Here is a 144,179-nt window from a genome sequence, read left to right as displayed (position 1 = left end):
ATGGTAGTGTATATATATATATATATATATATATATATATATATATGTATTCTGAAATCCTCCAAGAGAAAACCAACAGGGCACCGTTATACTGATTTTTATCAATGACACAATCATAAAATTAACCCTTTAATGCCTTTACAAGTGTGCACTTAGCGTTCAATAGACCGGTTCCTCAATTTTACGCTAATTATAGTTTTGGCTTTTCAAAAAAAAATAAAATTCATAAGTATTCGCAGTAGATTAAGGAGACTCGGGGAGGAATCTTTCATGAAATTGAATGTTTCTGCTCTGCTAAGCTTGTAACTACCGTATATTATTGTTTGGTGATGTATTACACAGGACTGGGCTAAATTACGCTGAATTTGGTGTTCATTGCAAAAACGTTGTGCACTGATCACCGGGGCTGGTGTTGCGTTCCAGGCACCCCAAGGACTAAGTCCGTTTGTACCCCAAAATTTCTGGGTTTTTTCCCCGATAAAAAGTAAAAAAGTTTTGTGTAAGGGGCATTCACATAACATGGGTGGGGCTCAGTTAGAGAGGGGTGTGGCTTTAAGCCCCTCCTCTTTTGACCTCTTCTGCATAAAACTTACACGCGGAAAATGTTCAACAAACACAGAAAAAGTTTATTTTATTTTGTAAAAATATTATTTCGCACCATTCCAATTTCTTAATTATTTTTTTTATTAAAAAGAGGATTCATGGGTTATGTAAGAGTTAAAAACCAAACAAACTTGATTTTAAACATTTTTTCTGTATGCTTTGTTTCTGTAACAATCGGGTTAGAATGTTAGGTATTCCATAGAATTTATCATTTTGTGGACAAGCGCCTACATTACATATATTTATGGCTATTTAAGCGTTAGCGGCTCGTGATTACTATTCGCTGATATACAACAGGGCACCGGCCAGCGCCGGCACCTAAAACGTCTCACCGACGCACGCGGTTGCATTCTAACACCCTGCCGAACCCTACGGCTCTGAATCACACGTGGAGGTGCTTAACACAGACGTGTTATATGCCTATAAGCCCCGGAGACGGATCGTATCTGAGAGTAGCTCCAGCTTCATTGTCTTCTGGAAATGTTGCTCTTTTTAACCATCGTTTGTCCGATCTTTTTCCATCGACCCCCCCACCAACCCAAACTCCGAGCCTTTCAGCTAAACGCTCCCGATTCTCCGTGAAAGCTGTCCTTGCTTGATCTCGCCTGTCAGCAGCTGTTGACAAAGCAAAACCAGACTGAAATCGGTTCTGTCATTTGCCCTGTCCCTCCATTCCCCCCCCACCCCCTGCCCATCGTGGCCCTTATTCGCTTCCATTAGCACCGCGGTGTTATGAGTACATGTCAAGGTAAGCTGCCTCCTAAACCGCGCGTCAGTCGGGGGAACTTATAGGCAATGATGGTTGGACGGCATCCAACGGCTTGTGTCTCATTTTAACCCCGCAGCCAAAATGCTCTGCTCGTTTTCAAGCGGTGCCAGGTATCCAGCCGGAGCAACACAACGCACAGCGATAAGCAATATCCAGACGAAAAGGCAAACTATGCCCCCCCCCCCATTGTATTAAAGAGGAATCATTTCTAGCTCCCGGTGGTTTATAGAATGTTTGCGATGATAACGGAGTCACTGTATAGTCAGAAAAACGGTGACGATGGAAGGTAGCCCTCCAATTGCGGTAATTGCCAGATACAAAGGAAGAATGATTAGTTAGTCCCTGCAACTGACCACAAATCACCGCCACATCTTAAATCGCCAAACACCGAGAAGACAGGGAGATGTCACCACGTTCTCAGATAAATCCAGTCCGACGTTGGCCAAGTTTGAGAAGAAACACAATTGAGAGTCATGGTTGAAAAAATGGGAGCCATGGGAACCCTAAACTATATTTATTAAAAGGAGAACAAAAAAAAATATTCCCTAGTCCAAGACTAATCATTTTCTCGCTGGGTTTTTCAACCGGTTTTGTAGAGGTCTTCTAGTTGAGTAACTCGGATGAATGGCCACCACCCGGCTGGAAGATATACGTCTCGCGGGTAGAAATTGGAAATGATTCTTTTGATAAGTGATTCATAGAAATCTCACACGGAGAGCGAGGAAGATGCCAGAACTGGATTTCGTGTTTAGAAGCAGGGGAAAGGAGAAAGAAATGTCAGACATGATTGGTTTTTTTACGCAGAGCGTGGTGGTTACTTGGAAGGATCTGCCGAGGGAGGTAACACGAGGAAGACTAGATCTCAACGGGGAAGTCCTGAAAATGTACATAGGAAGTCTGAAGTTGGGTAAGGAGTGGGAACGTAATGGAAGAGAACATATTTTCCATTAAAATATTGATCTGTTTCAACAAAATGTGGTTTCCTTCTCTGGTGTTCGGAAGAGTAGACCTTAATGGTTATTGAGCTGTTGATATGAAATGTCAGAGGCTGCAATCCGGTATTCTGACAACACAATGTTAGGTAAAAACCACAATATGGGCGTGGAAGAGCCCCAAATACAAGTCGCGGTCAGCGAGCCCAATTTTTAGCCCCATTTGCCTTTTGTTTACACCATGGCATAGCAGCCAACAGTCCTGATTGTGTCCGTATACCCAACAGCTATCTAACTCTCTTCTTCTCCGTCAAGGAAAAGTATACATATCTTTGTCATCAGAAAATGATTTTATGTCCCCCTTTTTTACCCCGTCAGCTTTGCCTAATCCATTGCTGGCAATAAAAATAGCTAACGCGAGCTAATTAAACGATTAATGACTACGTGAATTCGAAGATATTTCTACTTCTATAAATGGGAAGAAAATATTCCCTTTATGTTTCGTTAAGTAGCACTTACCCAAAGGGTAAGAAAACTCGTCCTGGCACTGCTAATATCTATTTATACACAAAAATAAAGTTCAGTTCTTATTTTTGAATCAAATGAAGTATGTGATGCAAAAAATAATATTAAAAAAATAATTAAAAATAAAAAATATAGCAAATTAATTAAATGCACAAAAAATAAAGTCAAAATATAAAATCCAAATGAATTTTTTTTTTAAAAATGAATTAATCCCCATTAATTTGAAATCCTAATTAATTAATTTGATTTGATCCCCCCGATCTACTGTATATTTACTTAAGTATATTTTTTTACTATTTTACTAAGTTTTTGTCAGGCACAGCGTATAATAGGACCTGTAATCAGGTAGAACAGCGTGTGCAAGTCCAATAGACAGATCACAAGAGTCCAGTACAGAATAGCCGATGAGCAAGCCAAGGTCAGGAAGCCGGAAGTCAGGATCGTTGCAGGGTAAGCCGAGGTCAGGAAGCCAGAAGTCAGAATCGTCGTGAGGGAAGCCAGAGTCAAACGCCAGGAAAACAGGAACAGGAACAAGCCGAGTCGGTAACAGGAAATCAAACAGGAACGCTTACTGAGGAGTAGACACTATACAAGATAGGTACGACCATCAGAAGGCAAGGCTGGAAGGTTACTGAGGCTCTTAAATAGGCAGAGGAAGTTTAGGCACCAATTAACGTTATCCTGCCAAAAAAAAAAGTGCCGTTACGTCACTTCCGGTCCGCGGCCATCTTGGGATTGGCGAGAACGTTCTAAAAGGAGCGGTAGTACCGACTGGCGCCACTAGGTGGCGTGCAGAGGAACGTGTGCACGCGGCAGGTCCGGACCTGGCTCCAGTAGGTGGCGGTGGTCGTGTGGAGTTGCGGGGTCTTCCCCGTCCTCGCGGCGGCGGAAGCTGTCTCGCGGAGGCGGGAGGTCTCCCTCTCCTTCGCGGTGGTTGCGGCTGCTGCGGCAAGGAGGGAGGTCTCCCCCTTCTCCGTGGCGGCTGTGGCTGCTGTGCCGAGGCGGGGGGTCTCCCTCTTCTCCGCGGCGGTTGCGGCTGCTGCGGCAAGGCGGGGGGTCTCCCTCTTCTCTGCGGCGGTTGCGGCTGCTGCGGCAAGGCGGGGGGTCTCCCCGTGGCGGCTGCCGGTCCGAGGACCCGGAGGCACCGGCAGCCAGGTATGTGACAGTTTTAATAAATTTTTTTTTCCTTTCAATGGTATAAGATTTTCAGATTTCTTTTACGGGGGAGGGGAGGCGCTCGTATAGATTAGTCAGTTTAATTATAAAGGATTTTTACTGCTTAGAATGTGACTGCATGGTATAGGTAAGGGAAACAGTTATGTGGAAATGTTGAAAGTCAACTAAATGTCACAAGTCGTCGTAAAACCAATTAGATGTACGGCTTTAGTGGATCAGGTTATATCAAATAATGCAAATATCACCATATCCGATAATAAAGAAAGGAGGGATGTCCTGGAGACGGTGAATAGGATATGGTCTTATTTCAGAAAAAAAATAGCAGAGTTTAACCAAAAAGCTGTATTCTCTCAGGGTTTTATTTCAGCAAATCAATTGGCAAAATTGTGGATAAAAGGTATGTTGGAATGAAAGCGTTGTTGGATAAATATTAGACTCGAGCCTTCGGATTTGTACAAACTTAAATTTTACCGCAATTTGACAATTTTGTTTAATCGTACGAATGTCCCGAAATGAGGAGGGACCTGAACGAAGCTATCGAAAAAAAGCGGAAAGCTCAGAATTTTAGTTTGCATCTTGTTGCTTTTTCACTCACGAGATGCTGCCCCCTAAAAGGCCTTCTGGAGCGCTTCTGCAAAAAGGCAGACCCTCCATGCACACCCTCACCCCCGATTGGCAGGGCAGGGAGAGGCTGTCCCCGTGGCACTCACCACTGGGACAGCCTCTTCCCTGCTTCGCCAATCAGTGGGAGAGGGTGTGCACGGAAGCTCCGCCCTTTTGCAGAAGCGCTCCAGAAGGCCTATATATACAGTACACATCAAGCAATGACTTCTTAAACACAGGGCAAGAAAATTACCCCATCCGTGGCATTTAATTTAAATACCCTTACCAATGACTTTTTCTTTTCCAGAAGTTTTTTAAGCGCAGATTAAAATTATTTTATTGGCTGCCGCCTGGGTCCTCCTCTGTAAGGAGGTTTAAATGGATTTTTGTCTTAAGTCTTTGTTATTATACAGCAGAAGATCCCACTTCTTTTTGTAGATGTTAATGAAAACCCAAAAAACTAGTAATTAGGTCTGCAGGTACAACGCTTACTGTACTCCATTAAATGTTTGTTGCAAAATCAGCCCAATGCAGCACTAGGAACGTTATTACTGAAGCGATGTATCCGGATCACTCACATAGGAGCTATTTACCGTCTGTTTCCAACTGAGTCAAAATGTGTACGAGCCTCCATCGAAGGGAGGTCCGCTGCGTGGAATATGATGTGGCTCACAGGTAAGGTTTCAGGCAAGCTCGGCTTGGCTCATATGCAATTCGACGAGCCAAGCATGGTCTCCAGGTCCATCCCAGCTAGGTCCACCTGCCTCTAGACAATGGTGTCATTTCTATGTCTTTTTTTCCCAGAGATGGGTGGCAATAGAGAGCTACCTTTAAAGTTCTGACCTGAGCCTCCGGTGGAAGCCAATCTGCCCGTTTTTGCTGAAATTGGTGGCCGCAAACTTATTTGAAGGTCACAAGTGTGATTTCCTCCGCCAAATCCAAACAAAACGTGCATTTCATTGAAAATTTAGGTTCCGATAAATCACACGTCACAACGTTTCCAGTAAAAGCCACGCTATCGAGGTCCTTTCTTGAGGACCCTGCCCATAATCCTACCATCTAACCTTATGGCGATTTCATACAAAGCTCCTGGCAAGAATGGTGGGTTTCGGAGCTTCCAATCTAGAACGCACAAATTTGTCAACGTGCAATTAATTTGAAAATGATATTAACCCATGATAAGAAAAGGGCCGTTCTCATGCGATCTCACAATTGATTAGATGAGAATGAATGTAATAGACCTACGTATATAAATCACCGATTACACTTCTGCTTCATCCTCCAGTAACTGTTTCAAAATGTAGCCATGCAAGTTACATTAGGGAGGAGATTGCTGCCCAGATCGCTCACACGAGACGCTATGAATGGTTTGCCTCTAAACGATGCACCAATAGACCAATGTCTCATGATTCAGCATTTCCCTCTGTAATTTACATTCACGCACATTAAATGCAGCACGGGGCAGAACCGCGGCACGGGAAAGGCTCCTATCAGCCTTCGCCGATCTCGCGAGGAGGCTACCATAAAATAATTTATCATTTTATCCGATCTGATAAGGAGTTCTGCTTACATGTTCTTTAAAACGCAGCCCGCTCCTTAACTCTTACCACTCCAGAAGAAATCGACGCCATCTGGTAATTAAACTATTAAGTGTTCTTGCTGCCAAGAAAGCATGTAAGACTTTTTTTTTTTTTTTTAATTATCTGTTATCTGATAATAGAAAGTTGCGCAGAAGAACTGGAATACTCACTTGGCCGGTGCGTAATTTGTACAGGAGTTTAAAGGTTTCCCCTTTGATGTACATTTAAAAAAAAACTATCCTGGCATTAGAATTAAAGGTAGAGATACAGACTATGGTTCCTCAGCTAAATGTGCGGAATTAATGGTCCATTGTGGGACATTCTGGGTCAAAACTCAATGTTTCTGAAACCTTACAGAGCATTTCTTGTTAAAAGCCAGAAAAATAGGGGGTGAAAATGTTTTGGCCAGACGCTCCTGACCTCATATGAACTTTAATGTTGGCTTGAGTAAAGTTTCCGAAGGATCTAACAAGGCCCCCCCATGCACATGTCCATTCGGCGTTTCCTTTAATTTTAGTTTTTTTTATAATTTAGGCTTACTTTCTTGCCAGTAATGGAGTATACTAGGAGTTTTTGATAAAAGGGATAGTCCCTGAAGTTTATTAAATACCCTCTTGGGTATACTGGAAATCTCAGTGGTGAACCTTGGTTTTGGACGTATCTTCACTTGGATGAGAACCTTTTAATAATATTATTGTTTCAATATGAATTAAATGGACCGCAGAGTCTGTCCAGAAGAAGGAGTAATCCTTCTATAAAAAAAACTTCTTCATTTGATCTCAGTTCCTCTTATCTTGGAAGATGAGACCCAGAGTCATTGCCAATATGTGGTCCACAAGTCTTCTATGTAAGGTACCCATATGGAGTGAAGGATGATCAGAAGGAGAAACCAGGAGGACAGAGGCTGGAAGCCAGAATTCCCGGGTATGATGATTAGTGGAATTTGGAATGGGTAACAAAACTGAACGATCCGAACGAGCTAATGGGGAGATCCTGAAATCCCCCGCTGCCCAGAAGCCACTTTGACGACCAAATGGGTTAATGGAAAGCGACCAGGATTAGCCATGTCAGGGCTGGGAGGTGGAGGCTGATTAAAAAGATAAGGTGTGAGGCTTAACTCTCAAGCACCTGCAATAAATATGGGACCACCTCCTATAATGAGAAAAAAAATAAAACAAAAAAATAAAAAAATATATCTATAAATTGTTCCTAAAAAAGGATACAAATGTAAAAAAGTGGATCATACCATGTGTGCTCTTACCAATTAAAATAATTTACAAAGAGAATATTATCTCCAAGCACCTGGATAGATTCTGCAGCTGTGGCTCCTAAAATTTTTACGGTTGGCATCCAACTTTTTTTTTTAGAATCTTAATCAATAAATACTGTCAAAGATGCGCATGCGTGTGTGTGTACATGTACATGCGTGTGCTATGCAGACAGCAATATGTGGTTCCGGTGAGCATATTCATTTTCTAACAAATTACCCAAGCGCTGGATAAAAAGCAATTCTGACGCAAAATGAGAAAAGTTGTGCAGTCACCATAGCAACCGATAAACTCTTCCTGCTGATTACTCCAAAAACAGCCTTTATACGTACCCAGCATATTTAGAATCATGCAGCAGATTTATAAACGTGGAGCAATCGCCATGGAAACAAGATGAACGCGCCCGCTATTTGCTCCACATCTACGGATTTGCATCGGAAGAGCTATTAATCAATATAAAACAGAATCGAAAAATCCTATAATTAGATACAAAAAAAAAAAATTGGAGTCAAAGGACGGATTTGCGGATATTTATCAAGGACATGTTTGCTAATCATTAAAAGATGATTATAAAGATGGCAGGTAGCACTTAGGGGTCCGGAGGGATGAGTAATGCATTTCGGTAATAGGCTTCTCAATTATCTGGCAATTTAGTCCCATTTGTTTATTTTGGAGGTATAATTTCTCTTTAATAACTCAACCTTTCATTAGGACCATGAGTGATTGGCAATCCAGGGATGAAGGAGCCTTGATTGGTGGGGTGTGGGGGGGGGGTATAAGCAAAAATTTTTTTGGGGGGGGGGGACTTTGGAAATATATGACATTTTAGACTAATATCTCTGTAACTGACAATTCTATGAGACCTTTTGCTGTAACAGTTACTTGATCACATCTCAGTACTGCCCCCTACCCGTTCCCTGCTGCCTTCTCTCTTTCAAAATCCATCTTTTCAGAAAGGCAGAAGAACAGTGACTGGGACAGGCAGAGCTGGGGTGATGGAGACATCTCTGTGTGTGTGTCTATCCTAGCAGTCTCTTTGGGAAGGTAAGAGGTCTTGATTGCCTCTATTGCCCCCTGTCTCTTCTTCTTCATCATCTTCCCCTGGCTGTGTCCCTGTCACTCCTCTCTTGGTGTCTGTATGGGGTAAATGCAGAGCTATTCACTGCCTGCTCTGTGCAGATGCAGCAGAGTTATGTATAGGGGGGGGGGCGGTGTAGAGGAACAGTCTATATTGGAGGTATTATTTTTTTTTTTGGTGTTTTGGTATTTTTTTGCCTTTTTTTTTTTTTTTTTCAGGAGCAGATCTGTGGGGGCTGCAGAACTGTGCATGAGCTCTCATTGCTGCTCATTAGAGAAAAGCAGATTAAAGATTTGTGAATTAACAGCTGAGGCTGCTTTAGACAGATTATATAGGAGGAAGGTAGAAAAAAAAAAAAAGAAGTTGATGCAGGAGGGTAGAGGTGTGTGGATAAGCAGAAAGGAGAGGAAAGGGGGTCAAGGAAGGAAGGAGAAAGGGATATAGAGATATAGGACAGGAGGGGAGAGGAGACAGGCTGAGAATGGAAAGGATGGAGAGAAGGTGAGCAGTGAGGGTGAAGGTGTAGAGAGGGGGTACAGCATCTGATACAGCACAGCCAGTCTCTGCCCAGGTACAGCCACAGGATTCTGGATTCTTACTGCAAATTCTAGAGTTGGAACCACAGCAGCTCTGCATGGGAGCATGATAGAGTCAGGTGAGTCCTGGCAGGGAACTCAGCAGAGAGCTGGGGGTTTAGGCTGTCTGTCTGTCAGTGCCCAGCTGCTGTCTGTCTGGATATGGCTTACTTACTGGCTGTGCATTACTTGTCTATAGCTTGTTAATGATCCATGGATTGATTACCTGTCATCTGCTCTCGATATAGCCTGGTATCTGTCTCCTGTCTATATCTATTCCCTATGTATCATGTGTGTATAGCATATCATTAATCTATCTATATCTATCATCTATCTATATATCTGTCTCATCCTGCATATGTTAATATGTGCACCTTGCTATATGAAGCTCTTGTTTGCTGGGTTTGATGTATGCCAGGCACCTTGCAAGTATTTGTAAGAGGCTATTATAATGATATATGGAGTTGGCTGGAACACTATATTCAATATATGGGCTTTATGATTACTGGAAATATACGATATTCTCTAAAACGGTATATTGACTGCCACTTTCTCATTACATGGTGTGCTGTGGTGTTTTGAATTGACCTGGCTTCTGAACATTATTTTTTATTTATATTATATATTATTTATCATAATATGTCAATTATTTATCAATATTTATAGTGGAAAAAATAAACAGACTTTTTTCCAGACTTAATTGAGTGTGATATGATATAAATATACACGTATACATTTATATATATATATATATATATATATATATATATATATAATGTATATATATATATAATGTATATATATATATGTATATATATATACACACACACACATATATATACCTATATATACATTATATATATGTACTATAAATACTATATATACTAGATATATATGTATGTAAGAAAGCTAAAATTATAATAATAATATTATATATAGATTTATAGTTAGAGAGAAAATGCAATTTGTTGTCACAATGTAGCAACACATAAGAATTATGGGAAGAAGTACGTTCTACAATCATCCTCAAACTAGGCGAGCTGCTAAGGGACAGATACAAGGTGCAGGGGTGTGTGGAGCGTTATACGTCGGGCACCCTTTACCCTATAGACAGGACGCGACAGGATTACGAACAATAAAATATTATACACGGTGCATTCCACTCTTTGGGATACGGTATTCCATCAAAGGAGGGGATTTTATGTGTGTGTGCTGACAGTATACATAATAAGCGTCCAGAGTCACTGTATGACAAGACATTATTGTGCATGAATATAGTAGCTGACAATGACGAGTCGTTTATCTAAAGAGAATGTTACTTATACATTGGAACTTCAGCAAATATTCCATTTACTATGTGTTATATGTATTTATACAGTATATATATATATATGTGTGTCTGTATATACATTAATATATTAGGATTACACTTTAGTATTTAGTGGCCATGGAATATTTCATGTATAGGGTTCATGCTCAGAGTGATATTAGACCAGTTTACGGTAGACGCAGTGATTGATACTCCTGGATTATTGAATGGTATAGACAGCGAGGCAGCATGGTAAAGGTGTCTTCTGTGTCAGCAGAACATGGGCAGTGATCGCTGGAAGAACATTGGAGGAAGCCCCCAGATGGAAGAGACGGTGCAGGAGAAGTCCCAGGTAAGGAGATGAACGATAGCCCCAGGGCAAATTTTCTTAAACGAGTTACCGCCTCAACTGATTGCGATTCACTGTTTAGAGGACTTAGGTCACTCGCTCAGTTGCATGTGCTGTAAGATATGAAGCAAGATGGGTTTCGAGGAAAGACGAAGGGATGATGTCCCTCAACTCTTGCTGGATTCTTCTTAATAGAATGCGCATTGCTAACATGATATGGTAATCAGAACTGGACAGCTCCACCGACATGTCTTGTGAAAGGTCACAACCGCTCAAGTCTTCAGTGATATAACCAGATGCCATTTGTTTTCCAGAAAAAAAGGTGACAAACTATACATGGGTTCCCAAATGCCGGATAAAGCCACGTTAGGCTCGTGAGTAACGCTTGTCACGCTGCCACGTGGTTCACGGCATTAATTGTCTGATTGTCTGTTTGTTTAAGAAATCCCCAGAATTTGGCACGCTTCATTTTCTCAAGGATTGAGTTGAGACTCCGTCACTAGGATGTTGTAGGTTAATGATGAAGAACTATCAGCTGTAGCCTAGAGGTGCCAGCTATGGTCATTGGTTAATATTCTCTCGATTAACATTTATACAAGTTTACAAAACCAGCTCAGGTTCGTAAAAAAAGTAATGTTTTGAAATTGCTAGGAGTTTTACAGGAGGGCCAGAAAAGAAAACCATATTAAGAGGGTAAGGAGAACTCAACAGTCGTCCCTTGGTCCCTCTAAACAACCACCATGGTCCAGCTCTGGAGGTCTGAGGTCTCTGGAGGTCCAGCTCTGGAGGTCTCCATAAATGCTTTCTCGTAGAGGTCTGCGCACCACCCGCTGTTGGTGATATGGCGTCACATCCCAACACCCATCATCAGGTGGCATGCAGACCACGGCTTGCCACGGTTGCCTGGAGAGAGAGAAGCTCCATGTGGGTCGCAGACCCCACTGTGTTTACTTATAGTCCTGTATACTTTTAAGCAGTGTGTATGACGTATACACGTGTTGTTAGCGTGTGTGGCTTCTAACGCTCTCCCGTGGTGTTATGGGTAAACCTCCAATGGAAAGCAAAAAGAGGTGACTGGGTAGAGGGAGACCCTCATGATGTACGCTCACAATCCCCTACATCTCTCAATTACAGAGACTTCCAATAAGAGGAAGGTTTTTTAAGACCCTATGTTTTTTTTTACCAAATATGTTAATTTTGAAGGTGAAGGATGAGTATCGTTATTAGAAAACAAGGTGAAATAAAGCGAAACGCGTAGTCCCGTTCATCTGGACCGGTTTGGGAGGAGCGGATCTTGCACTCTTGTGATCTGTTTTCCTCCTTTTATTATCTCTCCAAAATCAAAATCTTCAGTTGAGCAATTTGGGATTTCGGGAAGAAACGCAGTATTATCACTCGTGCTTTGCGCTAACCGCACAGCTTGGGAATCATTTGAGCCGTCTGCTTAACTCCAGTGGGAAAACCATCGTCAATATCCATGATCTTAACGAGAACAGCAAACGAGAAGTTTAAAAGTCTTTTTACACCAAATTACTTTAAATCCTCTTTTTAAATGGATTGGATTGCATGGCTGTTAAATTGATTGAAGGTATTATTTAATTCAAAAAAACAGTTCTTTTGTCCCTTGCTACTTTTAAAGTTATAAATTATCACATAGCTCGGTGATTATAGCAATTAGAAGCGACTATGTCTGGAATCACTTTTGATCTTCGAGTATAATACATGGCTTTTGCCACTGGGATGTCCTAGCCCTGGCTTGATAAAGTCCGCCAATCAGTTTTTATACCTAAAAGGCAAAAGAATAAGGCATTCAGGCCACCTTTAGATACTAATTTTTTTTTAAGATAAAAGGAAAAAAGAGATTTAATTTAAATGAGATTTATTACGCCGGAGGTATACCATTGGAGAACTACATTCATTCGTAGACCTCTTCCTCTTAAAGGGTTTGTTATGGGTGGGGCTGGCCATGAATGGGGTGGGGATAACTGTGCATAGGGGTGGGACTAGCCCCAGGAAAGTGGGTGTGGCCAAATACAGCACCACTGGCTTAAGAAGGAAGAAACTGACTCGGGGACTCAGGGAAGCAGGACTTTTTATCTACCATACTTCCTATATTCCAATACAGCCTGTATAGAAACAACATAAATATTCCTAAATTAAATTTTTTGTTAAAAAAAATATTAATAATTAAAAAAAAAAATTCAATTGTGTATTTTCCAAATATTTAAGTTATTCATAGAAATATATACCAACAGGCAACAAAGCTACATAAAGAGTCTTGGTAAAGCCTGATCCCCTAGGTACCCCTCGAGCCGTTATAAATATCAGAGGAGTCTCTCTGCCTTGCGTACTGGTGAGAACTGAAGTGTCTAATCTGTACCTATTCAGCACTTGGCAACCACGATTCCTATCATCTTTAACTCCAAGCCGATTAACTGCGGCTAATGGGATTTGTTCTCAATTGGCCACATTGTCCAAAGATGCATCAGGCGTTGTAAAAAAAACAAAAACTAGGCTGTTTATAGGTTTTGTAGGTTTTTAATATACAAAGAATTGGAGGAATTATTGTTGCCGTCATTAGTTACTTAATTACACCTTTTTAATATACTATTTATTAGGAGCTTAATGCTCAAGCTGTACCGTTATTAAGTAAGATAATGCCACGTCTTGAGTACTCCCCAGTGCACTTGTTTAGGGAGTCTGGAAAGTAAATGCTAATTTAGATTTTACCCCTCGACCGCTATAATAATTCCTCTTTATTTCAGTATTGAATTATTTTACCTTTTTTTTTTCTGTATTTTCTTCCATCCCCTTCTCATTTCTGGAGGAAAAAAAAATAAATCAATAAATCTGAGTAATAGGAAAGACGCACGCTGTATTTCTAATATTGTGTGTTTTATAGTCTGTTGGCGGATTAGATGGTTAGCTTTGCAGGGTAACCACACGCTGTTCACAGAATGGGGCGAGAATTGGACATTTGATGACAACGGGCTTCTGACCTTCGGGTGTCTGTGATAAACAGGCGCAGATGCCACTTGCACTAAGAGTGTTGGCCGAGGTTGTCTTTTGGCAAATATCGGATGTATAAATAACCTGCCAAGTTTACACGGCTCACCTTAATCTGTGACGGGGGGGCGTGATGAGTGTTGGCAGGTCTAATAAACATATAATCACCATCTAAACAAGTCATACTCAGTATTGTTATATATTTCCTCCATAAATCTGCCTCTAATCCCCTTGCAACGAAACCTTGCAATGAATAAAAAACTAAAACTCCTTCGGTAAGCGTGGTGCTCAAGCTTAGCGTGATGGGAGTAGCCATCCAGCAGCGGCTGTTGGCCAGCCTAGGCAATACATTGTAACTTGTTTAAGAATGTCGGCCCACATCATTTGATAAAAGCTTTATATTAAATGGTCTTTTTTAATGTGTTATTTGACATAAAGAGGAATAGAAACAGAGAACCTGCCGGCAGATCGGCCCCATTCGGCCCATCGAGAAATAATAGACAAAACCTACCGTAGGATTCAAGGTAGTTCTAAAAACCGTCGGAGGAGCTGTGTGCTGGCAGATCGCTCGGCAGCAGTCACCCTAACAGCTCAAATGGCCAGAGAGGGGCACTTTTGGTTTAGGGGGTGTGGCTAGGGGTGTGGTTGGGGGTGGAGCTTTACCAAGACTTTTAATGTGCTTTTGGTAGCGCTTTGTGTAACTGAGTGGGGCATTTAGAAGAAGAAGAATGGGTTTTACTTACACAGTTTAATGTATTAACCCATTTCCTGCTGATTCTATATACATTATTTTGGTCTGTAGATACCCTGCGACACCCTCATACTAAGCAATTCTTAGATACATTCTTAGATACTAGAAAAGAGGGGCATCAGGGGAGGAAAAAGGGACACGTCGAGTTAGGTTGTCGTTTGAATTGGGACGACGGCCTGTCGTTCGAATTGGGGCAAATTGGGTGTGGGGGGGCAAGAGATCACCTGGTTTCATTGAACCTCGACGCTAGTCTGACCTCAATTGTTTTTTCCCCCCTTCCTGGGTCTCCCATCTTGCCCGTGATCCCTACTGCCCCGGAAAAAGCGGAACAGTGGAGCAGTACCTAAAAATCCAGGACTGTTGGTAGGTATGGCAGACTAAAGAGGGACACTTAGCAGATGTGTTGCAGAAGCAGGCAGGGGGAGTCCATTACCAGACTGAAGCACATTGCGAGCTGTCTCTTTGGGAGTCAGCTGGAGTTTTCAGCAGAAGCCGTGCGTTTCGGAGGTAGGCAGCTTGATTAGCCTGTCACTTTTAAGAGCACCGAACATCGGAATAATAACGCAGTAACCTCCATTGTGTTTTTAAACCTTTCACGGAGACAGACACCTTAATTCTCTTTGGCAATTAGGAACCGACAGTGCTTGCTAGGAGTGAAAGAGTTAACAGGATGACATCTCAGTCAAAACAGAAGTGCATGAATTAACACTTTGTTGATACAACGTATTTCATTCCTTTTCATTTTTTTTATTACAACATTTCTTTCAAAATTGTTATTGATTTGTTATTTTTGTGATATTATTATTATTAGTAGTAGTAGTACTTTTATTGTTGTTGTTGTTATTAATATATTATTATTATTATTATTATAATTATTATTTATTTCCCTGGTAACCAGGAACACATTATGTTAAAACCTTGGTGTAAAGTGGTGAATGGAGTAATCGAACATTCCATTGGTTGTCAAGGTAACTTCGCCACATTTAAAACTTTACACCAAAATTGGTTGCAATGGCAATAAAATTACATAAAATATTTATTGGATATTTTGCAATAATTCTTAAAAATTTTGGATATAAGTTAAAAAAAAAAAAACAACAACAATGGGAGCATTGAAATCAATTCAGTTACCAAGTGTTAAAAATATAACTATCAATGAGAACATTCCAGAATCGAAAACTAGTCAGAGGCATAAAGGTAACGTACGGAATTTTTTCTCTCCTGAGATGGTGGTTGATATATGAAACAGTCTCCCAGCAGAGGTGGTAGAGGTGGATGCTGTAGCTTAATTGACATGCGTGTACCCCAAATTCTTTGCATCCTGGGGTACCGCTCTTACATACAGAAGGCTTACTGCATATTAAGTTGTTTTGCGAGTCACTTTGTCTCTGTGAAGCTTTTTATGGTCAATCAAATCTGGATTCCAGGTCTTGACTGTTAATAAAAGCTGGCTTTGAGTTAAGAAACCGGAGTTTTAGCAGAGATAACCATTTAATATCGGTTCTTTTAAAAAAAAATATATAAATCATATTATTTGTGCGAATAACATACAATTTAGATGCTCTGGTTGAAGGTGCATGAACCGTCAACCGAGTTCGACCGACCGCATTTCAAAGCCTCTTTACTAAACCTCTTAGAATTTATTTCAAAAAGGGTTTATGTGGCTTTTGCGCATTAAAGGGCAATGACATTTTGGGGGGGGGGAACATAGTTTCGGGTGCATGTTCGGGTGCAAAAATGGAATAAAAATCCATTTTGGCCATTAAAACAACACGAGATGGATCAGAAATCCAGCACAGACGGGGTTAATGTTGTAAATGACTATTGTAGCTGGAAACGGCTGATTTTTAATGGAAAATGTATAATAATGTGATGAAAATATAGGCATTTTGGTGATCGTGCCCTTGCAGTGGCTTTATTAATCAGCCCCATAGTGTGCATGGATGCAATGAAATGTTTCTTGAGAGCTCTAAGACTCAAGAAGCGACTTGGGCGACCCGGAAATATAGGCGTAGGACTAGCCAAACGGCTATAGCCGAGAAATTCTTTCATCCACAGGCCTGGCCTACATAATTAAAACATGTGCTCGGTATAATTGGAAGGGTATGAAAGGGGTTGTTGGCCTGGGGGTACTTACTTTTCATTCAAGGACCACCGTTGGTTACGAGCAGGTGTTAGTGTTGGGCTCCTGCCTTTAGAGAGATGGAGTTTGGGGGGTCAGGTGAACCCGTCTGTGGTGGGGGCAACCTAGACCTGTGGTTCATTGGCGCTAGCACTATGAAGAGGGACCAACCCACCGGTTGGCGTTTGGTTACTGCCGAGGATGAGCCCCGCGTTCTCTGTGTGTTTTATTTCAACGCCATGTTGTAAAACCCGGGAACGCTCCGGGTCTGGAGGGAAATCGCCTCTTCTCAGGGTGTCCGGGTCACTGCGGTGAAACATCGGGTGTGTGAGGGGCGTTGCGGCACAACCCACTCCCCACCCACTTCCCCACCAAAAAATGGCGTGTTCCCCACAATGTAATGGGGACCGCCCATAACGTCAGCAGGACCACCCACTGACCCCATGGGACCACCCACTGACCCCATGGGACCACCCACTGATGCCTTGGGACCACCCAGTGATGCCACAGGACTGCCCACTGATGCAGCAGGACCGCCCACTAATGTCACGGGACCATGCATCCCGCAAGGGTGGGCTCCTTGCTTTCAATTTTCAGGGGCAGCCCGGCCAATTTTGTTCTAGATTGCAAGGTCACGAGTGTGGCAGGACCCTCAACTTCTAAAGCACTACAGAATATGTTAGCGCTTAATAAAAAAAAGAACAATAAATAATATTTTTTTCCACACAGAAAAGCTGTGTTTTGGGACTAAGGGAGGGTATTGAGCCTTTTTTTTTTTTATATAACATAATATTAAATAACAAGAAATGCATGACTTACCTTGCGGCGTTTAGGACTCGATGACTTTGGAACGTCCGTATCCCTGCAAGATTTCCCTCGATGAAATCCTCATTGATAATGCATCCAAAAAATGCAACCAAAGCAGCCCCCGTACCGCAATCCTAACTTTACACCCCGGAGCAGACGTCCCGAAGGGTTAAATATATTAAAACCGTACCCAATATGTAAATATAAAATATTCCCTTTATTCCCCCTCCCTCCCCTACACACAGAGAAAGCCAATGAGACGTCTAACAAGATTCTGTGCTTTTTGGTATTAGAAACAGAGTTTTTTTATTTCTCCCGCATTAATTTCCTCAAATATATTTATTCGATTGGAAGGAAAGCAATAAATCAGAATTTTTTCCTTTTTTTTTTGCTATAAAATCATTGTGAACGAAAGACGTAATATTATTACTCCTGTCGTTTAATATACTCTTATCGTCTGCGCCCGGGATAATGGATTCTTGAATAGTATATTAATATGTCAGTGGCGTGTAAAAAAAATATCGGCGTTTGACCTTTGAATATAATGCACTCTCGGCTGGTGCAAAGTTTTAAAATGGGTCTTATCGCCATAGCAACGGGTGGAATGCTGCTGCTGCTGCTGGTTTGGGAAATTCTTCTGGTTGCCACGGTGATAAGACGCCGTTCGAACATTCTGAGCACCTAGAAAAAGAAGGACATCGGGGGGGGGTGGAGAGAAGAGGGACGCAAGGATTTGGGCCTATTAAAGAATTTCAATAATAGACGGGGGTAGATAACTACCAGACGGCTAAGGATTATAGGGGTTATAGTTCAGTAACAGCCGAGCATCCGTATTAAATGCTATCACTGTTGACTTTAATGAGGGTCGCAACCTCCCGGAATGCACATGTGGCGTTTGCCGCTGTTCCCTTGACGACAGCTCCCGGTGATCTGTGCCTTTTTTGCTTGGCGAGGCGAGAGTTTGGAGTATGGGGGCCTCCTCGTTCTCTCTATAAAATTAATTAAGTCAGATTAGTGTGTTATCGGATTTGCATATATATGAAGTTCCCGTGTCCTAAGGTACTTAATCTGAGTTTTTACAGAGGCCGTCTAACACTTGGCTCCCATGGTGTATAAATTCAGCACGGAAGCTTTTTTTTTTTTGTGTGCATGCGCGGCCTTCAAGTTACAAACTTGCCACGTTTATAAATGTGTTTTCATGTCGAGCTCTTTTCTAATCCATCAGCATCATTTTTGTAGACATGAACCCCGCGGGGGGTCTCGGCGTAGAAGACATGGGGTGACCACGGGGACATACGGTACGTCCATTGCTGTGCCATGGAAGCCGTTGGGTTGATGAGGGCTGGGGGGTGGAATGCCCCTTTTTTGCCACAACGTTACTCGTAGACCAATGGCAGACAGATATGGTCAATATTACCCTCATCACGGGTGTTTCCGTGCACCAGAGCATTTTATTATATGACAAACCTACAACTAATTAAACTGGCATTGATGGGCTGGTTGGCTGGATTGGAGGACAGGGCTTCCCCAATCCTTGTCTTCTCGCTGTTGGTGATCCTCAGCCGGCATTTGGTTTCACACAAGAAGATTGAGAAACATGGATGTTCTGCGATCTCTGGTGGTCTTCCTGTCCTCCTATGAGGTCTTTTCACCTCATAGTTAAAACTACGGGGGGTAACTCGTAGGACCCCTGTGGCAAATGGCACCCTAAGCCCCATAACTAAACCCCCCATAAGTAACATCGTTCCCTCAGAAATTATTCCCTAATCTTGATCAATTTTGCTTCATTGTTTTTGCTGGGAACACTTAATTGTCATGTGACTAAAAGCATCGATACATTGTTGCCAAAGATGCTTCTTATAAATGTATTTGTTGTTTTTATGTAACTAAACTTTCAGGGGGAAGAATAAAGTTACTGTGGGTATCGGTTCTAGGGTTTTCTCAGCATCTTTATGAATTTTCCTCGGTTTCGGTGCTCTCTTGCCGTACGTCTTCCCCATTGTATGCTCGTCGTCACGTTTATTAGAAGAGGAGTCCAAAGCCGTTAATTTGATGTTTTTCAGATGCTCCAGAGGAGAGGTTGCTAATCCAGCGATATAATCTATTTATAAGAACAGAGGCGGCTCGAGGGTTTGGGGGGCTCGGAGCGAATAATTCAGTGGGCTGCTCCATAGCACGATATCTGGATTGTCTGAAAGCTTAATAAGGATCCCAGAATGCTTAGAATACGTCGATTTTGTGCATTATCAAGATTATATTCAAATGGCATTATTTTATTACAAATAAATAAGGGCTGCAAGATAACTTATTCATTTGTCTGACACCGCTCTGATACCAGTTCATCTGAGAGGTAGTGGAGGCAGTGCAGGGATCTTCATGGGCAAAGCAGACTCTCCATGGTGCTACAGGATAAAACAAGGCCGCGCTCGGCATCCATGGTGGACTATTGCCCAACAGAGTGACCTCCGTAATTCATAGGGGCTGCCATAATTGCAGCCACCCTGTTGGGCAAGTGTTCTTCATAGTGAACGGTAGCCTGGTGGGCCAGTTGGTAGATCAGAGGTCTCTCTTCTAAAAGGCCCATTTACAATATGGAGGTCTGTGTTTAGCCAGCACATTCTCCATTCAATCTCTTGCCATGAGGTCATATCCCAATGTTTAGCACAGAGGAGGATGTACAAGGAAGACTCTCTCTTTGAGATAGGGGGGGCTTTACTGAGTCAGACCTACTCTAGGTACCCCCTAAATTCACCCCCAGCGGTGTGTCTTCAGTGGTAGATTCAGATTTTAGAGGCTGGGGTTGTTGGGTTAGAAGACCAAGGCTAAGGAGGGACAGGTGGGGAAAGCCGACGCTTTGGAGAGTCAGGGGGCCTTGAGCAAACTGAAGGTGAGCGTCATCTTGAAGCCCTAAGGACACATTATCTGTGCAGAGCGCACCGTCTGCTGTCTCACCTCCATCCTTCCCGCTTACGCTGACAGCCTCCTTGTCAAACCTCGGCTTTCATTATTTCTTCACTTGGGCACTTGATGCTTTTCCTGTTGCTTCTCTGATCGTCCAGTCTGCCTTAATAACAGCTTTGCTCAGCATGTGCAGTTTAATAGCCGCAAGGAGTGGCAGCGTGGCGATGGCAGGGAGCAGTGAGGTGTAGGCTTAACCCACTCAACGCAAGACGCGAGCTAGAACTCTTAAAGGGATTCCATTTAGAATCCTGCGCTTTAAACGCAGTTAAGAGCCACTTGACCCATCCAGAGCCGTGTTCCGGAGAAAGTCTCTGCGTCTTCTGCAGTCATCATGACACAGATGTGGGTTATTTGTTTAAAAGTCAAATGAGCAACGGATAAAATAACTAAACATTCCACCGTCATACAAGTTCCGGTATACATTTTGCTGCATTACAGGGACGCTAAAGACTCAACTCTCTTCCAGATATAGGAGAGATAAACTGAAGAATAGATTGCAAACTTTCAAGACTACCTAGGACCATTCTTAGGAGAAAAGCCGGACGATGACGAGCAATTGCACTAAGCTTTAAGAGAAGCTGCAGCTCCAACGCAACACAGCTGTCTGGCTTTCTGCACATGCTTGGGCATTTTGTTAGACCCCTGGAAATCTCATTGCTGCATCTGGCTTGCGTGCCCACTGGCAAGCGGATGATGTGCTTAGCCGAGCGAACCTCCTACGAGCCAAGGAGCTGGGTGGGAAAGAGTTAAATGCATATGGCGGGATGCTGATGATCCATTTCCAAGGAGATAAAAGCCTATGAAATTATATGTATCAAGGCACTTGAGGGCTGGAGTGTCCCTTTAAGTATTGGGTGCCATAATCCGCATCACGGCTCCAAAGATATATTTTAGTGGGGGGTGCGGATCACTTTTTTAGAAGACAATATCTCTTCTTTCTGCCAATTCTGCATTCCGTGTATTATTTTGAATAAGGTTGCACTGAATAATATTGTCTCACTATAAATATTTCATCAAGGAGAGGCGAGAGTGTTTGCAGGACTAGCTAAGATCAAGATGCATCTCAACATACAAGACGTGAAATTGTGAAATTATTATTTATTTCGGGATCGATTTAGCTAACATGGTCAAATCACTTCATCCAAACAATGCTTTAATCTGACAGGTCAACAACAATATTTTATATTTATGCCATTGTTTCTTAAAACAGCCAAAAACGGTAATCTTGAGTCCGATGCATGTTATTTTTCCAATAATAATTTAAATATAAAATCTAAACCATTATAAAATGTAATCATTAATCAATTAATTTATTAAATATATATATATATATATATATTTAATATATATATATTTTATATATATATATATATATATATATATATATATATATATATATATTTAATACCTGCCAAGGACTTCCTGGTGGAAAGATATAAAATAATTATTTCAAAAAAAAATAAAAATATATATATATATATATATATATATAATTTCTAAAAAAAAATAAAAAAATCAATAAAGCAAATTAAACAGAAGTCTTCAACGCCAACATAAAATATTAAAAGTATTAAAATGTCTACGCAGAGGACTTTTAAATATTTTTCGTTGGCATTTAAAGCGTCCATTAGGTTTTATTTTTTTTAATAAATTTAATTCAGTTAGAATTAGGGAAAATTAATTTATTATTTGAGGGCCTTATTTTCACATTTCATGTATATGTGCCATTAGTTCTCATATATTTTATGATATACAGAATCAAGGAATACATGGATATATTTTGATGAGCTTTCTCTCTCTGGTCATAGATATTGTACGGATATGCTCTATATGTATCTTTCTGGGTTTTATGTCTTTTATCCCTCTTCTTTGTGGTTTGATTGTGGAGGAGAGGTCTTCTCCGACATTGGTCTAAAACATTTGTCGCTTTTGCGAATTATTTATGCAGCTGCCAAACCAACCAGATGACGGATTAACTTGCTTCTCGAGCTGATTATTTTATGAATGAGCATATATGGAAAAAATAGTCAAAATTTGACAAAATATTGAAAGCGACACTTTGTATCAAGCAAGACCAACTCTGTCCGTAGCGTCGCATCGTGTAAGTCAACGATCTTAAGTGATCAGGATTCTGCGTCATTTGCACAAGGTCAATCCTTCTCCCTGTAAGTACGGCTGCATTCCCTGTAAAATAGGATCATTTCCTTGTGTATCGGCCCATGATAATTTGCTATATTATGCCTCTTGCTGTCACTCACAAAAACAGCAACAATATATCAGCGGTTTTCCAGAGCAGGACATTAATAATCCTGCTGTCTGGTTGCTGGATGCGTTGTAGGCACCTCATGCTCGGCTTCTTTTCAGATAAGATTTTTTCCCCCCAGCTAATAGACGATTATTAACATGTAGCGTGATATCGTTTAAGTCATGTAACCCTTTCTATCTCGGAGAATCGGCAAACCTTTTCGTAAAAAGGCTTATGCGTTTTTCAAGTCCTCCGTGAGCCTGGAATTTTGGTAACATCTTCTTTGAACGTTACTTTATAGGTGCTGCTCGATTTACTTAATGGGATTTAACACTCTTGGAACAAAGTATAGTATGAGAAACAATGTTCCGAATACCCAAACTCTTGTCAGAAATATTTATTTAATCGTGTAATATTTTGACTTATTTGCCTATAAGAGGATGGATTAAAATGACAGATCCAGGTTTATTTGCATAACATACTAGCCAGGTGAATAAACCCTTGAGCTTGCGATAGTTTAGTTTAAATAAACAGCCCCTTTAGGCATAGGCCATGCGTCCCAGATCACCCAGGACTGTCCCATGTTTTGAGGCAGTGTCCCAGGTACCTTCATTCCAGGACAATGTAGTGTCCCAGAATGGGTCTCTCTACCTTCTCTGTTGATCACTTCCACATCCCTGTCTCCTTTCCCACAAGCGAGGCAGTCCAAATGTTGTGTGGAGCCTCCGACCTTATGCAGAATGACTCCTGAAGACCTGGTCAATGGAGCTGATACCAGGAAGAAATGGATAAAGAAAGAAGACAGAAGAAAGGATACAGGGACGTGGAAGTGGTCGGCGCAGAGGTTGAGGAGACATTGAGAGAAATAATAAGAGCGTGTGAGAGATGAAGTAAGAGTGAGAGAGCGTGAGAGAATGTGAGTAAGAATCAATGATGTGAGTGTGAGAGAGCATAAGTGATGGGAGTTAAACTGTACCACCATCTGTGTCTGGCTTACTATATAATGACAAGAATCATTATGTACTGCCATCTTTGTATGACTCGCTATATAATAATAGGAGTCATTGTGTACTACCATCTGTGTCTGGAACACTATATAATGAGAGGAGTCATACTATAACACCATCTGTGTCCGGTTCATTATATAATGATAGGAGTCATGTACTTGGGGAAGTAAGTAAGAAGGTAAATGTCCATAGCGGTTAGGAAATGGACATAGGCTGCATCCAACTACTCAGATGCCAGGGATTGTGGAAGTTGTAGTCCACATCCACTGCGGGGCTGACTTGGAGTCATGGGAACTGGGTTGTTTATCTCATCTTTAGTTTGCAAGGAACAACTGAGCTGTCTAGTCTTGTTTTATTGGAACTAGATAGGATTACTTCCTGGTGGTGAAAATAAATTATTTGAGTACACTAAATCCCAATCTTTTCATTATAGTAATTAAATTGCAGCGCTTTACAGTAAATGCATTAAAGCAGCATCGAGGTACGGGGAGAAAAAATACGTGGAGTGTGCTGGAGGTTTTAAATAGCTTCTGAGTTTTAATATTTGTGCGACCACAAGGCAGAAAACACTCAATCTTCTGTATCTTCATACATGATGAGGGGCCCTCCATAGTCTTGAAAGCTGGAGCATTAGCCGACTAATTAAATAGGTTGCCAAAGCTTTGAGTTCCGTTAGGGACAGGTTGGCAACTCTGTGCCCAAAGCTCTAGTCCGGTTAAACGGAAGAGTAATGTATATCAGCCTATTAACCACGCACAATGAACCAGTGGCCCCAGTAGGCAGCCAGTGAGGTTAGAAAAGATATGTAAAGTCCTGATCATAACTTGGAGCTACCTGTTATAAGGGAAGATAAAAGAGAAGGGAAAAAAGAGAGGGATAGTGAAGGGGGACCGGAAGACAGAAAAAAAGAAGGGAAAGGAAGGAGAGTAGAAGAACAAGAGGAAAAGAAATAAGAAATGGAGAGTAGAGTTGAGAAAAAAGAAAGAAGAGGAAAGGAGGAGTGAGCAGAGGAGAAAGAGAACGGGGAAATAAAGGAACAGAAAGGAGAGTAGAGGAAAAAGAGTAACAGAATGCAGAGGAAAGGGAGGCAGAGTAATGGAAAAAGAGGAAAGGAAAAGAAAAGAGGAAAAAAGGAAATGAGGGTAAAGTGGAGGAAAGAGAGGAAAGGAATATTTGGGCATTGGAGCTCCTTACAGACATACGGTGACTCTTGGGGGTATCCTGCTGAGCCCCCATTACCACATACCTAATTAGAAACATAATGCTAGATTTCATCGGAAAGTGACTGGATTAGATGTGGTCTAACTTCAGTTTCATTAACATAGTCCAATAGACCATATTTATCTAATGCAAATCAGACCCAGGGGGGTAAAGTGATGATACATTTAGAACTTCCAGTAGGAACATCAAACAGATTTAGCCATATTGCCCTAAAAACAGCCACTATTATTATAGAAGAAGTAGTTCTACGAGGTTTTCTCACTGCCCAAATGATTACAAGCCTCATATACGTTAAGATAAAGTTGAGTTTTGTTTTACATAATCAACAATTATCCTGTGATTCGATAAATGACCGGATTTACCCCTGGATGGTGGTAGCGACAGCTCCTAAAGTGTAACTGCTGGTGCGTAACCTTTCTTAGATATTTTATACAGATCGGGAAGTATGTGCTGTTCCCCGGCTCCTAAAAAAAGAAATCAAGCTGCCTCCGAAAATGTTATATACGTTTATGCAGTGTTGGCACACGTTGTGCTAGATTTGCACTTATTAGTCAGTCTCCATTTCTTTCCCACTTTATCATGCTGCCTTCTTCCCAGGGATGGTTTTCAAACAGATATTAAAAAATACGACCAGGTCATTGCGGTGTTCCCCGGCGCTCGCCGTTCTGTGCCGCTTCGGTTCCAGACTAGCTGTGTTATAACGAGGGTGTCATTAATTCTGCTCACGACAAGGTCAGGGGCAGAGCTCATGGAAAGGCTACAATGTCCTTCAGATGTTAGCCCTACAAACCTTTACCTAAAAGGATCCAAGTCGCAAACCTTGTTTAATGAGTTCCTTGCCGTTTTTTGCCCTACAGACAGGGCAGATAAGGAGAAGCCACTTATACCTGTTAGAGGAGCTGTGATTCCATCTTAAACCAAGAAGAACGCTCTTCACAGTAAGGGCTGTAAAGCTCGGGAATGCAGAACTTGCTACCTTGCTAAATATGTAACATTGTAACCGGGTACAACCCTGCTTGGCCAAGAATCCGTTCCCATTTCCAACGAGGCAAAAGTCTAATGTGTCTGTGGGCCTTTAAAAAAAGGGTAAGGCTAAAACACTTTTCAATGGAAATGATTTCTCTTTTCAACACGGCTCTATATACATACTGGCCGTCTGACATCACAGGTTCAATGAACTGGTTTGTGACATCACTGAAGTAGAATTGATCTCTGGTAAATAATTAAGAAGAAATTATTTCACTCTTACTATTCTTATTATTTATATATTTTATCTACTTTTTTTCCCTTCTGCTTGTCAAATATTCATGTTTTCAGTTCTAAAACTGAACTTCATATATGACGTCATATCCCGGCACTTCACTTTTGAAGGAAGTGCTACGTGGAAGGAATCTATGGATGACAGCCTCCATAGTGTTAATAGGCTGGTTGGGGAGATCAGTGATCTCCCTCTTAACCAGCCCATTGGCTAGTGACGTGGCAGGAAGCCTTATAGCCCACTAGGGTGTCATGCAGTAGAGGGGCTACCGCCAACCTCGTCCTGCCATCGTAGGCTCGAATACACCACTGGTTGGCAAATCTCCCATGGAATTCTAGATTAGGCACATACAAAGTTTTCCCCTTCTGGTTCCTCTTGCATTTAAGAAATAACAGCTTGTTACAGTTCGGTAATAAAAGTCCGGGGCGCGATAATCGGCTTAATCGCTCATTTCCTAAACTCACTTAACGGCATTTTGGGGCTGACCAAACAGCTGATGCAGAATGACTGTTGTGCGCAAACACATAGTAACAGATTGTGTTCCTAAACAGCTCCCAAAGTATCAAGGTTGGCTCGGAGCTTGTATTGGAACCCCTGTACCTTTGCACAGAAATCAGTAGCCGTGGTCGGGCCGAGACAGACGCAAGGAGAAGGAACAGGTAAGGCGCACGTGTTCGGTCAAGGTCCATGTTGGTTCTGCGACTCATAAAGCGGGTAGAGTAAGAGACGGACAGGGTAGGAAAAGAGGTACGTGTACGCTGCAGAATTCTCTCGTTTACCTTGTGGAACGCTAGAAGGAGGATGGTTGATGTGAATATGAAGAGCTGTCTAATGATGTGTTCATGTCATGTAACATCAGGAGTGAAAGGAATCGGATGGGAAGGCACTTTGCCTTCTAGTAGAGACCCCCTGCGAAGGAACGACACACGAAGCTATCACAGTGTGACAGCTAAAGTGAGTGCACAGCAGTTGGCGCCGAAAAGAGATTTAATAATGAGACATGTCTTACGGGAACACATACGCTACGCTGCGTGACGGCCCCTCAGTGAGAAAGACATCCACCCATCTCCATGAGTAACCTGGTCTTCCTCGACAGCTTGGTTTAAAGAGACAGTACTTAATTCTCTGACAGCTGAGCAGTAACAAAGTATCACTCTGTCACCTTTTCACGGTGAGTGAAGATACCCCCTTCCTCTTCTGTCTCAGCTCTGCTCTGACTAAGAGACAGCCTACCTCTCTATCCGCGACAGCCCTGCTGTGTCGGAGAGACACCCCCTCTCTCTTTGGATGACAACCACATATTCCCTATAACGTCAGACTCCGACTTGCTATCTGGTAACAAAGATACTTCCAGGTATTTAAAAAAAAGTCAAAAGGCAGAGGGGAAAATATGATTTTTTTTGTGTTAAATACCATCTTTTGTGTCAGCCTCAGTAAATGTGAATTTCAGGAAGATTTTGTAATAAATTATTTGCTAGTTGGTGTAACGAAAAGATCACCCAAGGGTGATATCTGTCGTTACGTCTGGTCCCTAGCGAGACTCCGATGAAATCCAAGGATTGCGTTATCTGGAGAGATTGTTGTGCTGAACAGAATCATCTAGTTTGACGTTTAAATTTCAAAGTGAAATAAGTGAGAAACTGCAGTCTCTTGGGTCGTGTTTTTCGCACGTTGTCCAAACTCTAACTCTGGTTTGTCTTTTTTTGCCTGGCGCTAATTACTTTGGACATGAGAAGATGCTACCTTAGTCGCGATCGCGTCTCTTTGGGCAGAGCTGTATTTTGTCATGTAGTCCAGTCAATGTAACAATGTGTCAGGAATGCCAGTTCTTAGTATTCTCGAATGTAGTAGGGATCATCTTTGAGAGGTAATCATTAACACGGGATGTGATTCTCTAATGCTTACAAAGGGCACGAGACAGGACCGAAAGGCTTTGGAGAGAATTGAGAGCAAATACACAGTTATTCTGAAAAGTTCCTAGTTTTGGTCCTTGCCATGAGATGTCCAACGTTCTTATGGAGCCAAGAAGTGGACAATAGATTAGAACCTTACAGAGTCATTGTTAACTTGGTGGGAACATAGCCCGTGGAATTGGGTTGGTAGATGGTGGAGTTACCCTCCGCCTCTAGACTTAGAAAATGCTTTGGAAAACATAGAACTTGTCCTACCCATAAGCTCCTGGCCTGAAGACATCCAGAGGGTTCCTAGGTATGCGAACCCAGTGGTGTATTTTTGTAAATATACAGAATCAGCGTCACTCAGACCTACAGCATCGATGTTGCCCACGCTATGTTCTGCAACAGCAAGTATTTAATGTTCATGAAACCCAGCGCTGCGATGGAGACTAGCATTGGCAAATGTGGCATGGTCTTGTGTTCTACGGCCGTACACAGCATGTAATTGCATGCCCTGTGGGCTGCTGGGCTTTAAAAGGCTGGGATAATTTTTACTTTCAGTGTTTCCCTGCTAAGGACTAATGTGCGGCGGCAGACAAACACGCTTCTTACTGGGCTGTTTCACCGCAAGCATTACGTGCAGGGACAGGCAATGATGTTCCTCAGCTGCTTCATCCTGATAGCCTTAACCAAGACATTAGGGCTCCGTCTTTGGGTTTAACTTAATTAACAGGGAACAAAACAATTAGGTTATGTTTATCACTTATAATGACTTATAATATAATTACCCTGAATCTCCAGTGGATCGGCAACCCTCGAAAGTGGAGTTTAACTCAATGGCACTAATAGCTCTGACGTGTAGGACCTTCCTTTTAACCGATAAGGTAGGTAGCCAAACGTTAAGGCTGTTCAGGTGAGCTGGTGCTTAACAGAGTAGATACAACTCGGCCAACGTTCTTTGAAACTCTTAAACAAGCTGAGTTCCGCTTCTCCCAGCAGATCACAAGGGGCTTAGTAGTGAACTTGGGTCCCAAGCCTGTTCGTACGCTTCTACCGATGCATTATATTAAAAGCCTGGAGGCATCTGGGGCAAAAGTCCAGATGTGATGTGTATAGTTTAATTTTTTTTTTTTTTTTTTTTAACAACAAGAGTTGCTATGGAAAAGACCTTGAGTCAATTGCAGGTTTTGTTAAAATATATATATATATTATACTCGCTCTGTACTAATTATGCAAAATGATAATATGATGTCTGTTCTTTTGCAGAGAACAAGTTGCGGTTACATCCTCTGCACTGTGTTGCTGTCCGTAGCTGTCTTGTTGGCCGTCACCGTCACTGGAGCCGTTCTGTTCATGAATCACTACCACGCTCCATCTACGGAACCACCTCCGGTCATTACCACCAACATGGAAGACCCCAATGCTTTGGTGACCATAGAGAGGGCTGATAGCTCTCACATCAGTATATTCATTGACCCCAATTGCCCAGATCCTTTCCCCAGGCTGGAAGGTCTCCAGTCTTCTCTGCTTTCTGCCTTGGCGGATCACGAGTCGGCGCAGAAGGTGGCTGGAGGGAAGGAAAGGGCTTTGTTGTCAGGATTAGCAGATCAAGTTGCACAGATGGCATCACAAGTGGCCCGACAGCGAGCAGATTGGGAAACCCTTAAGAAAGGGCAGAGTGGACTTGGAGCAGAGTTGGGAGCTCTGCAAAGTGAGCAAGGGAGACTAATACAGGTATTATACTTTCAGCCAGGAATCCAAAATTAGACTTCTGGGTTGACTAAAACTCAATGTGAAATTTCAGGATTTATAAAAAGTTCTGTGCATTCTCATTTTTAACCCATCTTGGTTCCCCTAGCTCCTCTCAGAAAGTCAGAGCCACGTGGCACAGCTGGTCAGCTCAGTCAGCGATGTCCTGGAGACGGTACAGAGAGAGGTGGGATCATCCCGACCCCGTCTCAAGGCAGACCTCCAACGGGCACCAGCCAGAAGTTCCCGACCTCGTGGCTGTGCCAATGGTGAGAAACTGTCTTTCTTTTGCTAACGTTCCACAATCTTCAGGCTGGCCAATCAAGAACTTGTCTTATGTTCCTCAAGGTTCCAGACCACGGGACTGCTATGATATTTACATGAGTGGACAACAAGAGGATGGAGTATACTCTGTGTTTCCCATACACTATCCATCTGGCTTTCAAGTCTTCTGTGATATGACAACAGATGGTGGCGGGTGGACAGTAAGTGAATGAACCTCAATTTCAGTCCCCATGATATGCTTTTACGCTCAGGTACTGTGCAGCCGGGCATATCCACTGCAGGACCCAATCTGCCATGTGTTTGATGCCAGGCATGATTTTTTATGTGTGTGTATGAGCATGAATGTGTAAGGGTGTGTTAGCATGAATGTGTTGTGTGAGTAAGTAAGCATGAATGTCTGTGTGTAAATGTATGAGTGTGAATGTGTTGAGGGCGTATGTATTACCATGAGTGTGTAAATGTGTGTTAGTGTGTGTAAGCGTGTGTATGTGTATAAGTGTGTAAATGTGTGTTAGTGGGTATGTGTAAGTGTGAATGTGTATGTATGTATTAGTGTGAGTGTGTAAGTTTGTGTACATGTGATAGTGTGTATGAATATATGGGCCATTGTGTATGTGAGTTACTGGGGGGGGCAAAAGGCCAGAAGGTGCCAGCCCCTCCTGGGCTGAACCCTGCTGCTCTTTTCATCCCTGCAAATCATTCTCATTAATTTGAATCTCAATCCCCTTTGCTGAACATTTTTACCCCCCAGCACCAAAACCTGGAGTGCAGAACGGCGCTCAGTTGCATGCAATTGGCAACGCCACGACTGAGCTTTGATTATCCAAAAATATTGTTAGCATTGTGCGCCAGAAACGAAATCTGCTCCCAAGCACATGGTCCTCCATCTATCTCACCCCCCCCCCAGTATCCGCTCCCACCCGTCTCTGCGAAAGGTTCTTCCATGCACTTACACAGGGAAATAATGTCACTTTGTAACGCTGTCTGTCCTCCCCGGCTCCGTGATGTGATCCGGTCGCAGAGTCGGAGACGGCCGGTCCAGAACAGGAACCCCGGAGAGCCCGGCTTCAGCCTCTCAGCACAAAATAACAGAACCCTTGCCAGAAAGGCACCGTAACTATGGCAATGTTTGTGGTTCTAAACATTTATTAATAAACACACAGGTTTTCAGGCAAAAGAAATCCAGAATATTAGAAAACCATCGCATTTAACATTTTAGGATAATTTACCCATTAAATTATTATCATTTCATTTGAATTTTGATTTTTTTTTGTCTTTCAAGAGGATGGAATGGTATCTCTTATTGGGTCACCGTAACAAAAGATATAGAGTTGTATAAGGATTTGGGGGCTCAGAGTCTCTCCGATAGAATACCTTACAGCACCATTCAATTATTATCATTTCATTTGAATTTAGATTTTTATGACAACTATTCGACTAGATGACATCAGAACATGTCTCGGCCAATCAGCTGAGCCTAAAAGCTCTTGGTGAAAATGAGATGAAATACTGTAGGATCGGTTCAAGCAGACGTGCAGATCGCTAGGAGAAAGCAGCCTGCAACTTCTAAACCGACCGCTGCTTTCTCAACAACACAAAAAAATGAGGTCTTTGGAAAAATGCGCACGGATTAATGTGATTTATCATATAGATTAGTGAAGAGTATGCTTATTTCTTCAACCTGCTAAACAAATCATTTGTTAACTTGATATTATAATAATTTTAATATGCAAATCAGGCAGGTAATTGGGTGCGCGGGAATGACGCCAACGAAGGGAATCTCCGGGAATAATATGTCTTCTTCCTTTAAAATACCTGTCTGCGGTCACCAGGGGGTTAATAATATCCCTCCCGTACCTGGCGGCAGTTTAGAAATGTTTTCCGTTTGAGGAACTCGCCAACTGAGTGTAAGGAAACGGCGTAAATATTTCATTTTTTGGACTCCGCGTTGGGTTCATCTAGCCGAAGGGGGGATTCATATTTAATGATGGCCATAAAAAAGACAAGTCTGACCTCGTGGCCCTCCTTTTCCACTAATTTGCTTTCACGTTTCATCAAGAGTAACGTTATTCAATTCTCAAAGGCGTGTCACGTCCTCCTCCTGTACCTCTGCCCTTGTCTTAACTACCCACTGCCGCGTTCCCCTGTCTAATCCTTCTTTTGATGGGGGTTTTTTTTAGTAGCCAGGCTAACAAATGCAGCTGTCCATCCTTGGCCCTTATACTTCATTCCCAGCTTGAGGAGACCTAGAGAGGATAATTGGCCACCGAATTACTCCCTTGATCCATTACAGGCTCCCCATCTTAACTTGTGTCTAATCATCTCCCCTCCCTCTCTGGGTCTCTCTCTCCCTCCCACCCGTCTCTCCGTCGTTCCCCTGCCCGGTGTCACCTCTGGATTTGTCTCTCTGTTGCGCAACCCGCCGACGCGCCCTACTTGTGCCGCGCAAGGTCGGGGCAGATTAATCCCGGCTTTCCCTGCACGGCGGACACCTGTATGATTGAATATCCCCACGCCGGCCTCTGTCTTCGGGGATATAAACATCCATGTAAAACACGCTTAAACCCGGTAAACCTTTTAACCCCTTCACCTGCCGCACGTCGCAGAGCCCGTATGAAACGTCCCCCTGCGCCCAGCCGAGGCAGAGCAGCGCTTGATAAATCAAACGAGCGTCTGAAGCTGACACGCGGCCAGATTATTTTCTTTGATGAATGCGGGGTCGGCTTGGCTTCGGGAAATCTTTGGTACATAATTCCCATCGCGTCTTTTAAGGATAACTCTGCCGGCGTGACGCGGTTTGGAAGGTTAGGAATCCTTCGCGTTTCGCGATGATGTTTATTAGACAGACAAAAAAAAACTCGCTCCGTCCCCCCTCTTCTTCATTCGTTATCTTAAGAGGCTCCCGGTAATCGTTCATTGACCACGGCATGGGGAGAATCAGAGAAATACAGTTCTGGCGTATAGCAAATGCCTAGTGCTGCCCGCTAGGACACCAGTGATTCCACCCCAGAACCCTTTCCACCCAACTGGGGTGAAATAAGCCACTCGGGCAATCCAAACCGAGTGCCTACTGCTGCCCTGTAACGATCACACGCAAACACGCACACGCATACTCGCTCTCACACTAACACACACTCTAACACACACACACATACTTGCTTTCACACACGCTAACATGCACACACATACTCGCTCTCACACTAACACACACTCTAACACACACACACATACTCGCATTCACACAAACACACACGCTAACACGCACACGCATACTCGCTCTCACACTAACACACGCTAACACGCACATGCATACTCGCTCTCACACTAACACACACGCTAACACGCACACGCATACTCGCTCTCACACTAACACACAGGCTAACACGCACACACATACTTGCTCTCACACTAACACACACTCTAACATGCACACGCATACTCGCTCTCACACTAACACACAGGCTAACACGCACACACATACTCGCTCTCACACTAACACACACTCTAACGTGGTGCTTGTACGGAGGTTTATGGGGGTAGATGCCCCCTGTGAAAGTGTTTCTGCAACATATGTAGCAAAAATTGTGATATAGAACAGGCGCATATGTGTTTAAGTAGATTTCAGCCAAAAAAACAACATGACACTTGTTCCAAAATACTTGTTATCTAATTATTATGCTGTCACAGATTATGTACCAAGTTGCAAAAAAAATGATTTTCCTTACATAATTATAGCCCGATAAGTGTGCGGTGTGCTAGTCCCGGGCATCATCTGCGATGTGCACCGACGAGGGTTAACAGCTTGACAGTAATTCAACAAACGAAGCGCAGATGTAGATGAGATTCTGCGTTAACGCTTCCTATTGTGACAGTAGCATGCGCGAGTTATATCGCGGCCAATTACAAGGCATTAAAACCCGAAATTAATTTACTCTCCATAGGGGAAGCGTTAGTGTTCTGAAGCTATACTAAGCTGTTAACGTTATAGCTTCTTAATCCTGCAGCCTGCAGAGGATCGCGTTCAAGAGATAATTCCTTTATCGGTCTGTGTTTGGACAACGTAGGAAGTATTTTCCCCATTTCAGGTGTTTCAGAGGAGAGAAGATGGCTCGGTGAACTTCTTCCGTGGTTGGGAACAGTACAGGGACGGCTTCGGGAAGCTGACAGGAGAACATTGGTTGGGTGAGTGACCAAAGACTATTCCAAAGACGTTACTCTGTAACCATGGGCGCAACAAAACCAACTTGGGCTGTCTTCTTCAAGGCCAACGCGGCCATACCCATTGGATGGAAGTCTAGAAACCATGAGAAGAATAGAATGACTTATCGGGTTAAGGTGGCATCTCAAGTAGGGCGGCCAAATGTCCCCATTTTTAGGAGACAAACCCTTGATTGAGTTTTCTGTCCCCTTTTCAGTCCTAAGGTTTTTTTTTTTTCATCTGCACTGGCTAGGCATAGTTTTTAGAGGTTTATCAATATATGCGTGTGTTTTTTAAAAAAAAAACCTACTTGCCTTTCAAAAGAACAATATATAATTATATAGTTCAATATGCAAAAGTGTTTTAGTCCTTAAATATATAAATATATATTTTATATACATATATATAAAATATATATTTTCGTTAGTTTTTAATGGGTTAAATGTACCACGGTTAATTAAGTTATGAAAATACCCACCAACTTATTCTAGTTATATATGCAAAAGTGTTTTAGTCCTTAAATGTAATCTATATATAAATATATATTTTATAAATAAATATATATATATATAAATATATAAAAAATCGTTAGTCTTTAATGGGTTAAATGTACCATAGTTAATGAAGTTCTGAAAATACCCACCAACTTATTCTAGTATTATGAATATATTTCTTTATAAACAAATATAGTTTAAACTTTGTGCTCCTTTGCCTATAAAGTGGTGGAATCATTAAATTTTTAAAAAAATGGCCCAGTATTTAATTTAAAAAATAGCGTATAATCAATGATTTTTTTATGCTGCATGTAGATTTATAAGGGTTGTTATGGCTTAATAAAATTCTTATATAGAAAAGTGTCCCAGTAAGCTATAGCTCTATTTACCTCCCAGAAATGTCATTTGCGGACATTCTACATAAAAACCTTTTGTTATTTATATTTATTTTTTAGCTGAATTTACAGTCTGTGAGTTTAATACATTTAGAAATGTATTTAATATTAGGATTCATTCAGAATTTGAAAGATACAACATATACATGAGTCATGAGCTGAGCAACTGTTACTTTAGAGACGTTACAAATAAAATACTAGTTTCTTCTACATAGGAAGTAAATTAAAATATTTAAAAACTGGACTTTTTACATGATAGGGCCTTTTTTACTAAGGTGTGGGGGAAGTTGAAATTATGTAGTAAGTAAGAAAATATTTTTTTTCTAGCAGTCAAATTTCTATTTTCGCCGTAGTTTTTTAATTGAATTGGTTATCACTCCATGGGCACCATTGATGTCTTCGTTTTCTGTAGTGTGGGATATTTCTCTGGCAGCCTAAAGATGAGGGATTCACTAAGCGGTGTGCCGATCGCCCTGGACCCTGTGATGGAATCTTAATTGAAATCGGCAGAGTGGAGGGCAGAGTCTGATCACGAAGAACGGCTTCGTTTGCATTCTGCTGATGTCCTTATTGAAATGGTGAAAAAAGAATGCCGTCGCTCATACGCAAAACAGACTTTAGACAAACACTGGTGGGAATCGGCTCAGCATGAACAAGTTGTGTAGGGCGTCACAAATGGACGTGAGCAGAGCTACACTGATGGAACCCTCACCACAGCGTTGAGCCATCTCAAAAATTCCCTCTTTTCTCTTCCAGGCCTTCAGCGGATTCATTTCCTGACCATGCAAACCCATTACCAGCTCCGTATCGACCTGGAAGACTTTGATAACGCCACGGCCTACGCTCAATACAACACGTTCGGGGTGGGTTTGTTCTCAGTGAACCCAGAAGAAGATGGGTATCCTCTTACTGCCTCCGACTACACCGGAACTGCAGGTTAGTTCCGATGTTCCTGGTCTGTTAGGATTTTAGGCGGTGGTTCAAAGCCTCATGGAGACAAAAAAAAGTAAATGAACAGCCATGGAAACAATGTATTTGTTTATGTGCACTCTTGTGACTGCTCACTGCCTGTATATTGAAGCCGTGGGATCATCATATCACGTTAGATTGAGTTGGTGGGTTATTTTCTTAACCATACAGATCAATTGGCTGCGGACACCAATCCAGATTCTACATACATCTCCAAGGCTACATCCTCCAACTAAACCGTCTTTAACTTCTGTTCTTAGTGATGTTGAAGGGTGTTTGGTAACTCATTGACTAACCCGCTGTGAGCCCAAAGTATTTTATATTATATATAAGATTTTATTGTCTGTAGTCCTGTAATGTTTCATACTCTTCTTTTTTGCTAGGCGATTCTCTTGGCAAGCACAGTGGCATGAAGTTCACCACCAAGGACGTGGACAATGACCACTCCGAGAACAACTGTGCCAGCTTTTACCACGGCGCCTGGTGGTACCGCAACTGCCACACGTCCAACCTGAATGGGCAATACCTGCGTGGCCACCATGCCTCCTATGCTGATGGCATTGAATGGTCCTCTTGGACAGGCTGGCAGTACTCACTCAAATCCACTGAGATGAAGATCCGACCCTTGCGAGAGGACAAGTAAAACTGTTACGTCTCTCCCTCTTTATTGGTGAGAGAACCAAGGGGAATTCGTGACTTACAAGACTTCATTGTGGCCACCAGGGTCCATAATCCGTGGCTGGGTGGGTCTAGCTGTTTCATTTCTCCTACCCCAGATGGCACAGAGTCTTTTGTGAAATCTTATTGTTGTGTTTAAAGCTTCTGTCTTGGACGTCTCACCAAAGGATATAAGGGGATAGAACAAAACTTACAAACAAGACAATACAGAATGTCTGTAGTGGCCATTCAGGAGAAGACAGCTATCAAACTGGAAGCTTCTCTGAGCTTTTTGTCTGCTACAGCACGAATTCAGATGGAAAAGAGCTGGAGAACCTCTACAGCTAACTATATGTTGATCCAAGTCTTGAGGGCCATTGATACACACAAGACCACACTGGATATAGTTTTGACTTTTAATGTATTAGGTCCGCGGTGTTTTCTATGGCGTCAGTAGTCACATTTCTTTCTTATAGACCCAGCAACAAAGTACCTTGCCACGTGTTGCTGGTGTGTCTTCTGATTTGATGTTTGAACCAAAGGCGAGACACTTTGCCCGGTGGGTGACCTTTAATATTCTACTTGGACTAAGTATCTCCTAACAGTCGCATCGTTGTGTTCACCTCACAGTACTTGCTTTCTCGAGCATTTATCTTCTTGCACCTAAACTCCCGGACTTGGTTCGTGTATTTGTTTCTGGAGTAGAAGGTGACATTGCACACGCTGTGTAAATTCTGTAAACATTGTCAAAAAAAAAAAAGGCACTATCGTAATTTTGTGCCTGGTCTACAACATGAATTCAAGGTCCCGGTTTGCAGATTGGAACGCGATCGACGAATTCGGAACTTTCCAAAAGCTTTGGAGTTGACAAAATGAAGGAATAGAGGAGCATCGAGATGGTTGGATCCAAGCTAAACCGAGCTTCTAGAACAAAATGAATATCGGGACCGTGTTGTACCAGAGACATGAAACTGTTTCCAAGCTCATAAAATGTAATCTGTTGCTGGCTTCTATGTATACTTTTTTTATAACCTTGAGTATTTTGAGGTTTTCTGGTGTCAAAACTCTGTCCTATTTAAGATTTTTTAGCACCTTGGACGGCCTGTATGTTTTACAAGGGAAGAAACAGGGCATTGAGTGGGGCGTGCATACAAAGCGTTGAGCCAAAAACTAACGGGGCAATCTGTGACATGCTTGTAGACAGGGCTGGACGAATCTCAGGAAGCAGGTAGCCATGGCTCCCGAAGTTCCTGGCTCCCAATATTCCGTGCCATTCTTACATTCCCAATGGTTATATAATCTTTTGTCCTACATTCCATCTCAAATCTCAAAAAAAATAAAACAAACTTCATAGATTCGTCCAGTGCTGCTTACGGAAGCGTTGAATTTGCCTGCACACATGATGCATGGAAGACAAATGTTGATACATGAATAGACACTTTGTAACAGGTCCTCTGCTGATCTCCTCTTTCATGTAGAGCTTACTTTGGGAATAAACTGAACATGGTAACATATCTTAAACGTTCTGTATAGACCTAATGTTGGAAGCTGGAATGGGCGATGTTTGACGGACATGTTATGTATGAGACAAGGCCACCTCATCATGGACATCTTGTGTAGGACCCTATCTAATGCACAAGTACCAAAGAACGTACTCATCCAGACTGTAACTGTGCCAAGCTGGTGCCAAGAACCTGACTTTGCATTTGTTGGTGACCCAGTGATTGTGAAGTTTTATTTCACTCTTAAAAGGATCCAAAATACATGTTTCTCTGTGACATTTACGTAAGTTTTTGCATACTTCTGATGTATCTAAAGGTTGTCTTCTGTTCACGGTGACAGAAGTTACTTTTATTTGCACGGAGTGGGCTTAAGTGGAGCTTCTTGATATTACTATATATCGACTTATAACTTGCAATAGAAAGCAAAGCAACGTAGCTATTCACAAACAGTTTGGTCCCTGTATGTAGGACCTGTTCACATTGCAGGGCTTTGAACAATTACACCCATGGCCTAATATTCTGTAAGGCACCTTCGCTTTAGAACTTATCAGTCATCCCCAAAAGTTTGAGCACACCCCGTATCTAGTTTTAGCCGTGTCCGCACTTCTGCGCTCACTTCTCTCACCCAGCGTTCATCCATCGCATGAATTCTCATAGGCCGTAGAACGGTCTCTAGGTGCACTATAGGGAACCTATGGCTGTAATACAGCCCAATTACACAATATCTCAAGCAGACATCCAACCACTTGCTCCCAGCTACGTTCCCATAACCGTAACATTGTGCACCTTGAACGTCATTTTCTTTTTGATGGGACACAAGCTTAAATGGAATAACAATGATTCTCCCCCCACGAAAGGGTTGTTATATTCAGCTCGTGCATACGTACGCTCATAGTCCTGCGGGAGGCATCTTTATCTTCCTGGGATATAAATAAAGCCACGGGGGGGCTTCTGAACCTTTAGCCCCGGCACAGCCAGATTCCCTGTAATGAGCGCGGCTCGTGCCGCCTGTTAGTAAAACCGTTAATGGGTTTCCAGCATTCCGTCGGCGTTACCTGCGCTCCAACTGCAGACGTTGTAAACAAGCGCTTGGTAAATTAAAGAAGCCCAGACGAATCTAACCTGGAACTTAATGGACCGTGATAAAGCTTGGTTGGTTAAACCCAGAGAGAAGCTTCTGAGATAAACAAGTGAATGGGTATCTCATTAAAACCCCGCCATTGGAGAAGAAGTCTCCTTCGCCTCCCTTCTCTCCCTCCTTTGACAAGCGAAATGATTTGCTTTTAATGTCTTGGTTAAATGAGCGTGAAGTCTTCTATTTTTTTTCCCGGGCTGAGGAATAAGTCGACGTGATCACCTGAGCCGGTGGCAGCTGTGAGAAGGAGCAGGTGGAGGAGCAGAGGGGACAACGCGGAAGATGGGGGGGGCACGGGGACGAGATCTAGAGGGGGGGTGCGGGGTATCAGATACAGAGGGATAGATAACAAGGAGGGGAGGTGGGAAAGGACAGATGGGAGGATGGAGACAGATGGAAGGAAAACACAGAGTGACGGAGACTGAAAAAAAGAGGTAGAGAGCTTTTCAGGGAGGGGAGACACAGATGGAGGGGGTGTCAAAGCAAGAAGAACATTTAATAGAGTGAAACAAATAATCTATATATAATATATATCGTAGAGCACTTATATACGGTAAGTAGAAAGAGTACATCAATGCTGCATTGTGACTTTAATTGGGGATCGAGCCGAAGCCAGCATTGACTACTGTCTTGGCGGTCCGAAAAAAGCAGCGGGGGCCCTGCCATGGCTGGCGTTATACGACTGTACACACCAGCGGGATTACATGTAAAGGATGGTTGGTGGGATGTGATACCGGGCCACGGACCTGGTGGAGCTATAATCTTCATTTACATGTTACTTCATTTTAAGGGTTAAAACAAATCAAATGAGGTCTGAGCTTTGGGCAAAACGTAATATCAGCCGATGCATGCGAGGTTCCATATAAACCAACTATTCCAGACATCACGGGAATCATCATGCATTGCGTGCATCCTTAAGGCAGCCCATACCTGCCAACTGTCCCTGACTCACGGAGAAAGCACATATACATCAACCAGTATTTCTTTTCTATTTGGTGCCCCAAGAATCCGAACCAAAACTTTTACAATCCAGTCTTTAAAGCCTCTATTGTCTATCGTGATACATTGTCTCACATTCAGCGCCCAACCGAGAAACTCTGGCCTCACCAAGGGCAGCTCCATCGTCACCGCGCCGCGGTACTCAATGCTGACTGCAGGTATATGACATCATATGCCTTTTCCCCACCTTTCAAAGACACGCGGCACCGGACTGACGTACGCTACGGAGGCTGCTCTCGCCATTGGTCCTCCATAATGGGTCATGAAACATGTGATGGGCATCCATCTACTCCACTCTCATCCGTGCTTATTGTATGTAGAAGGCTCCCTTTTCACATTATCTACTTTAGAAAAAAATTATCTCTTGGCCAAAGATTTTTCCAGTCTTTTTCTACACATATAACTTTCTGCCTTTCCATCTTTGGGGCAGATAGACTTGTCTCTATGTGAAGGTACCGATGAAGCCGTAGGTATCTATACATATATATATCTATATAGTTGGAGTGGCACCGTCAGAACGCAATGAGACGGAGAGACGGTATATAATGTACACACTCCCACGCTTTAGGCTTGTTGCCAAAATGGCTCCGTTTGTTATCTTCACACCCCGGCTCCTCGCGGAGGATTCTTGGAGTGTCTTTCTCAGCCGATAATCCGTCAGGGGCGGTTTGCACAGATAGCGAGGCAGGTGGGTGAGCACCGTTGGCTCCGATTCAGTTCTTGTTTTTGTTTTCTGTCTTTTCTTCTTTAAGAAACAGTTTACGGCGCCATCCCTGCCCTCGCTGGAAAAGTCTTTCAATGAGGGCGTCGAGTGGGACGGGTGAAGGAAAGCATTGCAGATTGAGACCAGCAGAGGCGCACCCAGCGCCCATCTGGAGACCATCGGAGTGCCAACTCTCACGATCGTCTTAAGAATGACTTAAACCCACAGCCGGCAAAAAGGCTTTGGATAAAGGTGGGAGTTCTCACGGCATCAGGGTGGGTGGCACATTATGGCATGTTTCTGTGTCACTTGGCTGGAACGTTATTCTAGAATGTCAGATATTGTAAGATTGGACTCATCTCATGTGTCCTCCAGGTAAAGGACTTCTCCATCTGTCCTGGATGTTCTTGAACTCATCCTGTACATTTTGTGGAAAACCGTTCCACGCATCCACAACTTACTTCAGAATCCTCAGCAAGAAACAAGAAAGAGGCTGCGGAGTAGAAGTCTGATAGAAGGACATTGTTTCTGTTGGGTAGTCTCTAGAACCAGCTTCTTCTGACTTCATGAGAACCCTGCAAACCCCTCGGAACATAGAACCTAGCTGGGTTCTAGTAGTGGAGGCATCTTGTTGCCTTTCAATACTGTGTCCCGAGGAGTTGACGGAAGTTACCAAGTAAGGATAAAACCTAGCATTTAGGCTTAAAGTCTACAAAACCAGGGGGAGGGGGGGGCTTCTGTTATCTAGAGAAGGCAAGCTCCACTGGAGATTGTAAAGGCGTTTTGCTCTATACATTACATCACTGAAATCACAAGCATATGTATTGATCAAGAGATATTCATACCACTCGTTAAACATTCAAGTATTGATTTACTATTCGGCGAGACAGCATAATCTAGAGATAAAATGTGATACTCAAAGCGATGCCATGTCATAGGTGAGGCCGTCTATACTATAATATTTACACTAAAATTAAACGTATACTGTGTAAATTTATAGCGGAAAAGCCCTTTAATGAAAACTAAATATATTTTTAGGGAGAGATAACCAGATTCATCATTATTGTCTTATGGGGAAAAAATCCAAACTTTGTACCAATAATATTTGACCATCTTACGAAAGGTAACTTTATAGGAAGTCAAATCCAAAAATGAAGTCAACAAAGCATTGAAGAAAAACTTTATTTTATTTTTGTTTTTATGATTTTCTCAGCTTCTGAGTTTTAAAACGTGTAAAACAGAAGGCAGATGGCGAGGACTTGGTAGGCTGCACTTGAGAAGAATCACTAAAGAATTCAGTTTTTTTGTTTTTAAAGGATTTTTGGGGTAAAGACTCTATAAATGCCATTTGTATGCGGTCCACTAGTCAGTTTGTGGGGAGGTTGGGAAAAGCGAATGCTTAAAAATGCGTTGGTTTTTGGGTCTTTTCACCCTAAAACTGTTTTTTTTTTTCTACACAATTCTTACGCATCATTGACCGGGAGCTTGGTTGGGGCCCGAGATACCTCAGGAAACACCGGCAGACTGGATGGCTTCTCATGTGTCGTTGAACTTTATGTTTCTATATGGAGATCCCATAAGATGGCCTACAAACCTACCTAGGGTATCCACGAGAGGTAATAGTCACACTCCAACCACTCGCTAACTGGACACCACCTGTGAAGACCACTCTGTTAAATTCCGCAAAGTAGGTGGGACAGCATCTTTAAGACGGTATACCGGCTCCTAACAGGTCCAAATGGGGCGGCGGTTCCCCTGCCACAAAACCCGGGGAGTGGGGTGTAGACCACCCTCTGGGGCAATAAGGCCCCCCAATGTGCTGCTGCTTCATTGGCCCTCTGTGGGACTGGCTGACGGTGCCGCCATAGCCTTGACCAGAGGACAATAGATCTCTGCTCCATAGGGTCCTAAAGAGGAGACCACTATATCACCCCATTATTTTATTTACCCCTCCATCTGAAATTATTTTAAGTATTTTCTATCGCAATCTCTCCCTCTTATATATTTTATTCTTCATTTTTCTTTGTCGTTTCTCCTTTCCAATACGTTTTTTTTTCTCTTTTTCCACCGATTTCTTTCTCCAATTTGTTCTAATAGTGAGTTCAGGAGGATGAATAGGACAGGGATTTTTCTCTAATAAACAAATAGAAAAAAAACATTCTTTGCCGTTCTGCGTTTCTATGTGACCCCACGCCGAGTATTCCTTCCCCGGGAACCACTTCACCGCTCGCTCTTCAAACCGCTCGGCCGGCCCACCTTCTCGTTTAATCATCCCAGCCTTTCGGGTTTAAGCGAGTTCATCGACTGCTCGGGGGTCAATTAACTGCACCAGCAGGGAATGTGTTAAAGCTTTTATCAATTACGTCCGGCGGTGCAGATTCCTATTTACCCACGAGAAAAGAGAAAAAAAAATGCCCGCGATACCCGCAAATCCCGCTTTGGCTAATTGAATAGCACCAACATATACCGCAGCGTTATGCTCGATGGGGTCACTACAGTTCATCAGAAAAGGTGTGGCTATGGCTGGCTTAACATTGTGGGAGTGATACTTGTTTCAACATCCATATTATCCAAAATGTAATATCTGACATCGAAACTTAAATGGGAAGGATTGTTTTTTTTAAAGCTAATTAAAGGGTTAAAGCGCGAAATGGGGTAGAAATGTGTTACTGTGGACGCTTGCGTGGCTTATTGTGTTGAAGGAGCTAATAAACAGCCCGTTATCCATACAAAACCCCCCCATTCACAGATTAAATTGCAGCAATTTAGACGTGCCGCCAATCAGCCGCACGCCCGGACACCGACGGCGGGGCTCGTAACCATCCACGGTATCAATGGAATCCAAGACGGTGGAATGCGGCGCCCCAGTCCAGGCCATTACGGCCGCAGGGAATGACGTCTCCATTAGCCGGGCCACTTATTTAAAAGGTAAGACGAGGGCCGGGGTGCGGGCAGATTCACAGAGACCCGCCGGGACCGCAACAGATCTCCTGAACGTTAAGGTGAGTCCAGACTCGTGGCTACTCCTGATGGGTTCCGTGGGGCAGACAGACGGCTCCTGAATCTAAGACGGGACCGACGACTGATTAAGGTTTGAGTCTTTACAACAGGAGAAACGGGCAGACTAGATGGGGGCCGAATGGGGGCCGATCTGCTGGCAGGTTCTGGGTTTCAGAATGTTACAAATAACGAGGTATTTAATACTTAGAATTTTGTTTAATTTCTTTAAACGACTTCATTCCGTTCCACATGGAGAGCTTTGGGCACCGGCGGCCGCGCTTGGTTGGAGACCCCGTGTAGGCTCCATCTTTATATCTATAAATCTATACGTCCTGGACGGGCGGCTGATAAAGCCATCGTTTTTTGAGATACATTGAGATATCAGAGAGACTCCGCCGAGAAGGTCGTCTTAACCTGCGTGTAGAGAGAGAGAGAGAGGTCAGAAGACGTTACGAGCGATTAAAGCAATTGTCCGGCCGGAGGTTGCTGCTGCTTTGATGTCTAACGACTCCGAAGAGTCTCGTTATACAGAGGCGACCAGACCCAAAGAACAATAACTATCCCAAAAAAATGATGGGCAAATGGAACTTTATGAAAAAAAATCAGATTCCAGAAGCCGAAAGAATAAATGATCCTTGACTAGTATATTATTGGTACAGAGTAACGTTAGATAAGTGGAACGGGCTCCCAGCAGAAGCGGTAGAGGCTGATACAAGGAGTGAATTTAAACATGGCATCTAAAGTATAATTAAATAAGAAAATAAATGTATTTAATACATTTAATTAGTATGTAAGATAATTGATTTGAAAGACTTAATGAGCGGCGGCATCGCTTGGCAGGGGGGGTAGCGCCGGAACCCCCCGGCAGCAGAGGAATGAATGAATTCCTTGATGTAAACGTCTCGTTACTACGGCCGCCTTCCCCCCTGCCGGAGATGTATGAGTTCCTCGTCCTTATATCTAAAATCAATAGACTAATGAAGTGAACCCAGCGGCTCCGGGTCGGGATATTGATGGCGGCCAAAGGTTTACTGCAAACTTAACTCCGTTACCGAGGTGAGGAGTTAACGACTTAACGATTATGGGATGCCCGGGGGGGTCATCCGGCAACCGGCACAGCCGACGGGCAACATCGTATACGGCTGTGCACTTACGGGGAAGACGGGGGTTATGAATGAGTGACTGGGAAATGGTTACCCCAGGGGCAAACCGAGCGCCACTTAGCAGACATAGAAACATAGAATCTGCAGCACAGGATCTCCCTAACAACAAGTTAACAATAACCTAATGGGGAGGAATAACCGTGCTATTCCTAAGAACATGAGGTCATTGACATGATATTACAATACAGAGGGACGGAGTTTTTGGGATCGAAAGAGGGACTGGCCCCCTTTTTTTTTTTCTTCGCTTTATTACATTTCCGGTAAAGAAAACGATAAAAAAAATAACAAAATCAGCCCGATTCAGCCAGCGCCATGTTCATTAATAATGCATTAAATGTCGCTGGATCTGGTGTAGCGGCCTGAACGTTTCATCTTATTTTTTCACGTGAATCCTGTCCGTGAATAAGTGTTATTGCCATGGAGAGTTCGATGGTATGACTTTAGTAGACTTTCCAATCACTTTAATGGCAAAAACTTTAATGGCAGTAGGGTCCATGAACAAAGCTAATGAGTAGCAGCCCCTTTGCCCCATAATCCGGAGGCAGATCATCTCATTGGGTGATCAAGCTCCAATGGGCCATTGACAAGGAGATCTCTGATCTCCTCAACCAGCTATGGTACACTATGGAAGCCAGTATAGCCCCCATAGGACACCGTACCCAGTGCCGCGGGTCCTTGGGCGGTGGAGTGCCAAGTCATGATGCCACTCAGTGGCCATGTTGGAGATGGCCTGGGTAAGTCCATGTGAACACATATCTGCTCACCATCCATAATAATACAACTTCTCTCCTCTCTCTTTTTGACCTACAGATGAACAGAACCTACGGACTTTCCCTCCTGGTTCTCATTGCCCTGGGCTACAGCTTTGGCCTCCAGGAGAGTAGAGAACAGAGAGATCCATGGGAGAAAATTCACTTCTGGGACATATTCCCCAACGCGGAGGAGAAAGGTCTAGGATCTCTCCTACCCGGCGGAGGCTTAAGAGATAAGAAGTCCATAGACCCGGCTTCGTTGTTCAGCGTGGCCAAGGAGCTCCAGGGATTCGGGAAGGAAAGGGCAGGTTTCCGGTTTAGGTTCGGGAGAAGGGAGGATGGGAACGAAGTGGAGGATTTCGAGTCTCAAGGAGAGGAAAAGCGAGGTGATTCTCCGCTCGGATCGCTGGCAGAAGAGCTTAATGGCTACAACAGGAAGAAAGGCGGCTTCAACTTCAGATTTGGAAGACGATAAAAAAGATCAAGGTGGATCACTCTTAACCCACATGGAAATCCAGTATGTGATATTAATCTTCTGTCTCCTGTTTTATTAATCACCATTATTAACTCATCAGCAGAGCATCTGGATAACTCTTTTGCCGCAAAAAAGAATACTCCGTTTCATGCGCGGAGACGATGGCGCGAGAGCATAAATGTTTTAAAGGCGCCGGTCGGTTAACACTCTGTTTATGCCAGATATAAAACCCGTATCAACTCCAATAAAATGCTCCTCAACTCAAAAGCAAGATTGCATTATTATGTAAACTGGTAAAATGTATTAAAAAAAAAAAAAATATTTAAAACATATTATAATCATTATGCAAAACTTCCTACCCTGATCTTTTCCCAAGAGGCCGATGCTTATCTTCATTTAAAAGAACAGAAAGCGGCACTAAATTGCGAAGTAATAAACAACACATTATAATATTTTGTTTCTTATTTTGGTTTATTTTAACCAAATTCTTAGTGCTTCGATCTAACGCATCTAAAACTTCCCTAATATATAGCTTAAAAGATTTCTAAATATCTGCAGAATAGTTTTTTTGGATGCTATGTAACAGGTCCGGACTGGGCATACTGGGGCAGTTGCGGGTGTATATGCCCGGTCGCGCGCTACGTGAGCATAAAAGTGCGGCTGCTCAAGTCCATCTCCCGGCCGCACCTACGTCATTAGACGGCTGCTGGCCACCCCATGATCGCCAGTGGGACCCTGCTATATAACCTAAAGTACAAATACAGTATCTATTGTTAACCCCTTCATGACAAAGTATGGGCTCACAATTCATTGTTTTTAATGGGTTTAAAGACAACCCATTGTCCTTAGGAGGTTAAATTACGTTTAATGCGGTTGTCCCTAAGCCTCGCCCTTGCCTTTTATTATTATTATTAATATTATTATTCTATCATTGGTATAAAAAGTAAAAAGCTGTCAGCTTCTCGCATAACCCTTCGAATACTTTAGTACGGCTTACATGTAACAACCATTTCCCACGCATTAATAGTATACCAATTATAATCGTACGTCTTATTCCTACAGACCCCCGGTAGACCGCAACCAGGAGGAACAAAAACCCATTAAGTGTTAATTACGGGAGGCTGATAGCCGCATTCACGAGTGAACTGATAAGCGCCGCTCGCCTCTGCCTTTTTTTTCCCCTGTGAATATCGTGAATTTTAGTTAAGCGCGTTTCGCAGTCGCTTTCCGTCCTGCGTGTTACATTTCCATGTGCCGCGAGTTTCCTTCTAGTCAAACGTTCTTTTGTCTCTGTGTTATAAGGAAGGGGGGAAAAGTATAAAACATTTCTTTTATATCCAATAAAAACTTTTGACGCAATCATCTGAATTTCTTCTTGCAAGAGGCCGTTGGTATTAATTGACGTGCATTCAACAAATAGATCTTTAGAATATTAAGCGAGGCCGCAATCTGCTGGAATATTAAAAAGCAAAATAGATATACCGTATATATATATATATGTAAGGATAAGAAAAATGGCCGCCGTGCGTCGGGAAGCGATTGCTGCCTTGGGCTGGCTCACCTTGGCTCGTAATATTATTGTATCACGGATGGAGTCGGCCGGGCTCCGTGGGTACGACCCGCACCCGTTAATAAGACATTGCAGCACGGAATCCTAAAGCTCATCATTTATAGCTTCTAAAACATATGAAAACAGATTGAAATACGACACCTTCCAGGAAGCCTCATCACTTTCATATCGCGCTGATCTGGGGGGCTTTTCATTTCCTGCTAGATTATCGCAGAAGGACAGAAGCTCCAGTATTTACAGACCCCGCTCCATCAATATTAATCCAATCGCACCTTAAAGTCTTTTCTTTTTAATGTGGAAAACTCATCGCTGTCTCTAAAATCCCATGTGATGCCCCATGAGCGAAATCATCTGTAGGGGTACTATGTGAAAGGAAACTTACCCCAGCCGGGGGTTACATCTGAGACTTGCTGGGGAAAAAAACCCCATTTATATTCATTAACTGATCTGCCAGGTTATATTTAGCCATAAGAATGCAATATAAGAAAAAGGTGCACCTTGTAGCCTCTTTTTATTCTTACATAGAATGTGTGTGTGTTACTGTATGGTGTTAGCGTGTGTTACTGTATGGTGTTAGTGTTTGTTAGTATAAGATGTTAGCGTGTGTTACTGTATGGTGTTAGTGTTTGTTAGTATAATATGTTAGCGTGTGTTACTGTATGGTGTGTTTGTTAGTGTAAGATGTTAGCGTGTGTGTGTGTGTGTTACTGTATGGTGTTAGTGTAAGATGTTAGTGTGTGTGTGTTACTGTATGGTGTAAGTGTTTGTTAGTATAAGATGTTAGCGTGTGTTACTGTATGGTGTGTTTGTTAGTGTAAGATGTTAGCGTGTGTGTGTTACTGTATGGTGTTAGTGTAAGATGTTAGCGTGTGCGTGTTTCTATTTGGTGTTAGTGTTTGTTAGTATAAGATGTTAGCGTGTGTTACTGTATGGTGTGTTTGTTAGTATAAGATGTTAGCGTGTGTGTGTGTGTTACTGTATGCTGTTAGCGTGTGTTACTGTATGGTGTTAGTGTTTGTTAGTATAACATGTTAGCGTGTGTGTTACTGTATGGTGTTAGTGTTAGTATAATATGTTAGCGTGTGTTACTGTTTGGTGTGTGTTAGTGTAAGATGTTAGCGTGTGTGTGTGTGTTACTGTATGGTGTGTTTGCTAGTATAAGATGTTAGCGTGTGTGTGTGTGTGTGTGTGTGTGTTACTGTATGGTGTTAGTGTTTGAATGAACTGATTTAAATTCTTTTTTTTGATACCTATAAGACAATCAATTATATTTTGTGTATCATTTGACATATTTGAGCGACACAAAAAAAACTTTTTGCAAATACAAAACTCAGCGATAAAACTCGGGTTAAGATAGTTCCATCGTTTTTTGGCCAGTGTCTAAATAAAGTGATTTTATGGAATGGTCCAAATTGATTGTTGTGTTACAGTTTTAACGGAGCAGAAAAGCTCCGGATAAAACAAATGACAACGCGTTGGGATTCCGAATGGTCCGACATTAACCATTTGAGCAAAATCCTTTCACCCGGTAACGGGCTGAAGTCATTTTATCGCTCAATCTCTTTGCCAATACCCTTGAGAGAAGCGATGATGTGCTAAAGACGTTTTAAAGATGTGAGTCAATGATTCCAAACGACAAGTACTGACCCCGGTAGGCCGTTCAAGAATGTAAGGGTTAACGTAATTATACCAAACGTCTATCTTCTGTCTCTCCCCGATTCCCCTCCACCCCCGGCAATGCCAAAGATTGCCGGCCTCATCTGAACATCTTGGTGAAGTATAGATTTTGCGAGCTGATTAAGCCGTAGCAGAATGCACGCTTCGTAAGTGCCTCATTCCAAGTACCCTCACACCTACCTTCCAAAGTCAGCGGCCACGCGGATCAATAAGGCAAGCAGAGCAATGCGGTCTGCCGGCGACGAGTGGGTGTTATGCGTTCGATTATCCGGCAGCAAATACACATTTGTTTTCCCGGCGGTAAAACCGTTATGTATAATTGCAGACGGTATCGTCAGATCTATCAAATGCATTTAAGCTTATCAAAGGTTCGGTGGTGCCTACAAACAAAATGGTACGGGGACTCAATTAGAGAAGACTACATGGTCCTCTTCTGCTTTATCCATTAAGAACAAGAAGTTCCTGACCAAACCCTTGATTTTGTTATCGGCGGGGTAAACACCGGTTGGTCTATTAAGGATTGTAGTGAATTCCGAGACAAGATAGCGTCTAGATAACTAATTTACTGAACTTAAGGAGGTTGCTAAAGCCAAGTTGAGAATACGGTTCCTCAATCATCTTAAGTACGGAATTAGCGACTAAGAGGCCCGACCACAAGATCTTATGTCGGTGAACCCAATGGGGAAAAACCACGCAAAACTAACCACGAGTCAAAGAATCCAGAGCAGGTGAAACGGTGGCTGGTGTCCTGCCATCTGCGAGCTTCTAAGCTGAGCTGCACTCAATGATGTCAATCCATGATGTCATGCAAATGGCTCATTTGCCTATATTCATTCCATGGATGGTCACCATCATTTAGGACAATAGGTCTAAGAATTAAGGTATCGTCCTATTTTTAGGGGAAATCTCTTCAAAACCAATGACACGGACATAATTCCTGACAAGACTTCCCCTCAACCCAGATTGGACCTTTTCATTGCAATATTAGTAAAACTACTCAAAACGCACACCCGGGAAACTAAAATCCTAAAATATTAGTTTGTCAAATAGTTTGGAAGGTGGCAACAAAGTATATATTAAACGCTATCGATACACGGAGATCGCTGTATATGCAGCGGTCGCTTTAAGACCTTCTCGGCATGTAGTCTGCTAGGCAATCGCTTTGAGACGGCTGACTTGCGGGAACAATATTGCCACCCGACCAAGCGTGTTTAAATGGCAGTGACAGGTGTGCTTCAAACAGCATGAACGTCTCGCAGATCTGCCCATCGCTAGCGTGGCCGTCATGTCAAAATGGATTTGTCGCTGCTTGTGATTGGTTACCAGACCTTGAATTAGATCCATAAGAAGAGACACGGAAGCTCGGGATACATCAGCGGATCAATACGTACGGAGCGGTTAGATCACGGGCTAAGAAAGGACAGAGCGTTTCATCAGGGGCAACCGATGCCTATTACCGCACACACAAACAGCAGGTCCCGCGTACTTCCATTGTACATTTGCCTGCCGAGGCGTGACTTCATTAAGCCGCATTGTAACTGACAGTAATTCATCCCGAACGTCTGGAGAACAGCTGCAACATTTTAATTGAAAATTCTTAACGCTAAGAAACATCAGGCTTTTCTTCTTTCTAGGCGAAGCTTTGCTTTTCACTGTGTTCCTGGAGATCCTGCGCCCCGGTATTTAAGCTGGTTGCCCCCTGAACGGTCGCCGTTTTTTGCTACACAGAGTGCCGGGGAATATCTAATTAATGGTAATAAAAGGTTGGGAAATAGGCTTCCTAGGAAATGTGAACACTTCAACGGGAGAAAATCCAGGGGATGTCTTACTATCGTTAATGTACGTACTTGAAAATCTTTGCCCATGTTTATCGATGACATCATAAGGGGATATATGAGGCGTAAATCCATTGAGTGAAACATTCCCAATATAGCCTCCAATTACAGTCATCCAGAGAAAAGGAAAACAGTTAAATTACCCCTAGGATCAATTCCAAATTTAACACAGAGTGGATTCCAGATCTTTACAGCCCTCTTTTAAGCTCTTATCCGCTTGTTCCATAGGTGAAGATTTCCCCATTGCCTTGAGATCTATGTAGCGTTTACAGCTACTAGAACCTCTCACCCTCCAAGTATCAGCCGAGTCAAACACACAGGAGACAGGGGTACTTAAATTGTTTGTATTTTGACAAAAAGTTGTAAAATTGCCCCAATGGCTTAACAGCAATATAAAGGAAAGATTATGTACAGAAAGTGAATCAACTTGGACACGCTAGCGACACGTGTTAGCTGTGGGTTGTACACACCGGCGGTGCATATAGTCCGTACCTTCTTGTCCCATTCTTTGCTCGAGGGACAGGTCAATATTTCACATATTCGTTCCGCGCTGCGCCGGGCTAATCGCGCCGACCAAACAGTACGTCGAGCGGGATCGCCGGCTACAGCTATGTAGGGATTAAACTCTGGCAATTAAGAGGTTAAAAGAGCGAGCCACTTAAAAGTTGCAATTGAGACGAACAAACGCAACAAGTGGGATTTCCAGATGTGAAGCCCCTGCTTGTTATACGACGGCTGCTGTCCAGAGACCCGGCCTGGTGATACGGCTTACCGAGGAATCCCTATCTAACCCCCACACATTAAAACTTTTATATATATATATATATATATATATATATGTGTGTGAAAGCAACCCAGAGGCCTTCGAGACTGACTTAGAAGTGCAATGCGGGGGGGGGGAGTTGTGGAGTATGCAGGACTTTGTAAATGTACTTCCTGCCATATATTTACTAAATTTCACCAAAAATACATTTCATAAAGGCATCTTACACATTTCTGGCAGTGAAAAAAAATATTCACAATTTCTATAAAAAATATTAAAAAAATAATAAAAAGGGAGAAAATTGAAAAAAAAATAACATGAAAATAATCTAAAAAAAACATACAGGAAAAAACCCCCAAAATGCTGGCTTTTTGGGGTAAATCCATAATTTGATTCAGCTGCTGGTCTTATACCTGGTTTATTTCTAGCACCTGTCGTTGTAGTACCGATAAGACAAATATGGCATGTTTCAAAACCGATCGAAATTGTGTTAAAAAGGGTAAATATATTATCACAACAATATAATAAAAATCCTAAAAATCAAAATCCTAGGATATCGGCAAATTCTGTCCTTCTTGCAAAGGACTACAATTCCCATGATGCTCCCCCTCGGCTATCATCTAAAAAGGCACACGATATAGCAGAGGAGGCAGTCAGAGCTGGAAAAGCCCTCTGTCTCCCGCGTTCAGACACGTCGGGACCTCCAAGTCCAGGCCGAGCTTCCGACCGGTAAGATGGCGGCATTTTAACCTCTTTGTTGCCAGAGAAAATCCTTCTTCTGAGGAAGGTGTTGAAGGCAGCTGTGTGTTTACATTATTTTTTTTTTACATTCAAAAACATTTATATATCCTTGTGAAAAAACATTTAAGAAAAATAAAGTCGGAAAATCTATACAGAGAAATCGGAAATTGCTGTAAAAGCCATAAATGTGGGTAGAACCAAACACAGGTAAGGATTATCAAAATACAGTATCATACAAATTTGTTCTAGGAATTTTTTGAAGGCAAGGGGGGGGTAAGAATCATAGATAAAAGAGGGGGTACTTGGTGTGTGTGTGGGGGGGTGCCTTGTTACCCGACTGCAAGGGCACAGTGCTTTGGGGGGGCTCAATAAGGCTTTATTTAGGTTCTATGCTCCCCCCTTTGCGTCCAAGGCGCATGTTCCTCCACCCCCAAAAACTCTCAAGAAAATTAATTGATAACTACAACTATTTATCTTGGTGCCATTTCAGTTTTTGGTTTTAAAAAATATAGAAAAAAAGAAAAAAGTTAATTGCACTTAAAAGTAGTGAAAAGAAGTGAATACAGTCCTCCGCTTACATACTGTGCTTTCACGCATGGACTGAGAGTCGCAACATTAGGAGGCAGTTGTCGGGGACAGGGGTAGAAATAAGGGGGGAAAAAACAACCTGCCACGATCGACAGCCACATTTCAAGGAAAGCGGCGGAATGGAATGCCAGGAGTTACTTAGATTCTTTATAGAATGTTTACTGGAATGTTTTGGGGTAGGAATATAATAAAAAAATCAATTTTCTGTACGGTATATCTACTTCCCAGAGATGGACAGGCGTCCTAGCATGCAGACTATTGTTTTTTTTTTGGGGGGGGGGGTGAGAAGTCATTTTTTTTAAATTAAAAAATATATAGATGTGCACAAGAGAGGCAGATTCCTGCATGAGGCCCGAACACCTTTCCTCCTGGCCAGGTGTCTTCAAGACTCATTCTAAGGCTACTGGTGTGAGAAGGTGGCCACTGGCAAAGAAGCGGTGTTGTTTTAAAGGCATTAGGCTGCACTTATAATACTGTTTAGATGCGGAACCGTCTGTGCGGGTTCAGCATCGTCAGAAGACGCCGTGAACACACGGAATTATACAGCACTCTACAATTAATGGTTTGAAGACCTGTAGACCGTTAAAGTCTGTGTCGGATAGAAGAACTGCAGTCTCTATGAAAACGTATAAAGGGAAGAGTGATCTTAAATAGAGATGTGCGTGTTTGGCCGTTACGTTACCTAGTGGCTTAGACTCCTTGTATCTCGGCACTAGATGTGCTCAGGCCCCACCGATCCAAGCTCAGGATGCTTAATAACTACGTTGAGCATTAAACAGTTTTAAAAAAGCACCCACAATGGCTTTGTCTACCCCTGTCTCAAGGAGTCGGGAAGTGTGGACACCCCTTTTTCCGACTTATACCCCTCTGTCCTCCTTTCTGAGCCCCATACATGAATTCAAAAACCTTGGACGTTAGATGCTACCTCTGGACCACGTCGCTGATCTCCTTGACCGAGGACAGAAGCTTGCTAAAGTCCTGAGCAGTGGCCGGCCCTCCAACTGTGGAGGCGGCCGTGGGGCAGATTTGTAGGTCCCTCAGACTATTCTCTAGCTTGCTGATAGCCTCTCGGAAAGCAAATTTGTTCCTCATCTGTTGAATGGAGTCTACGTAACTGGTGCAGAAAGCATGGAGATTCTTTGCCGCCTCCAGCACAGTACTGTGGCTGGCCATCTGCTCGGAGTTGCGGCTGATGGCAGCCCGGAGGCATTCTGTACTGTCTAGTACAGTCTCTTTTGTGACTGTACCGCTGAGCAGCTTCTCGGGCGGCTGGCGAGTCTTGCGTAAAGAAACCCTTGTGGAGATAAGAGGAACGAAGGCCGTACTGGAAGATGAAGTCGTTTGTTGCGGCTGATCTCCACCCCCTCCGACGGATGACAGCACTCCAGACGTCTTCCCTATCGGCTGGGGCTTGGAGCTGGATAGAAGGATTGTCTTCTTCGCACTGTCTCCCACAGTCGGGCTTGTTCGCAGTTGATCATCGCACTGACTTGATGTTTTGGGCTTTGGCTCGCTCGGGCTGGTGTCATGGTTATGGCTTTGGGTGGGCAGCTTTGATTTTCCCGCAGTCAACGTGGTGGTAGATGACGTTGAGCCACTAGAGGTAAGCGGTAGAGGTGGAGTTGGTTTGACCTTCAGTATTTTCATTTTGTCTTTTGTGGTCGTTTCCGATGACGGTTTGAGTCTCCTGAGACGAAGGTCTGCTTCTGCCTTACCGGCACATGAGGTCTGCTTGGTAGAAAGTCCGGGGTCTGATGTAACGGACCCCAGTTTTACAGTCGCCGTGTCCTCCTTTTGCAGAGCAGGCGTAGAGGCAGAGCCAGCTGGTTTTCTACGTGGAAGTTTGGGTGTTACGCTGGGTGGACTGGAGCCAGGGCTGGGATCTGTCTCCTTAAACACATCGTCAGTTGACTCCTCGTTCTTTTTGGGTAGGCGAGGTGGAGGTGTGACAGCCCCCCGGGAAGACAAAGAGGTAAAGTCTGTTTTGCTTTCGTTGCATCGTTTCCGAGGCAGCGCTGGCTTTTCTGCCTTAGACGCGTCTAAAGTACACCGTGAAGACGGCATTTCCCTGGGTAGCGTTACAGATCTCCACTCCGTGTCCTTCGACCCATGAGGCATACACGAAGCAGAACAGGACCTCAGAAAACGTTTGCTTGTGTTGCTTGTTCCTTCCTCTTCGCCGGGTGGTGCCTGCTTACCTGCCACCGTGCTAGATTTCTTCCAGTGAGGAGACAAGAAACCAGCACTTCCTTGCATCGATCCGTTGGTGGTCGCCGCTCCGTTGCTTGGGAATTTAAACGATTCAAGTATATCTCCTCCGTTGCTGGCTTCTCGACCCTCACCATCCATGCCCCTTCTTTCAATTTCACGGAAGGAGCTGCTGCGTTTGGGTGGGGTGGGAGCCGTCTTCTTCTTCCTCTTGATCAGTGTGCTGAAAAGGTTGGCCTTCTTGTGGTTGGGCAGCAGGCGTTCCTCCTCTGGAAGGACGCTCTCGCCTGTGACCCTCTCCTTGCGGGCTATCAGCGGGGATACGGCTGGCTCAGGTTCCAGAATTTCTGCGAAAGACAGTTGGGGAGGGGAAATGTTCAGACGCGTCGGAAAAGGCCACCTGCCTTCATCACTGGGACATTTAAGGAAGATGGACAACCATGATATGGAACGTCGGAGAAGGTTACCAGATCTAGAACGCTGATGGCAAACCAGGAACGATTCAACAAGCCACAAGCAATCAACTGAGCAGCCGTACCATAGCAGAATACGTACCAGACTCCGCGGCCCCTCTGCAGTGCGTTGCATCAGCATTTTCTTCCTTGCTCTCCGTCGCTCTCCTCGATGCCCTTGTCTTTGTTGGCAGTTCCGGGGCTTGAAGCGGGCTGCTCACAATCACCGGGAGACCTCTCTTTCCAAGCTCTTTTTCTACCTCTGTATTGGAGAGGCAAACGTTCACAAATTAATATAGCCACAGAGCGGCGGGGGGTCTCAAATTGAGTCAATTAATTTAAATACCACATTAAAGCCGCTCCAGCTGGAAACCCAACGAGGGAACTAGTAAGAACTCCACGGATACAAGACAAGTTCCAGAACTTCCTTCATATCTACTCGTCGTGTAACTATGTATTTGTTTAAATGTGTTTTTGTTTCCAGCAGTGATAAAGTATTCTCACAAACGCAACAAAAAATAATGCAAAAAAAGGTGGAAAAAGGACTGTGGAACGGACATACAATTTACGAGAATCAATTTTATTAAACTTGTCTGAAGTGTGATGATGTCAAAATAAGATGCCCGTTTTTTGTGGACTCCAGCAGGGTCCAACGCATGGCTAATTTATCGGACGGACTCGGTGATCAAAGTCTTCTATAATCGTATTTCCTTAGAAGCCTTTGAACTTCTGTGAACGTCAACGTCTACGGAACGAGCCTTCTTCTTATTTTTTCGTAAGCGAGCCCCACTCTGCAGAGATATCATCAACGTCTCTTTCGTATGCATGGCTGTCTCCTCAATTAGAGCAAAACGGGGCAGTCGCTTGCACGCACACCTGGCTCTTTTTGGCAAATGGGGCAAGACGAGCGCTTTTTAGCATTTTCTCAAGTTTACCGGGACGCTCGGTCCCTGTTGCTGAGTGATGTACCCCTGGGGGGGGGGGGCGAAACGGCCAAACATGGCTACCGTATAAATCCTCCATATTTATTTCTACCTCTTCCGCTAGCCAAACGCTTACCTTGCTTGTTAAGCACGAGGCAAACATCACAAGCACTTTTTGTTTGCGATGCCATTTTGGTTCAGCGTAAGTTCTTTAATTTCTCTTATCTCGTAAACTTTCCTTGTAACATTTATCCCCTATCGCTTCCGTAACGCAATGAATCATCTCATTATCAACAGGTTTCCTCTCCCCCTCGAGACGCAGAGAACAACTCTGCGGAAATATGTTTCTCGTCCGAGTTCTGCCTTCTTTGAAGCATCCCTCATTTGTATTCCTGTTCTTATTAAGATGACAGTACGCGTTACCAGCCTTTCATCTAATTGTCTCCACTCCATAAACGTCCTCCTGGAGATACGGTCTGCAGACGTGGACGTCGTACTTTGTAGGCTCCGTTGCCGTCCTACTCGGCGCTATCAATTCTGCTCTCTTTCGGCTTGTAAAACCTCCACCTCTGTGGCCTAGTAGACGGATGCTTCCCCCCCCCCACTGCATTGTTACATTATTTGCCTCCCAATAAATCTCTCTAAATAATAGCTCCTTTTCCTCGGTTGTAGTCTTCAACGCAGCGTCATTAATCGCTGATTTTCCCCGGAGATCCGTACGCACGGAATGCATTATTTATCTGAAATAAATTGTAAACTTCACTGTCTTCTTCATTGCTCTGATTTTTCTAAACCATTAAATGAGCCGTAAAAGCTAAATATAATGTCTATTAAGCGGGACACTTTATATTTAGGAACGCTGAGTCAGCCATTTCTTTTTTTTTTCTTTTATAATAAGCCTTTCTAGACAATTTTCACTTGTATTAGCTCTGATGTAGGAAGAGAATGCTTCGTACGTCAGCCGTCACGTAGGGTGGGCTTTATGCTCATTTCGTTTCCATAACGGTTTGGACGCAACGGTTTTGGCCTTTGTTACCGTTTGGGCTGGCAAGGGAGAAGCTGGTACTAACACGGGTGTCTCATGAAATCAGGAGTGTTGGCCGCTTTATTACCGCTTGGGCTTGCCCTCTTGGCTGAAAGTTGCCGGCCCACCCCCGGTCTATGCGAGCCGTAGAAGAATTTCTCAAAGCGGTAATTCTATTTCCATGAAGGATGATCCTGCCTTCCGAAACAAGATCTGCGCTTTAGGTATCCGACTCGGATCCTTCGGTGCGATTCTTTTCTTTCTATTAATAAGTAAATTCCGCTAACATTTTTGTAGAGTTTTCTGGCGAATAACAAACGCCGTTTGTGTGAAATGTGGCAGAACACTTTAATTGTGTGTGTGTTTTAATTAAGTAATCTGACCTTTTCTGAATCGTTTAGAGAGCTTTACCTAATTGGTTTGAAAGGAAATCAAAACAATAAATCGGGCATCTGTGCGGCCAAAAGAAGGGACAAAGAATATCAAGTCCAAGAACAGACATGCAAGCAGGGTCCGCTGTGGCCCTCAAAGAGGGTATGTGGATCTGTTCTTTTAAAAAACAAAAGGCAACATATATATATATATATATATATATATATATATAAACTAACCATTTTTCACCATTCGGATAAATTACATGCCACGCCAGCAGCTAAAGACTTAAGCGCGTCTTGCCCGCTTTGACTCTTACCATCAGATATACTTGACTCCTGGAACATGGTCTCAAAGGCTTGATGGATTTCTGCAAAGGACGGTCGGTCCACAGGGTTCCACTGCCAGCCTGAGAAAATACAGAATATATTAGAGATCACAGATAAGCTTCCTTCAGTTTCTAATCTACCCCTGTGACCATGATGGATTAACGGTAAAAAGTATCTTTTCTTATTTTGGTCATTTTCCTGCATATTTAAGTGTGGCCTTTGCCGTTCCCCTGCCTGGGCGAGTAAAGACGTACATTCTCTCATGAGTTCGTAGACCTTCTCCGGACACCCTTCCGGACGCTCCATCCGATAATCCTTCTCCAGCAGCTCGTACACCTGAGACAGGTCGATTCCGGGGTACGGGGACATCCCATAGGTTGCGATTTCCCAGAGCAGGACGCCGAAAGCTGGAGAAGACAAACGGACGTCAGATGGGAACGAGAGGGGTAGAGAGGGGGGTGATTTTATACATTTACACGCCGTTAGGGATCTGCCTGCTAACCCGTCTGATCGAACAGCCTGGCTTTTTCCACGGCTTCACGTGCAGAATCCAGTACCAGACCCCCATTGGGTTTATCCCCAGCGGCTTGTATCGGATGTTGGAAGAGACCCCCTGCCGCTTACCCCAGACGTCGGACTTGATGGAGAACTTGTTGTAGGCTAGGCTTTCCGGAGCGGTCCACTTGATGGGGAATTTGGCTCCGGCGTGGGCAGTGTACGTGTCGCCCGTCATTAAGCGGCTTAGGCCAAAATCGGCAACTTTCACCAAGTGGTTTTCCCCTACGAGGCAGTTTCTGGCTGCAAGATCCCTGGTGATTGAACCAAAGAGCACAATTAGCGTGATCGTTCCTTAGAAATCATAAAAACAATACCTTTTTAGAAACATTGTTGCTTTAGTGGAATTGTTAAAACGTAACGGCTTAAAGATTCCGTGCCGGTAACCGCTCTGGCGATTTACGGTGGAATAACGTACTTAAACGTGACTAAGTCCTTTGTTTCTATGGCGTTCGAAATAAAGTTATTCCTTTTAAATTTGCAGCTATTAGCAAAGCACATACACAAATAGGAAGGAAAGCGAGCGTCGTGCGGCTCCTGCCGGGGTCGGAATTGTCTTGGAGGAGCCGAGGGCTCTCATTACATTGCTAGGAGCGCTAATTCTCCGGCAGGGAATGCGAGAGGGGGAGAGCTAATTGCCGGCCAGTAAAAGGTCATGAAACTTGAGTGTTCTGCGGCACAGATGTTTAAGGGGGAGAAACCGTTATTTCCGATAAATACGGGTAATAAAAATTATGCCACAGTCGGGAAATAAGAAAGAAAAACAAAAAACCTGTCGATACAGAATATATAACAGAGAACTCTGATATTATTTGTTCGAAGAGAAAGAGTTCGGTCGGTGGTGGGGTGCGCGGGAACGTGCCTCTGCCATCAAATAAATGATAGGCGCTCTTTTAAAGAGCGAGGAATTAATCTGCGCATCGTGCTGGACAATAATGAGGAGTTTTTTTTTCTGGTTATAAACCCAACATATTATTCCAGCTAGAATGGAGGTGAGGGATGCAATGTGCGTACGCGGGTATTCCACCGATCAAATCAGGGGACCAGTTAAGATTTAGAATATATATAACGTTGCTCATTGTACCGCAGCCAACGTCATCTTATAACCTCCAATGCGACAAAAACTACTAAAACTCCTTCATTAATAAAATAAAAGTCACCAAACAGTATACAGAATGCCTCAAATTCATGAGTATATAACAGCTGTGCTGTATCCAGCTCTATCCCCCCCAGCGGTGTATACAGTAATAACCCCCAGCACTGTATACAGTAATAACCCCCAGCACTGTATACAGTAATAACCCCCAGCGGTGTATACAGTAATAACCCCCCCAGCTCTATATACAGTAATAACCCCCAGCGGTGTATACAGTAATACCTCCCAGCGCTATATACAGTAATAACCCCCAGCGCTGTATACAGTAATAACCCCCCCAGCTCTATATACAGTAATAACCCCCAGCGCTGTATACAGTAATGTCGGTCGGTGACAAAAACCTGGTTTTATCTCATTTTGTTCCAGTAAACTCCCTTTATCTGCAGACCTGGAGGCCCCATTATTATAAGCCATGTGATATTTTGGGTGACTTTCCCGGCTCAAACACCACACTGTGCGGATGCTTTATGGCAATTCTAATGGAGTCCGTTCCTCCAAAGACGTTCGTTGAGTCATGAGTAGGTGATTAAGACTGAGCCATTCTATTGTTCCCCACAGGCAGTATGATAAGGAGTCGGGGTGTTTGTTTAGTAGATCGGGGCTCAGAAAACAGAGCAAGAAATCATACAAACAGATGATATGCAGCTGCCTGAAAGCATTATATTATGGGGAAAAAACTAGAATTGTTTATAAAAAAAACCGGAACAATATTTTAAGAAGCTTATCTTTAACCCTCTTAAGGCTAGTTTTCTAACCCTAAATCTATCTTAATGCTTAGGGAAGCGGCACATCAAGGGTTATTTTTTTCCCTTCTTTTAACCACCTTGGTTCCCTTCGCAATACTAATTTCTCTTACAAAGTTCAACGGCGACGTCAACTTCCACAAACATTAATGGGCCAGAGAGTGGCGGACAGCGGAGGGTGAATGCCAAAGTATTCTCTGACATTTACTAATGCTTTAAATGGTAAGTGTGCCGTTTCCCAGAGCCCGGACACATAAAATGCCATCATGTCACACGCATGCACGCCTGTAGCCGCTCGCTTTTGATGTAAGTCTGGGGACAGCTTGTTCTTCACTCTCGGTAAGTGCAGACCCCGCTGTGCGTCACCTCTCAAGCAAGCCGGCTCCAACAATCACTCGCGGAAACAATACAAAAAAAAAACACCCCAGAATGAATTGTTTCAGCACTTGGCTATTAAGACGCTGCGATTTTGGTAATACGGGGTAATTATGATTTCTAAAAAAAAAAAAAACTTTTGACTGTAAAATGAGTCCCGTTGCAGTCGGCTTGTCGCAGGGGTAAATGGAACGGAGACAAAAAATAAAAGGGAAAAGAAATTTTAAATTGTTAATTATTTAAGTCTTGGAATCATTTCTGCTATTTATTGATTCGTATAGCGCCATCATATTCCGCAGCGCCGTACAACGGGCTCCGAGTAAATCTTAAAGGAAAAGGCATTGTCTGCTTTAGGCCGACATGTAACCGTTTCTTCCTTTTTAGTTACCGCATGTGTTATAAAACAAGATACAAAAGGAGCAGCAAGGAGCCGTGCCGGTGCCTGGGAGATGTTCTAAACACCAGAGACTGCTGAGGCATCTGTAAATGTGTGATCTGGTAGCTTAATATAGCTGAACCGATCAGTCTGTTGGAAGCAGAATGGAAAGTCACGGAACGTGGACTGTTGTAAGCCTAATGTCCCTATTTTTAAGCAGTAAGGGAGGTTTGGGTACGTCTTGGCAGGAACGTCCTACCTGTGGATGAAGTTTTTCTTCTCCAGGTATTCCATGGCGGATGAGATCTGAGTTGCCATGTGAAGAAGCACCACAGCTGTGACCTCCTGTCTGTTGCAGTCCCTCAGGTAGTCCAACAGGTTTCCGCACGACATGAACTCGGTAATGATGTAGAACGGTGGCTCCCTGGTGCAAACGCCTATGGAGTGACAAAAGGAACCTTAACCCTTGGTACCAAGCTCGGAGGAGCCATCCAAGGCTCATGTATTAATACACGGGACTGCAGCTTTAACAACGGGCTACGACAAGGACTACAACTGTACCGAAGGCCATCATCAGTGGGGTGCAGCTGCATAGGGAGCCCAACTTCTGGAGGGCGCGAGTGTCGAACTGGTGTAACTCCTTATCTCGAACACTCATGCAGCGTTAAGAGCTGACCTAAAACATGGAAGATCTACAGGAAGGGTAACCAGGTCCTTGTCCCCCCCCCATATAATATTAAGCTGCGTTAGGAGTTCCAAGATACTCTGGCAGTGAACGGGTCAACGATGATGACTATTCCTCACGAGCAATAGTTTCCTGCACCTTTATTACGATCAATAATCTCATGTGGAATTATTACACATTTTCTTCAATATCCTCCTGTAACTTATTATTAACAACAACTTCAGGTCAATCTTATAGTCATTGATTTTTTTTCCAATAATTTACTCCCATTGGGTTATTTTTACGAATCCCCAGGCTTTATTTATTTTTTAAAAAAGATACGCGCTGATGACATCAGAAATCATACCGGCCCCCGAAAATTCAACTTTACAACCCCCCCACCGCGTGTCAAAGTCTACTGCCAAGGCAAACATCTACAGTAATAACTTCAGATATTACCCAGAAACCCCATACTCCCCAAAATGTCAAGGGTTCAAAGTGAGGGTGTGGCTAGAAGCAGATAGGGGTGGGGCCAGTAGTGGGAGTGGGTGGGGCATCAGGACAACTGATGCCCCACCCACATGAAACTGCCCTGTGAAAACTGGGACACTTGGGAGGGTATTTAACCCTCTGCTGCTCAAATGTACTCACCCAGTAACTGCACCAGGTTGGGATGTTTCACCTCTTTCATTACGGCCGCCTCTTTCAAAAATTCTTCTACCTCCATGGTGTCCTCCTGAAAAAATTTTTACATAAAGTGTGAACCTGGAAGGGTCTGAGCAGCGGAGCTTCACCTCGTGCCCAGCTGCCAAGCCAATTGATTGTATTAACTAAAACTCAAAGAAAACCCCCGAAAACATTCGTTCCATGAGGTTTGTTCCAGATTACTAAAAAAACAAACAAAAAAAACCCACATAATTCTTAGTCCCGTTGAACGCCCAAACCTGCGGACTCATCACCAACACCCCATGTAGCATTATTAAAGAAAACGATAAAGACCTCCTGAATGGCGCTCTGTCGTCTGCATTGCTTGCGGCGCCCACTAGGTGGCGCTGTGTTACAGGACAGTTTTATTGGAGGTTTTTAACCTTTTGCCTCCAGTCTTTTGAGACCTCTGCCTGCGGTGAAAGCAAAATACTGCATTCCTGCGTTATGACGCCGTGCGTTTCCACTTTATGATCGGTGTGTTATACTGTACATCACCCTGAGGCGCTGATCCTCACCTTGTCATCTGAACCTACACAGATGGTCCTATCTGGAAGAGATAGAGCGCTCTAATCTCAGCCCAAGCGATTAGCCGTTAGTAAGATCTGTGGGCTGCCAGCGACCCGATAATAAGCCTCAGCACTGCCTTTAATATAAGGTTAATTAGTAAGTGCTAACGAAGTCGTTAATCCCATCCGTTTAATTCCACAGAGACATTAAGGGAACAAGGTAGACTACCTTCAGAGTCTTCACGGCCACGGTCAGGTTGTACTTTTTCCACACTCCCTCGTAAACCTCTCCATACTGGCCGCCCCCCAGCTTGTGCTTCATGGTGATGTCCGTCCTCTCGATCTCCCACTTGTCGTAGTTGGGAGACACCCCGTAGATGGTGGGCTTGTTCCTCTTCGGCGCTGGGTAGTGGAGGGTGGTGATCAGTCCATCGGACACCGTGGAGTGGTGGTGAACCAGTTCCGCCAGCGTGTTAAATCGGCTGTCCGAGGACACGTAAAGCTGAAGGAGAGAAGACAAAAAAAAGGACCAGAGGTATAAAGAACGAGCGCCAACCGAGCTGAACAACAAAAACACAATAGCATAAAAAAAAACTCAGCAGGCTTTTCATAAAAGGTTTAACGAGCATAATCACAATGATTATTGGGACGCATTGACCCGCACGAAAACCCCCATATGTATCATGCATCGCATGATTCTAGGCGCACGTTCTAAGGGCAGCTGTTCCAGGTCCAGTTACCATCAACCCTTAGAACGTGCGCCTAGAATCCAGTCCAAGAGATCTGACGAAGCTGGGTTTATTCTCCGGGCACCGATACGTCTCAATATCCAAACGCTGGCTCACTCATCAGCTTATCACTTACTCCAGACGCCTAGCACCAGATATGGCCCTCAGAATCCGTAATACGTTTCTAAGCCTTGACTTGGTTAGAAGGAACAGGGGCTCGGCACGTGGGCCAAAGGGCCGTATTACTACTACATAATGTCTACTTTAACACAGTACAGGAGGGGAGCTTATTTCAAAGGAAGAGAAACGTGAGAACAAGAGACCGCAATCTAGAACTAGAGGATCAGAGGCTTATACGCAATGTAAGGATGCTTTATTGTACTGAGAGAGTGGTAAATAAGTGCAACAGACTCCCAGCAGAGGTGGTAGAGGGTAATACAGTGAGGGGGTTTAAACATGTATGGGATCGGCATATGGCTCCTGAATCTAAGACGAGACCAACGACTGATTAAGGTTTGAGTCTTTAGAGCAGGAAAAATGGGCGACTAGATGGGGACGAACTGCCGGCAAATTCTATGGGACTCAGCAGTAAAGCGTAAGCTTTTTGGACAAACAGAGCTGGGTTGAGCTTGAAAGCTTTGCTATGGTTTTAATAAAAAGAGGCTGGGTGGAAAATGATTCAGAGGACCACATTAGGGCATCAAACGCACGGCCTTCACCCTTCTCATCACCGCGGCTAAATCCGCAGAGAAGATCTAAACCAGACAACGTCTGAACAATGGCCGCCATTAATCAAACCACAAAATAAAATCCGGGGTGGTCATTTTTAAGGAGGAATTTGAGGACAGATCCGCACACAAACATCGGCGACGTCTGTCCGTCCCCAGCTGTCTGACTCACAGGGATCCGAGCCGAGGCAGGGGAAAGGGCGAGCGGCGCGCGTGATAAATGTACCACCAAATGAAGATTCTGCGCTCCGCTGTGAGCTCTCAGCCTCCGGCTTCGCTCTCCACCACCCACACTTTTAATAAAATAACGTAAAAAAAAACCAAAAAAAAAATGATTTTGGCCGTTCGACAAAATCCTTCAACACAGTGGAGATGGGGGGGGGGGGATTTAAACACAATGCGAACATGCCTGCGTCGAAACAGATATCCGGAAACAGGAATAAACAGCGTTCCAGGGAAGCCCCCCTCCGGATGCCGCGGCTCTTTGGGGAGGAACGTTTCCTCCGTTGTGAGCTTGTTTTGCGCCTCATCGCACGGTCTGCATTTTTTTTTTCCTTTTTATTTGTTTATTTACGACAGACTGCAAAAACATTTATGAACAGATAGGATATTCCGCTAATTTGGTTGGAAAAGCTGCCGGGGAGAGGGGGTGGATTTGTTGTCGGGGATCGGAAATGCCACTACGCGGGGTCGCTTCCAATAATTCAGTCTCTAGCAGTACCAGTCCCCACCGCCAGCTTTATTATTACTCCCTTCTTAGCCGACGGCTAATGCTCAACAATGTGCCTTAATTCCTTCATACAATATACATGGAGCCGCGCCGGTGCCAGAGATGCTCAGGGTAAAATGCGTCAGGAACATTAACGCTCCCAGTGCCAGAGAGGTTACGAACACAACGAGATGCATACCGGTGTGTCTTACAGAAGGATAGCTAAGAAACGTGGATAATGCAGACGATCCTCCTTAAAGATGACCTAACAGGTCTGATATAGATACATACATTACATACATTTGGGGTCACTGAGCTGTTTTCATAGAAAAAAAGGACATTTCTGGCTGTAACATAATTACAAAAGGGTTTTCCTAACCATCAATTAGCCTTCTATACTTGGATCAGCAAACACAACATGCCATTGGGACACAGGCGTGATGGGAGTGATAAAGGGCCATTGGAACACAGGAGTGATGGGAGTGATAAAGGGCCATTGGGACACAGGCGTGATGGGAGTGATAAAGGGCCATTGGGACACAGGAGTGATGGTAGTGATAAAGGGCCATTGGAACACAGGAGTGATGGGAGTGATAAAGGGCCATTGGAACACAGGAGTGATGGGAGTGATAAGGGGCCATTGGAACACAGGAGTGATGGGAGTGATAATGGGCCATTGGGACACAGGAGTGATGGGAGTGATAAAGGGCCATTGGAACACAGGAGTGATGGGAGTGATAAAGGGCCATTGGGACACAGGCGTGATGGGAGTGATAAAGGGCCATTGGAACACAGGAGTGATGGGAGTGATAAAGGGCCATTGGAACACAGGAGTGATGGGAGTGATAAAGGGCCATTGGGACACAGGCGTGATGGGAGTGATAAAGGGCCATTGGGACACAGGAGTGATGGTAGTGATAAAGGGCCATTGGAACACAGGAGTGATGGGAGTGATAAAGGGCCACTGGAACACAGGAGTGATGGGAGTGATAAAGGGCCATTGGAACACAGGAGTGATGGGAGTGATAAAGGGCCATTGGAACACAGGAGTGATGGGAGGGATAAAGGGCCATTGGAACACAGGAGTGATGGGAGTGATAATGGGCCATTGGGACACAGGAGTGATGGGAGTGATAAAGGGCCATTGGGACACAGGAGTGATGGGAGTTATAAAGGGCCATTGGAACACAGGAGTGATGGGAGTGATAAAGGGCCCCTGTACACCTATGAAGAGATTCCATTGAAAACCAGCCGTTTCCAGCTACAATAGTCCTTTACAACATTAACCCCGTCTGCGCTGGATTTCATTTCGATACATTTCATGTTATTTTAAAGGCGAAAACCTGCCTTTCTTTCAAAAACAAGAACCCCAAACCTTTGGGACTGTAAAAGAGTGGATTAGGGAAAAATGACAGACTCACTTTGATAGAAATAAATTAACTCCGTACTTCCCCCTATACTGAACTGCATTCACGGACCCGATGTAGCGCTGGCCAGGGTTTGACCTTGGAATCAGGGCTCCTAAAAGACTTTTATACAGAACATCATGCGCAGGGCCGGGGATTCCCTCCAGCGCACTCCCCTCTTACAAGTAACAGCAAATCATCTCATCTCACACTAACTGCTGAATAGCCGTACTCCTGATTAATAACTTTTGCTCCTGGTTGGTGAATACCAACGATCGGTCATTCTTTCCTGACTCGGCATCGATTATTTCCGCTAAATATTGCATTTTCTTCTTGGATTTTTTTCTTTCTAAAACGGCTTTAAAGTAGCTGGAAAGCCGATGCTTAGCGCAGACTCCCCTCTCATTCATTGTATCGGTACGTATTCGGGAAATTGCCATCTTCCATTTTTTAAGTCCCTGAATCAGAGATGAAATGAGAGCAGCGGGCGCTATGCTGGTAAATGATACGTTATTACTGTATTCGCCGGCTTCTGATCGCGTTACCGGCTCCGTGGAAAGCCGCCGCGTCTGTAAAAAGCCTGATCTCAGAGCGAGAAACTCATGCGCAGAATCCCGAGCGTTTGCTCACAATGTATCAGAAGTACGAACGGTCTTCAAAGCCCGCTGTGCAAGGTGGGAGACAAAGGATACGGGCTCCAGGATACCTCCTCCTACCCCAAAATTATTCACGGCTATGTACAAATGGAGCAAGAGATAGACATTTAAATGGTCGCTATGACGACTGCCCTACAGTTGCTGTTCATCGTGGATGGCCGGACCTGAGGCAGGCTTTGCAGGAAAACAGAGTATTCCAGTTTCTTAATTCCTACATTTTCAAGCCGTATTGCCTTCGGCATGACGGCTTGACGGGTTCTCCAAGAAACGACCAACACAGTCTTCCTATACAACACCTATCTATCCTACAATTCTCAGGATTATGGGATTTTTACGTTTCTAGGGATGTTTAGTTACAAAATATGGCAAAAAAAATGCATAACTAATTAGCCCCCCTGACCCAAACATGTCGTAGTCCTCCTCGCTCTTCCTCCTAAAGCTGCCAAAACCAATACGTTGGTGAAGACTAATAATGCAGATCCTGAGAGTAAATATGGCGGCTCTTAGATATCTGAGGTGGGTTCCAAAATAGACATGTTGGGTTTTTTATCTACTCGATGGGTTCCTTGGTCCGTTTGATGGGTTCCTCACGCGTTCTAAACTGTAATACACGTGTCACTATGATGGCTTCATCACTGTTTTGTGGATGATCTATACAATAGGGTTGTGTTACGTGTGTGTGACAGAAGCAACACTGTAACGTATAAGGTTCAAATAATTGCTGGTTTCCAGCTACCGCAGCTATTCAACAGCGATGGAAACTGGGATGGTGCTCAAACAGAATAAATATACCGGTGCTTTTCCTGTTAACTTATGCACTATAGAATAAATGTCTGTAAGTGCGTAGAGAATGCTAACTCCGTCAATTACCCACTGACTTATCCGAGCGCGGAATATCATTAGGCCTGTCTAATCTGTTACCAAGAGCGGGAACCCGAGAGGCAATCGAAGAGTAGGAATTCAAAATCAATACTAGAAAAATGCGCCATAGCATAACCGCGCCACTTATAATTACTGTGATATCGGACTGCGTGTCAGCGGTAACATTTCCAGAGCCGAAAGATACTTCGACCACAAACTGAATTAGTTCGAGCCAAAGTAATGAATTTGTGTTGGTAGGAGAAGGTCGGGGTACAGCCAATGCCGGAAGGAAGCCGGGGCAGGGGTATGGAGGTCGATTCGGTGGGGCAAGAAATTAAGCAGGGCAAACGAAGAGAGACAGGTCAACAGGCAGACAGGCTGGCGCACCAAAAGGTGGAGTAGCTAAAGGTGTGCCATTATCCACAATTGTTAGATGACACCATGACACCATGGGGGGAAGGGAAGACATGGCCTACAAAAATAAAACAAGACACTCTAAAGGGTTTTACACATGGTTAAATAAGCCGGCTAGTCCTGTGGCTACATGGGCGGGAATGTTTATGCCATCTTTTATTGGGCATGCCTCACCTAGGGCTGCCAAGCCAGTTCAATGTGCTCCAGAGCCCTGTTAGTCTATGGTGGAGCCATGCCATGGAGGTGGAAGTCAACCGATAAGGACCTCTCCACAAGGAGGTGGGCAAAGCGTGACGGAGGACTCTCTAGCGCAGTGGTCTATGCCGGCGGGCGTGCACAGACCACTAGATCCTTTACGGTTTTTGAGAACGCCCTACGGCATAGCTGCTGAGGGTCTCTCAAGTAAGCCTGGGTCTGGGGCAACTGCTGCCTTTGCCACGAGTAAAAGAATGCTGTGAAATATTCAAACACACAAGCTGCCATCTTTTAGGTAAGACTGTCCCTTTAAACGAGAACAATGCGATTATTCATGCAGGGGAGGAGGAAGCGAAAGAGAGGAACAGTAGTGCGGGTACAACACAAAAATCAAAGAACAATCCCATTAAACGCCCGGAAATATGGCGCTACCAGGGATTACGGAAAATGACTGCGCTTAATTGGCAGCAGAAATCTCCCTTATCTAATGACTACAAAGCAATCCATATCCATAAATTAGAGTCTGGTTGGAACGAAAGTACAGCACAAGTGGTTTTATCCTAGACAGAAATATACGTACATTAAAACCCCAGAGTAAAGCTCTCTGAGCTGCAAATAAACTGTCATGGGAGGATAATGATAAAATATTGCAAAAAAAAAATATGAATATTAAACTGCTTGATATCACAGAGCGCCGGCGTATGTCTCCACCGTCGTACCGGCAGACTTTGCGTTCAGAAGAGCCGCTGCTTATTACAATGTATTCATTGTCTTTGCTTACAAATGTTTCACGTAAATCAGCAATGTGTTTTCATTCATTCGCAGTACACGCTATGGTATCATTCCGCATATCTGAAATCTGTACAGCTAAAAAGCCTGATTTCTGAAGATCAAAGGCTGTCTCGGACGCTTGGAGCCTCCTGGACAGGTATGGATTTCCTGGTCATGCAATTTTGGGCCATCCTGATATCCCAAGGCCGTTGGTATGAGATGTAGATTGAGAAGTATCGGTGAAACAGGGTTGCTGAGAGAGACACTCAGAGGAATTCTCTGATTCAGAGGCTACAACGCCCATGATTCCCAGCTACGTCTGATTTGTAGATTAGCAACAGCTGGATCTACCAACTACTTAGCAAGCAATCAAAGTACTAAAGAACATACAGCTGCATAAGTATGAACATTCTGCATCAATACACCTCCCTACAGTACAACATACCATGATAACAAAAAATAAAACACAGCAACTATCCTACCACCTAATAATAGGTTACGATATAGGCTGTCTTCACTTGTGGCCACCACGATCTGGACACTAGACGCTCTAATCATGTCCGTGACAAATACGCACTAATTTAAAAAAAAAAGAGAGATTTGCCGGCTACAGACAGAGACATGTGTCTGGGGTAGTTGGTGAAGGATGGTGCAGAACATACGTAAGCTGCCCGTGACCACCTACCTTCCCGTCGGAGGCAGTATTGATCCGGTAGTGGTAGACCCTGCCTTCGTATCTCAGGGATATGGATCTCTGCCCGGGGCTGCTCTCGCTCTCCCGCACCAAGAAGCTGCCGTTGATTCCGCTGCTCAGCAGGTACTCGGCGGCGTTCCGAGATACGGGTCCGTGATACCAGGAATGCTTTTCGGGGCTGTTGACTGGCGTGATGTAGTTACTGGGCACCCAGCCTTGACCGTTCTTGGTCTGAGCCTCACACCACTCTCCATTATGGTTGTATCCCAAAACACGGAGTTTCTCACCTGTCGTAAAGACACAATTCAAACCCCAGACACTGTAAAAAGTTATCCGAACTTATTATATGTCCCTGACCTCACGACTCATTTCATTTGTTTCCGGTTTGCTTTTTGTGTCCAAATTCCTACCCACATAATAAACCGCAAGACAAAGATTTATTATAACAACTGTGAACAAAACAATATGTAATTACAAGGTAATGGTCAAACTCTGCTAAGGAGAAAAAACTAAGCAGATTTCAACAATACCAGAGAGAATTTTCACAAAGTTTTCTTCTGCTGCAATGGAAACCAAGCTGTTTAACCTGCCGGTCTCCTCTCCGTGTGTCACATGACTCTAGGCCAGAATTAATCAGTCTGATGCCTAGATGGGGTATGGGTGTAAAGGGGTTTCTATTGGCATACTAAGTTATAAAAGGATCATATGGATCAGAGCCCAGAAGAGATCTTACCTTTAGTAATGCTAAGTGTGTTGTCCCCGCTGGCCACGAAATCATACAGTGCAACGAAGAGGTTCGGGTCATTTTCACCGGGGCCGGAGAGAAGGTTTTCCTTGGAATTCCAACGGGCAGCTTCGCTTAAACCTTGGGGTTCGAAATCGGTCACTACTGGTCTTTGCAAGGCTTCTGGGGAGCAAGTCGGAAAAAGACGAGGAGACAGAGGAGAGAAGGGGAGAGAAGAAAGCAATGGTTAGGCAGCTGAAAGACTGTAATGGCATTTACATATTTCTTTTAATAAATCAATACACGTCATACCATGCGATTAGCGACATGCGATGAGAATGGAGGCTCTCTGCTGAGGCCTTTCTAAATAACGCTTTATGTCTTAGTGTATCGAGATTTTTTTATGTTCTCCCGTCTGAGGTTCTGCTCGGTGTAATATGATGCCTACACCGCCCCTACCCCAAGGACCCTTTTCATCGATTCAGCGCACTGAGCTCTATAAAGATAATATGCCTTGCTCTAGGTGGCTGCGAGTACGGTATTAATGCCAGGTTTCCACTCAATGAGAAAGCTTTTGGGACGAGGAGGAGGAGGAGAAGAGCCTTGGGTTCATGCTTCAAATTACTGAAGGGCAGGATGTGGCTTCAGGAGAGACTCACCCACTCAGGGCTGATTCACCAGGATTAACGGAAACCCACCCTACCTTAATTAGCACCCAATCGAGAAGTGGAGGCCGATGTGGGATCTAGATCGGTAATGACCAGCCATAGTAACCAAAGGGCTGACCAGAAAACACAGCAGTCGCTCCTGCAGCTTCTCGGATGGAACGACAGCCTTCATCACAGAGGTCAATGAAGACAACATGGCCTTTGACCGGGGCTGGTGCTATCGTGTAAACATTCTTGCCAAATGCCTAGGGCCCCGTTGATTCTTGGAGCCCCATCAGAAAATGGATGGGAGGCCGAGGCCAAGTGTGACAGTCTTAAGGCAAAGATCATAGAAGACCCTTAAAATCCCAAATCCACCTCACCCCAAGAGCAGTTAAAACGAGTCCACGCAAGATCATTTCCGCCGAGCCTGATTAGTCTTTAAAAGACGACACGCGCTGTTCAGCTGCGTACAAAGTTAATTGTATCAATAAATGCTAATTAAATAAATGGATGGCAGGTATGTCAGGGCTCCAGTCATCCAAAGTAGAAGAGGCGACAATTAGCCGGAACCAGCAGCAAATATAAAATATACTAAAAGTCCATTTTGCCACCGCAGCAGCTGCCCCGCACTGTAGTCTAAAAGGTTTAGCAACTTGGTAAACTAGATAACCTCTATCTTGGTGGCTCTACCACATGGTTTAATGTTTTAATATATCACTAGAAGCAAATACACTGAATCCTTGCCATTCCCCTGAGAATACAGAAATCAGTGAATATGGAACCATTGATCCTATGGGAGAAAGGGCGTTATAGGTTCCCGCGGTACCTTATTCACTAATACACTTTTGCTATTGATCTCCATAAACTCACCATTTCGTGTACTCTTCCTGTAAAAAAAGCTGCTTAATAGTATAGTGTACCAATACTCGACCCGAAAACGCTGTGAAAAGAAACTCGACAAAGTCAGGTATAAACACAACAAAACCAAAGGCAGCCTCTCTGGCTGGGTGTCACATGGCAGACTTGCTGCCTACTGCGCATGGCCACAAACACTCTCAAGGTGCCAGCGAACAGCAAAAAGGGGTTACACTTTATCTTGTGCAAATGTGTAAATCCGTGAACATGGAATACCTGAATAGTGAACACACAGAAGGCTGACGATATCTTCTTTCCGAGCAGCAATAGCGTGATTTAGAAAGTCGGAGCATTATATGTAATTCTGATCCCCGCTTATGCTAATAACGTACCGGCATAACTGTTGAATAAGGACTTTAATGATCAAATTCTTTTGGGGGAGGTATGAATAAAATGTGACTCTGGTGTAAAGTTCAGAAAGTAGCTTTATCACCGTAGATCCCAATGGAATGGTCCAATCCGCTAAAGTTTTCCACAGGTTGCTATGGCGATAAGACCATTTTTCAAACTTTGAGTCACTTTTTTGAATACGTAACAACCACATTTTTATCCGATTATGTTATTTCCAATTCTACCCCCGTTTAGTGACACCAAATTTCCGAAAAGGATGAAATCTAATTCCGGAGTCCAAGAAGATTCAAAATACTACCAACTGGGTTTTATGTCACCTAATGGGGCGCACTGGGAAATGGCATCATCTAGATAAATTGTCCACACACAGAGGACATTGATGTCCACGCTAGATAAGTAATCCACATACAGGGGACATTGATGGCCACGCTAGATAAGTTATCCACATACAGGGGACATTGATGGCCACGCTAGATAAGTTATCCACATACAGGGGACATTGATGTCCACGCTAGATAAGTTGTCCACACACAGAGGACATTGATGTCCACGCTAGATAAGTTGTCCACACACAGGGGACATTGATGTCCACGCTAGATAAATTGCTTTCATAACCTAAAGAAAGCAAAGTCAAAATATACATTGTTACCGGATGATACCATTAAATGCGTCTTTTGTTTTTTTAAGAGGAGGCACATCCTGCCCAAAATTCTTTATGGAAACCCAACATAAAACATTAGAACCCCATAATACCTTCATCAGGGGGAAAGAGTAATCTAAGGGTATCAGCATGAAAAGACGTATGGAGATCCTCGGACTTAGAAATGAAACATATGTAAGCATCGGAAGTCTTCCTCGGAAGTTTTTGTTCTTGTATCGCTTAGGACTTTGTATCGGGCTCCGGCGGCTGATATCCCTGCATCGTTTTCCTAAATAATCTTTTTTTTTAGTTTAATTTTGGTTTTGACTGTGGCCAGGGAGGGTGTAGCTGCTCCTAATCTGTGCTGAGGCCTAGAAAAAGGGGATTAGAGATGCGAGGACTCCAGCTGGCTGCAGCTCCAGCCTGGGCCTTCTCCACCCTCCTCCTACTCCCCCCCCACCACCCTTTTGTCCACTGACACCCAGTTTATCTCACCTTCGAGATAGCAGCTGGAAGATGAGGAGAGACCTTTTTTGGATTTGCAGCCCACTAACTTCAAGCAGATTTCCAACATTTTCATATGCTGCACGCAGGACTTGTCCGATCGGCTTCCCCTCCTCCTCCGGGACTTTTCTCTCACTTTTCCTCCGTCCAACATGCGAGAGGTCCGGTGTAGGGCAGGCCACAGCCAGGCCTTGATCGAGTCACTGGGGCTGTGCTTAGCTCCCCACTTTTTCCTTTTACTCCCCACGAATGCAAACTTAGAAAAGAGACTCCAAAAGTTGATCGATCCAGGCCAGCAACGGAGAAGATCTTATATTCCTGGGAAGGTGGAAGGTAGGGGGTCCACCAAGATCTCTAAGGTCCACGCTTACCCATTTTGATCACAGGATCTTCTTCAGGAGCGGGGGGTTAGAAAGAATTGAAAACCCTGCTCACTTTTTAATCCAGGTTCTTGCTGGACTCATGGGCTCTCTCCCCGACCATTCTCTGTGTTAGGCAGGGAGATCTGCATACGTTAGACTGCCAACAAAGGGCCCCCTTCATGCTCTGGCTGCTTCTAGTGATGACATCCGAGGTCTGGAAACGCCTACCCATGCACGGAGCACCATTAACCCCGTGCTGCCTGCTCTCTGTAGCCCCTCTCTTGTCCTCTCAAAGCCTTTCTTAAAGCTGAATGCACGGGAAGTTGTAGCAACTAAAAACTCTGAAACACTTAATGTATCAACATTATTCCAAGAAAGTCCCGGGTCAGACATGAATCCTTTTGCTACATTTGTATAGCCTCGGGGCAAGTCTCCCGCCCGAGTACCAAGACCAGAAAAAACATGATACACAACTAAAAAAATAATGCAAAATCAAACAAAACGGGCTTCGTAGTACTGAACACATCTGATTCTGGATAATGAGAGTACTGGATCCACATTTGGGTCTGGATAATGAAAGTACTGGATACATTTGGATCTGGAAAATGATACCGCGGGATATATTTGGTTCTGGAGAATGACAGTACCGGACACTTTTGGATCTGGAGAAAGACAGTACTGGACACACATTTGGGTCTGGAAAATCACACTGGATACATTTGGTTCTGGAGAATGACAGTACTGGATACTTTTGGTTCTGGTGAATGACAGTACTGGACACTTTTGGTTCTGGTGAATGACAGTACTGGACACTTTTGGTTCTGGAGAATGACAGTACTGGATACTTTTGGTTCTGGTGAATGACAGTACTGGACACTTTTGGTTCTGGAGAATGACAGTACTGGATACTTTTGGTTCTGGAGAAACACAGTACTGGACATGTGTCCTCTTACAGTAAGGGGTTGGTGTTAAGATTTTTAGGGGCCCTAGGGAAAACAACTTCAGGGGCCCCTGCCTAATATTATAATAAATTTTAATGATACAATACAAGATAAAAAAAAACGAGATCCAAAACAATGTTGTATAAAACCATGGATTAAAGTTCTGGAATATTATACATCTAGATCATACTTGTATAGGGTCTACTCTTCTGATAGGGGCCCCACATAACAATGTACAACCCAAACAGCCCAAAAATAACGCTTCACGTTTCTAAAGAGTAACATTGTTCAATGTCCAAAAACATTCCGCCTGTCCTTATTCCTTTACTTATAATGTTTAATGTTGTTTCTCAAGATGGTAGGTCAACCTGACAAGTCCTTATCTTACTTCACCCCCGGGGCGGGGGGGGGGGGGGGGTTGACGGATCAATACGGAAGCCATCTCTGAACAATCGCTCATATCATAAGAGCTCTAATGGCAGGAAGGTAATGGATTAATAACCCTTTTGGTGCCAGCAAGGTCAGCAACCCCCTTTATCATGGAAAGTGCTCTTTGGCAATATCTCAGATCATAATCTATTCCAGGCTCGCCCAAGTGCAGGAGATACCAAAACACGTTCTATAAAACCTTCTTAAAAGGTTCCAATCAGCTGTTCCCTTTAATTAGGATGAGGCAAGCTTGGGGATAGATTCCCGCCACCACTTAGTGATATCCAGAGCTGAGAAATAAAAACAGCTCCTGTTATTGTTCTGAAGGGAACTTGTTCCATTGCTGTCAACGTTTCCTAAAAAATACAGACCCTGAACTGCTGCTCTTGGGTAATATCATTCTTTCTTGCATGGAAGATAACATTCAACGTGTCCTTCTGTGTGTGCGGGTCACATGAGCTGGCCATTGGCCCAAAAACAATAATATATATATACAAATTATATATAGTTTAGATTTTTGATGTACCGAGAGTGCTTCATACCTCCTAGTGCCGGGTAAAAGCGTGACATGCGCACATCTTTCCGCAGAGTTACTCCAGGCGAAACGCGATGGAGCCAAAATGATATATTTTGAAACATTATTAAATTGGTAAGACAGAGTTAGAAGAATTAAGAACTTTAAAGATCTCTTTATTTTCTGCTGACTTTCTCACTTTGCCTGGGAGATTTAATTAGAATTCTATTAGTTACAAACTATTCTACACAATCATGACGCCCCAGCAACACACTCTAGATTGTAAGCTTGCGAGCCGAGTCCACTTTACCTAATGTATCCGCTATGTCTTAGCCTGTCAGTTGTAGTTTTGTCAGACCCTTTGAATCTATGGACTGTAAGAAGCGCCTCGGAAATAAAACATGTTAATGATAGTGAGCGGGCGGTGAGAGGTGGACCTACCCAATCCCAGGTCCCTTCCAGACGACTTCACTGAGGATCCAGTACCTGAATTACACTGCATTATAAATGAGGGGCAAACTTTATACTTCTCCAAAACACCACGTAGGTTACCCCTGGAAGGGCATACATTTTGCCCCTCGTTCATAATGCGGTTTTATTGGTATTTTATCCTTTGGGTCCTCGGTGAAGTCATCTGGAAGGGATCTGGGATGGGGTTGGTCCACCTCTTGCCTCTCCCTCCCCATATCTATCACTATGATTAATATTGTTTTATTTATATAGCGCCAACAATGTACGCTTCTTACAGTCCCTACATTCAGATTCCCTGCTTTAGGGAGACCCCGTTTGGCGGCACTAATAAAGATTTGATGTACTGGCCATTTGAGTGCTTCATTTTACTTCTTTATGATGGAAACAAAATAATAATAATATCCTTGTGTATATCTGGATGCTTGGATGCTTTATAGTACGGTACCCCCCCCCCCCTCTAAACAAAATAAATGAAAATGCTATAAAAATGAGATTACAAAAATGAAACTCCGAAAATGTTTCCGTCGGGCTCCAAACTTGTAATATTCTCCACCCGTCTGGCACGCTACAGCCCTCGAGAACGGAGTTTAACGCTTTCATTGGATTTAAGAAAAGTGTTTATTTTATTTTTTTCTGGACACGGTGAACTTTCCGCCCGGTTAACGGCAGATCACAGGAAGAGCGAAAAGAAGCGGGGCCGCAAAGTGTGGATTGTGAAACAGAAAAATGTGTTTATAATTTACAGAGATACTTTGTATCAAAACAGCCTCCCACGGCCTCTCGCGAAACATCAAAGCCAATAACACCATCTCCCGGAGATCACAATCCATTAATGGACCCAATCGGGTCTCGTTACACATTCCTGCAGTACAAACGACTATAATGGCTACGGGAGGAGATTAAACGCTGGGGTTAGATCAGTCCTGGCTGGCCTGATGTTCGCCACGTGCTTTGTATTCCAACTCTCAGAACCCTCAACACCACAACGTAGTCTGCCAAGCATCTACACTGTGCCAACGAAACTGACCAGTTGGAGATTAAATAGTGGGGTTAAACCAGTCCTGGCTGGCCCAACGCTCTCTATGTGTTTTGTGTTCCAACTCTCAGCACCCTCAATACACCAGTGTAGCCTGCCAAAAATCTACACTGTGGTGGTGATACTGATCAAAACAGCTAAGTGACCCCAAACTTTTGAACAGTAGCGTATATATAGATATACATGCCAGTGTGTGTCATATATATTATATATACATATATATATAAAAATAATATATTAACATATAATAGCATTCCAAAAATAAAGCCACATAAACAACAGGAGAAAGTATAAAATAATTTTACAGAAAAAAAGGTAAAAGAAAATCAATTCGATTTCCTGAACAAAAAAGAAAAGGTTTTGGGACTGGGGTTTTTTTGTAATAAATGAGGCGAAAACCTTTCCCTATTAGATCTATCCGAGTGGGCCAATTAGACAGTAAAAATTGTTGGGAAAAGGTAGTTTTCTGGCTGGCTAGGTGGGAACGCAGACATTAAGACAAGCGCGGAGCTATTGTCTCAGATTTTAGTTACTCTGGAAGCCATTTGAAGTTAATTTTCAGCATGGAGAGCCTGATGTGAAACGCTGATTCGATGAGAAGCTCCGATATGATTTCCCCCCCCCTTTTTTTTTTTTTTGCTGTATTTGGGAAAAGCTCATAATTAGGTTGCTGCAAGAAATATTATATGCATTCCTGCGATGTCGTCTCTGGGGTCTGTGCCAGCTCTGTGCTCTCCGGCTGCAGGGAACGCGGCGGAAAAGCCATATTGTCAACGGTGAAAATCAAAGATAAAACGTTATATTCTTCACATTCTGCTAGAAGACATCCGGCCTGATGTCAATGGGGTCCAACTGAGAAAGAGCTTCTCGTTGAACCCCTTTAATACCCGATACGCGTTGTCTTTACTATAAAACATATTCAACCCGGACTGAGTCTCAGCTGAGTTCACCCTCACGTCTACAGCGTTGTGACCTCCTGAGTTCCGTTGTATGAAGTTAACGGGTTACTGGAAATGCCGCGAGCTGCCCTGAGAACTTGCTAAGTCCTAACCTGAACTAGAGTGCAGCTAAACCGGATCGGGTTTTAGATAATGCCCTCAATCCCCGTTCTCCTAAATCCTGCCCTCAATCCCCCCCTCCCCGTTCCATTCTTACCCTCCATCTTCATTTCTGACATTTCCTCACTTTCTCTTTTATTCTTAGTTGTTTCATTCTCTGATTAAACTGATTTTTCACCGTTTTACCAAAAAGAGGAAAACCTATACGGGCTAATTTAATCTTAAAAAGACCGGGCTAGCGGGAAACGCGTCACACCGCAATGTGTTTCAAGGGGAGGGAAGGGGTTAATGTACGTTCCGAAAAAATGCATGGATCTTATGTTCTCTGGGAAGTTCACCGAGAGAGCTGTTTTGAAGGAGAAAGGGTTAAGGAGGCATCGTCCGGCTGCAGACGTCCATTTTTCGCGTGCCGTTCCTTCCTAGTCTCAGTAGACTACGGTTCAGATGAGGGGAACCTCTGAGTCCTGTTTTGGGATAAAGCTGTTCCCCTTATTCATTCCTCTGGTATTTGCTGCAGTGGGATGAAACAGGATGAGGTCATCCTCCGTGAATGGAGAGGAAGGGAGCGGTGGGGGGAGGTTCGAGGGATGCTGGTCGTTCTCTGGAATCCGTTATTCATTCCAGGTCCCCAGGATATGACACAATCATCGAGGGCCAAACGGCTCTAATCATCCCTACAGACTAAAGATCGAGATGGTCATCTGGGTCTTGTGATGCGCCCATTACCCGATTAACCCAGGGTGAAAGTATAACTAAAAGCAGGTGACCCATATGATGACATCATACATAATGAAAGACGGTGCTATGTCAGCATGCGACGGGATGGTCACTCTGGCCATGGCTGCGTCGCATTTTCTACGCATTCTCTGCGGGACAACTGATCTTTATACGTCTGCCCGAGAAATAACTCATTTTCATAGACGTGGCCGCGCTAAAATAATCTTTCCGAAAAGCAGAAATATATTACCTAATCCAATCATTTCTTGCTCTCAGCTCCAGTCCTGTCCTGCACCATCATTACCATTTGCACCTCGGAGAGGGGCGGGGGGGGGGGGGGTCTAAGCAGCGTGGCGGCGCTCGGCGGCGGTAAAAAGGATTACCGGTAATCTGATGTAGTTCAAAAGAATCCTAACAAAAGGGGAACGTGGCTGGCGGACAAAAATAAATAAATAAAAGAAATGGCAGCCGCTAAGACACGGTGACCGCCCGTCAGAAGACAGAAAGCGCGAGTGGGAGGATAATAAAAGAACTTCAAGAAAGGCGTAAATATATATATGTTTTTAAGGGATAGCAGACAAAAGATGTTATAATCCTGTCATTAGTCTCGATCGCTGGCAGTAGGACTCCTGAGATAAAGTATTGCTCTACAAAGTGTAATTACCAACCTATCTGTTATTCGAGGCCCCCGGAGCGAGGATATGTTATCAACTGCACTCGGAAAGAGGTAGAGTGTGTTCCAAATCACACACGCGGTGCCGACTCGTAACGATGTAAGTGGAGGCGGCGGGTATAAGTTCACTTGAGTCGGCTGCGACGTTACTCGAGAACGGCCCGAGAGACTAACAAACACCGGAAGAGCCTCTTTTCGGCAATAATAAAAAAAGAAAAAAAAAGCCGGTGCCGCCTCTCGCCGTGTCCTTATTTTATTCCTAACGAGATCGTCAAGAGGAACGACAGCCCTTTAAGAGCTCAGTAGACTTGATTGCTCTGTTGGAAGTCGGCAGACATGCGCGAGGTTCCAGAAGTGACGCCCGCGGCCAGCACGTTGAATGCCAACCAGACATCCAAAGGTCTCCATTTCTGGCCGGTGTGAACCCCTAAAAAAAAATCTGCTTTGATGGGACATAACCAAGGGGGGGACCCAAGAACTGTGGGGTCATCTGCCACTTTAGGATGGAACCCCTGGCTAATGTGCAGTAGTGTATACTGTCCAAGGCCAACTGGTTCCTTCTGTTGAGAAAACAAATTCCCAAATACTAATAGCAGCAAACAAAAGCGAAGCAGCCTCCCGAGAGACAGGGTCTCCATTTTACTCCATTTTCTCGGCATATTGTAACGTTTCGAATGCCTCGGCTCCCCGGGTCTGGCTTCTTAGCAAATATCTGAAGAATGCGCTGGTGATGGGGGGTATTGAGCTAAATGTCCTTGCTGTTTGCATGGTTTCCGTGATCATGTCATGTCATCCTATGTCTTCTAAAGTGACAAACATGTGACCACTTCTTACACGTCATCACCGATGTATGAAATCTCATAGAGAAGATGATTTTTTCTGCTCATTTAGAATAAATTTTTGTTCCTGTTAACGAGACACCTCGGTGCCCTTGGCCGCTTGACCAACAAAGAACGTGTAATTAAGAGACACTCCGGCCACCATGTGTACTTTAGTGATAGCTAATAGTGATGCAATAGCTTGTGCCTTCCTGCCCCAGCGGGGGAAAATTCACCACCAGCCAACTCCAGTGCTGAGAATTCCACGGGGTGGCAAAAGAAACCCATTGATCTCAACAGGATTCCAGCCACTGATCAGCCAATCAGGTGTGCAGAAGTGGCACCATGGCAGGGACATTGTCCTTCTGCTCTGAAGCTGCAGCTTCTACTTAAGGTAAGTGATAGGTTGAAGAATCAATATGAATGTACTCTAAAGTACTTGCCCCAGCAATGAGGAATGCATATAAATACTTTAAAATGAATTCTCGGAAGAGTTAGGGTTAACAGCCGAGCCCCCCTCTGTGCTCCACTACTCTCGGCAAAAGGAGCACTTTCTGCGCATGTGTGCAGGGGGTCTCATTAGGCTCCCTGGAATTCTTAAGAGGAGAAGTGCTGGAGCTGAAAATGATATATAATCTCACAGTCATTCACTACAGCTGCTGTTACTTCTAAAGTATATTTATTGCAATGTTTCTGATGCAGGGTTTTCTGAATCCGTAATCACCGCTTGTCTCTTTCTTCGTAATTGCTCTGAGTTAAAGCCCCCTTCAAAAATAGTGATAGTCAACCAACAGCTCTCTAGCTGTGGAACTACAACCCCCATGATCCTTGTCCAGCCAGATGCAGTGTCTGGTCGGGATAGGTCGGAATATACCACCGGTTGCAGGGGCTCTTAGCAGCAGCAGCTGTACCCCTTACAGTTACGCAGTTACCCCGCTGTATTGATAATTACTCTGACAGGGTGGTAGTTGGGGTGCAGTCAGTGCACTTAGTGCTTCAGTAGATGATGCGAGAGGTGAGGACAATCAGACTCTTAACTGCACAGAGTAACTTAAATTAAAGGGAAGTCCCATGGCTTTTTTTCTTACATTTAGCACTTTATACAGTAATAATCCCCCAGCGCTGTATACAGTAATAACCCCCCAGCGCTGTATACAGTAATAACCCCCCCAGAGCTGTATACAGTAATATAATCCCCAGCACTGTATAGAGTAATAATCCCTCAGAGCTGTATACAGTAATAACCCCCCCCAGAGCTGTATACAGTAATATAATCCCCAGCACTGTATAGAGTAATAATCCCCCAGAGCTGTATACAGTAATAACCCCCAGAGCTGTATACAGTAATAACCCCCAGCGCTGTATACAGTAATAACCCCCCAGAGCTGTATACAGTAATAATCCCCCAGGGCTGTATACAGTAATATAACCCCCAGCGCTGTATACAGTAATAACCCCCCAGTACTATATACAGTCATAGCGCCCCCAGCGCTGTATACAGTAATATACCCCCAGCGCTGTATACAGTAATATAACCCCCAGCGCTGTATACAGTAATAACCCCCCAGCACTGTATACAGTAATATAACCCCCAGCGCTGTATACAGTAATATAACCCCCAGCGCTGTATACAGTAATAACCCCCAGCGCTGTATACAGTAATATAACCCCAGTGCTGTATACAGTAATAACCCCCCAGCACTGTATACAGTAATATAACCCCCAGCGCTGTATACAGTAATATAACCCCAGCACTGTATACAGTAATAACCCCCCAGCACAGATTTTTAATCCGATACCAGTAATAATAAAGATGATGGGAGTTCACCTATAAATATGAATTATCACCCAGGAATACTCCACGGACGCTCAGCTCATCCATCAGTTTCATGTACATTGGTGTTATGAATGCAACTTTACCATTTGGGTCAAAAAATCCATTACTATCTACCCCCCCCCCCCTTTGCAAAAAAAATTCTGTATCTTTGGAGAGGGGGGGGATTTTGACCCCAGCTGTCACTAAATCAACGCCATTATCACAAACATGAACATTTCTATGTGTCCCGCTCCCCGCGCCTCCGGAGAAGCTTTGCATTCAATGGCTGGAGGCGTGGGGGGTAAAGTGCCTGTAATTGTAGCAGCAAACCGTGGAGAAAACACAGCCTGAAGGACACGACGTGTAACTTTTAAAGTTGCTTTTGAGTACACTTTTCATCGAGACGGACCATTAATAATCAGGTTACTACAGAAGCACAATATCATATGTAATCGAGTGCGGTGCGGCGGCAATGTTTCCATACCATCAGGAGAAGGGGAGACATCACGTCGAATCTTTCTCTACGTTCATTTCCCACCTTCAGAGCTTTATTTCCGTGCAATGATTATCATAAGTGAAATACAAGCTCCGCTTACGCTCATCGTCCTTTTTTCCCCTGATGTTGGGAAGCGAGGCTTAATGAACGGGTTTTATCTTTGTATTAAAGAACGCAATCTAGTCTCCTGGCCAAAAAAAAAGTAATTAAAAGGACGATCCAGGCATCATATGACCTTTAATCCAAAGGGTAGCTTAGAGGTCCCTTTAAATGTGTGGGGGGATTCCGCAGAAGATCGCCTCTTTGCCCCCATCCCCTGTTATTTTCCATGCTTTTGCACTGGTCGGCGAAAGTCGCAAGGAGGGGTATTGGTGGGCAGACCGGATGGGCCTAAAGGTTCTTATCTGCCGTCACTTTCTATGTTTCTAATGATAGGAGTGTTTTCTTGCCACTGATTGGCTGCTTCAAGCAGCCAATCAGTGGCAAGAATCAGCGGATGGTGGAAGAAGAGGGGAGCTGCAGCTTCTCCCTAAGGTAAGTGCTTTCTTTACATTTTAAAGAATGCACGTTAAAGTACTCAAAAATAGTCATAATTTTGTTGTCGAGGCTGTGTGGGGCAGTTTATTGTCCCCTTAAGGGACATTCCACAATTACAAGAGGTAAAAGTGACACTTTTTGTGACGCAATCAGGAGTAGCCTTTTAATTAGGAAGCCTTGGTGGCCAATGCCGGTCTCATGGCAGCCATCAGATCTACTGAGCGTTTATGCATTATGGACCCACTTCCATGGGTGACGAAATTGAGGAGCGAACCCGGCCGTGACCCTGCGGAACACGTTTGGGTGTCATCAATAAAGAAATGGGCGTCACCAGGACGTCAATATGTTAACATAATCAGTTTGTCAATGACATCATCGTGAAGGTCCTCGTCTCCACCACAGCGTTCTATTTACAAGTTGGGGCCACGCAGTGATGTCACCGAGTCTTACCGCTTTAAAATGAACTTTCTTGATCTATACAACCCACGTGCATTAACGTTTCAACGGAAAGCTATAGATCAAGTTCGGACGCTCTTTAGTCTATTTTCCGTTAGGCCATCTTACAGTTTTTTTTTTGGATATCTCCCAGACTTGTAACAATTAAAGAAATTAACAGTGCCGTAAACCGACTGAATGCATCCAGAATTAATTGCGTTATAACCTATAACATTTAATTTGAATTTTTAATTTAGGTTTCAAGCTTTTTACATTGTTAAATAAGTACAACATTTGCATATGTCAAAACAGCGGAGGGGGAGAAAAAAAGGAGTCTAATTATATCGCTGTACAGCTGGCAGATTTTATTATATTTCTTGTTCTAGACTAAATTATGATATTGCGCGTTTGACCAGAGCACATTATGGCCACGCGGCACATTAAAACTGACCCGTCCAGGGGAGAAGGCGGCGAGGGGGGGCATAAGAGGTCCTCCGTATGAATTTAGACAGATTAGATGGGTCGAGGGGGTTCTTATCTCCAGTCACGTTCTTGGTTTCCATCTTCAAATGGTGCGCTGGGCCAGTAGCTATTTAGGAAGACAATAATGTGCTATATCTATGCAATTTATGTTATAAAGCCATTTCCTTCTGTTTCTGCACACATTATTCCGGCTTTTAGGGCTGTAGAACCCTGTGATACTTCTTCTCAAAAGAGGAGAAATGTTAGAACAAGAGGCCATAGTCTAAGAGGCTAAGATGAATTTAATGACGTTTTACTTAACTGAGAAGGTGGTAGATAAGTGGAACAGCCTGCCAGTAGAAGTAGTAGAGGGTAATACAGTGAGGGGATGTAAGCATGTATGGGATAGGCATATGGCTCCTGAATCAAAGACCAACGACTGATTAAGGTTTGAGTCTTACAGCAGGAATAATGGGCGACTAGATGGGGGCCGAATGGGTTTTACCTGAGGGCAAATTCTATGGTTCAATGTTTCATACCCAGAGCTCATAGAAAAGCTAAGAAGACCACTTGTGAAGTATGCATCTGCTTGAGCCAAGTGAGGACCAACCTTGTTGGGATCTGAGATGTTGACGGCTAGAGAGCCCTCCTGCCAAGAAGTTCGGCTCGGGGCAAAATCCCAGCAACAAGGGAAACTTTCAGCCAAACTCATTGAGTCCTCATTGACACCAACATTAACTCCACTGGGGGCAACATGTGAAAGCTTGAGGCACTTGCAGAATAGACCTAATGGTTTGGGGTATAGTTAAGTTCCATCATTTATGGTGCACATGGAAACCATTATGTAAATCCTTAAATAAGATGTTGTGTAAAATTACCGAGACCGAGTCTTGATTTTGCTCCCACTTTAACCTTTATTTAAGAAAAGAAAGCCCTTGCGGTGCGGCTTATAAACTCCATTCGCGTTGAACGGATAAAAGACACGGCAGAGGCTAAAAGTTTAGGCGTTTGCTTGTTTTCGTTACATGAAGCCAATGCTTTGATCAGCTTCTAAGCACAATAATAGTGGGGGAAACGGAGAAAGAGGTTCTTACAGAGTTCACTAGATGCAAACCCACAGGCATTCACAGCACGTTGGGTTTAAATGCCTGACAACCGCTCACAGAGACCCACTAGAGAGGAACCACATTGCTCCTGGTAGCCATGGGCAACCTGAAACAGATGTTCCTCGCCGGTGGCCAAAACAGGACACTGCGGGTACCTGGTACGCTATTTGGGTTAAAGACTTTTTATGGAATGTCATTAATAATGATAAAGCGGGATCTCATTACGTGATATACACATGATCGGGGCTTTTAGGGATGTAGAACCCTGTGATACCCTCATACCCAGCAAACATTCTGAGCTCCGAGAAAAGAGGGGCATCAGGGGAGGAAAGAGGGGCATCAGGGGAGGAAAGGGATTTGGGTCCCTCCTAAGGAGAGATCCTTGGGGTATGTTTTGCACGTAGCATGGAGATCCTCTACACATATGAAGACGTAAGGCTGGGGCAGTTGAGTTAAGGACTATGAAGGGCCTGGAAAGAGACCTTGGAAGTAAATGAGCCTCAGGGGCATCTTTGTTTCGGTTTTTATTTTTCATCACTTTCCCATACTTCCGAAGGTGTTATTTTTGCTGCTATTGGTCGGAATCTGTAACCGCATCCATCGGGTAGGCGCAGGACGTTGTGTGTGCGTTAGATCATTGTCATGAGACAAAAGGTAATCATTCTCAAATATTTACTTAACGCTAATTACGTTTAAACGGCACACTGATAAATAATTCTATCAAATAAATGACGCTTCCGTTTTGGTGACAGATTTCCCCTAAAAAAAACAGACTGGTTTGTATTCATTTAAACGGGAGAAGGCGATTCAGACTCTATACTGCTGGCTGGATTTTTTATAGTTCCAACCATTACAACTGGTCAGATCCTGGCTCACCTGTGTTCAAGCAGTGGAACGACTATGGGGCTGGAAAATGGTACCACTTGAAGGGTTTGGGAATTATTTCAACGGCGCGTCAAACTTTTACGGCTCCATAAAAGTCGTTCCGGTGCAAAGTGGTAAAGATGGTGCAGTTGTCATAGTGACTCATTTCAGCTGACTGCTTGATTTGACCCTGGAACCCAAAATCAGTGGCAGGAACCCACCGAAATCAATGGGAGCGTTCGGCACCTGTGCACACAAGGATCTGAATAGACCCCCCGTCCGTAGTGTCCAGCTGAGCTTGGGACCCCTAAACAAACAACGCATATGGAAAGGACAAAGGCATACGGAGGGTCTGCAAAAGAGGGACCTCTCAGCCGTCATATGCATTAAAATGCCCCAGTAATGCCCTATCCAGACTGCCAGCACACAAGCCATCCAAGCTATAATGGAGCCAAGAATTACCATTTTACATTTGTTCCTTTAAACCAAAATGATCAAGGGGCATCCCCTTTCTTTATTCAAACACACTGTTATCATACGGTAATTTCTATCATATTGAAAAATAAAATAAAATAAATAAAATTGCAGAAAATGGGTCTGATGTTTGCGAGGCTGATAGGAGTTGAGGTTTAATAACAGAATATCAAAAGCTCCTCTGATCATGAGACACAGGCTCGCAACATCAATCAGCATAATTGCGGCTCCCAAAAGGTTTGATTATATCCCAATGCTTTTCTCCCCCCGGTTTGTAATGATACCGATACGTGTTGTCCTTTGATACTTGACTATAATGCGAGTCGGATTCCAGAACTTCATCTCGCCTGTCAGGTAGAAAGCCGCTTAATCTCTCATTGATCATTCCACACTTCATTTTGCCCGAGACCTGTCCATGTGAAAGATGGGGTTTTATTTCCCACAAAGTGCTGAGAATACCGGAAAAGCACAAACGTTCAATCCGCGAGCGAACGGTATTTAGTCATCTGTGGTCTCCCCTTCTTCTTATTCCGTGTATGTTTCATTAATCGTATATTTAGATGTTGTAACACATCGTGTAACATTCTCAAAAGGAACACCGGTACAAAAGCCTTGTTACAAATGTGTATTATTTTATCTACACAATTGAACGTTCGGATGTCGCTGTAACCGTAGGAGTTCGCCGCGCGTCCTTTTGGCCGGTTTATAGATATTATTGATGACTCCAACCCCGGATCCTGAATAACGTATAATCCTATCCAGGGCAGCCCATACCCTATACACAAGGTAATGCCCCATCTGCATTCTTGCATTGCCCTTAAACCATTAGCATTCTCACCAGCCTGCTTACAGCAACTGGATGATGAAACCAGACTCTTCTACCTACAGCTGTCTCTTGTTATGTCTAATCATATACACCAGGGCCGGACTAGGGATGAATAAGCAGCCACGGCATTTAAACGCCTGCGGCCACCAAATTTCTGCGCTCTCGCACCGCGCGGACACGCTTATTCAGCTGGTGGCGGCTCCCTGCAGGACCTCATCTACCATGGAGCAGAAGTATTGGTATGTGTTTGGCCCTATTGGCCATTCAGGATTTGCTAGGCGTGCCAGATGGCCAGTGTCTGATATATGCGTGTATCTTCAAGGGGTTCTCTTGCCCCTCTTTCCTCCCTGATGCCCCTCTTTCCTCCCTGGTGTCCCATCTTTTCTAGGAGCTCAGAATGTTTGCTGGGTATGAGGGTATCGCAGGGTTCTACAGCCCTAAAACCCCTGATAATGTGTATAAATCATGTAAATAAAATACATTCTTCTTGTAAAGTAAACGCTTTACTAAGTTAATACAAATAATCTATCAATAGGTCACAAAATCGCATAAAAAGGCTCAGCGAAGCCCTGCCCAAGCCACGCCTCTAACCACACCCCCTGGTAACCAATAGAGTGCCTGTTTGGCCACTTGTACTGTTGGGAAGCACATGCTGATAGGGTAAAGCTCAGCCGAAAAGACCAATCATCACGCAATAGAGCTATAATTAGGACATTTATGCGATAGGGTGGTGGGCCGCGTCACCCGTGATACAACCAAGCGCCGGGTTCCGACCTTGAAGGTCATGAAAACCAACTTCTCAAACAGTAGAGGATCGTTTGGGTGATTTACATTAATCATATCTTGTTATGTTTGCAACATTTTGTGAAATATATTAGATTTGTATTCTTTACGACCAAAGGAAAAATAACTGAAGGACATAGAGGTGGGAGTTCCCCTTGAGAGCCGTGGCGTGGGCCACAATTACACCGAGCATCAGTCTCCCTGTTCGAGTTCATTTAGGCAGCGGGGCCGTAGCTGGCCGCGCGGAACGCATTAAGGCCTTTAACTGTTATTTAAATTACGCCGGGCTATCGGTACGCACCGGGCAGATTTAAGGCACAAAATGCTGTATTCGCTTTGCATTTCAGTGCAGCGGAGATTTTTGTGAGTATTTGATCTGAATTAACGCTCTCTGCAGCCATAAAGAGCTGAAAGGGTAATCTTCTCGTTACTGGAAGAAATATTTTATTTACACAGTTTCATTTATTAAACCATTTTCTGCTGTTTCTATACACATTATCGGGGCTTTTAGGGCTGTAGAACCCTGCGATCCCCTCATACCCAGCAAACATTCTGACCTCCTAGAAAAGAGGGGCATCAGGGGAGGAAAGAGGGGCATCAGGGTCTCAGGGAGGTTGATCCCCCTAAATAGGAACATGTGGATTTATATATATATATAATATATTGTATATATAATAATATATATATATAATACATTTAATTTATATATTTATTTATATATTATACATTTAATATACTTATTTATTTATATATATATTTATTTATATATATATAGACAGTACCATCGTCTTATAAGGTGACCTCAATAAAACAAGAAGAAAAAAATAAATATAAGATAAAGATATTTAAAGTAAATGCATCGTGTGGCTCAGCCAGCGTGGCGGGCCTTTCCTTATCATCATGCAGAACTTGCGTGCTTTTAATTCCCCGAACTCTGACTTTTCCACCTCCTCAAAGTCAGGGGTCGGGGTTAATCCGCAGACCCCTCTGGCCTTTATGCAAAAGTGTCAGCCGCTTGGGGGCTTCTGAGATGCCAGGGAGACGCTTTCAGATTCACCTTCTGCATTAGGTACTAAGGAGAAAGATTTAATTAACTCTCGCCGCTCTCCTTCTACATCTCTAACCTTAGAAAAGTAATGTGATGCGTTATGGGTAACCGGGTGCCGGTCTTCCAAGCGGGGTGCTTATTTCGTGACGGCCCTGCAATACCCTCATACCCAGCAAACATTCTGGGGCATCAGGGAGGAATGGCGCGAGGGGACACAAGGATTTAACCCCTTAATGACAAAGCCCGTACATGTACGGACTCAAAATGCATTGTTTTCAATGGGTTTAGGGACCGCCCATTGTCCTTAAGGGGATAAGGTTCAAAGAGGGGCTGTCCCTACTCCAAGGGGACACTCGGGAAGTATAAGCCAATCCGGAACTTAATTTTGATCTATACATTAGCATACAATACAATATACATTTCCATTACCTGCCCCACAGCTCACGCTAACCCGTGCAGCCAAATAAAATGAAAGACGAGAGGCGGGGGCTGCTTTGCCTTTTTTTACCGCTACCTGGCATGTCGGCGCAGGTTCTGAAGGCGGCGTTTATGCGCGCGTCTGACTTGATAGTCCACAGCAATGACAGTAAGTTGATTTTCTATTCCGAGAGAGCCTCAGGCAGGTCAGGAGACGGTGCCGTGGGACCGGGCGGTAAACATATCAATTTATATGTAGACAGAATAGGGAGCTAATGCGAGCGCCAAGGCTCCCCAAGGCGTTTAATTTACTCTGACAAACAGCAATGAAATTCTTAGGGTAATAGCATTACAAAGCTAATCTATTCAGACTCTCAGAAGGTCCGCGATATTTGCAAAGACAATCAAGTTAGTTGGAGGAAAATAGGTAGAAATGAGAAGGGCAGAGAAAGCGTGTGTGCGTGTGTGCAGGAGAGAGATAAAAAGCTTCGGGGGGTGGATTTCCAAGCACATGGCAATGCCTCAAATTGCGGCGTCACATGTATGAACGGACGTTGCGTTGATGATGTCATCACTTTAGACGTGGCGGTTCATTTTTAGCCCGCAAAAAAAAAAAATTGAAAATGGGATGCAGCTCTTTTAGCAGCATTTCATTCACAGATCTAAAATGGGCCAAAGTAAGGCCGTTTATAGAGTTCCGTCAGCGGCGTGTTTAAAAATGACTCTTTTTACACGTTTGATTGTTTTGTAGACTTTGTAAATTAGCGTACAATGTATTTGTGTATTTTTAAAGGGCCAGACTGGTGTCTTATTAAACAAGCCATTCATTGAGTTTGGATCAATATCAAGGCCTCTTCTGTGGGGTTTGCTATTCTAGTAATTACGGTAAATCCAGATCTTTGCCTGGAAATGCCCCCCGCTGCCCCGACCGTTCCTGGAAGACGCGTAGATGGATATCTGACCCTTTCAACAATTCTGAATCATATCAAATGCCATTCAATATACTCCGGGCCCCTTATTCCTCCCCACTTTGCGTAATGCATTAAACGGCACTTCCCAGCAACGCACGAGAATTGCGAATTGATCCATTTGAGATTATAGAAGCCGTATCCAAGATGGTGCGATTGATTTTTTTTTTTCCTCCCCTCTCTTGACAATCACATACTAAATGCAAATGTGAAAACATTCGCGGGGAACACATAGCATTCGGGGTCGTGTTTATTTTCATCAAATGTTTCAGCAGAGAAGTTTGGCTTTATTTAAAGGGAAAGGTCAACCTTTAAAGGGTTAATCATAACTGAGTGTGTTATAACTGCGTATAGTTTTGGAGATATTTAGCGGAGAGGCACGAACTGCATTATTCTTACAAAGGCTGCCCGGACCAATCACCAACCATCAGCAACTTAACAGCGGAGTGATAACGGGGAGAAATAATCATGCAGACGCTGGGAATAGGGAGTTAAAGGGTGAACACCCCGATGGTAAAACCTAGAAAAGAGGGGAGGAAAGAAGCGGGACAAGGGAGAAAATGGGACCATATGGATTTGGACCCTAAATTGGGACTGTCTACTTTAAAAAAGGTGACATGGGAAGTATAGTAACCCCATGAGTTAAATAATGAATCTTCTCTTCCTCGTTCACAAACTCTCCCTTCTTTTAAGCAGAAAGTGGATTGTTTGTGGCTTGCTTTAATCCGTTCCGTCACATTCTCTAGGGGATAGTGTGACTCACCGTGACGTAAATGCGCTTTTACACGCGGCTTGCAACATTTTCTGTTGGCATTAGCCGAGAAGCACTAGATTCGGTGTTCACATAGACTCAGGGTTAAATGTAGAGCCAGACCATAATATCATAAGAACCATTAAAAGGGGCAGTTTATTGTCTTTGACATCTTTTCAAAAGAAGAATATTAAAGTACTTTGTGAGCAACCCTATCTGTGAGTGCTTTATATACACTAACGTTCAAAAGTTTGGGATCACTTAGAAATGTCATTGTTTTTAGTAACGAAAACCAGATTTTGTCCAATAAAATATCATAAAATGGATCACAAATCCAGCGCACACAGGGTTAATGTTGTAAATGACTATTGTAGCTGGAAATGGCTGATTTTAATGGAATCTCTTCATAGGCGCTCCTCACTCTTTATCCCTCCCATCACTCCTGTTTTCCAATGGCCCTTTATCACTCCCATCACGCCTGTGCTCCAATGGCCCTTTATTACTCCCATCACTACTGTGCTCCAATGGCCCTTTATCACTCCCATCACCCCTGTGTTCCAATGGCACTTTGTGTTTGCCAGAAATGTCTTTGTTTTCCATGAAAAGAGCTAAATGACCCCAAACTTTTGAACGGAAGTGTGTATTCAGTAGCAGGAAAGTGCTCCCCTTGAAAGCTATGGGAGTTATTTCCACACATGCTTACAGGGGGTTCTAAATAAACCCCCACGTGACGATTGCCAAGCCAGCGCTGGAGCTGGGCAAAAGGGGTACGTACACATGGGGGGGTTCTACAGAACACCAGAGGAAAAACTTAAAGGGACCTCTCAGGTACCCTATGCGTCAAACAAGAGGGGATCCATGAGGACTAAACCACTATAAAACCATAAAAAACAGCAATCCTACAGCATGGGGTGTTACACGGCACGACCTTTCCAGACTGAAATGCTACTCGGTGAAGCAATCGTGCTTTATTGTTACCCGCATTAAAGAGAACGCATCTGACCGCCCCTTTAGGTCATTCCTCACTTATTGTATAATAATTCTATTTAAACAGAATAGTAAGACTCCTTCTCAACTCGTGCAGGGGTCGTAAGGGTTTGACAACATTTATTTTGGCTCGTCAGTGCCTAGGGGCACCCGGGGCGGCTTTCCTCGTTCACGCACTCCTCTTCCAAGGTCCTCTGCTGCATTCACGTCTTTCGTGCGCTGACGCTTCTCGAAGAGTTCACCCTTCTTTCCATAATGGATAGATAATGGAAGCAGACGCTTTCGAGACACGCTTCACCTTGCGGATTAGTTCGAAATGGGAAATAAAGTGGCTTGTGTTTGTGTTTTGCTCGGCACGCTTTTTAATTTTCATTTTAATAATAAATTACGCACGATATATCCATTAGAGTGGGGATTAACTGTTTCACTCCGGCTACTGATTTAAAGGGAAATGCCGGCCATCACATGTATGTTAATGCATATGATACATAAGAGGTCCCTTTAAATTCCCACCGTGTCCCTTTTGCAAATGCATGGGGGGGATTCTGCAGAACCTTTCCCCCCACCCTCAGGTTTTTCCCATGCAGGGTTTGGGTTCGGACCCCCCCCCCATGAACATTCACAAAAGTGCTCCTACTGATTTCAATGGGAGCATTTTCTTGTCACTGATTGGCTGCTTCAAGACTCATTAGACCATCGGAGGCTGCAGCTTCTGCCTCAGGCGAGTGCTTTTTTGTTTCTGAAGAATACATATTTAAGTAGGGGGTTAGGGTCACTCACAGGGCACTTTAATATGCGTTCTTATTTAGAGGGGGCAGTCAGGGACATTAAAGCCACAAGAAGCTAAGCTGTAAGCAAGATCTGGCCTCAAAAGCACGTTCCATCACGTCTCCTGGTTTGTACTGCACAGTGGTTTAGGTTGGCAGCATTTACATATGATGTATACCATACGCCCATAAAAGGACATAACGTGTCGTATGACTACATCCAGCCAAAAAGGCTGAGGGAGAGTTCCTTTTATCTGCCAAAATTTGGGGATAATAATGTCTGCAGATGAGCTGCAAAGTGCAGACATTTCGCTGGCTCCAGATCACGGGGAGGAATTAATCAGGGGCCACCATTCTATATCACTATGGACACGCTGTACACAGAGGCAGAGTTATGCTGATGTATATGTGCGGAGATATTTGCGGAATGTGTTCTTGGCCCAAAGTCAGGTCTGGCTGTTGAGGGAAAGGCCCATGGTGAGCGAGGCTTCCCCCTGTGGTGCTGGCTGTAGGAGAAACCTCACGCCCTCTGACGCCTGCTAGTCCCAGCCGATAACGGCGAAAGCTATCCTGTCTGCCGCCCCCCCCCCCCCATGTAACTTAGAAGCTGAACGTCGGCTGTATTCTGCCCGGGTCAGCATTATACGGTGAGGACAAAAACTGCAGTCTGCGGTCATCAAAGAAGGGAGCGTCTGGCTTGGGACCCCCACAGCGGACGCGGCAAATCGGAGATATCTCTTTACCAAACTCTCCGTCGGTTGGAGAAAACTCTGGAACTCAATCATGAATTGGGGGAGACTTAGTTATTCTTGGGTTTGCTTGTTTCATCTGGTTTTATTAAGCCAAGGGTGCTGTGTTTTCATTACAATATGAGAGGTGATCTAGGTGCAAAGCTCTTCGTAGAGGAGCCCCCAGATTGTCTTCTTCGGAGATCACACTCCTAGGAGGAATGTACGAGTCCTTCTGTTCTTCCATAGCAAAAAAAAAAGGAGAGAAGTTTATTGCAACTCCACCAAAGAAGGAAACATCTGAAGTCTTCCAGGGAAGATGGTAGCCAAAAGACCAGCCAACCTTCCAACACCAGAATGCTGAATGCCCAGGGACACGGTTCCACATTTTCACTGCCTAGATGCTCTGTCAACTGATTACTGAAGCAAATCTATTACAAATATGTTTCTAGAATAATGGGGGACAGACATTGGTCCCAAATCAGGATGGAGCACTTGGTAGGTATGGGATAGGGTGCTGGGGAGGACCCTTTATATTAAGCAGATATGTCCCTTTATACTCACAAGAAGTCAAAGAAGCCTTTTCTATTTTTATGGCAACAACCTATCAGTGCCTGCTTCATGCGTCACATGACATCTGACCACCCGTCTTCTTTTAAATGTGAAGAGAGATGGAAGACCATGTGTGGGAACCTGGACGGGGAAGCCGTAGCCAGGTATGCCATGGCCAACTCGGATCAAGGGCTTTTACTGTATGGGAATGCTGATTTTCCGGAGTTTGAACCCCACTGCTTGCGCATCTGTCACATATACTGCCTGCCGTGTTAAAGATCTGCTCTACAAGATAATCAAAACGACAGAGAGGGAGGCTTGACAGGCTCCTATAAATCAATTAAACTGGTTCAGTGCGGAGATGTCACATAAATTAACCACTCCAAGATTGAGTAGATTCCTGTGGATGTTGGTCTGTATGACCCTTTCGGTGCCACGCAAGTGCACAAGACAGCTAAATTAAGATGCACACAGGCGATGGATCCCGGTGTTTAACTTTTTCAGCACAAAATAAGTAAGCAAAGCAACTTAGATGTCTAGTCATGGACCACGAAGGTTATGTCTAGTGAAAACTTTGCGCTACTTGGGGTGTCTGAAAGTTAAACTTTCTCTTCTGGTAGCGCTGCACCAAACTGGACACTGTGAACTAAACGGTACCTAAGCATCTGCCTAAATTCATTACTATTTACTAGGGGGAAACTTTAGCTACAATGTCATTTTAATTGGCTTATGCCGAAGAAGACCGAAGACCGAAGAACAAGATGTGGAGGTGCAGGAAAGGAGACATGGAAGAAGTCAGTGGAGATAGTAGGGAGAAATTGAGAGAGTGAAATCGAGTGAATAAGAGAATGAACGAGAGTGTGAGAGAGCGTGAATGAGAGTGTGAGAGCGTGAATGAGAATGTGAGAGAGCGTGAATGAGTGTGAGCGAGAGGGTGAATGAGTGTGTAAGAGAGGGTGAATGAGTGTGTAAGAGAGGGTGAATGAGTGTGTGAGAGAGGGTGAATGAGTGTGTGAGAGAGCATGAATGAGTGTGTGAGAGAGCGTGAATGAGTGTGAGCGAGAGGGTGAATGAGTGTGTGAGAGAGGGTGAATGAGTGTGTGTGAGAGAGCGTGAATGAGTGTGTGAGAGATCGTGAATGAGTGTGTGAGAGAGCGTGAATGAGTGTGAGGGACAATTAATTAGTTTCCGAATGGAAAAAATCCCCTGAATGTCATCCGAAACCATAAAGGCAAGAAACAAACTTAACCAATGGACCAAAAACAAACAAAAATATTTTTTTTTTAGTCCATTTGCACAAGTCTACCCAACAGCAGTAAGGGACATGAGTAATGTTCCTGACTGTCCGCTTTGCAAGACAAAACGATAGCCAAAACGTGGGTGAATAAGACAAACGAAGAAGAGATCATCTGCATAGGAGTGTATGAAGTCAGGGACGGGACTGAGTTATCTGCCTCTAAAACAAGACTTCTATAAATTCCAGCGTTTTAGCAAATGCAGTTGACGTGCAATAAAAATCAGGAATAGGGCATCCCGCAATAAATGTCTGAGATGTCGGAAGGCCTGACAGGCAGGGGCTGAATAACGAGCCACGCAGCTTCCAAAACCCACGGATGGCAACTTAATAGAGGTGCTGAATTTATTTCACGGCTCTGACGCATGTGTCTTCTGTGCAAAAAGATAACCAGCCACTTAAATCAACAAATTATTTTTATGTGTGGCCAAGGTCAACCACGCATCTCAACGCAATATTTTATTTTTTCTACAAAAAAATACATTTTGCTGATTTTAACTATTGCTTTTACAATAAACAAAGTCTGCCTTTCTAGTTGATGTCCGTCACTTTGCTGGAAGCCATTATCTTTAGCCAGTGGGACAGTCTGGTGTCCCATGCAGCCACACCGACACAGAACGCTCATTATGGCGGCTTACCCCTCCACGGGGTTTGGAACATGGAGGGATAGCTTGCCATTGGTTCCTAAATGGTGTATTAATCTGATCCAGAGCGCTGCCCTACCTGCGGTCCGTAAATCTGGACATTCCAGGCTTGGCGAGCTGTACGGAAAGCAGATGATCATAGGAAGAAGCTGGATGAAGGCTCGCTCCGCGATACACGGTGTGCGTGATCATCGGAGCAGAGGGTACTAAATTGCGGATGATGTAACTGCTGAAAAAGATTAGACACAGAATCATCGTGATCATTCTGCGGGAAAGAGCCCAAGAAGAAATACGAGATCCCCTGTTTGCGGTCTACATTAGACACCCGGGGGATTGTATAAAGGAGGATATATAGCATGTTCTCAAACGCAACGCTCTATCTCAGCAGCATGGGCTCCACCAATATTTTAGCAGCCTGAGCAAGTAATCACCATTATATATCCTTTATATTATATCCTTACGGTACGAGATCCTGTGCATTCTTAAATGCTGCATATTGTTCTATTGATAGGACCTCCCGGCCATCGTATGCTCCTTATTGGATACGATAGCTCTGTGGTCCCTTGAACTTTTCATGGCAAATGCGTGGGGGGGATTCTGTAGAATCCCCCCACCATGGGCATTTGCCCCTTCCCCCATCCCCTCAGCTATTTTATGGACAGAAGATACGTTTGGCCAACCCTTGAGTTCTCCTTGAACTGTCCCTTTAAACTAACACGAAATGCTCCCCTGAAGCACCCTCTCTCAATTGGAAGGGGTGGAGCCTGTTCATGTGGGGCGGAGCCTGACCATAAGGGATGGGACCAGTCTCTCTTGGAGGCGGGGCCAGCCGCAAGTGGACTTGAGAATACAGCTAAATTCTGCAAGAGAAGGCAAAGCAAAAGGTCTCATCCCCTAATTACAGAGCAAAAGCAAGTCCTAACACCCAGCAATCAGCTGATCTACAGCCAGAGACCCCTAAGTTATATGACTTCCGGGGGCCGACCATTTCACTGGTTACTGCTATATAGCAAGATAAAGTCTTCGTATGTTCCCTTAGCCAATTAGAACAAGGGACTTAAGGAAGCATAAGAACTATTACAAGTTATTTTAAATAAGGGCAGAACCAACAGAAAAAAGGCTCAGAAAAGTATTTTTAAAAAGTGCTACTTCCCTCTTAAAGAAACAGTACCATTGTTTAAAAATCTGTTAGATTTCAGAATGTATTGTTAGCGGCACGGCTGCTTTGGGGTCCCGGCGCACGTACGCTACGCCTGTACGAGGTGCTTTTACAGCCTCCTCGTATGTGGCGGACGACGAGCAGTAAACGCTCTCCCCATATACTCTTCTTTAGAGATCTCGCGTCTAAACGGTTATTCTCGGCAGAACGGCACATCCGAGGTGTCATTAAGAAATGTGACACTGGTGGCTAAATCGAAGCTTTTATGCAATTAGAAGGGAAAACCGCATCAGGCGAGCATCGCACCATTCAAATTCATAATTGCGTGTTAAAGACACGTTTGACTATGATTTCAGCATTTATCCCACTAATGCCCTACTTAATAGTAACATCTCTGTCGGCTGAGGGTGGGGGGATGTATAGAAGACAAAACACTAAACAGATATGGTCAATTATATCACTGCCCATAAATAACGGGCAAAAAAAAGGCTGCCGTATATATATATATATATAATATATTAAATGGCCGGCTCATAAAATATTTTTAGAGGCTTCTTCTGCTTAAATGTTCCAAAGTGTTTGTAATGCAACAAGCACGGATCTGCGTTATCGGCTCTTGGCGGACGCTCTCCGTCTTTGAGACTCTGTCTAATACAATGCGGGTTTAACCGCCTACAGGTAATTGCCTTAAGGATGCCGTGTCCAAGCAGTCCGGCTTTTAGAAGACGTTTTTGTATTCCGCACGAGGGAGAAACCGTAAAGATTAAGTAATTCTCGTTTACTGAGATATTTCAGACGTGGGTTAAAAGGCGCCACGCTGAATCAATAAGGCAGGCTTGGTAACGGCCCCTCTGGGGTCTCTATATGACTGATCTAAGGAGCAGCGGAAGTCCTAGAGTCCTAGAAGTCCTGCAGCACGTTCAGAGTTAGCGAGGACATGGAGGGCCTTACACCGGCCCACTGCTGTGTATATACATTTTATGTGGAAAGGGGTTTTTCATTACTGTATATAAAACAATGCAAGTGCCGCCTTCCGCAGCTGGGGAGGAAACAAAAGCCGGACAAAAAAAGAATGAGGCAGGCGCGACCCAGTGGCCAGCCTGTGAATTACAAAAAAAACCTAACAAAAATCAGAAATACAAATGCAGACTATGCCGGCAGATCGGCCCCATTCGGCCCCCGCCTAGTCTGCCTGTGGATCCTGCTGTAAAGATTCCAACCTTAATCGGTGGTTGGTCTCGTCTTAGATTCAGAAGCCATTAGCCCATCCCATGCATTTTTTAATTCCTGTTGCTGTATTAACCTCTATCGCTTCTGCTGGGAGGCTGTTCCACTTATCAACCACCCTCTCTGTAAAGAATAACTTCCTTACAAGACATCTAAGCCTCCGACCCTCTAGTTTTAGATTATGAATTTACTCAGACATAGTGAGATTACAGTGTTATGATTAGATCGTTAGGTCCGCAAATCTGACAAAATTACAGTATTTCTCTAACTAAAAGATCCTGTTTCACCTATGAATACCCAAACCCTCCCCAGAATTTAATCATGTCACGTTTCATCTCATACATCATTTTAGACAGGAACACTTAATTGTCATGTGACCAAAAAAAACCCATGCATTGACAGGCTGTTGCCATAGAAACTGGGAAAAGTTTCTTAAGTTGATGTGCTCTGCTAAGGTTTAAGTCACATGCCAGAGTACAATTAAGCCTAAGTGGAACTGCATCTTTAATGTGTAATTAAACAACAATGTGTATGGTTCGTTTTACTTGTTTTATGTCTCTCCTTGAGATTTGGGTCCAGAACTTGGGTATTAAGGCTTAGTATATGCTTGAGGATTTTCAGGCGCAAATTTGCCCCAAAAATTAACCTCTTCAGGACAAAATCTGTACATATACAGGCTCGCGATGCACTGTCCTTCATGGGGTTAAAAATACGACATGAACAATTCCATCCGGAATCTGAAATCTCTCTGTTCTCAGCTGGACTTACAAAGGGGGCATAGAAAGGGTTAAAGCACCCTGTCGAGCGCCTGATACAGTTCTTACGTTATCGTAACTTGCCTGGCCACAGTTTAGCGGATTACAATAAAGGAATTAGATGTTATTGCCTCGCAGAGCCGCATCAGTGTTAGGGGTTTAGAGGAAGGCGGCTCCTGATCGGCCGGGCGATACGATGCTTTATCTGCTAAACGCAGCCACGGGTGCCGCGGAAAACGCAGATCTTACACACGGGCTGCCCATTAACGCACGGCCCTTTCCGGAAACGACCAGAATGCAAGATGACCCGACGGCCGCCAGCGCCTTCCGACACGTCTGGAGAGCTTCGATTTTTCGGGATATCGCTGCGTGCGGACGGATAAATCCCAGCAGCCACTAACCAAGGCTCTTAAAGTTTTACCTCTCGTTCCAAAGTTATTGGACTGATTTTTGCACCTAAAACTGTACGTTGTCACCTGAAATTTGCAGCTAAAAGCTGGTACATGCGTCTAATACATACATACTGCGGGGCATCCGGGGCGTCTCCGGATTATTCGTTAATGTAGCTTCTGATTCAGCTCGAGCCTCTTGTACATTACAACTCCCTGACGCCCGAAGGGTTAAGCATGGCCAGTTACTGAAACCGTGTACTCTAATTAACGGGTTGAAAAAAAAAAAAAACCTCTGTTTCGCCATTTCTTGTTTAACCCTTTCATTATTGTGCATTTGCGCAGTGGGCCAATAGGAACATCCAGCCCCGTCATTTAAAGGGACGCTCGAGCCATCCTATGCACTTTGATAGCTGTGCGGTCCCTTTAAATGGTCATGATGTCATAGTGTGCCAATCCATGGGGAGATTCAGCAGACCCCCCCCCCTCCCCATACCCCACTGGCATTTGCCCCTTACCCCACCAGTCAGCTACAACCGTGGGAGCATGCAGCTACTACAGCTGTTTTTTGGGGGAGTTTTTTTAATTTTGGTTAGGGGGTGTCAGAGACATTAGACCGTCCGATGATGCTTAGGGCCACAATATGCCGCGAAAGCAAATTATATTTTTATGGGAATTCAGATATATAGGAGCTCCCAAATATTCTCTTTTTTGTTTTTGGGGTATAATAGCTAATTTATGCTCGCGTCTCGTACCGTTAACAATCTTTATCAGGAACTCCGTGTCTTTCCGGCTTATTGAATTGCGCGTTCGTATTATTCAAATAAAATGTCAAACCGAAGTCGTTTCCCTCGTCTCGTTAAAGATGCCACTTGTACAATTATAGAATGGAATGCGGTTAATCGCCGAGTGTTACCATTTAGTTGGTTTGTATCGAACAGCTTGTCATACAAGCTGTAAACATTCAATAAAATAATACAAGTTGTCGATGGGGGAGACTTTTCCGGTTTCATTCCAATTAGCTGCAAAAAAATAAATAAAAAATGGAAATCAAATTTAAATAAATTGCAAATGATGGGGGGGGGTTGATGTCTGTGATGTCTTCTTTGCAAATGCATGGCGGGTATTCTGCAGGACAAGGGAGATTTGTGACCTAAATGATGATCCGAGCTGTTAAACCGGGGCACTTGGGAGTTGTAGATCGGCCCCATTCGGCACCCGGCTATAGTCTGCCTCTTTTTCCTGCTGGAAGGACTCAAACCTTAATCAGTCGTGTCTTAGATTCAGGAGCCGTATGCCTACCCCATGCTTGTTTAAATCCCCTCTGTATTACCCTCTACCAACTCTGCTGGGAGGCTGTGATGCAAACACAGGGTGGATCCCCTCCCGACTAGCTGTAATAGAATGTTTTCCTATACACACACACGGTTAACCATGAACAACCATGTTTTATTTGAATTTAATTGCTAGGGAAGTGGACTACCAGGTACAATTATTATTTATTGCTTTATATAGCGCCATCATATTCTGCAGCGCTGTACAACTGGTGTATAATAATATTATTAGCGTATAGTTTTGAATAGGTGGCATATGGAAGTCCGGATTCCTCCAGAACCCCGCTTCTGTATCACTTTGAAGCCGGACGCAAAATAACTAAATCTACAGAATGGTTCATTTGTAGCTTTATTTTGTTAAATATTTATATATATAGCAACTTTAATTTAAATTGTTTACAAACATACCAGATTATTGTAATTATGAAAAATAGAGAAATTTAACAAGAAAATATTGGATTAATTAATCCAAGGGGCCATTTGAAAACTCCAGCCTTTTAAAAATATATATATGTCTAAAATGTATATATATATATATATATATATATATATATATATATATATAATTTTTTATTTTTTATTTTATTTTTTTTAATTTATTTTTTTTTAATTATTATTATTATTTATTTAATTTTATTACACTTTTTTTTTTTTTTTTATTCATGACAAATCGCTCTTCTCGTGTTTGTCATCAGCGTTCAGAGCGTTATCAATTTTAAAGTGACGTTAAGTAATATCGGAGAGGCTCATTAACCAAAGGCTGAAGAGTTATTGCCTTCATCATGAGACTGTGAAAGACATCTCGCTACTCGATGTCGGTAAATACATCAAGTGCGGAAGAGGAAAAAAATTAAATTTTTAAAAAAAGTATTTATTTAGAGATTTCCTCTCTTTCAGCGGCGGTGCGTTCACAGGTCTGTTACTAAATTTACATATATTTTTAATTGCTTCCAATTAAAAATGTAAAAGTCGCTTTTAATGTTTAAAGTCCTTGCTCCCGACATCACCATTTGGGTTTGAATTCATTTGGTTGCGTGTTGAATGAATAATTGAAGACGCTAAATGTTTCCCCGATGGGACAAAGACCCTCGCCCGGCGGGGGGGATCCGCGCTTTGATGCTCCTAGGTTCAAAAGCACGCGATTTGGTTTAATGACGGCCCCTTCCGTGAGGTCTCTGATTTTAGGTTAAAAGCGGCCAAAACTTTAGGGGGAATAAAGGCAATTATTTTACATACACCGGAGACCCATATTAAAGGCTTTTGATTCACCTTACCCGACACTCTTCCTTTTTATCCTTCGTCGTACGATATCTTCACAGGCCAAAGAAGCCACTTAAACCTCATGCTCCTCGCGCTCGTTAAGCGGTAATGACTCATTAAGCATTATTGTTATCTTATCTTTTTTTGGGGGAGGAAAAAAAAAAGAAAAATACAGAGAGCTGCCGGAAAGCTGTGATATAATTAAATTTTCAGCGCCAGCGGTGAATAGAACAAACATAGAGATTGGAAGAAAAAAAAGACGCATTAATCCCCCGACACAAAAATATTCTAGAGATGGAACGCGTCCGTGCAAATTTTAAGCGCAGGTTTAATGCGATGATGTGATCCGTTAGGAAAATAATCAATTCTCCTAATTCATTCGGCGCCAAGATTACAATAAAAAGCAAGCTTCTCACCCAGCTTCTCGAGAGAGAGAACGGTGGCTAAAATAACACCTCGGAGCCGGGATCCCTCTGCGGCTTATAATTACTCAACTAAGTAAAGGATGTGTAAATGACGCACCCTAAGCTCGGAGCTTTTACAGGGGAAGTGCCATGGAAAAATAGCTGTATGCGGTAACGACGCCCCCAGAGCTGTATGCGGTAACGACGCTCCCAGAGCTGTAGGCGGTGACCGCGCCCCCCCAGCGCTGTATGAGGCGACGGTGTTCCCCCAGAGCTGCATGCGGTGACCGCGCCCCCCAGAGCTGTAAGCGGGGACGGTGCCCCCCAGAGCTGTATGCGGTGACGGCGTCCCCCAGAGCTGTAGGTGGTGACGGCGTCCCCAGCGCTGTATGCAGTACCAACGTCCCCATCGCTGTAAGCGGTAACGACGCCCCAAGCGCTGTATGCAGTAACAACAACAACCTACTTTTATCTCATTTTGTTCCAATAAACCCCTTTGCAGACCTGGAGGACGCCATTGTTGTCAGTCATGTGCTATTTTGGGTAACCTTTCCCGGCTCAAACACCACACTGAGCTGATGCTTTATGGCAATGCTAATGAAGTCCCTTCCTCCATAGAGTCAGAGTGTCCGGCTGGATTATCAGAAATCCCGCTTACGAAGTTCCATGTGTGATTAACATGACCGCTGTGGTTTATATAAACACTGTGGAGTATTTCTATCATTAACGCATGGATTGAATTTCTTCCTGTTGGTTTCGGCAAGCAATCCTTGTACAGCTATAGAATCGCAGCATGGAAGGGTTAAACCGCGCTGGTATATTGTTCTGTACCTACAGATGTCAGGATACCAGGGATGTGTAAAACACTTGCGGAAGATTCATTGTTGCGATGGGAAATAAAGCAAAGTCCAGCGTCCCCTGTAAATCACAGACGTCTATCCACTGAGACATCATTACTGCCGTGCGAGTCAAAGACTTCCCGCCGCTCCGTGCGCCCAACGCGCCACCGGAAGAATACACGCCTGTGTCACTACACCCCGCCGGGGGTCCCGTTAACACATCTCTGGACTCCTTATTAGGAAGATCCTTGGACGTTAACGTAGCTTCCGATTCAACTTAAGTCTCTGCAGAGCGCAGTACAACTGCCGGACCCTCAAAGGGTTAAGCATGGCCGGTTACTGAAACCTGGCGCACGACTGGTTTCCAGTTCTTGTTTAACCCCTTCACTTTGCACAATGTTGCTTGTCATTTCAAGGTGCCCTTAAGCCTTCATAACTGTGAGGTCCCTTTAAAAATTTCATGGCGTTCTTCTTGTAAATGTATGGGGAGGGGGGAATGCATTATTCGATTTATAATATTATTATTATAATATAATCCCTAATCCCCTGCCGTGTCCGTATCAAGAACTCTTTCCTGTTACGTCTGGTTATCACCATTTTAAAGGCCCCTTCCGGAATCGCCTCTGGATTTATCTCTAGAATGACACATAACTCTAACCGAGGTCTCACCGGTGCTTTGGAAAGCGGCATTCCCATTTCATTATCTCTAACGTCTCGTCCTACGTTATGACAAGCGCACTTTAAAATATTTCACCGACTATTGATCAACGAATAAATGACAATGCGAAGGGCCCGACGGCATCAGAGATAGGGGGGGAAAAACGAATTAAAGGGAAACCCTATAGTGTGACATGTATAAAATCGCTATTGACACACATTGACTCGACACAATGTTCTCTTTTATCTCTCTTTTATGCCACTGGGTCCTTTTCATTGCGGTGTGTTTATTAAACCTGACAACCAGACGCGCTCTCCAAGACTTTCAATATCTTGACGGCTTGCAAAGCACGGTTGAAGGCGAATGTGTTTACGGCCTCTCTGTGCTTAATGCGGCGTGTGAAGAAAGATGCGCGCGGGAGTACAGGTAGGGAAGAAAGATAACACGGGAGGAAAAAAGAGGCGTCTCCAGCCGATACCCGTCTCCGATACGGTACAAGATCGACTTTTTGTTTGTACGGCAGGCAAGTATCTTGTAGCTCTGCTGGCCAGTCAACCAGGAGACAGCTATCCACCAAGGGAACCCTGCTACTCTAGATCAGCAGACGATAAATCATCTGACAACGGATGAAAAGAACTCTGCGCTGACATCTTTATGGCCGTCTTTGCCTTTCATCGTGTACTGAAATTGGGAAGCATTGCTTTCTGTGTAATACGGTTGTCGTTAGGCCTAATAGCGTTATTCTCGGATTCCTTGAGAGAACAATTATCCGTTTCGGTCTATTAAGAAAATTTTAATGTTACGTTACCAAATGTTGTCAAAGCTACCCCCCCCCCCCAAAAAAAAAGGAGTACGTGTCATAAAAGCCACAGGGTATGATGGAAGAGAGGCTTTCATCAGGGACAGACTTGATCCATTTCAGACAGAGAATTTGGACAAGGACTGTAGCTAATTGGTACGATATCGGGATATATTTCCTCTGTCTGTGGTGTCTTCGTGACTTCATACAGCGCCACTGGGTTTCGGGGCACGCGCATGCGCAGAGGCAGCCTCTGCACGTGCACAACTCTCCTTTCCTCTGGTAGTTGCTGTGTGTCTGTGGACGTATATGTATGTGACCCCTGCGGGCTGTGAGTCCCTGACTGTGAGTTCAGAGATTCATAAGTGCCTGAAAGGCCCTGAAAACATATGTTTTATGTATTTATTCATCATGTAACTAAACACTACCATGAACTGGAGTACCAAGCGCATTTACAAATGTGTGGCCCCCGGATGGTCATCTCTAGATTCAAACTAGTCCGATATGCCTGGTTTAAACAGCAAAGGTCTATTAACCAGGGCTTTCCACACCTTTTGTGCTTTATATCTGGTATCGTCTGCATAACTTATTGGGCATCGCTACAGAATCTGTTGGTGCTACAGAAATCAAAGCCATCGTAACGTTGAAAGCATCCTTCAATAAGAGTTGTAAAACTTCACGGCCCACCCCTTGAGACAAGAGGCCAGCTCGCTGCGAGACGATAAAGACTGGAGAGACAAACAAGTATAAAGCTATTTCAGAAGCTTTGAATATGATCATGACAGAGGAAAGCAGACTAATTATGTCAGACCGTTAACATGAGATTTCCATTTATCCCGTAATTAAGGCGCTGCAGAAACCTTAGCAAGCGGCACATGTGTGCGGCGCGAGCTGGATGAGTGAATAATGCATACCCACGTTGGCGCGTGAAAGCTTTCGCTCCCGTGCGATTAGTTAAATACGGCCCCGCCGGACGTGCCTGGCTTCTTTCCAGACGCACCGCTTCTCAATTCAGAAGAATAAACTGCAAACATCTGAATGGGTAACGCGATACGGGCCTCGCTGACAGCTTACTTCGTACAAAGCTGTGATAGACCCGGCAGCATTTCGACGGCCCGACATATGGTGCACTCTGCTATATCCCCGCGTGCCGCACACACACGGAGCGCTCCGTGCAAAGCGGGGCATTTGTTTACAAAGGCAGATACGCTCTAAGGGTATAAATTGCCCTTAAACAAACAGGGCAGGCGAGATGTACAAGCAGGGGCGTCACTGTGACGATGGGGCAATAGGGCCACAGCAGGTTGACAACCTAGAGAGGTTGCTTTTTATCACCTCTTAGTGGGTTAATGTATTACTGGCTTACATATATATATATATAACTATCAATTGGTCGGCAAAGTGCTGCAATCCCCGCCTCTAACCACGCCCCCTGAGACAAATGTGCCCCACTTTGGCCACCTGTGGATATCTGACTGGTGCAACGTTAACGTGCAACGCAAATAAGTGTTTACGTGACACGAGTGCAGGAATCACTAATAGTGGAGTGCGAGCCAACACGCGGTAAAGCCCTTCCAGAGGAAATGGGTGTTGGGCTAACGAGGAAAACAATGACACTCGACATCTTCGCTGGAAGGAAGTAGCAGCTCATTGTTAAAAAGTGTGGTTCTTAAAAAACACAAACAAAAAAAAAGACGGTAATTATACATTATGCCAGAAAAAAACCTGAGAAAACGCACAGTTCCAAATGTTATTTTAGATCGCAGAGGTGAGACTCGCCAACACGAGGGACGCGCACCAAGCAAATATCGACATTACCAGGAGAAAGGCCTGCGTCCTAAAAATATTTATCGGGGTCTTTAAAACATAGATTATTAAAAAATCACGTGAGACGGTAACACTGTTAGTCTCATTTACGCCTGTCTAAGATTTACGAAAACAACTAAGGTCTATTCTAATAACGAGTGCTGCATCGTCTCGCCGTCTACGACAAGGACAGCAGTAATGGACATCTGGAACGCAATTCTATTTTTTATTGATTATCCTGGAGCCAGACACGAAGCTGCCAAACGTTTCCTCCCAAAACACTTGGTGTCCCTTTGACTATTGGGCTTACTCACTAACCAACTCAACTCACTAATCCAACTCCATTAAAGAAGAAGAACTCATCCATTTTTTCACGAGGCTTCCCGTTTAGACTTTATGAACGGCTGACACTGGTGGGAAGGACTGAGACAGCCGCAAGGAATGCATAGATATTTTGGGATGGTTTCTTGGAAGTCATGATACTGATTTAACTATACATAATAAAGGGCCAGCTTGGGCCTTCTGGCATAGAGATCTCATTGGGATGGACCCTTCATAATGCATAGCGAAGTATCTGACCTGAGATTCCCCGTTTAGGGCTTTAACCCCTAAATCACACTCCCTCTTGCAGTCTAATATACAAGTTTAGCAGCTGCTGGAATCTGTTCTATACGACAGGGAACGTGCTTGAAGAACGTTCTGAGAAGGTGAAGAAGCTGTGTCTACGTTTTAGGATGGTGGCCGCCAGAAGAAGCCGTTTTCTCTCGGCACATTTCCAGTTGGGTTAATCGTAAATCCGTTTTTTTCTCTTGGTATACTCTCGCTACAAAGCGTCTCGCCGGATTCCTCCATCCTTGTTACTTGGAACGAATGCATTTGCCGGAACATTGCTGTAACAATTTAGAACACCTAATAAAACCGGTAAGAGAAGGCGCTTTGCTCCGAGTTCGCCGTTATCGAATGTGTCACATGGGAAAGCGTCTAGGCGAGACGGGCACGTACGATAAGTCAGTAATGTGCAAAAACAAGACATTTTCTGTTAATACTTGTTTTTTTGGGGTCCGAGGCGTCGTCCAGCCTGAAATACAGGGCTTTGCTAACGGAATTTTTGGATTTTATAGATGAAGAACAAAGCTGAGCGGCACAGGGATTAGCACGCCGGCTCGAGCCATTATGAGATCAATATATACTAAGAATAAACTATATCTAACATACAGCTCATGCCAGAAAGTCTCATTATCCCTGACTTCCCTTTAAATGAGTCCACCAGCTATACGTTAATACATAAATTATACATGAATACAGGAACATTTATTAACTATCATGGATTTATTAATTCTATAACCTGTATATGAATCAACGACGGTATTTCGCATTCTCCAATTGACCCTTAACAAAAGCCGTCTGACCCAATAATCTGCCACCAAAGAGGGACAATAACAGAGAAATAACTTGATGGGGAGGAATAATAAAGCAGAGAACAGAAAGAAGGCTGCTCTCATGGTATACATGTAAAGCCGGTTCCTGAAATGTAAACGGTGCTCTCCTTTAAGGGGTTAAAACGCTCACAGCCAGGGGTTCCCTAAAAAATACGGAGTCTAAAAATCTCGAGTTTCATCAAGCTCCGGAACAGAAATGATAAGGGCCCGGTACGTTAAAGTACGAGCGCCGGGAGAGAGAAATGAGGATTTGGCTATGTTTTATTACTTTAATTTTAACAGACGCGTTAATAAAACATTCCGTGACATTCATTGGAAAAGTGAATATTTTATGTCGAATCCGCTTCAAGAACAAAGTGATACAAAACTTTCCGTCCGCAGGAATCGAGGTTCTGATCAAATTTCAGGAAAATCCAATAATGTATCAATCTGTGGAATGTCACCTTTTCACTTCTGGTTAATGTATATAAAAATCTGTACTAAAAAAATGTATGTTTAATGCTGATGGGGAATTGCCGTTCTCATAGTTTTCAGAATAGCTAAATTCATATTTTTGGGGGGGGGTCGACTGTATCTGCCCAATGTGCCCCAGTCTGATTAGTTGAGATCAGACACTGCCGGGGGTCTTCTTTTGGATAGCATAATATATATATGTATTATCGCAGCAATGTCCTCTAATGGAAGGCAAGCAGTCGCCTGCCTCGAGACTGCTAATCAGAACGCTTGTGACCGAGTCCTGGATCTCTGACGTGCACAGTACAAAATACAATTAAAAAACATAATCAAATATCGGCAAATATTAGACATGTAAAGATTAGTAACTGATTAGAACAAAAGGCATATTAAATGTGTGAACTGTGCCTTTTCTTCCAGAACGCACTGCGGACCGGGAAGGAGGGAGCCTTTTTTTTTACAGAAAAAGCTTTGCGTTTAAAAGTGGGAGTTTTCTGGTCTCTTAAAAACCTCTTCAGCGGCGGCGGCGGCGGAGAGGCAGACCCAGCGGCGTGCTGAGCTTGTATTTTGCTCTTAGGTCACTGGCTCTTTCTCAGCGGGGATTTGAAGTGCTATTACCATCTGTACAAGGGAGCTTTAACTTGCAGGAGAGGGTGTTAAGAGGACAAAGGGCAGCCGAACCTGGCTACTTACTAAAAATTAGAGAGAGAGAGAGAGAGAGAGAGAGAAGAGAGAGAGAGAGAGAGAGAGAGAGAGAGAGAGAGAGAGAGAGAGAGAGAGAGAAGGGAGAGAGAGAGAGAGAGAGAGAGAGAGAGAGAGAGAGAGAGAAGAGAGAGAGAGAGAGAGAGAGAGAGAGAGAGAGAGAGAAGAAGAGAGAGAGAGAGAGAGAGAGAAGGAGAGAGAGAGAGAGAGAGAGAGAGAGAGAGAGAGAGAAGAAGAAGAGAGAGAGAGAGAGAGAGAGAGAGAGAGAGAGAAGGAGAGAGAGAGAGAGAGAGAGAGAGAAGTCGTCGCAGCTCTGCTAGACAGCGGCAGAGAACAGCAAAGAGTTTCATTACAGCAGCGCAAGCCAAGAAAAGGTCTTTGCTGTCTCCATAAACCGAAGAGCTTTACAGATTGTTGTCTTTAGAAAAATATCTGATTAAACCCCGGGGTCAACATTAACTTTGCTACTTGAAAGATCTTTTCCCCGGGGACATGTATTTAATCTGTTTAGGATGCATAAATATAAAAAAAGATATTACAGTGCATTAAAACATGGAATATAATATTTTATTTTCACGGTCTTATCCTGTCTGTCGGAGTATGTTTCAAACACTCCATAGGTGATCGGATACAGAGAACGCATCCTATCCCTCCCCCGTGAATATTTATTATTTAAAAAGTTTTAAAAAAAAATATATATAAAAAAAAATGTTTATTATGTATTATTATTAGAATTAGCAGGTTTTTTTTTTTTTTTTACTCTAATATTAAATGCAAGTTTATACATGCGATGTTGTCAATATTCTTCCCCTTTAACAGCGAATCCATGTAGCAACGCATTCCAAATCCCTACAGAGGATTTATCAAAAAGCTCTTAGATTCATCAATTAAAACCCAGGTGCACGCCGTGCAGTCAAGATATCTGAAAAGATATATTTACGGTTTGTGACACTCGTCCTGTAAGCTTCATAAAATTGATTAATGGGTCCCCGGGATAAAATGGATGTACATTAACGTGGCTCTGTCACTTCCCCGTATCCCACGGGCTACGGTTCAGCTCACGTAATAAACTTATGGCACGCTTTAAAGAACCAAAATGCACGTACAGGAGAATCTAATCTATCTGGGCTGCGTACGTTTTTACAGAAGCCGACTATCTCTCAGCGTTCTGATCAATACATTTATCAACGAAGAAACCCATCTAGGTGAAAAAGATGATCCATGCCATAAAGGTGAATAAAAAATAAATCCATACTAACTGCTTAAAACATATAGAAATAAAAGCTATTTGTATCTGGGGTATTGTAGGTACGGCTGATTTCCATTCATTTGATGAGCCGTCCACGCGGGGGCCAATACATGTCATTGCCGTAATACACATTCTAATCGGAATAAAGGCTGTGGGTCGAGAGCTCTGCCACGACGACTGAATGGAACTCAGAGATACTGAATTATCAGCGACCGCCATAGAAGGATGCGGTGGGTTTCCCGATTAGTCTGCTGGAGAGCCCCTGTTTTTGTCGATCCGCAATTATAAATACCACTTCCCCTAAACCAAAGAGAGAGAGACAGAGCATCCAAGCCGCGGTGGCCAGCTTGGTGCACAAAACTTACAATGGGCCCTTTGCACGGCCGGAACAGCAGAAAGCATCGGTCCTTGGTTGGATGCAGAAGATGGAGATGAAGGTGGAACGTCGATAAGGCACCTGAAAGGTTCAGAAACCTCCGAGGCAGCCAGACGAGTTATTTTGGCCAACCGCTACGAAATCATGTAGCACGTGGGTCACCAGGATGATCTCCAACATCAACAAGTATAGAGATAAAAAACTGCATGGAGGAATCACAGCTTGACTTAAGAACCATCATGTGTTTTGCTGAACTGTGAAGTCCAGTTAAAATAAGATAACAGATATCATGGAATGAGAGCTCCTAAAGTTTAAGGTCCAACGTGACCCCTTACTGGATGAGCTGCTCCTCTGAAACGTGTGGATTTCTTCCTATTTCTTCCTATATTATTCCAAAAAAGCAAGTTATTGTCTCGCATTTCTTTTTACCAAAGAGTTAGAGAGGCTACGACTTCATCGACAGGTCAGGAGGAGGTTAAAAAGAAGGAAAAACCCGGAACGCGTTGGGTGAGACACGAACCCACAAGGATGAAACTGGTGGAAGAACAGGTTTCTGGCACTTGGACTAATCTGAGTGAGCGCGGAATGCGAGTATACCTCGCTCTCATCATGTGTCACTGGGGAATTTAATACATGCCCGTGTGTTTCAGACAAGAACAGGCAGCGTTTGAAAGAACAAAATACAAATAAGACGTTCTCTGGATTTTATTGAAAGCGACAGAACCTCAAACATTGACGATATTTCAGTATTTTTCGCACATAAACCTAGGTCTGCTTCCCGTTCCTGCCTTCCTTCTAACCCAGCAGAGCTTCTTACTGGAAATCGCTGCCGTTACCCAACAGCGGCTGCCTTCTGAAGGTCACGAGTTTTATTTTATTCCTGTGGTCGGATTCAGCAATTAATCCAGCAGCGGCCCGGTCAATGCCAACAGAGCATTAGCCTTCTTAACCGGGTAGGAAGCCTGAATCAGCAGAGATATAAGGTTTAGAGACAGGGTTTCATGCAGAAACAGTATTCTATTGTATGAAAGGAAGGGACGCTACGAGCGCAAACCACAAAGCTGTGACGAAGGTCAATGCCGACAACAGTCAACAAGTCCTCCTGCGAAAAGAAAAGGACTGCCGCCGTCATGTATAATGTTGGTTGTATTAAGCATTATGTAAGTAACAGATACCGCTATGCTTTACAGCCCTATATTGCAAAAGGGTTTTCTAACCATCAATTAGTCTTTTAAACTTAAACTTGGATCAGCGAACACAACGTGCCATTGGAACACAGGAGTGATGAGAGTGATAAAGGGCCATTGGAACACAGGAGTGATGAGAGTGATGAAGGGCCATTGGAACACAGGTGTGATGGGAGTGATAAAGGGCCATTGGAACACAGGAGTGATGGGAGTGATAGAGGGCCATTGGAACACAGGAGTGATGGGAGTGATAAAGGGCCATTGGAACACAGGTGTGATGGGAGTGATAAAGGGCCATTGGAACACAGGAGTGATGGGAGTGATAAAGGGCCATTGGAACACAGGAGTGATGGGAGTGATAAAGGGCCATTGGAACACAGGTGTGATGGGAGTGATAAAGGGCCATTGGAACACAGGAGTGATGGGAGTGATAAAGGGCCATTGGAACACAGGTGTGATGGGAGTGATAAAGGGCCATTGGAACACAGGAGTGATGGGAGTGATAAAGGGCCACTGGAACACAGGAGTGATGGGAGTGATAAAGGGCCATTGGAACACAGGAGTGATGGGAGTGATAAAGGGCTATTGGAACACAGGAGTGATTGGAGTGATAAAGGGCCATTGGAACACAGGAGTGATTGGAGTGATAAAGGGCCATTGGAACACAGGAGTGATTGGAGTGATAATGGGCCTCTGTACATACTAAGGAAGGGGTTATGTTCTGCATTGACACACAGAAGCTACAATTTTGATGAAAAAAACTAATTTTTACAGCCAAAAATCCCAGTCCTTGTTCCAGGACCCATATAATGCTGTCTGTAGCCCTCTGGGGTTTCTCTGGAACGAAGACAGCCAAAGTTGCTAGGTCTTCTTTTTCTTTCTTCGTCGCTGCTGATGATAGCACTTTGAAATCCAGCCAAGCCTGGCATCCGGGAAGGGAGGATATAAGGAAGGATACGAGGAAGGCCCCAAATGCAAAACGGGAGGAGGTGGTTTACCTGGCCAACCGCTGATTCCTTTCTAGCCCAGCTCTAAAAAAAACCTCAACATTTCTACAAGAAGCCACAGAGAGGTCCTCGCGGCCATCACCGTTCAGGCCATGCGGACGGCCTAGACAGGGTGCCGCCGGGACAAACTGCATCGCAAGTGAGTTCTCTGACCCGGCTGGTTTAACCAAGCTGAGCGATCTAGAAACAATTATTCCACTACAAAAAGCGATAGAACAAATTACAGCATTATTTAAATAAAAAGCCGACTGCCTCATTCAACCGTAGTTTGTTTTTTTTTAAATGATGTTGATGTCAAGAGATGGAGAGATACTGAAATGGCGAACGGCCTCCGACTTTATATTGAATGAAGAGGCTTCGGTTTTGCCGAAATGGGAAACCCTTAAACGGACCCGACTTATAAAGCGCACAGAAAGCAGGAGAATAAAATGATTTCGCGGATCGATCTCGGAGACGAAGACTCCAACCTCGCGGGACGACACCTTCAAAGCACAAATCTCTAGGAAAGCACCTTTAATGTTACATTTTCTAAAGAAACCTGATGAGAAGCAACGCTGGGGGATAAGTCTGCGACGTTACATACACAAAGCAAACCACTAAGTCATTCATCGCACGGAATATGTTACCCCAACTTATTTTGTGGCGTTTCGTCCCTCGCTAGCCTAGGTATACAGATTCCTGTAATTATCTAAAATACGCAAAGAAGATCAAAACAACCCAGAACCCAACCGGCGCGTTCAGACAGTACGGAGTACAGAATGTATGACTTGTGCCCATGGCAGCCATTTTTATAAGCAAACCGGCTTTGCAACCGTTACTTTTGCCAGATTCTCACTCTTCTGCACGTCAGGTTTGCATGGAGATCGACCTGGTATCACACGGGGGGAACAGAATAACCCACCAAGTCACAGAGATAGCAATATAGCTAAGAGATGCGTTGTCTACCCCGACACCAAGAACAAAGTAAACTCTCACCACCAGAAGCAGAAAGCGACAACATATTCTTCACAAGCCTACACAGATCCAATGCAATGTATTGCAGGTCACATTCAGTAAGGCGTCAGCATGCTATGGATATTAGAAGCCCTAAACATATTTCCGGGGTCACGGCGAGAGCTCCATATAATACAGTAATTGTGACAAAGTGAGTGAGGAGCCAAGCTTTTTGGCCTGGGTTTCCTCCTGTGAGAAGATGGTGAGTGAGCGCCGGCAGGTAGGCAAAGTGGCTTTTCTTCTTCTTAACTCCTAATGAAACTATTCACTGAACCTTACCGGCTGAATCATTTTCCTAAGAGTAAATCAAAAGAAAGTTTATTGCCATTTTAAAAGGGCGCTCTTCATTTATTAGGACGATCAGCCCACCGGATGCTGCGCCTTTCTCCGCATGGCTACGGGAACGTAATTATTTAAAGCCACCCCTGGCTTGGATGACTCTATGAGATCGCAGCTGCACATATGGACGCCTTTAGCTCCGTATCAAACGCGCTAATCCAAACATCGTTGTTTCGACTGATGGCGGTCTGGTACCATCTGCCCCTCTCTGCATGTCCAGGCGAGACCTTTAAATCAGGTTACCGGTTAGGAAGCAGCAGAACAGTCAACGCTGCGCTTTGCCTTCCTTTACGATCCAGGCACGTATATAGATGTAACAAGAGACAAAATAAAGACAGAAATGACACGTGACTCCAGACGTCAACATCGTAGAACACTTGTGGTCCACAAAATGATTATATACACACAAGTGAACAACACAGCCAAGGCAGGCCAGGTACTGACACTACAATTCCCACAATCCCCTGCCAGACATTGGCAAAGCCCGCTGCCCGCCCAAGTATCAAACTAAAGACTACAGTAATGCGACACGAAGCCACAAAGAACTTGTGATGGTCCAGCTAGAGATGAACTTCAAACCCCATGATCCTTTTTCTATCTCTTAAGATTCATCTATTTAATATAATGTATAGAACGTATGCATGCCCCGTCCAGGAATCGCTAAAGGGCATTTGCTTTCTGTTCATGGACTCAAACTCCCATGATCGTCTGCAACTTAATAAAATATCTCAGGTTCTTATGGAACAAGGGAAAGCAACTTCCAGCTATCAAACTATGAGTCCGATTATCCTCTGCTGCGGGACACTCAAGGCCGTACAATTCACTAACATGGGAGATATCATTATCACGTTGCTTACGTTTCAAGTAGACACTTAAATTACTTGTCTCATAAACAGGAGTTTTTATCTCCATTAAGCGGATGTGGCCCGTGTTATTTTTGCCGTAAAAAGACTAGAAGTGCAGTTTTCTTGCTGACCACAAACCAGAGAAACAGAACGTCTGTCGATTTAGTCATTTCTGAGTCGCCAACCAAAGCTATTTCATAATCCATTTGAACAAATGCAGATGTGGGAAAGGTTTTTATACTGGAAATGTAACTAGAATACTCAAAAAGCGGAACAAAAAACAAAACAAAAACATTCTTAATCAAATGAACGGATCTCCCTCAGCAGACCTAAAACCTCCAAGTACCACCAACCGCCAAAAGCCTGCACAGGTAAGGCTTACAAATATTCAGCTCCCCCGACCCAACGCTAAATTAAATATAACATTCGCTAATGGAATTTAATCCAACCATCGTATGCGCTTTAATGTCTCCTATGGCTTATTACAAACACATTATTTTACAGGGAATGCTTAAATGTCATGTGACAAAAGCTGACATAGAAAGCATCTGAAATGTTGTTTTATACACGTTTAAACCTTCGGATTAAAGAACAAACGTGTGCTTTATTCCCCAATGATTCGTCTACGCGGAGCGGCCCCTTTAAAACAGAATATACACCGCGAGTGCGTAAGTAGACAGCGATTCATTCTGATTCACCATATAAAGTTAGGATCACGATGGTGGATCTGACGTAACGACATGTAACAGTCATACAAACGATAGAAGAGAGACACGCGTGGCATGGAACACGCCTCTGTCCGCTACAGGTAGTCCTGTCTACCCATTGTACTGCGCTGCGGAATATGATGGCGCTATATAAAACAATAAATAATAATAATACTCCACAAACGCCTTTGCTCCCATCCAGTCTTAAATGTTGTTTTACGTGAAATTTGAAAACGTGCTTTTTTTAATGGCAAGCGGATGACAAACCCGAGAAGACGTATTCAAGAGAGGAAGTAAAATGATCTGCGGATCACCGGTAGAGTTCTACATAAAATATGTAAAAATGATATTGTTTAGAAAGGCGGATCGATGGCAGGCTGAACTCAGTATTACTTTACACAAAATATAGTGGAAATCGGGAACAGAACTCCAAAAATGTAATAACAGCATAACTTTTTATGCATAAAGCCAGCTTTAGGAACAAGAACTTAAGTTAAGAGGTTTGGTTTTTTTTTGTTAGGTAGGGGTAGGAAATATAGACCAGGTTAGCCAAATCTGTAACAAACTAAGGCAAAAAATATATAATAATAATAATAATAATGCGATATCCATGCAGAATACAAGGAATCTGTATCAGAATGTGGTTTTTAAACTGCCTTATTTAGCCCGTAAGAACACAATTCATGAGAACCGCATAACGTTTAGATGATCAGATCTAATATCTTCACTCTTTGATAGAGAAAACAAAAACCCTGCTGTGGTTGCATAGTAGATTTTATAGATAGATAGATAGACATCTTTAAAAGTTTGGGGTCACTTAGAAATTTCCTTGTCTTCGAAAGAAACATACATTTTGTCTTTTAAAATAACATGAAACGGGTGAGAAAATGACTATTGTAGCTGAAAATGGCTGGTTTTAAATGGAATCTCTTCATGGGCGCTCATCACTCGTTATCACTCCCATCACTCCTGTGCTCCAACGGCACGTCGTGTTGGCTGATCCAAGTTTAAGTTTAAAAGGACAATTGATGGTTAGAAACACTTTTGCAATTATGTTACAGACAGAAATGTCTTTGATTTCCATTAAAATAGCTAAGTGACCCCAAACTTTGCACACACACAACGCGTATATATATACCGTATTGGCTCGAATATAGGCCGCACTTTTCCCCCCCACTTTAAGTCTTTAAAGTGGGGGTGCGGCCTATATTCTGGGTCTAGCGCCCGACGCCCGGGACATGCAGTCCCGGGCGCCGGGCAGGCAGCGGGGTTAGGATACAGATCCCCCGCAGCGGTGCAGGGGACCTGCATCCTACTCCCCGATACGCTCAGACAGCCTCCCCTGCCAGCACTTCCCACGGGGGGGGTGCCGGCACGGGAGGTTGTCTAAGCGTATCATGCGCACGGTCACCGGCTGCGGAGGTTGTTTACCCGCATCGGCGCAGCCGGTGACCGTCCGCACGATGCGTTTTACCTCTGCCCCCAAGACTTACCAGAGCAGACTCCCGGGTGTCTTGCGGGGCCGGCGGGGCACTCAACATCTGCTGAGTGCCGGCACCGGAAGTTGTATACGCGTATTGCGTAGATGTCCCCCGCCGGCCCCGCAAGACACCCGGGAGTCTGCTCTGGTAAGTCGGGGGGGCAGAGTGGCAGCATATCTCGGGGGGGAGGAGGAGGAGGACAGTGGCAGCATATCTCGGGGGGGGGGGGGAGACAGAGTGGCAGCATGTTTTAGGGTGCGGCCTATATACGGGGGCGGCCTATATCCGAGCCAATACGGTATATACATTATATATATATATATATAGGTTGATTTTGTCTGTATGCGGGAAAATATAAAATGTAACCATCCCTTACCATGCTCTACAAACACATTGCAGTGGGAGCCAACATGTTTGGCCGGATCCTTCTTCCCCACTCCTTTGATAAATGGTAAGGCAGGCAGGCTCGGCCTCCTCTGGTCCCCAAGCACTTTCCCAGGCTGCTGCCCCATAGGATGAAGAGGACTCGGTGCAAAGCGCAAAAACAACCCGGATCCTTTATGACCGGCCAACGACGCAGCTTCAGTTCATTGAGGATAATCAGTAAAACTACGTGGAAAGGATGGGCTTTTTTTTTTTTTCTATATTGATACGATGAGCGTCTCTGGTAGTCAGATGCGGCTTGCGTGGCTTTTTATAGACTACGCGGCGTGAAATGTGACAGCGAGAAAGGGCTGTAACAATGTAACGGCGATGAGTGCGCTTTATATAACGCCGCACACCCTATTGCTCGATGGCTGAGGCAACCAAATACAAACACGACACATAATAACATAATAGCTCCTTGGATACGGTGATCGGTGGCGGTCCCTGCATAGAGCCCCCTCTGTACAGAACACACTTCAAGTAGGAAGGGGACGAGTTCGTGTCATTGTCACCCAGTGCTGGTGTCACTGATGTACTCAGTGCTGTGTAAGTGGATCAGAGGGTTCCCTGGCAAGCTGGGGTCCTCCAGCCCAGTCCCCGGCAGACAGCTCCGAGAAGATTAAGACGGAAGGGTCCCTGCTCTGTCTTCCTTGGTCATCTCCGAGGTACCGAATCGGGGGGGGGGGGGGGGGGTTCACGGGGCCCCGGTGGAAGCCGTCATGTTAGGAGGCCCTGTGTAGAGAAGTGGCTCCTTCCTCCAGCCTTGGAATACTCCTCACCGGCTTCCCCGCTCCGGCCTCTCGTGCGGGATGTACGGGGGGTTGCGTTGGAAGACACACCGCACCCACAGCAGGGACAGGACGGAGCGGGTCCCGCAAACTCAGTGCCCGGGAGATCTGGTACTCTCCGCCGCCATGATGGGCCCTGGCCGAGGCTGCTACTGTTGCTGCCCTGGGAGACGCCGTGACGTACGTGACGCAACTTCCGTGCTCAGGCAAATGCTGGGCCGAGTTACTTCCTCTGCGCATGCGCGTAAGCTTTCTGAGACAAAAGTTAGTTTTCCAGGACAATTAAAAGGAATTTAATCACATTTAAAGCTTTACTCCGTGTAACAGACTTATTCCTATCTGCTCCCTTCATACATTATTACCTCTGAGTGTAATAAGGGATCAGGCTGTAACTCATAATACAGATTATCATTCTTTCTATACTGAAAGATAGAATTTGCCAGCAGATCTGCCCTATTCGGCCCATTTTCCTGCTGTAAAGACTCAAACCTTAATTGTTGGTCTCGTCTTAGATTCAGGAGCCGTATGTCTATCCCATACATGTTTAAATCCCCTCACCGTATAAGCCTCTACCACTTCTGCTGGAAGGCAGTTCCACCTAACACTCTCTCAGTAAACTCCCTTACATTACATCTAAGATAGGAGCCTATATCCATGGAAACAAAATGGGAATATCGCTGCTCACAGCCCCTTTGTAAGAAGATTTCTTATTACCAATATCTACTAACGCAATTTGCTGGACCATCATTTTTCTATGACAAAGCATGAAAAACCTCAGAAAACACACAACACATTTAAACAAAATGTATAACTTTTACTTTTTACAACAATTCTCCTGTTATTACAATTTCATGTTCAAAAATGAAACATGATGATTTAAACCCTTCCCGTGGCAAACAGCAGCTTCTGTAAGGTAAAAGAATGAAACATCGCCGACATATATATATATATATAAAATATTTCCGAGATGATAAAGCAGGTGAATTACTTGCAGACTTTTGTCTGCTTTCACTTACTTTTTTTCTACTTGAATACAATGTTATGCAAGAACACCAAACTACCACTGGTTTTACTAAACCAGATGTTATTTCTCCAGGTACAAACACAAATGGACTCATTGGGAGGTTTAAACAAAGGGGAAAGTCAGCACCTCCTTTTTAAGTCTTTCATGGAGAACATTATTTACGCTCAGTAGATCTTAAGCCTTTTGGGCAGCTGGTTAAATGGCCCGGCACGGAATTGCCTCTGTAGAAGAAGTTATCCCTCCTGTTCTGCAAGACGTTGCCTGGTTTCCAGCACAATATCTTCCATGACCTCCACTTTCAGTATGTCTTTGATCTGCAAAATACCCCGGGGATGGAAATATTCGTAAATTATGTTAACATGTAAAGCAGGCAGCAAGAGTTTAAGTAGATAAGCCAATGTAAGATAGTTCACATAGACTAATAGCCTTTGTTATAGAGTATAGATCAAGAAAGGGGATGTATAGATCAAAAAAGGGAAGACACTTTTAAACTTTGGTGGCAGCAGCCTCTGACATGGGAGTATACTGTAATATTACCCTAAAACAACAGATTAAAGAATGTAGCAGCAATTACTTAATTCCTCCAGCAGGTGGCAGCAGCCATAATGAATAGTCAATGCCCGTGATAGCTTCCCATAGCCATTCCCCTAAATTATTATTTTATACAGTGCCATTAAATTCAGTAGCGCTGTACAATGGGTAGACAGCACATAAGTAGTATATAACATCATTTGACTTACAGAAACTCTACATCAGCCAATTTAGAATGATGTAAGCTACATTAGCTACGTTCAGGAACGCACAAAACTAAACTATCGATTACCTGATAAATGCTCAGAAAAAAAAAAAAAAAAAAAGAATAAAGGGAAAGCAGGACAATCCTTAATCAGACATGTCTCTATTCCCAAATTGTAGATTTTACAGGTCAGTAAATTAAATAAGCCGATGTAATGTTGCGTAATAATTCAAATAAGCAACCTATGTAATTGTAGCCCCATGTTTAGTGCATACTCATAAGAGCAGCCATCCTAACAGCACAGCTATTATTTCCTATTAAGCAATCGCTCCCCTGCAGGTAATATGTCAGAAAGTCTTGTAAGGATGGATAGAGATGGAGGAGGATCATTTTAAGACAGGTTATGGCTGCCCTGAATGTAAAATGAGACCAAAGGTTTAAGTTTCTACAGTAGGAAAAAACAGACAGACTAGGTGGGCCAAATGGGTCAGTCCTTGTGACAAATTCTAGTTTCTAGTAGATATTCCAGTCTGGCCACGTTCTGTCACAGATCTAGACTTTTGGAATAAGTAGCCCCCAAAACATTAACACTGATTTTCAAAAAAAATTTAAGATGGTTTCTTTTAACTCATTTGGAGAAATTAAAACTACCGAAGAGATAACACTCATTAGTCTTTAACTCCAAATTGTCATTTACTGTACCTGGTGAGGCAGCGAAGCTTCGTAGCAGTACAGGATGCTGGTGTCATACAGCATCATCATCTGATTTGCCAGGGCGAGGATGCAGTTTCTCAGGCGAGAAATCACTTCTCTGTCAGATAAGGATATCGGCTGCAGACAAACACCCAGAAAGAGGTTTCAGAACCAATTTCTTTAAAAACAAGTTTTACTTTTGTTCTCAACCAGTCGAGCAAACTGCAGGCTAGAGCAGAAGCACGGAGGATCCTTTTTGAATTTAAATAAGATATACACAATGCACACTACAGGGGTGCCGAGTACTCTTCCCCCCCCATTCAGCCCAGGCCTCGCTCTCCGTGTCACCTTTGCAATATTACCTCCAGGTTAGTGACAAAGCCGCCGGCCTCCTCCTCCGTCTCCTCGGGTATGGGGCACAGCCAGATAAAGCCATTGTTTCCCAGAATGATAGAGGCTCCGCAGGGCAGATTATGGAAGTGGGTCTTGCGCCTCTTTATCAGCGACGGCGACACCTGAACGAGGACCCCTTGCCCCAGCTAAAGAGAGGAACAGTTAAAAAGATAATAATGCAAAATAATAATACATAGCAGCATTGTGAACAGTGTTTTTGGACCACAAAAAAGGTTTTTATTATGATTTCTTTTTGTTAGTTTACAATCATCTTCACAAGTAAATTAAACACAAGGCCTGTCATGGACCAGCAATCTATCACAGCCGGTCCTATCGCAGGAGTACCAACATGGCAACGAGGTTATACAGATCAGACAATGCTACTGGGATAGTTTTTGCTCAGTTGCTGTACTATTGATTAGAAAATGCAACTGTACCTTGCCTTCTGTTCCCATGTATACATTTATATACACACACACATATATATATATATATATATATATATATACACACACACACACACACTAAATGAAATGATATAGTGAGATTAGGAGATAACAGAGAGACCGACCTTCCCATACTTGAGACTGCGAGTGTGCATTGAGAGCGCTCCATCTGAGTACACAGCCTGAATCTCTGCCTGCGAGTCGGAGTCAAAGATGAACGTTCTAATGTTTGTACTTAAACCTTTATTTCAAGCTCACAGCTTAAAACATAATTATTATATACCTTCCCTCGACCTTCAAGTATTTTTCTTTTGTTTTTATATGGAACTAAGCCATGTGGGTCTCTACAAATGAAAGCTCTCAGAGATGCCCTCCCTGGTGCCAGAAGCCTCTTCACCTACTACAAGCCCTGTGCATTGCAGACTTTGGCAGCTTCATCTTCTGTATCTCTGCCTCTTTGGTGAATATATTGTACAGCAGCACTAACACATAATAAACGCTGCGATGATATAGTATGCCGCAGGCAGGAGCTGCTTGGCACAGAATAAAGTCACAGAGGCTGTGCCAGCTGCCCCGGTCTATCAAAGGATACGCTGATCAAGTCTCCTTCCTGCAGGTAACTTCTCATCGCCAGCTCATCCTCGGCTGACCTCCTCCTCTGAAAGAGAAAAGCAATGCACATGAGAGCAGCTTGCCGTATAATGAAGAGGAGGGCCGGTGCTTGCCAACAGACTCCCCGGAGGAGCCCCAGTGCCGTGCAAAGACTAAATCAGGTTACGTTGTGGCACTGACGGGAGGATAATCTAATTACTGCCGGATGTAACACTGACACGCGGGGATACTGGGATGTTAACCCTCATGGTGACAGTTTGGATCCGGCCAGTCCAGAATTTAAGTGGTTAAGCTCCAACGATGGGCTGCCAGCTACAGTGACTATTAAACATGTGTTCAAGAAGAATTAACCCGACATTAGCGTTTGACAGGCAGTATAAATAAAATGATGCTGTTCAAACAAAGCCAATGAAGGATAAAGAGGACCACACTTTAAGAGATATTTAACACATGCTTTAAGGAGACACAGAATTTGTTATTCGGGTGAATAAAATAAAAAACCGCCAGTTTTTTAGATATAGCCGTATAATATTGGGCTTTTTTACGCTAGCGTAATACTTTCATTATATTCCTGTTTTCCTAAACTCTCGCATGGGCTGAGCAACAAATTACGAGATGATAAAAACCTAAAATGTTCAGAATGGACTCACCAGCTCTCCCCCAGGAAGGTTTACAGATGAAAGCAGCAACACCGAGTCCAATCTAGCGTTAGTGTCCACTTTCCATCTCTTCTGCTGCACCTACGAGAGGAAAGCAGATTATTAGAAGCATTCTGGAATTACATTATACAAAAATAGGTAAAAAACACACCATTTCACAGAAATACAGCAGGCATAACGCCAGCCACAGCACGCGACGCACAGAATCAGACAGTGCCAGTAACATGTCTGTATTATCTGCCATAGGAGGCATTTAAAAGCTGTGTCGGCAAACATTACAAAGTGACCCTAAAACACTCATCAATCTCATTAAAGTCACTATATTTACCAACATAGCAAAAAAAAAAAAAAAATCACCTCCGTTACACGACCAATGACGATATCACCAACTTCTCCGTTGTACCTAAAAAAAAAAAAAAAATATCAAATTAAATCTCCATAAACCAGGATACAAGGTTAGAAATAGGTCGTTCTGCTTCAGATCATATACTGATAAAAGAGTGAAGGCGCACCTTGAAGATCCGGTACAATTCTGGGCACCGGTCGTTAAAAAGGACATTATGGAACCAGAAAAAGTACGAAGGAGGGCCATAAAATTAATAAGGGGATTGGGAGATATTGGTTATGAAGAGAGACTAAAAAAGTTAAAATTATATACGCTGGTAAAACGTCGTCTCAGAGGGGATCTGATAACATATAAATATATAACTATATGCGGGCCGATATACATTATATAAATATATGCAGGGCCAATATAACGAGCTCTTCGGTGACCGGTTCATTAACAGAAATATACAAAGAACAAGAGGTCGCCCTCTGAGACTGGAAGAGCGCAGGTTTCATAGACGACAAAGGAAGGGATTCTTTACAGTGAGGGCAATAAAGGTATGGAATTCACTTCCAAGGGAGGTGGTTCTATCAGATACATGAGATGCCTTCAAAAGGGATCTGGATATTTGTTTGGGAAGGCACGATATACAGGGATATAAATAGAACAACATTAATATTTTAGAGATTCTTGATCCAAGGAGAAATCCGATTGTCTTTTGGAGTCAAGAAGGAATTTTTTTCCCCTGATGGCAGAATTCGAAGTAGCTTAATTAGGGGTTTTTTTTGCCTTCTTTTGGATCAAGAATAGGAAGGTTAGGTAGAAGGGTTGGACATGATGGACTTTGGTCTTTTTTCAGCATAATGTAACTATGATCCAAAGGATCTACAATGTTACAAAAGCTTTTTAACGCATACAGATTGTAACACATACGTGTGATACTATTACGTGATCACGTACTTTACCCACAATCTGTATATTAATGGAACACGAGAAACTAAAGCTGTATAGAAAGATACCTCGTCTTCAGAGCCCTGACACATATCAGTTTATTGACGCGCTCCACGGCGCCGGCCACGGACGCCAACAGCTTGTCATCTTCCATATACGTCCCATGACCTCTGGAGATACGAAAATAATTACATGTTAGATAATAGACGTTATTATATAGAACTAACAAGCATAAAACATATTGTAGCTCGCAAAGTTATTACCAACCATACAACTTAAAGATGGCGGTTATATACATTGACACATATGGCTGCAGATACTGCTCTTGCTATCTATGTTATGGATCTTTCATACAAGGTTCCTGCCAAGAATGGTGGGTTTATGAGAGCCCCGCACGTGAGCTTACAATCTAAATTACAAAGCATTAAAAGATGTAGATGGAACACGCTTAATACACAGCAGGGTGTCCATCACACGGTAACGGGAACAGGTCTTTTTGGATGCTGAAGTACAATTTAAATGGAAGAAATATATATATATATATATATATATTATATGTGTGCAATTTAAAATGATTTTAAGAGAGAAAAACAAAGTCTGGAGAACTCGTAAATAGCCCACTGACAGGCATCACCACATGGGACATGCCGTAAAGTGAGATCACTGTGTGGAAGAAGCAAATGATCTTTAACGTATAGGATCCATATAGCAGAAATCATATTATAATTAAGAAAAACGCACTTATAGGGATGTAACTGAGGGATACGGGAGGAGACGGTATATAGTCCTCTATAGTCACGTGGCCACCCGGGGGATCCCGAACTCACCTCATGAACCCGGTGTCAGTGGTGATTGTGTCCCCGGGAGCCACCAGATGCCGGGTACTTTCCGATATCACTGATTCAGTTACCCGCTTTCGTGCCACCGGTAACCTCACTTCCACCGCCATTCTCGCTCTCCGTCTTTTTCAGTATATGGGCGCCGCCATGTTGGTTTCCCCGGATTTCCGCTAAGCGCCATGTTGCCTGCGGCACCATAATTATTAGAAGACAGCGTTAGAGCGGCAAGAACACACTAGGAGACATATTTGCTACTGGCAAGATAATGTGGTCTTAGAGCGACACCTGCTGGAAGACTGAGGTATAACAGAAATGGATGAATTGTACCTTTATCTATCTATCTATCTATCTATCTATCTATCTATCTATCTATCATCTATATCTATCTATCATCTATATATATCTATCTATTCATCTATATCTATCTATCTATCCATTTATCTATCATCTATATATATCTATCTATTCATCTATATCTATCTATCATCTATCTATCTATCCATCCATCCGTCTATCTATCTATCTATCTATCTATCTATCTATCTATCTATCTATCTATCTATCTATCTATCTATCTATCCATCTATCCATCTATCCATCCATCTATCCATCTATCCATCTATCCATCTATCCATCTATCTATCTATCTATCTATCTTAATCAATTGTTGGTCTTGTCTTAGATTCAGGAGCCGTATGTCTATCCCATGCATGTTTAAATCCCCTCACTGTATTTGCCTCTACCACTTCTGCTGGGAGGCCGTTCCACTTATCTACCACCCTGTCAGTAAAGTAAAACTTCCTTACACAACATATAATCCTCAGACTCTCTAGTTTTGGTAAGAACATGAAGTCATCATCTTAAACTAGAAGATCAGAGGCTTAGATGCAATGCAAGGAAGTTTTACTTTACTGAGAGGGTGGTAGATAAGTGGAGCGGCCACCCAACAGAGTGCAAAGGTTTGAGTTTTTACAGCAGAAAAAACAGGCAGACTGGATGGGGCCGGATGGGGCCGACGTGCCGGCAGATTGTATGTTTCTATGTTCATGGATGTTTTCTCACGTTGCCATTTAAAGGTGATCAGTAGCCTGGCATTCCTTGGTATTTAAACCCCAAACACTAGATGTGAATCAGACACAAAGCCATCAATCATGAGCGTTCCTGAGTCTTGGACCAGCTGCATTCTGTTTGTCTTCCACAAGGGGGCAGCATTAGCCGTTGTGTTTGCAGGGCTGACCAGGGACCAATGATTCCAGGGACTGGGGTAATCGCTGCAGCAGCTCGCGTTGGCTGCTATGAATCTGTGATTGAATATCAACGTAGAACAACGTCCCAAAAGTGTTACTATATAATAGTCTATCGCATACGCCGAGATGTATACAGCGATTCAAGTTATTTAGGGGCAAATGCCGGCAGGGCCAGCTACCTACCGATACCGCCGTTCCAGCAGCAGATCGGGCCCTGCAGTGTGTGGTCGCCAGCTGGATGTGCGCAGCCGCGTGTTGTGACATTCAACCAGCGGCCACACGTACGTCGCTGGGCGGCCGATGGCCTTAAAGTGCCAGGACCGCTTAGTCATGCCCAGTCTGGGCCTGTTGAGGGATGGGGCCCTATATTAAGTACAACTGATGAAAATAGCCAAAATAGACAAGTAAATGAAACAAAAATGGCCTAAATGTGATTACATTGCCACGAAGAGTAGAATGCCTGGGTCTAACACCCCGTACATGTCTCCCGTTGCCCTCTGTGGTGATAAAAGCCCAGGCCGAGTGCTTTGCCGTAACAGCTGTGCCAGGCCCCGGCCCTCATGGACCATCTGTGCAGGAACCCGGGGGAAGTAACAGATTTCAGCAGCCCCAGCCGCCCTCGTCGGCATCTGCCCTGCATTAAAAGGCGCGCCGTGCCTTTAAGACACAGGGGGCGCCGCGGTATCTAACGGCATATCCCCGAGTGCTGCGATGTAAAGGCTGCGCCGCCTCCAAGGTGCAAACGGGCCGGCTGGGGAGATGGAAGATCTCTTCTGTAACCGGCCAATTGGGCAGCGGGATACCAGGGGGGCCTGATTGGCCAAGTGGGTGATCTAAACCCCCCTGGTTTTAACAGCAGAGGGACTGCCGGCCCCCGACGTACTGCCCATGGCCTACTCGGCATAGGCTAAGATACATCACTGGAAACAGAGCCTAATTAATCCTATAAGACCCATCTAGTCCGCTATAAAGACTCAAACTTTAATCAGTCTTTGGTCTCGTCTTAGATTCAGGAGCCGTAAGTCTATCCCATGCGTGTTTACATCCCCTCGCTGTATTACCCGCTACCACTTCTACTGGGAGGCTGTTCCACTTATCCACCACCTTCTCAGTAAAGTAAAACGTCCTTACATGGCTTCTAAAGCAATGTACAGCTTAAACTCTAAAATATTGTTCAAACTGAAATAGTTACCTCTATATAAATGAAGCACTTTTCCTAATGATCTCATTATCATTATGACGTATTTATGTATATAGCGCCATCATATTCCACAGCGCCGTACAATAAAATGATCCGGACTATTTACATTGTATATATATATAATTGATGGCTCCACCGGATTATTTGATGCATCTCCTGCCATCTCATCCATGGGGGTTTTTGTTGGTTTTTTGGGGGGTTTTTTTTGTTATTATTATTTCTCGCAGCCCCCTTCGCAGCATCAAAAGACCGAACAATTTGCGGAATAAACCATAAAAAAAAATACAGACATTTAAGAAAGAAAAGAAAGAAAGCGCCTGGAAAAGCATTATAATTTCATAATATTATTCCCGTAAATGCCGCTAAAGAGATGCTTTCAGATCCTGGGTTTGAAAGCGAGTAAAGCTTTCAACATCATTGCCGGCGCTGTGATATATGTGTGTGTTTTTTCACCCCATTCTCCAGCTCTTTTTTTTTTTTCTCCGATTATTTTATTTCACCTGTATTGTGAAACATTTCAAAGCGGCTCCCCGCTGTGAGCGAGCGAGGTACACAGAAGCCGCTGTCAGCCTGCGATTCCCTTCTAATGTATGACATCGCCCTCTATTCATGTCTCGTAATAGGTGCTTACGGCGGCGCTCAGTCTATGGGATCCGCCGGCGTTGGGTCTCATTCTCAGCGATTACTCGGACGCCGTCACATCACACTCCCCGAGGTCACCGCCACGCAGCATGAAAGGCAACCAAGAGAATACACTGTATCGCGCTATTTCCTCCGGCCCCCCTATTTACATCTTCAATGTATCCCCGGGGATTATTAGTGTTTAAGTTCATTAAAAAAAAAAAAAAAAAATACCTTTTTAGTCCTGAATTAGATTTTTGCAAATTCGAGAAAATAAAAAATATATATTTTATTTGATTGCGAATGGTATTTGGCCTTTGTTTTTGTGTAACATCAAGAAATTGTGGAAATCTAAATAAATCAAATAAAAGCAATAAAAAATATAATTATATATATATATATATATACATTAACCATTCTTTACATTTATACATTTAACATTATATATATATTTATATATATATATATGTATAAATGTAAAGAACGGTTAATGTATATATATATATATATATATATATACACATAATGTATATATATATATATACATATGTATATATGTATATATATATACATATATATATGTATATATATATATATATATATATATGTATATATATATATACATATATACATATATATATACATATATATATATGTCCCTCTAATGTCTGCATTTATGTGCAAAGCTGATATCCTAATCAGTTCAACTCTATTAATCTATCTGTGAAATTATTATTATTCTTTCTTGTTTTGTATAGCGCCATCATACTCCGTAGCGCTGTACAGTGGGTAGAAAGGACATAACAAGCAGTATAAAACATAACAATTAGACTTACAGAACCAAGAGGTATGGACTGGAGGGCCGCGATCAGTAGAGCTTACGTAATAGAAATGTCATAAAAGGTTTATTAAAAAAAACATAAATTTCATAATTTTAATAATTATATATTAAATAAAAAAAATGTTTTTTGGTTTTTTTCCAAACTCGTAAGTAACTGCAGGAAATTAGTATTTGCTTAAAACGATTCAGATATGTACATTAAATTTATCTTCCCAAATCTTGCATCTAATATGCAAGCCATTATTAGGAACATGGTAGCCTACTAGCCTACGTCTATACAGTGAACATTACGACATCATTGGTTCTTACCAGACGGTATTTCAGAATATATATATATATATATAGTTACATATATTATAGTTTTATATCCGTCTTACGTCTATCTATTCCGCTGTGCAGATCAAGAGAGATTCCATAAAAAAGCTGCTGAAAAATCACCCCAAAATCGAAATATTTAAATAAATATATAAATATATTTTTTTAATTTTTCCAACACTAAATAATTTGCCATCACTGTGAATTTGTGTTTTCTTCCCATTACCGCATTGCCAGAAGATGCTCGTCTTGGGAAATATTTAGGACAAAACACTTGATTTTATAATCTTTCGCGATGTCTGCATTCCTTTGAAAGAATCATTGTGAGCGTTTGTCGGCTCTGAATGCCTTTATTAGAATATTTTCATTAAAATAGCATTTATTTTCTATCCCGACCCCAGAAGATGATGTCAAGTACGCTCACAAACGATTCCTTGAAAGGAATAGTTCAGACTTTATTCACCAACAACAATACGCCGATTACCAACTAATAGAATAACGAATAGGAAGCAGGGAAATGCCGCGCATCGTGCGACGAACCGCCGGATAAACTCACTATTGTGCGACGCGTAACAGGTTGCCGAGGAGCAAGGTTACAGCCGACATACTCCTTTTGTGTCTTAATATTCCACATTCTAAAAGACGTCGGAAAGGCAGAACAGCGGGAACGTTAGGGGCCAAGACGCAGATTTCATGGAAAATTCCGAGTGCCATTTTGGTTGAAAAAAGTGGAAAAAAATTGTCTGGTGTAAATTGTCTTTTTTTTCCCCTCTGGTTGGTATAGAATGTAAAATGTCGAGTTATTACATCAGCAGTCTAGTTTTTATTTTCTTCAAAGCTAACGTGTTTTAGAATTTAGTTTTAACCCTTTAAGAAGAATGTGGAGAATGCAACAAATTTACCAGCACACCTTTCATACATTAAACGGATTTAATATCTGTATATATATATATATATATATATAAATTAGGCCACAAATATATACATTTCTGGTCTAATAAATCCTATTTACAAATATTTTCATGATCCTGGGATTTTGTGTTCTATGACATAGGGCCACACGCAGACGGTATTTCAGAATATATATATATATATATAGTTACATATATTATAGTTTTATATATATATATATATATATATATATATTTATTTATTTTTTCATGATCCTGGGATTTTGTGTTCTATGACATCATAGGGCCACATGCAGACGGTATTTCAGAATATATATATATAGTTACATATATTATAGTTTTATATATATATATATATATTTATTTATTTATTTTTTTCATGATCCTGGGATTTTGTGTTCTATGACATCATAGGGCCACATGCAGACGGTATTTCAGAATATATATATATAGTTACATATATTATAGTTTTATATATATATATATATATATATTTATTTATTTTTTTCATGATCCTGGGATTTTGTATTCTATGACATCATAGGGCCACATGCAGACGGTATTTCGGGATGATGCATGTCACTGAAGGATCCAAAATGTTAATTGTTTGATTCTGTGTCGAAGGCTTGCAACGTGTCTACCGGTAAATGTGCGGATACTTAATGGCTATTATGTCCTTTAACTCTTTGAGGGCCATAGGCCTTAATTTATGATATCACCCTCAAACTGATAAGGTATCTCTGGGGTGGCTGATACACTTTTACAAAACACCCAATAATACGACTATTTATGTGAATTTAGAGATAAAATGATGTTTGTGATAAAGATGAAATGCAGTTACTAGGAAAATATCTCACACAACTTACCCCAGAATATCTGATATTCAAAGCAAGGGTGTCATTCTACTTTTCTTGGGTTATCGTCTTCTATGGAAGTTTTACTTTACAGAGATGGGTAGTACATACATAGATCAACCTCCCAGTGGTAGAGGCTAAGGGAATGTAACCATGCATGGGATAGACATACGGCTCCTGAATCTAAGACGAGACCAGCGACTGACTAAGCTTTGAGTCTTTAGAGCAGGAGAAACGGGCAGACTAGATGGGGGCCGAATGGGGGCCGATATGCCGGCAGATTCTGTGTTACTTAATAAATAATCAAATAGCTCAATTTTAAAAACAATAAGTTTAATTTAAATATAACCAGTAGAGCTCATTATGTGGTGTTTTGACACGTTTCCATCACCATGTAGCCGTTATATTGCATCTGTGGGCATTAAGGGCACTCAGCTAAAGCTCCTCCTACATCCTCTACCCAGCACCAATCATAAAACACATTTTTAAATAAGCAGCCAATCAGGAAGGAGTTTAGGTGAGCTGACACAAATAATATAAGTGGATTTTTTTTCTTAATTAAAACTATGTATAAAAAGATTTCATTGTATGTTTCAAAGTTTTAACATCATTTATTTTTTTCTATTTTTTTTTTTCTCGTTCTCTATAAAGATTGTAGAAAATAAAATATATCACAAAATAAAGAAGAAAAAAAAAACACCTACAATTTGAGATACACATTGCTACATTTGCTGAATAAAAAAGCCATTTTTGGTAAAATTTTCTTTTTTTTTTTTATTTGTAATATAAGATAGTTACAGAGCGATACAAATTAATTACAATTATAATACAAATAATGTCAAAACATAATATCAAAGGTTTTACGTCAAATATTTACAAAAAAAAAAGTAAAGTGACTCACTATTCCCTTCCAATTATCAGCAGAACATCATTTTCTGGAAACGCTATATATATTTTAGAAGAATTATATTTATATATATTTAAATTCCTTTCGATATATAGATATTATTTATATATATTTATATATTTATTTATATTTATATTTTCATTTCTACAAAAAGCCTCTCCGTGTATTCGCAGAGAAACGTATTTTTTTTTAATCGATTTTGGCCATTAGGACTTATTAACCCGTAGAGTGCCAGTGAGGTGAAGGCAACCTAGTGCCTACAAATGACCCCATGATGAAGGTAGTGGATCATGGGAATTGTAGTTCACAGCAGCTTCAGAGGTTATGAGGACATCATCGCATGTCCTTTATTTTGGGCTGTCTACGGTTAATTAAGAGCTATCTGACCCTTCTTGGTTAATGCATTTTAACCCCTTCACGGCAAAGCCCGCTCACAATGCATTGTCATTAATGGGTTTAAGGACGAGCCGTTGTCCTCGAGGGGTTAAAGAAAGGATGATTTTGGATTTTTATGACCCATTGTGTTCTCAGCATAGGTGGTTGTCCTTATGTTTATTCACCGGGAGGCTGTTTTTGGTGGAGACACCGGGGTGAACTTCTGCAGTGCGACCACACGGTGGCAGCGTCTAGGAAAACGGGCTCGATGCGCCATATAAATGCCACCGACTGTTGGCAAATTAGTGTCCTTCTTGCACCTGAGCCAAATGGACTGCAGAATGTCCGGTCTGTTGGTAGGAGATCTGACAGGTTAACCCATCACAGTCCGACCCCCAGGTCTCGAGTCCATATACGAGCTTGGCTTTGTGCTCCGACATATGGTGGGAAACGGACTATCTTCAAAGCACCATGGTGGGAATATGATGAGCCAGCGAGGCCGGGTGTGGGACCGGCAGGCTCGGAGAGTGGGGCTGCAGTGAACCGGCTGGTGGACGATGGCGGGCGCTCTTCTGATGGGCGCGGAGACCGGCAAGCTGAGAATAGGCGCTCTGGCACACCTGGCACTTGTATGGGCGCTCCCCGGTGTGCAGACGTACGTGGTTACGCAAAGTAGAAGACTGGCTGAATCGGCGGTTGCAGAATCGGCATACGAAGGGTTTGTCCAGGGTGTGGATGCGCATGTGAGAGCGTAGATTACTACGGGAATTGAATCCTCGGTGGCAGATCACGCAGCGCATGCGACCGGTAACCACTTGTCCAGAGGAGTCCGATCCTCCAAAATCATCTGCGGAAGACAAACATTGGGTTCATATACATATATATATATATATATATATACATACAAGATACTCAATACCCTCCGCTCAGTGAATAATCACCATTACAATTTTCTTAAGGTTCTCCAGTAAAGCGTAGAACGTTTGGTTCTGGATAATAAGGTCAAATAAATCCCAACTAAAGCACTCACATTTTTTTTCTAGAAAATAATATTTCTCGTAAATAAATATAAATAAATAATATAAACGGTACTTTGCAAAACTACGCCCTATATAAAACATCACTTACGGCCTTGGAGAAACACGTCGATTTTAAACATTTTGGACAATTTGGTTACATCTGTCTTTTAATAAATGCCTGTAACATTTGTCAGACTACAAAGCCCATTATCCAAAGCCTTGATGGGCCTACCAGTGGAGCAATTTGGGTATAAAGAATTCCTGTGGACAATCGCTCAGCCATATAGTATAGGATTCTGCGTATTGTGATGCGATATGCAGATGATTATAAGCACTGAGCTAGTTAGTGACTTGTGTAAAACGCCAATTAAAACACTTAAATTACCGTGTTTGCTCTTCTTTTGCTCTTCTTCTATTCCTGGAACTCCCGGGATGCCGAGGAAACTGTTATGAGAATTACTGTACCAAACCAACAGCTCCTGATCCGGAGGAATAGTCTGCAGGGATAAAAAAAAAAAAACATGATAAGATCTCATTGTCCCAAAAAAACACATTAACAAAGAACCAAAAAGTTTAACATAGAATCAGTGATATTTTTGATAAGATGCAAGCTGGGTCACTTTGCATGCAAATGGTTCATTCGACAGCTGGCTGGGAGTCGTCAGAGTTGGTGATCCAAAACAGAGAATGCTATATATTATTTATCCCTATTTTGTGGATCTGTGTTTTGCTGGATATGCCAACATAATGAGAAAAAAAGGAAGAAAGAAGAAGAAAAGAACCCAAAATGGCTATTGATGAGTCGTTGGTGTATATATATATATATATATACAGTATATACATTGATATATACGCCAGTGGAGATGGTTTTCCATCCTAGTTCTCCCGTTGGATATAAGGCTGGGTCGCTCCTTTTTGTCGGCGTCCTGGTTACCAAGGCCGCTTTTCAATGGGAGGTTATTTCACATGCTTTCATCAAACAAACAATCCACGTGAATAAAACAGACGGCGTGAATGGGAAGTCGGCAATCGCATGCGCCTATCGCTCATTGGGAGCGGCATAGAAAAAAGGGGTGACCTTGAGCCTCACAAAACAGAGCGCGGGGCAGAGGTGGGGGGTGGGGGGGGGCGAAGCTATCTCGACCGATTTAGTTTTTTTTATCATTTTTCTAAAAAAGAAAAAAAAAAGCAGACGCTCTACAAATAAAGGAATCCTTTGTCAAACGAAAATCAACAAATGGTCGGGTAGCGCGAAGCCTTTCATTAACCTAACTGATGTTTATAGACATAGCATGTAGGATCATTCGAGTCCATTGTTCAAGCGCACGTGAAGAAGACATCTATAAACATGGCCTTGCTCCCAAGACGTTCGCTCTACCCTGCCATTTGGTGGCCATCACATTGATTTTGTGTCTTCATCAGGAGAGTAACTTCCCCTGCTGTGCGGCCAGAACAGCGAAGGACCCCACTGTGCCGGGGCCGGGTTGTTAGCGTTTCCAGCAAAGGGTCCAATTAAAGTGCTTAAAAGCCCCCGACACGCTAGGTTTTACATAGAGGTATTTTAACCCGGTGGGGGTTACGTATTTTCCTTGGGAGTCGGACAGCCCTGATTATTAGCTATCTTGGGCAGGTTGGGGGGGGGATTCGGTGGCCTCTAGGAAAGGAATCGCACATTAAAAATGCCAAGAAAATGAGATTGTGCCCAATTATGCTCTGAAGGAAATTCAGCTACATCATGAACGAGCTCAAATGTGACGAAGAAGAGATTAGAGCAAAATTCAAGGTAGAGCACTTGGATGTTTCTCCTTGATGATGATGTATATTCGGTTACTTGGGTACAAGATAGGCACTGAATGATTTAATAACAATGTATCAATTTATTCATCGGATTCTGCTCAATTTAATTACAGATTAGAAAAAGTGCCGTGGATTGGCACCAATGGGACTAAGCTCAAGGTTTTCCTTTAACCTGGAAAAGGGGCATTGAGATCTCTGTTGCCCCATGTGCCGGTGGAGGAGGACACGTTTATCTCCCCACTGTGGTCAGGAATCCTACAAACAAAGTCCCCATAACTCACTGGAAAAATAGAGATTTTGCCCCAAAGCGATGGCTGTCCCATTCAATACCCACCTCAATGGCTTTGTAGAAGATGCTGTTCCCGATTTGGACCACCTCAAGGTTCTGCTCCTGCTCGTTCCTGGCACACTTGATGTATGTCATCCAGCTGCGGTGATCCTCCTGGCTGGCATCAATGAAATAACGCACGGTGCCATCTTCATTAAATACCTGCGAGGACACAGAGGGAATGATTGAGTATCTATTGTCTGGCACAAAACACTTCAGCTGGCAACTCGTAAAAATTGAAGACCATCACACAGGCCATACTGACCCATTTGTCACGAAACAGGACCCTTAACACTAAATATGTAGCAGGAGACCCGTAGACAAAATCATACAATTAGCTACCCTAGGCCAAAATCTTATAAACCTTGAGTATTCCATCTAATGTGGTCTACAACTCCCACCACTCTCAGTGCCCTGGTGGTTGTAGTCCACAGCATCAGCATGTCAATAAGTGTCAAAAATCTTCACTAATAATTTACATATTTTTCTCATAATTAAAAAATATATATCTTTTAACTACTTATTAATAATAATAATAATAATACTTATTGTAGGACATGACAACCAGTGCACCAGATAACAATTTGACTTATAAAAAGAAAAGGTAATATATATGATATGTATGTCTATGACTTCACACACACAACAAATATATATATATATTATTTGTATATATACAATCATATTACATTTTAAAGTGCTATTAAATTGCATTTCATATAAATGATATATTCATAATATAATTGAAATATTGGCATTTTATCATGAAGGCGATGTTAATGATGCCTTTTCTCGTTTAAATCATCCAATTCCCACAATGATTAGATTTCCAATTAGAAGTGAATTGATGTCTTTGTCCTGTCTTTTGAAGATTAGATAAGATAGCATGGAGGTGATTGATCTTAAATGATCAGATACATGTTTTAGACCTTTTTTGGGTGTTGGTGAACCTCAGCCCTCAATCTGTGTATTCTAAGTTAATGTGGAGCAGAAATATGCATTATTATTATTATATATTATCTATAAATGTCCTTGCCATGCGCAGCTTTGCATGGAGATTGGAGTGAATGGACATTTAAATGGGTATTTAAAGAGCTCAACAAGTGCACTTAGATTACCTTGTTAATTGACATTATCTTTTATAAGCCAACCCCACGCTCCCTTCTCTCCACCTAAGGCCAATTTACATGCTGCACAGCCTGGGATCAAGGAGGGTGGAATGTGTTTTATCTGTTATCTGCCTGACATATCTGCTGATCAGGAGAGGTGGTTTTAAAACCCCTTAAAGACAATTATTTAACCAAAAGAATCCTAACGCCCCCCTCTTTCCTTGACACCTGCTGTTTTAAATGGGGCTGCATTTATTGAGACATTTAATGTCACATTCATTTGATCATTGTGACCTCTTACAATTTCAAGTATCCTTAATGTAGTTAAATATTTCAATATTGCTATATAGTGTACATCCTGTACATCTGATTCAGTTACCCCCAGGGGTAACAGGTTGATACTATCTGAACACCTGGATTCACACCTCTGTGAACTGATTGCTGGTAATCTATTGTGTGGGTTGTTGGTACATATATATATATATATATATATATATATATATATATATATATGTGTGTGTGTGTGTGTGTGTGTGTTTTACATGTGTATAGGCAAATAACAAACATACAGCCAAATAAAGGTATATATACCCAGATCGATCTTCTTACCTCCCACATAAGGTTGTTGTTTTTGCAGAGGTCCACATGTTCTGGTGAGATGGCCCTCCCTGTGAATGGTCCCATCTCAGTACCAGCTTTGATCCATGTCTTGGAGAAGATTCCCAGCCCTTCACCAGGGATGGAGCTCTGGGCTATAATAACTTCAGAGGGCAGGACCAGGCTGGAGAGCTTCTGGACCTCTGTAGGGAGAAGAAGGAGGTCAATCTACAGGCAGGGTGGCTCTTAATATCCATAAACTGCAAGGGCATCTCCTGATTACCCCTTTTAGAGGCAATGGCTTGTTAAGGCAGCGAGCTGGTACCCCAAATGGACACTTTATGGGCATGTTGCCAGCTCACAGATGGTGACACCAAGTGGCATAAAACACAACATGCTTCACTGGCACTGCATTAGTGATAATAAGATGCCCTTACTGGTGGTATCTTGCCACCGGTTTTATTAGGGCATCAGCACAATACCCAGGCACTGCCATTAATTAATCAATTGATCAATTATATATTTCTGGAACATCTCTCCAACATATTGAGAGTGCATACGCATGGCATCTACTGATAACGATTCGGGATGCGTCTCAGCTAAGTATTCCTCGGGATCAGGAATAAAGGAAAAGACACAAAAAATAAATTTTATTAATATACGGATTATCTATCTATCTATCTATCTATCTATCTATCTATCGATCTAGATATGGATATATATAATATGTAAAATCCACGAAATACATTTTTTAATCAATCTTGTTAAATTAAAAAAAAACCGTATGTTTCATGTTAAATACAGCAATTTGAAAAAAAACGATTATACAGAAAAGAACTCTTTCTGTACATAAATTTTAAAAAATTGCCATGAGAAATTTGTACATTTTAATTTATTTCCCCTTTATTCCTAACTAGATAAAAACGCAAAAATATTGTTTTACTCGGCTATAATTAAAAACAAATCTCAGCTGAGAAAAAAAAAAAAAAAAAGAAAAAATATATATTTTCAAAACTAACCTCTGTGGGGAATAAAAATCTTTTAAACCAATACTTTTTTTTTCTTTTTTTTTTCATAATAGACAGGGGTTAAATAGTGTCCTCTATCTGTTCATGAACCAATTTGTCACACTGTTAAAGTGACAGCCATTCTTTAAACACAACTAAAAAGAAATTACTAATTCTATATTCATTAGCTTTTAGAAATGCCTGTGCTATACATTTGGATAGCATGTTGAGAGGACATGCTATAAAGCCTTAGGAATTTTGGGGACAAAATGGGGAGATTAGTTGGTTGACATAAAGTGAATGCAAATGGAATTAGTTTTCATGGCAAATTAAGGGAAAGGAACAGTGATGAAAAAGAAGAGGATAATGCTTTCCCCATAGATGCCAAGACTTCGGGTAGACATTGTTCAAAGGTTGATGAATGAGCAATAAGGATTTGAGACATCTTAAAGAAAAGAGACCACTTTTTTTGCAGTTGGTTTAAGTGGGAAAGTTTTCTCAGGTCAAACCCAAGTTAACTAAATGAATTTAAACTTTTCTTTTTGCAGTCTGCAACTATTACACGCTTTGCTAAGCTAGGAGAGGGGGGTAAAGCCAGGAGGAGAGGTGGAAATGGGGATGGAGGTATCAGAGGGGGCTTGGGGCTCTGTGGGAGAAGTCAGGCAGGATTTGTGAGAGGAGAAGCAGCAGAAAGTGAAATGGGATTTGAGGTCAGTTGGGTAAATCAGACAGTTTGAAATTTGGCTTTTTAATAAACATGCTATATATATATATATATATATATATATATATATATATTACACATTTAATATCTATAATTCAAATTGATCTTTAAATAGGTGCCCACTTGAACATATTTTAAAATAAAACTGATCAATTTCGATTCCTACAGATACTGCCATGTAACCAGTGATCACTGGTTGGCTGAAACCTTAAACCAGTGGGTGAAAAAGAGAAGCTAAATTTTGGGCTAGAGATACCGTGGAAGTCCTGCACATATAAGATCCATAGGTTGCCCTGTTCCCCATATAAGACACAAAGCATGCCAGGTTGGTACTCACCCCCAGAGAAGGACTGTGCCAGGACCTCAGCTGTGAAGGCAGTTTTGGGGCTGCTTTGGGTATTTTTCTCTTCAAAGAGTTGCTCTCCAAGAACATTCCTCCATCTGCCATAGAGGAAACTGTGCAGGATGTCAGAAGTGATCATCTCCGCAAGGGACAGACCAGGTTGCTTCAATCCACCTTTCAGCACCATGGCTTCTGCTGGGAGCACTGATCCCATCATGGAGATGTTCTGTCTGCTGGACGAATGGACACTGTGACTTGGATAAAAGTTGAGCAGAGGTGGCACCCAGGACTATCACAAAAAAAGAAAACCTTGAGCAATCACCAGGACAGGCTGTGGTAAGGGTGCATGTGCTGAGGACACTCTAGAGCACACTTTTCTGTCTCTTTCCAAAGAGCAGGTCTTCTAGAATCAGTCTCCTCTCTTTATAAGGGTCTGGATGACTCTCCTAATTGTTTATTAATGACCTCAATGACGTTGTGAGATAGACTTGTTCCACTGGAAAAAAACCCAAACCTTCAAAGATCCCCTCCCTCTGGGATAAAGAGAGAGAAAGAAAAAGGGGAGGCAAGGAGGCAGGGGGTGGAGGCTGCCTCTCACATCCCACCATTAACCCACCAGTGGCAGTACAAGTGGGCACCTGCTACACACTCAAAACCCCCAAGATTTCACTCTATATATCCACATCATTATTGGGTCTGACTCTGTCTGGATGCGAGAATCATATATCATCCCATATAGCTGAATTTACTACAGGGATTATATCATCAGAACAATAAGGGAAATAATGCATATTTTCTTAAAATATATATATGCATTCATATATTACTTTAAGTGATTCATTATTTTTGTTTTAATTAGCTTACTTATACGTTTCCCTATTTTTACAGTATTTAGTTGCACTGTATATATGTATACATATATAATTTTATTTATATAATATGAAGTCTTCCGTTTTATTTATTCGGAGCCATGTAAGGAGGTTTTGTTACATAAATAGCAAAAGGTATTTAAAAAACAAATACATTATTTGGTTGATCACCGACGAAATGCCATTTTCACCATAGAAGTGTACGAATTTTGTTTAAAAAATCCATCATTTCATAAATTCATAGTCTAGGAATTCGTTGCGACGTCGGAAAACGGGAGCGATGTTTTACCCTGCGGACACCGATTAAAAAGAAACAATTATTAAGATGATATCATTTAAAAAAGAATCCGTTTTCAATGAAGCTTTTGTTTAAAGGTATTAAGTGGAAACGAAAAGTGGAGATTCGTGCCTTTGATGGGCTGATTTGAAGTGTATTCGGAACTTAAATTGTTGTCGGGGATTTAGCGGCCGTATTTTCAAAGGGCTTCTGGTTCTCCCCCTTTATTCCTGTCCCAAAACAATAATTACTAAATGAAACAAACATTGCGCTCTTTGGGGAGGGTTGGGGAGAACGTTTCCAGCTCCTACCTCCTTTTATGTGACTGGTAACCTGAATGATTTAAGAAACGCTTTTTTTTGGTAAATTCTCGCCTGGCTTTCTCCCAGGCAGCAGGTTATCTACCGATCTCACCAAGCAGGAAAATACAGGGAGCTCTGGGCACCTCTCAGCATCTCAGCAGCCCCTGGGACCCATACTTTGGATCCTCACTTATTATTTTTTTCGGTTCATAAATAAAATTATTACTTAAGGAAAAGCAAGAGCAGATGGGCATTTTTGGATTTAATGAAACATTATATACTTGATTCCCTCTAATGTATTTACAAACGTATATGAACGTACTTGTATCTATCTATCTATCTATCTATCTATCTATCTATCTATCTATTATATTTATACATATTTATATATAATATATATATATATATATATAGTTTGTATATATTTGTATATACCATAAATATTATTGGTGGTATGTATATATGTATAGACATACAGGTGTGTATATATGTATGTATATATATATATATAAATGTGTGTGTGTATGTGTGTGTGTGTGTGTGTGTGTGTGTATGTATATATATATATATATATATATAAATATATATATATAAATAAATAAAAGCCACTGTTTGGAGAATTCACTAAAAAACGATAGAAATTAATTCTGAGAATTGTGGCTGCAGACATTCAGAAAGAGATATGGAGGGTTGGTATAAAGACAGATAGGAATTTATATCCCAGAGAGAGAGCTGGCACATATAGTAATATGTAATATACATAACATGTAATAGTAATAATAATAATAATAATAATAAAATGTATCCCCTTTTTACACTCAACTTTGTGATGACGGTTAAGATGAGTTTTACAAGGTGATGTCAGTCACCGCGGTACCTAAAGGGTAAGAAAGACTTCACCAGGGATTAAAAGCCCCAGCAGGGGGTGGACACACCTGAGGTTGGGATGCCTTTAAATCAGGAACCAGGAGAAATAATCTTTTTTTTTTTTTTGCTGATAAGAAACTCTGATTGCTTTGAAGCCACCTGGGGCCATTTAGTCCTGAAAGGGTTAATTTATGGATATTTAGATCCGATCATTTAAGAAGAGAGGTGAGCTCAGGGACAACCCCGCATTGCCAGACATTGGGTGATTTTGGGGGGCATGCAACAGAATCCATCCCATGATATTTTATATAATAAATAAATAAATAAATAAATAAATAAATAAATAAATATATATATATATATA

At 43.1% G+C, this 144,179-nt stretch overlaps 4 protein-coding genes across 9 annotated transcripts; 1 reads left to right on the top strand and 3 right to left on the bottom strand.

The window, feature by feature from the left end:
* Nucleotides 1-10,698: 10,698 nt before the first annotated feature.
* LOC149281769 (fibrinogen C domain-containing protein 1) lies at nucleotides 10,699-36,773 on the top strand. Its single transcript, XM_089499014.1, has 7 exons — nucleotides 10,699-10,770; nucleotides 29,307-29,774; nucleotides 29,899-30,058; nucleotides 30,138-30,274; nucleotides 34,160-34,256; nucleotides 35,918-36,097; nucleotides 36,514-36,773. Exons 1-7 carry the CDS (start codon nucleotides 10,699-10,701, stop codon nucleotides 36,771-36,773), a joined length of 1,374 nt encoding a protein of 457 aa, XP_089355140.1.
* A 17,838-nt stretch (nucleotides 36,774-54,611) lies between these two features.
* On the bottom strand, nucleotides 54,612-119,921 carry LOC149281768 (tyrosine-protein kinase ABL1-like). Of its 4 annotated transcripts, none has more exons than XM_089498936.1 (11): nucleotides 119,786-119,921; nucleotides 71,977-72,150; nucleotides 71,235-71,530; nucleotides 64,311-64,583; nucleotides 63,519-63,603; nucleotides 62,463-62,640; nucleotides 59,623-59,807; nucleotides 59,253-59,405; nucleotides 58,989-59,078; nucleotides 56,454-56,612; nucleotides 54,612-56,245 (listed from the first exon to the last, which is right to left on the bottom strand). In XM_089498936.1, exons 1-11 carry the CDS (start codon nucleotides 119,919-119,921, stop codon nucleotides 54,612-54,614), a joined length of 3,363 nt encoding a protein of 1,120 aa, XP_089355062.1. The 4 variants fall into 4 exon arrangements, with proteins under 4 accessions (XP_089355062.1, XP_089355063.1, XP_089355064.1 ...); XM_089498937.1 differs by having other exon boundaries at nucleotides 71,977-72,147; XM_089498938.1 differs by lacking the exon at nucleotides 119,786-119,921 and adding an exon at nucleotides 75,019-75,097.
* A 1,959-nt stretch (nucleotides 119,922-121,880) lies between these two features.
* LOC149281767 (exosome complex component RRP4) lies at nucleotides 121,881-127,414 on the bottom strand. 3 transcript variants are annotated; one of them, XM_089499000.1, is made up of 9 exons: nucleotides 127,293-127,414; nucleotides 126,534-126,635; nucleotides 125,544-125,589; nucleotides 125,178-125,267; nucleotides 124,508-124,573; nucleotides 124,041-124,109; nucleotides 123,439-123,615; nucleotides 123,086-123,214; nucleotides 121,881-121,961 (listed from the first exon to the last, which is right to left on the bottom strand). In XM_089499000.1, the coding sequence occupies exons 1-9, from the start codon at nucleotides 127,412-127,414 to the stop codon at nucleotides 121,881-121,883; spliced, it is 882 nt and encodes a 293-aa protein (XP_089355126.1). The 3 variants fall into 3 exon arrangements, with proteins under 3 accessions (XP_089355126.1, XP_089355127.1, XP_089355128.1); XM_089499001.1 differs by lacking the exon at nucleotides 124,041-124,109; XM_089499002.1 differs by lacking the exon at nucleotides 125,178-125,267.
* Nucleotides 127,415-135,037: 7,623 nt separating this feature from the next.
* LOC149281766 (PR domain zinc finger protein 12-like) lies at nucleotides 135,038-141,717 on the bottom strand. Its single transcript, XM_089499017.1, has 5 exons — nucleotides 141,495-141,717; nucleotides 139,439-139,629; nucleotides 137,727-137,882; nucleotides 135,981-136,092; nucleotides 135,038-135,423 (listed from the first exon to the last, which is right to left on the bottom strand). The coding sequence occupies exons 1-5, from the start codon at nucleotides 141,715-141,717 to the stop codon at nucleotides 135,038-135,040; spliced, it is 1,068 nt and encodes a 355-aa protein (XP_089355143.1).
* Between the last annotated feature and the right edge of the window lie 2,462 nt (nucleotides 141,718-144,179).

The sequence above is a fragment of the Sceloporus occidentalis genome, unplaced genomic scaffold (assembly GCF_023333645.1).
Source record: "Sceloporus occidentalis isolate IW3139 unplaced genomic scaffold, rSceOcc1.0.p SCAF_127, whole genome shotgun sequence".
Taxonomy (NCBI): Eukaryota; Metazoa; Chordata; class Lepidosauria; order Squamata; family Phrynosomatidae; genus Sceloporus; species Sceloporus occidentalis.
Note: the sequence above shows the minus strand (reverse complement) of the source record. Positions and strands in the feature narration are given on the sequence as shown.

Excerpts from the sequence above, each read along its gene's own strand:
- LOC149281769 (XM_089499014.1), top strand. The coding sequence starts at position 10,699 with ATGGGCAGTGATCGCTGGAAGAACATTGGAGGAAGCCCCCAGATGGAA. Across the intron at positions 10,771-29,306 it reads CGGTGCAGGAGAAGTCCCAG|AGAACAAGTTGCGGTTACAT; the intron begins GTAAGGAGATGA and ends GTTCTTTTGCAG. Across the intron at positions 29,775-29,898 it reads AGCAAGGGAGACTAATACAG|CTCCTCTCAGAAAGTCAGAG; the intron begins GTATTATACTTT and ends TGGTTCCCCTAG.
- LOC149281767 (XM_089499000.1), bottom strand. The coding sequence starts at position 127,414 with ATGGCGGTGGAAGTGAGGTTACCGGTGGCACGAAAGCGGGTAACTGAA. Across the intron at positions 125,590-126,533 it reads GTCAGGGCTCTGAAGACGAG|GTACAACGGAGAAGTTGGTG; the intron begins GTATCTTTCTAT and ends TTTTTTTTTTAG. Across the intron at positions 124,110-124,507 it reads AGGAAGGAGACTTGATCAGC|GCAGAGATTCAGGCTGTGTA; the intron begins GTATCCTTTGAT and ends TCCGACTCGCAG.
- LOC149281768 (XM_089498936.1), bottom strand. The coding sequence starts at position 119,921 with ATGGGGCAGCAGCCTGGGAAAGTGCTTGGGGACCAGAGGAGGCCGAGC. Across the intron at positions 59,808-62,462 it reads AAGAAAAACTTCATCCACAG|GGATCTTGCAGCCAGAAACT; the intron begins GTAGGACGTTCC and ends TTCAATCACCAG. Across the intron at positions 56,613-58,988 it reads GGAGTCAAGTATATCTGATG|AGGTAGAAAAAGAGCTTGGA; the intron begins GTAAGAGTCAAA and ends TCTCCAATACAG.
- LOC149281766 (XM_089499017.1), bottom strand. The coding sequence starts at position 141,717 with ATGATGGGATCAGTGCTCCCAGCAGAAGCCATGGTGCTGAAAGGTGGA. Across the intron at positions 137,883-139,438 it reads ACAACAACCTTATGTGGGAG|GTATTTAATGAAGATGGCAC; the intron begins GTAAGAAGATCG and ends GTGTCCTCGCAG. Across the intron at positions 135,424-135,980 it reads GCAAAAGAAGAGCAAACACG|ATGATTTTGGAGGATCGGAC; the intron begins GTAATTTAAGTG and ends TGTCTTCCGCAG.